This window comes from Bubalus bubalis, chromosome 14 (genome assembly GCF_019923935.1).
Source record: "Bubalus bubalis isolate 160015118507 breed Murrah chromosome 14, NDDB_SH_1, whole genome shotgun sequence".
NCBI classification, from domain to species: Eukaryota; Metazoa; Chordata; class Mammalia; order Artiodactyla; family Bovidae; genus Bubalus; species Bubalus bubalis.
Window position 1 is genome coordinate 31,212,271 of NC_059170.1, and position 142,203 is coordinate 31,354,473.

Genomic DNA, 142,203 nt, shown 5'->3' on the forward strand with positions numbered 1-142,203 from the left:
TCATTTAAGGCTAGTGTTTCCTTATTAATTTTCTGTCCAGATGATTTGTCCATTGTTGTGAGTGGGATATTAAAGTCCCCTACTATTATTGTGTTACTGTCTATTTCCTCTTTTATAGGTAATAGCTTTGCCTTATTATTGAGGTGCTCACATGTTGGTGCATATTATATATTTATAATTGTTATATCTTTTTGGATTGATCCTTTGATCATTATGTAGTCTCCTTCCTTGTCTTTTGTAACAGTCTTTATTTTGAAGTCTATTTAATCTGATATTAATATTGCTACTTCCACTTTTTTTTTATTTCTACTTGCATGGTATATCTTTTTCCAGCCCCTGACTTTCAGTCTGTCTGTGTCCCTAGATCTGAAGTGGGTCTCTTTTAGACAGTATATATATGAGTCTTGTTTTTTTTCAATCCATTCAGCCAGTCTGTGTCTTTTGGTTGGAGCATTTACTCCATTTACATTTAAGGTAACTATTGATATGTATGCTCCTATTACCATTAACTTTATTGATTTGGGTGTGGTTTTTTGTTTTTTTGTTTTGTTTTGTTTTGTTTTTCTGGGTAAGAAATGGTTTTATTCAGACTCAGAGAGAAGCACACTCCACAGACAGAGTGTGGGCCACTGCAAAAGGCAAGTGCCTTGGATTTGTTTTTGTAGGTCTTTTCTTTCTGTTTCCTGTCTAGAGAAGTTCCTTTAGCATTTGTTGTAAAGCTGGTTTGGTGGTGCTGAATTCACTTAATTTTTGCTTGTCTGTAAAGCTTTTGATTTCTCTGTCAAATCTCAATGAGATCCTTGCTGGGTAGAGTATTGTTGGTTGTAGGCATTTCCTTTCATCACTTTAAGTATATCCTGCCACTCCTTTAATGGCCTGCAGAGTTTCTGCTGAAAGATCAAGCTTTTAACCTTATGGGGATTCCCTTGTATGTTATTTGTTGCTTTTCCCTTGCTGCTTTTAATATTTTTTTATTTGTGCTTAATTTTTGTTAGTTTGATTAATATGTGTCTTGGCATGTTGCTCTTTTTGGATTTATCCTGTATGGGACTCTCTGGGCTTCCTGAACTTGGGTGGCTATTTCCTTTCCCATGTTAAGGAATTTTTCAACTATAATTCCTCAAATATTTTCTCATACCCTTTCTTTTTCTCTTCTTCTCTGGGACCCCTATAAGTCAAACGTTGGTGCATTTAATATTGTACCAGAGGTCTCTGAGACTGTCCTCATTTCTTTTTTCTTTATTCTGTTCTGCTTCAGTTATTTCCACCACTCTATCTTCCAGCTCAGTCAGTTATTCTGCTATTGGTTCCTTCTAGTGTATTTTAAATTTCAGTTATTATGTTGTTCATTGTTGATTGCTTGGTCTTTAGTTCTTCTAGGTCCTTGTAAATTATTTCTTGTATCTTCTCAATCCTTGTCTCCATTCTATTTATCTGTGCCTCCATTTTATCTCCAAGGTTCTGGATCATTTTTACTACCATTACTCTGAATTCTTTTTCAGGTAGATGGCCTATTTCCTTTTTCTTTGTTTGGTTTGGTAGTTTTTACCATGCCCCTTCATCAGCTGCATGTTTCTCTGTCTTCTCATTTTGTTTAATTTACTGGGTTTGGGGTCTCCTTTCCACAGGCTGCAAGGTTCTCAGAAGGTCTCTGGACCTGATGTTGGTGATGTGGGATCAGCTCCGACTGAGATCTGGCCTTACTCCAACTTGTACTTGCTTCCAAAGCCAACAGTTGCCCCCAAAGCTCACAGTCTTAAGCCAATTGCAGGGTTTTAATCTGCTGCATCCGCTCCTGCCAGAGTGAATTCCTTTCCTCTTCTTTGGTCACACAGCCCCTGGTGTTCCGCTTTGGTTTTGGCCCCACCTCTGCGTGTAGGCCACAGACAAGAGGGGCCTAATAAGGCCAAGGGCTCACTTGCTCAGTCAGGCTAGGGAGTAAAAGGGGTAGGGCAGACACAATGAGGGAGTGCCTGTGGCAGTAGAGACCTGCTGAAAGCTGCTAGAGTCAGAAGTGGGTCACGTGCTGTCCCAGGCGAACTGACCCTGGGTCCCTTGGAAGAAACAAGCTACACAGTCTTCCAGGAAGTTGTGGACAGTGACCTGCTCCCGCTCACAGCTTGGCAGCCACTGTGGCAGCCGTCACAGCCACCTCTGGTGTCGCAGACCATACCCTCATGCGATGCCCCACCTCCTTTGACACTTGTGCCATCGTTGATGGCAGTAGGTCCCCGGGCATGCCCACCTCTGGGGTCACAGACCACAGCCAACTCACCCCACCTTATGACACTCACAAAGGCACGGTCCTGCAATCTGTGAGCACTTGGAGTTAGATGGTCCCAGTGGTGATGATCTCTTGCCTCTCTGGCAGACCCAGGCTTTTCCCTGGGCTCTTTCTGCATGTTGTACTAGTACCCTTAGAGTAACTTCAAGGCAGGCAACCTCAGTCCTCATCTTGGGGTCCGATTCCTGAAGCCTGAGCCTCACCACCCAGCCCCCACTTGCTGCAGTGGGCATGAAAACTGCTTCTCAGCTGGGAGTGCTGGTCAGCAAAAATCTCTGTGCTGAATTCTCTCCCATTTGCCTTCAGAGGACCTGTTGCATTCCCCTCTGAGGTTCCGAAGCTCCTGTGAGGAGGGTTCAGAGGAACTTTGCCTCCTTCACGACTCTCTCCCTGAGTTGCAGGATTCCTCCCATTTTCCTTGTCTCTATTTTTTTTTTTTTCTTATTGCTGTTTCCCTACCACTTTATTCAAGATTAGCTATAGAGATTAGCGTGCCTTTTTGGAAGTCTGAAGCCTTCTGGCAGCATTCAGTAGGTGTTCTGTAGGAATTGTTCCATGTGCAGCTGCATTTTTCATGTATTTTGGGGGAGGAAGAGGATCTCCACATCTTACTCCTCCACCATCTTCAACACCTCCCTTCCAAAAATATAAACTTTTGCTTGAGTATTTTTAATTGGACTGTAGGTAAATGATCACATTCCTTTTTAAAAAATTGTATAGCTTATAAATAAGGCCAAAGTCTCCTACCACCCCAGCCACAGCCCCAGACCTTTGCCCTTTCCCCATAAGCAGTTGGTTGTCTCCTTTGAAACCTTTTTCCTATGCGCATATACCCTCCCCCTTACACACACAGAATAAAGTATTGTTTTTAGTGTGTGGGTGTATGTTTCAGAATAAATTGTTTCATACTCTATATATTTGCTTTTTTTTTCAGCACTTACTGTGTTGTAATTTACTTTTTTCCCCTCAACACCATGTCTTAGAGATCTAAGATACCACGTTTTAGAAAATGGGCAGGTTCATTGTTTTATTTTGTTGCATAGTATGCTATAGTGTGAATTTACTAAATTTATTGAGCCTTTCTCAAGTTGATGGAGCCTTAGGTGATTTCTAGTTTGGGCCATCACCAGTGATGATGTTGTGCTTATCCCTGTACGATTTTCTTTGTACACATGAAAAATGTGTATGAATATGATCTGCTGCAATAAGCAAGAAACTCATTAAACAAATAAGGGTTGTTGGGTTTTCCCCCCTCTTTTCTGAAGGTAAGGAGTAACCGGGATTGCTTTAGTTGTGTGGTGATGCACCCTGAGATCCAGGCTCTCTAACTTTTCACTCTGCGAACTTTAGTATGTTGTCTAATATCATCAACCTTGGTGCCTCATACTCACCATACGGTTGCAGCAGCTCTGGACATCACTTCTGGGATCAGAGCTAGAAAGGGGAAGAAAGAAAGATCATAGCCATTTATGTTCCTTCTTATCAGAAGTACAAATACTGACTAAGAAACAATATCAATGAATTTCCACTTAGGTATTACAGGCCAGAACTAGGTCCTTGACCTCTCCTACTGTAATGGAGACTCAGAAAGAGGGAAGAAGCTTGTCCTGATTGGCTTAAACCAATTCTTCAAGTCTTATTGCATATTAGATTCATATGAAAGTGAAAATGTTAGTCACTCAGTCATGTCTGATTCTTTGCAACCCCATGGACTATATTGCACACCAGGCTTCTCTGACCATGGAATTAGCTAAGCAAGAATACTGAAGTGGGATGCCATTTCCTTCTCCAGGAGTTCTTCCCAACCCAGGGATTGAACCTGGGCAGATTCTTTACCATTTGAGCCACCAGGGAAGTTCATTAGCCTCATAGGTGAGCTATTTAAAAATACCCATGTCTGGACCCCACTGCCAGAGGTTTTGATGTAATTTGGTCTTCGGTGAGTTCCAGATACTGGTGTTCTTTAAAAACTCCCTGTATGACTAAAAAGTCAATCCGAGTTGAGAACCAGTGGCTTACACCAATCATGGTCTTCTTCCTGGGGCTGAGATTTATCATTTAGGATTAGATTCAGGGGCCAGTGACCATGTGCAACATAACCACAACCCACACAAGATAGGGTTTTAACTTCTTGCTCAAGTAAAAGTTCAATGATAGTTGATTCAGGGCTAGATTGGTCTCCATCCTGTCAGAGGCTCAGACTTCATTATCTTGTAGATCCGCCATGCAAGGCCTCCATTCCCAACTTTATTCAAAACAGTTATTTCAGCTCCAGCCACCATTTATGTATTCCAGCCAGCAAGAAGAAGGACAGGGGAGGAGAGCAGAGGCCCCAGTCCTTTAATGACACTTCCTGCCAGTTGCACACACCACTTCTCTCCTCCCACATAATACAGAAAGCAATGTGTCAGTCTTAGTCAGTGCTTTCATTTCAGAAGGTCTCCTCTACCTTGGGACAATAAGCATATTTTCCAATGTTTTTTCAAGTGCTGTAATGGTCACTAATTTGTCTGAAATGTAGTTTTATATAAAATGTGAAATATAAATATCTAACTTTATTTTTTTCTGAAAGTTTAGCTAATTGCCCCAGCATCATTTATTATCTGTTCCTCCAGATAAGAACTTCTACTTTTATCAAATATTAAATTCCCACATATATATTAGGTCAAACAAAGTGAAAGTGCTGATATCTATCACTTCACTGGAGCTTTATTTTCTTAGTAATACCAGTCACTATTAGATGTCATATTTTGTTTCTTTGTTTTTTGTCTGTGTCTGCCGCTTGAATGTAAGTTCAATGAGGACTGGAATTTTGTGGTTTTTGTCAACCCTGCGCTCATATGTATCTGCTAAATGAGTGAATGAAATTTATCTCTATGTTTGTTAATATATATTGATAAACGTTTTCATGACTGAGCCATCCTTAGATGTTAGAAAAACTTGGTTATAATACAGTATTCTTTAAGTATACTGCTCTAGTTGATCTGTTAAGATCTATGTAAGTCCTTTGCATCTGTGATCTTAAAAGAGCTTGGCTTTCTCTTTTATTTGTTTCTGCTGCCACAATCCAATCTGGGTGTTAGGACTGAGAATCAGGGATTTTCAAAGAGACAAGCATGGCCTGGAAGCAGACATGGAGTAGGAACTACCAGGAGAAGCAACCGGCCACAAGCCCTGGGTGTCCCTGTGTGTGTGTCTTCCTGGGTAAGCCAAGGATGCAGGGTCCTAATGGCTCTTTGCCATTTCTCAGGCTTGTGTTTGCAGTGAGGGATAAACTAAGACTTCCCTCTAGGACAAAAAGCAGTCTTACTTATTTCCTGCTATAAAGCAAGTGGGTTCTCCAAGTTCAGTGTTCCTCAGATGCAACATAAACCCATTGTATGCACAGCATCTACTCGGGCCCTTCATGTTGCCCCTGTGGGACTTGGGGGGCAAGGACCCAATGTAAACATTATGCCTATGCTGCTTGCTGTGAGTAATAGATCCTTTGTCTCTGTCCTTAGAATCGTAACTTGGCCAGCATTTATGAAACAGTAAGAGGCTAATTATTGACTTATCAGCAGGGTAAATTCAAATGCCAGACCCTGAGTTTTGGCAATGAGGATAGGGTGCTGACAGAGGTATGGCTTGCGGAAAAGAAGGAACGAGGACACTGTGGACCATATCAGGGTATATGCCAAGACTCACTGGCACATGTTAGTGAATCCGCTCACTCAAATGGTGAGCAGGGTGAGGGTGGCTAGAGTGAGGGTCTCACATTGTCCTACCTGTTAATGAGGCTAAGCAGTGAGAGGCAGGATTGAAAAAAGCCACCCGAATGGCGCTTTGGTTCCTGCTCACTCTAACCCCATGCAGGAGGAGGAGGGATATTACGACAATGGGGCAGAAAGCTGCACAGCCTCACCCAAAGGTCAATGTGGATGAGGCTGCTGAATCAAAGGGTCCCAGTATCTGAAATAAATGGTATCAGTGAGGATGTTTGGAACAGAGCTTTAAATGAGCCCCAAAACATAACAAGTTTATTTGATTGAGCCCCACAGATGGCATTCAAATCCAAAGTGAACAAAAATCTTTGCTTCTGGCATAGATCTGCCCTTTGATGCTGTGTTCCCCATCCCTCACTCCCATCCACACACCATATTCAGCTGCTTTGATGAAAAAGCGAAGTATGCTGAGAACTTCATGGAACTGAGGACCTCAAATGCTTACAGCTCTGTAGGACTCAATGTCCGTGTCACCATCTTACCCTGTCCTGTGGATGAATGCAGGCAGAGGTGGCTGAAGTCACCAACGGATGCCATGTGAAGTGGGGGCAAAATGGTCCTGGGCTTGGGTTCTCTCTGGACTGATGCTGGAGATTTACGAGGAAGGAGGCAGTGGCACACCAACCCTGAAATCAGAGGCAAGAGAAAATGAAAGTCTTCCAGCTTCCCAGCCTCCTGCCATGAGCTAGCATCCCCCACCACCCAGCACTCCCTGCTCTCCCTTCAGGAATACCATGATCTCCTAAAGCTGTTGTGATAGCTCCTGGCCCATACATACTAAACTCCTTAGTCTGTTTTCCCATAAGGTGAAAATATCTGTTGCATTTCTTTTTTAAATTTTTAAAAATTAATTTGTCCTATTATTTTTATTTGTGGCTGTTGCTGTGCCCAGGTTTCTCTAGTTATTGTGAGTAGGGGCTACTCTCTAGTTTCAGTGTTCAAGCTTCTCACTGTGGATTGTGGTGGCTTCTCTTGTTGGGGAGCACAGGCTCCAGAGTGTAGGCTCAGTAGTTGTGGCACACAGGCTTAGTTGCTCCTAGGCATGTGGGATCTTCCCAGACAAGAAATCAAACCCTGCATTGGCAGGCAGATTCTCAGCCACTGAACCACCAAGGAAGTCCTTATTGCATTTCTATACCCTAACAATGAACACTCAGAAAGAGAGAAATGAAAAAATAAACCTATTTACAATTGCATCGAAAATAATAAAATACCTAGGCATATATCTAACTAAGGAGGTAAAAGACTTGTTCTCAGAAAACTATAAATCACTGATGAAAGAAATTGAAGATAAGACAAACAGATGGAAAGATATACCATGTTTATGTATTGGAAGAATTAATATTGTTAAAATGACCATACTACCCAACACAGTCTACAGATGCAGTGCAGGACCTGACAAAATACCAATGACATTTTTCACAGAATTAGAAAAAATAATTCTAAAGTCTGCATGGAAACACAAAAGATGCCAGATAGCCAAAATCTTGAGAAAGAAAAGCTAGTGTCATCAAAATAGCTTGATACCAGCACAAAAACAGACATTCTGATCAATGCAACAGAGTAGAGAGCCCAGAAATGAACCCACACTTATATGGGCAGTTAATCTACCACAAAAGAGATAAGAATATACAATGCAGGAAGGCTCTTCAATAAATGGTATGATAGAAATGGACAGCTACATCCAAAAGAGTCAAACAGGACTACTCTCTCACACCATGCACTAAGATAAATTCAAAATGGATTAAAGACTTAAATATAAGACCTGAAACCATAAAACTTCTAGAAGGAAACGTAGGCAGTACACTGTTTGACATAGGCCATACTAATATTTGGGGGGATATTTTTCCTCAGGTGAGGGAAACAGAAGCAAAAACAAACATTTAGGACTACATCAAACTAAGAAACTTTTGCACAGAGAAGGAAAATGTCAACAAAACAAAAAGGTCAGCTACTGGATAGGAGAGAATATTTGCTCAACATCACTTAATCATCAGGGAAATGCAATTCAAAACCACAATGAGATATCACCTCACACCCATCAGAATGGCTACTATAGAAAAGACAACAAATAACCTTGTTGGCTAGGTTGTGGAGAAAAAGGAGCCCTGGTACACTGTTGTTGGGAATGTAAATTGGTGTAACCACTATGGAAACAGTACAGAGATTCCTTTAAAAATTAAAAATAGAACTACCATATAAACTATGAGAGTTGGACCATAAAGAAGGCTGAGCACTGAAGAACTGATACCTTTGAATTGTGATATTGGAAAAGACTCTTGAGATTCCCTTGGACTGCCAGGAGGTCAAACCAGTCAACCCTAAAGGAAATCAACCCTGAATACTCATCGAAAAGACTGATGCTAAAGCTGAAGCTCCAATACTTTGGCCACCTGATGCAAAGAGTCAGCTCATTAGAAAAGACCCTGATGTTGTGAAAGATTGAAGGTAGGAGGAGAAGGGGACGGCAGAGGATGAGATGGTTGGATGGCATCACTGATTCAATGAACATGAGTTTGAGCAAACTCTGAGAGATGGTGAAGGACAGGGAAGCCTGGCATGCTGCAGTCCATGGGATCACAAAGAATCAGACATGACTGAGTGACTGAATGACTGAACAACAAAAACCACATAAACTAGTAATTCTATCCTGGACATTTATCTGAAAGGAACAAAAACACTAGTTCAAAAAGACATATGTCCCCTTATGTACATTATAGCATTACTTACAATAGCCAAGATATGGAAGCAATCTAAGATTCCACTAATAGATGAATGGATAAATAAGATGTGGTATATGTAAGAAATGGAATATTATTCAGCCATAAAAAAGAATGAAATCTTGCAATTTGCAACAACATAGAGGGTATTATGCTAAAGTGAAATGTCAGACAGAGAAAGACAAATACTCGATGAATTCCCTTAAATATGGAATCTAAAAATCAAAACAAATGAACAAACATAACAAAACAGAAACAGAGTTACTGATACATAGAACAAACAGATGGTTGCCAGGAGGGGAGAGTAGAGGAGACAGAAAAGAAATAAGTGAGGGACATTAAGAGGTAAAAATTTCCAGTTGCAAAATAAATGAGTCAGGGGTATGAAATGTACAGTATGGAAGATATAGTTAATAACTCTGGCCTCCCAGAAATAGGCCTGGCAGAAGTGCAACCTTAAACCAAGGAGGCAGAGCTGAGACTGGGTTTAAATTTTTGAAATTAAAGTAGGTCTACATGTTAGGTCTTTTCTTGTAAGTAAATAGAATTAGGCGCTAGGTTTCTGAAAAGTTCATTGTTGAGGGCCTAAGAGATTTGGAACCATTTGCAGACCAATATGGTGAGTTCAGAGTCGATAACATCCTTCTCTAAACAGGAGATCATGAGTAACTTTCTGCCTGGGGGAGGGTGTTATGAACTTCTCATTGTTACAGGTAAAGGATTTGAGGACCTGATAACAGTGAATCTAACAAAGTACACACCAATGGGAGAGTATGTGACCGTACAAAGGATTAATCTAGAAGTTCGTTCCAATGAGATGGCGACATTCTTGCAGCGGGAGCTCCATGTCTCTAAGTTTCTCAGCCATCCCAATACCCTGCCATATCAAGCCACTTTTATTGCAGATAATGAGGTGTGGGTTGTCACATCATTCACAGCATATGGCTCTGCCAAGGATCTCATCTATACACACTTCGGTATGAATGAACTGGAAATTGCTTACAGTCTGCAGGGGGCGCTCAGGGTCCACGACACCCATCACATGGGATGCGTGCACAGGAGTCAAAACCAGCCACTTACATTCTGATCTTAACAGCAACTCAGCACAATCAGTCACTGGCAGTAGCAGCACAGTACTTTCTCAAGTGCTGAATCAAGGTTCTGCCTTGGCTCAGCTCATAAGTCCTCTGGCAGAATCTTCAGGTTTATGTTGCCAAATTTGACATTGCAGTGTGAGAATCACGGCCTGTGAAGTGGCTGATAGCCACGTCCCCTTTAAAGATATGCCCACCACCTAGATGCTGCTGGAGAAGCTGAACAGCACAGTGCCCTGCCTGTTGGACACCAGCATCAACCTCCCTGAGGAGCTGACCATGAGCCCCTCATACTCAGCAGCCAATTATGGCCTGAGTGACAACCTGGCCACCAGCACTCCCAGGACCTCCAACGGCGACTTGCCATCCCACCCTGATCACCATAACTTCTCACCCCATTTCCTCCACTTTGTGGAGCAGTGCATTTAGTGCAACCCAGATATAAGACCAAGTGCCAGCTCCCTCATGAACAATTCTTCCTTTAAGCAGATCAAACGACATGCCTCAGAGGCTTTGCCTAAGTTTCTTCATCCTGTCACCCCCAAAACCAGTTTTGAAGGCCACTAGTCTCTGCCACTAGTCAGTGGAATCTTTGGCCTGGTACCAAACCTGGAAGAGCTGGAGGTGGACGACTGGGAGTGCTAAGCCTATGAAGAAGGTACACATTCTCCATCTGGGGCCGTGTGAGCTTCTGGGACCCTTCCAGAGGGTTGGCCACATTCCCACCCTCCTGGGGGGCAGATTGGGCAGAAAGGACATTGCTGCCACGAGAGCCTGCTGCTTGCTGACTAGGAAAGAAATTCCTAGAGAGAAACTTTATTGCTCCAGGGCTTTTGAGACACGAGGGAATCCCAACAACCAGGGATCAAGAGGGGCCAAAGAGCTGATATTCCTGGTCCTGCGAGCTCAAGTGACCTGACCTCTTCAGAAGGAAAAGACGCTGTTCTGGCCAAGGAGGACTGAAGTGCAAGCCCAGGTTTTGACTCATCCACCCAGGGAACTGTGTGACTTCTTCCCACTCTGGCTCTCCTATCAGCCTCGTTCCATTCTTCTCCCCTGCTCTCAGATCCTATAGGTCCGTGGAGGGGCAAGTAATAAGATACCCTCCCCTCAGAAAGGAAAGTGAAGTTGCTCAGTCGTGTCCAACTCTTTGTGACCCCATGGACTGTGACCTGCCAGGTTCCTCCATCCGTGGGATTTTCCAGGCAAGAACACTAGAGTGGGTTTCCATTTCCTTCTCCAGGTGATCTTCCCAACCCAGGGATCGAACCTGGGTCTCCCACATTGCAGGCAGACTCTTTATCACCTGAGCCGCCAGGGAAGCCTCCCTCCCTTTGGACAGCTCCTAGTGACTGAAGGGAAGGGTATTTTTTCTTTTTAAAGCAGTAGGTGAAGGCTAGGGCAGTCCATCCTCATCCTCCTTTTCGCTGGGGCCCTGACACCTAAAACCTTCCCTTGGTTCATCTGTAAAGCTCAGTCCTTTCCCAACAAGAGTCCATGTTACCGCCTTCTGCCAGCTGCCACGGTGCTTCTTCTAACGGCCATAATGTCTCGCCCAGAACAAATGAAAGCTTCCAAAGATTCCAAAAAGAAAACCTCTGTGATATCCTTACAAGGTGACATACTGTTACTAGACTTTTATTTGTGGTCATTTTAAATTTAAAAAAATATCAAGTCACTTTGTTGTATAACAGGAACTAACATACTGTTATAGGTCAATTATACTTCAAAAACAAACAAATTCATAGAAAAAGAGATCAAATTTGTGGTCACGAGGGGGTGGATAGAAGGCAAATTGCATGACAGTGATCAAAAGGTACAAACTTCCAGCAGTAAGGTAAATAAGTACTCAGGATGTATACACATTAAATATAATTAACACTATAATACGTTATATATGAAAGAGAATAAATTCTGAGAATTCTCATCACAAGGAAAAAATTTTCTACTTCTTTAATTTTGCATCTCTATGAGATGATGTGATAATCTTGTTGTGATAACCATTTCATGATGTATGCTTTACACCTTAAACTTATACAGCACCAAACATCAATTATTAATATATCTCAATGAAGGTACTAGAAAGAAAAATCACCCAATTTCAACTGATGGGCTATGAGCGAAGTTTAAAGTGGGGACAGGAAATTAAATTGACCCTACAATTTAATTGTAATTTAAATGACCCTGGGTCACGCATGCTGTGCTCAGCCACTTCAGTCGTGTCTGACTCTTTAGGACCCTATGGACTGCCTGCCGAGGTCTTCCATCCATGGAATTATCCAGGCAAGAATACTGGAGTGGGTTCCTAAGCCCTCCTCCAGGGGATCTTCCCAACAGAGGGATCCAACCTGCATCTCTTAAGTCTCCCGCATTGGCAGGAGGGTTCTTTACCACTAACGCTACCTGGGAAGCCCCACAGGTGGATCTTTGGAGGTCAGCTCAGTGTACTGTTGTTGGGGCTGCCACTGCTGGAAGTGTAATTAGTACTGAAGTTTGTACAGGTTTGTACTGTGAATGCCCATAAATGTCAGAGGGGATTCACTCATTCAGGGACTGCTATGTGTACAGAGTTGATTCCTGAATCCTCTAGACAACCCAGAAGAAAGCCCATAAGCTTCCAAGAAGAGAAAGGGAAATGGGAAAAAGTCCACTCGATGGCTGCGATTACTCAGAGGAGACCAGTTTCCTGCACAACAGCATCACCTTTCGGACATAGTCGGTACCTCCCTTTTGGCCTTTTTTTTTTTTTTCTTTTTGGCTGTGCCATGCAGCATGCGGAATCTTAGTTCCTCAACCAGGAATCGAATGAATCTGTGTCCCCTGCAATGAGACAGCGGAATCTTAACCACTTGACTGCCAGAGAAGTCTCTCTTTTTGAAACCTACTAATTTCTTACTTCCTGACCCACGCTCAGTCGTGTCCAACTCTTTGCAACCCGATGGACTGTAGCCCGCCAGGCACCTCTGTCCATGGGGATTCTCCAGGCAAAAATACTGCAATGGGTTGCTGTGCCCTCCTCCAGGGGATCTTCCCCTCCCAGGGGTGGAACCAAGGTCTCCCACATTGTAGGCAGACTCTTTACCATATAAGCCACCAGGGAAGCCCAACTGATCCATAGAGGTCTATGTGACTGGGGATGGGTAAACTTGGATCTGGGCTTCCCTGGTGGCTTAGATGGTAAAGAATCTGCCTGCAATATGAAAGGTACAGGTTTAATCCCTGGGCTGAGAAGAACCCGTGGAGAAGGAAATGGCAGCCCACTCCAGTATTCTTGCCTGGAGAATTCCATGGACAGAGGAGCCTGGCAAGCTACAGTCTATGGGGTCACAAAGAGCTGGACACAACTGAGTGACTAACACACACACACACAAATGTGGACTTGGTGGCTATTCATGGAAGGACAAAAAAGGCCTTGCTCAGACAGTTCAGTCACTCAGTCATGTCTGATTCTTGCTGACCCCATGGACTGCAGCACACCAGGCCTCCCTGCCCATCACCAACTCCCAGAGCTTGCTCAGACTCATGTCCATCGAGTCGGCAATGCCATCCAACCGTCTCATCCTCTGTCATCCTCTTCTCCTCCTGCCTTCAATCTTTCCCAGCATCAGGGTCTTTTCCAATGAGTCAGTCCTTCACATCAGGTGGCCAAAGTATTGAAGTTGCATTTCCTTTAGTATTGACTAGTTGGATCTCCTTGCAATCCAAGGACTCTCAAGAGTCTTCTCCAACACCACAGTTCAAAAGCATCAACTCTTCAGCGCTCAGCTTTCTTTATAGTCCAACTCTCACATCCATACTTGACTACTGGAAAGACCACAGCTTTGACTAGATGGACCTTTGTTTTGCAAAGCAATGTCTCTGCTTTTTAATATGCTGTCTAGATTGGTCATAGCTTTTCTTCCAAGGAGCAAGTGTCTTTTAATTTCATGGTTGTAGTCACCATCTGCAGTGATTTTAGAGCCCAAGAAAATAGTCTGTCACTGTTTCCATTATTTCCCCATTTATTTGCCATGAAGTGATGGGACCGGATGCCATGGTCTTAGTTTCTGAATGTTGAATTTTAAGCCAACTTTTTCACTCTTCTCTTTCACTTTCATCAAGAGGCTCTTTAGCTCCTCTTCACTTTCTTCCATAAAGGCAGTATTATCTGCGTATCTGAGGTTATTGATATTTCTCCTAGCAATCTTGATTCCAGCTTGTGCTTCAACCTGCCTGGCATTTTGCATGTATTCTGCATTTAAGTTAAATAAGCAGGGTGACAATATACAGCCTTGATGTACTCCTTTTCCAATTTGGGACCAGTCCGTTGTTTCCTGGCCGGTTCTAACTGTTGCTTCTTGACCTGCATACAGATTTCTCAGGAGGCAGGTAAGGTGGTCTGGTATTCCCATCTTTGGAAGAATTTTCCACAGTTTGTTTTTAGTCAAAGGCCTTGCTAGTCAAATGGAAATGCTATACAGCAAGTCCCCTACATACAAACCTTCATGTTGCAAACTTTCAAACATGCAAATATGCACTCCATGTACAATCAGGGGTCTGGTGTACACTGTCACATGCAGGTATCCTCTATGAGTGGCTGTGCCTTTGTGTACTTTACTGCACAGTACTGAATAGAGTACAGTAGGACAATATCTGTATTTCAAGGCCAGGGTGTCCAAAAGCAAATGTAAAATCAGCAGTGATGTAGCTGGTGCTGCTAAGAAGTGCCAAGCAATAACAAAGGAAACAAAAGTGAAAATAATTGAGAATGGAGCAAGGCAAAGAGATGGTAGACATTGCTAATTCTTATAACATGAATCATTCAACCACTGGCACAATCCTAAAGAACAGGAACAAGATCATGGAACATGTGAAGTCTGCTGTGCTAATGCTGTCAACAATAATACTGAAGAAGTGTGGAAGTGATGAAGGAAATGGAGAAACTTCTTGGTGTGTGGATGCAGGATAAGCATCTGTGTCGAGTCCTGCTCAGCTTAATGCTGATTCAAGAGAAAGCTAAAAGATTTTATGAAGATCTGGAGAAGAATCATGGTGAAGAATCATAGGGCACATCTATTCCTGCCAGCCATGACTGTTCTCACCAGTTCAAGGCTAGAGCCAACCATAAATAAGTAGCAAGGTAGCAAGTGCAGATATGGTAACTGCCTAGGAATTTCCTGAAACACTTTGAGAAATTACTGATGAAGGTACGTGTTTACCCGACCAGCTTTTAATGTGAATGAGACGGGACTGTCCTGGAAGAGGATGCCAGACTGAAGTTACATCAGTAAGGAAGGAGGAAAAGATGATGCCAGGCTCTAAAGCAGTAAAGGATAGGCTAACTCTGTTGTTTGGTGGCAATGCTGCTGGGGATATGAAGCTGAAGTTGCTCTTACTTCATCCTTCAGACAACTCAAGAGCACTTCCTATTGTGTGGAAGAGTAATGCCAAAGCCTAGGTTACACAGGTCATTTTTTCTGGACTGGTTTTTTCAGGACTTTATCCTATTTTCCGGGATATTATCCCTGGAGTACGGAAATATTACTTGGAGAAGGACATCCCATTCAACATTCTTTTGCTTCTCAACAATGCTCTGAGCCACCCCCATTCACGGCTGACTTTCATCCCAATGTTGAAGTAGTGCATCTGCCACTGAATACAGTGTGGCTCATCCAACCGAGCGACCAAGGAGTTATAGGGACTTTCAAGAAATATAATTTATGTCACACTTTTCATCAAGCAGTAAGGGTGAGTGATAAATGAGGAACAACTTTGTGACAATTTTGGAAGAACTATAGCATCTACAAGGCCATAAACAAAATCAACTTTGCTTAGCATGAGGTTACAACCATCACCATGACTGGGGTTTGGAAGAACCTTTGCACAAAGTTTGTTCACAATTTTTGTGGATTTGAGAAGGTGGATGAGGAGTCCAAAGAGGTCTTCAGCAACTTAGTGACCTTCAGCAAGAAGCTGGAGCTAGGTCTTCAAGAGGAGATGACTTCATTAAATTCCTTGTGTGCAACCTGAGGAGCTTGCTAATGAAGACCTGATGGAATCGGAGGCCTAAAGAAAAAATGAAGAGAGACGAGAGAAAGAAGAACTGAAGAACCAAAGAGATGCATGATGCAGGAAATGGCAAGGGGATTTTCTTTATTTGAAAAGACACTGTTAGTTTTTGAGGCACCTGACCCAAACGCAGAATGGTACATGAAGGTTCCAGCAGCCATTCAGAATGCAGTCCAGTGTTAAAGGGTCATCTATGAAGAGAAAAAAAAGAGCTACTACCCAGATATCCCTGGATCATTTTTTCAAGAGGGTAGATCGAACTGAATCCAGCAAAGAACCCAAACCTGTGCCATCGATATCAGGTGTGAGTGAGATTGCATCTTGCCCTCTTCAGCTCCACCACCTCCCACCTTCTCTCCCTCCTCCAGTCAGTAAGTCTTCTTGCCTGTTCACTCGATGCCAGCCACTGTGTGCCAACTGTTGTACTCTACTACTGTGCCTTTCAAGATTTTCCCTGGTGGCTCAGTCGGTAAAGATTCTCCTTGCAATGAGGGAGACTCAGGTTCAATCCCTGGATTGGGAAGATATCCTGGAGAAGGAAATGGCAACCCACTCCAGTATTCTTGCCTGGAGAATTCCATGGATAGAGGAACCTGGTGGGCTACTGTCCATGGGGTCACAAAGAGTCAGACACAACTGAGTGACTAACACTTTGTACCTTTCAAGGTACTGTACTATGATTCAAAATATTTTCTTTATTTTCTGTGTTTGTTCTTTTATGTATTATTTGTGTGAAAAGTATTATAAACCTCTTACATGTGGTACAGTAATGGTATTACATTACAGTAATACAGTATGGTATTATATCGTGCATTGTGTTAGTTGGTTACCAAGGCTAATGCTGTTGGATTTACAAACAAATTGGACTTGTGAATGTGCTATCAGAATGGAACTCATTTGTATGTAGGAGATTTGCTGTATTTAGGAACATACCTGACCTAGTTCTAACATTATCTGGGTTTTACATGAAAGGGTGGCAGTAATCCCTTTGGGGAAAACTTCATTCCTCACTTCATCACCCAGAGCATAAGTGCTAGCTCAACGGGGCCCTCAATTCGCAGAGGATCTGCTAAGTGCCTGCTTGGTTCATTGGTGTTTCAGCTGACACCAGCGATGTCCATGTTCAACCTCAGCACCAGCTATGCAGAGTCAAAACCAGGCATAGTCATTCTGTTCAATGGGCATCACTCAAGGCAGTGCTCATAGTTCTGGCCATACCTCCCCTGTTGAAACTTAGTACATTTTTACTGCCTTTTGTAGTTGCCAATGGCCTAACTGTCTTGTCTGCAAAACTGGCAAGTTGAAGACATTCGTCTTTGGAACTACAAACTGTGGCAACAAATTCAGCTGCCAACCAGATAATCTGGCTCTCATGGAGATGCCCATGGTTAAGGGCCCTTCTTTAATAAGATCAACTTAAATCATGCTGCTGATCCAACCTGTACCACCCATATAACCACCATGACTGCCTGGATCCATCATTGCACCAGATGTGGCAACACATCCACCAGCATGAATGGGGCACAAAGTAAAGAACTATATGTTTCTGATGCAGAAAGCACCACTTCAAACAGAATTGTGACACCTCCCAAAAGTTAAGCTGTTTGTCTTATAGTAAAGAGGCGACACTGCACAGGGCATTGTTCCCCCTACTCCTGAGTGACTGACTATCCCAGACCTTTGACCCTCCTCTGGACTATCACTGGTGCCTCACTACTCTGGGGCACATTTTCAAGTTACAGTGTTGCTGTTATAGTTTGATCAGGAGACTATGGCCTCACCATTGTAGCCCTTGTAACTAAGCCATGCTGTTTTTGACCTTCAGGTCATCTACTGCCTAGCAACAATGCACACTTTGTTGCAAAAGCCACCCAACAATGAGCCAATAGTCAAGGTATCCAATGGCTATGCCATATTCACTACGATTTGCCAGTGTCCTGTATTACTGAGCACTGGAATGGCCTCCTCAAAAATATACTCAATCAAAACCTATGCGATGCAGCAAAAGCACTTCTAAGAGGGATGTTTATAGCAATATAATCCTACCTCAAGAAACAAGAAAAACATTGAATAGACACCTAATTTTATACCTAAAGCAACTGGAAAAAGAAGAACCAAAAAACCCCAAAATTAATAGAAGGAAAGAAATCATAAAGATTCAAGCAGAAATAAATGAAAAAGAAATGAAAGAAACAATAATAAAGATTAATCAAACTAAAAGCTGGTTCTTTGAGAAGATAAACAAAATTGACAAACCTTTAGCCAGACTCATGAAGAAAGACAGAGAGAAGAATCAAATTAACAAAATTAGAAGTGAAAATGGAGAGGTTACAACAGACGTTGCAGAAATACAAAGGATTGTAAGAGACTATTATGAACAACTATATGGCAGTAAAATGGATAACCTGAAAGAAATGGACAGATTCTTAGAAAAGTTCAATCTTCCAAGACTGAACCAGGAAGAAATAGAAATTATGAACAACCCAATTACAAGCACTGAAATTGAAGCTGTGATCAAAAATCTCCCAAAAAACAAAAGCCCAGGACCAGATGGCTTCACAGGAGAACTCTATCAAACATTTAGAGAAGAGCTAATGCCTATCCTTCTAAAACTCTTTCAAAACATTGTAGAGAAAGGAACACTTCCAAACTCATTCCACGAGGCCACCATCACCCTGATACCAAAACCAGACAAAGACAACACACAAAAAAAGAAAACTACAGACCAATATCACTGATGAACATAGAAGCAAAAATCCTCAACAAAATTTCAGCAAACAGAATTCAGCAACACATCAAAAAGCTTATACACCATGATCAAGTTGGGTTTATTCCAGGGATGCAAGGATTATTCAATGTACACAAATCAATCAATGTGATATACCATATTAACAAATTGAAAGATAAAAAACCATATGATAATCTCAATAAATGCAGAAAAAGCCTTTGACAAAATTCAGCACCCATTTATGATTAAAACTCGTAAAAAAATGGGCATAGAAGGAGCCTACCTCAACATAGTAAAGGCCATATATGATAAGCCTACAGCAAACATTATTCTCAATGGTGAAAAACTGAAAGCATTTCCCTTAAGATCAGGAACAAGACAAGAGTGTCCACTTTTGCCACTATTATTCAACATAGTTCTGGAAGTTCTAGCTACAGCAATCAGAGAAGAAAAAGAAATAAAAGGAATCCAGATTGGAAAAGAAGAAGTAAAGCTCTCACTGTTTGCAGATGACATGATACTGTACATAGAAAACCCTAAAGATAGTATCAAAAAATTACTAGAGCTAGTCAGTGAATTTAGCAAAGTTGCAGGATACAAAATCAATACACAGAAATCACCTGCATTTCTATATGCTAACAGTGAAAAATAAGAAAGAGAAATTAAGGAATCAATCCCATTCATCATTGCAACAAAGAATTAAATATCTAGGAATAAACTTACCTAAGGGGACAAGTGAAGAAGGCTGAGTGCCGAAGAATTGATGCTTTTGAACTGTGGTGTTGGAGAAGACTCTTGAGAGTCCCTTGGACTGCAAGGAGATCCAACCAGTCCATTCTGAAGGAGATCAGCCCTGGGATTTCTTTGGAAGGAATGATGCTAAAGCTGAAACTCCAGTACTTTGGCCACCTCATGCGAAGAGTTGACTCATTGGAAAAGACTCTGATGCTGGGAGGGATTGGGGGCAGGAGGAGAAGGGGACGACAGAGGATGAGATGGCTGGATGGCATCACTGACTCGATGGATGTGAGTCTGAGTGAACTCCGGGAGTTGGTGATGGACAGGGAGGCCCAGCGTGCTGCAATTCATGGGGTCGCAAAGAGTCGGACATGACTGAGCAACTGAACTGAACTGAAGGAGACAAAAGAACTGTACACAGAAAAGTATAAGACACCAATTAGAGAAATCAAAGATGACATAAATAGATGGAGAGATATTCCATGTTCCTGGGTAGGAAGAATCAATATTGTAAAAATGACTATACTACCAAACGCAATCTACAGATTCAATGTGATCCCTATCAAATTGCCAATGGCATTTTCCACAGAACTAGAACAAAAATTTCACAATTCATATGGAAACACAAAATACCCCAAATAGCCAAAGCAGTCTTGAGAAAGAAGAATGGAGCTGCAGGAATCAACTTTCCTGGCTTCAGATTATACTACAAAGCTACAGTCATCAAGACAGTATGGCACTGGCACCAAAAAAAAAAAAAAAAAGAAAGAAAGAAATATAGACCAATGGAACAAGATAGAAAGCCCAGAAATAAACCCATGCACCTATGGGTACCTTATTTTTGACAAAGGAGGCAAGAATATACAATGGGGCAAAGACAGCCTCTTCAATAAATGGTGCTGGGAAAACTGGACAGCTACATGTAAAAGAATGAAATTAGAACACTTCCTAACACCATACACAAAGATAAACTCAAAATGGATTAAAGACCTAAATGTAAGACCAGAAACTATAAAACTCTTGGAGGAAAATAGGCAGAACACTAGATGACATAAAATCAAAGCAAGATCCTCTATGACCCACCTCCTAGAGTAATGGAAATAAAAACAAAAGTAAACAAGTGGGACCTGATTAAACTTAAGAGATTTTGCACAGCAAAGGAAACTATAAGCAAGGTGAAAAGACAACCCTCAGAATGGGAGAAAATAATAGCAAATGAAACAACTGACAAAGGATTAATTTCCAAAATATACAAGCAGCTCATACAACTCAATACCAGAAAAACAAACAAACTAATCAAAAAGTGGGAAAAAGACCTAAACAGACATTTCTCTAAAAAAGATATACAGATAGCTAACAAACACACAAAAAGATGCTCAACATCGCTCATTATTAAAGAAATGCAAATCAAAACTACAATGAGGTATCACCTCATACTGGTCAGAATGGCCCTCATCAAAAAGTCTACAAACAATAAATGCAGGAGAGGGTGTGGAGAAAATGGAATGCTCTTGCACTGTTGGTGGGAATGTAAATTGATACAGACACTATGGAAGATGGTATGGAGATTCCTTAAAAAACCAGGAATAAAACTACCATATGACACAGCAATCCCACTCCTAGGCATATACCGTGAGGAAATCAAAATTTAAAAAGACACATGTATCCCAGTGTTCATTGCAGCACTGTTTACAATAGCTAGAACATGGAAGCAACCTAGATGTCCATTAAGAGATGAATGGATAAGGAAGTTGCAGTACATATACACAACAGAATACTACTCAGCCATAAAAAGGAATACATTTGAGTCAGTTCTAATGAGGTGGATGAACCTAGAACCTATTACATAGAGTGAAGTAAGTCATAAAGAGAGAGATAAATATATTCTAATGCATATATACGGAATCTAGAAAAATGGTATTGAAGAATTTATTTACAGGGCAAAAATGGAGAAACAGACATAGAGACTAGACTTATGGACATGGGGAGAGGGGAGGAGAGGGTGAGATGTATGGAAAGAGAAACATGGAAACTTACCATATATAAAATAGATAGCCAATGGGAATTTGCTGTATGGCTCAGGAAACTCAAACAGGGGCTTTGCATCAGCCTAGAGGGATGGAATGGGGAGGGAAATGGGAGGGAGGTTCAAAAGGGAGGGGATATATGTATACCTATGGCTGATTCATGTTGAGGTTTGACACAATACAACAAAATTCTGTAAAGCAATTATCCTTCAATAAAAAATTAATTAATTAAAAATAAATAAACTCAAAACACTTCTGACTACTTCCTTCATCTCCTTTTGGTCCACACACCCTACTGCTACATGCTCAGTCTTTGTTGCCATGTTGAGGCTTTCACTAGTTGAAGCAAATGGGAGCCACTCTTCGTTGCGGCACTTGGACTTCTCATTGTGATGGTTTCTCTTATTGCAGAGCACAGGCTCTAGGTATGTGGGCTCAGTAATTGTGGTGCATGGGCTGAGTTGCTCCGAGGCATGTGGGATCTTCCCAGACCGGGGATCAAACCCATGCCCCCCTGCATTGGCAGGAGGACTCCTAACCACTGGACCTCCAGGGAAGTCTCTTGAGTTTCTGTTGATAGTGTGTGCGAGCATGCTAAGTCGCTTCAGTCATGTCTGACTCTTTGTGACCCTATGGACTGTAGCCTGCCAAGTTCCTCTGTCCACAGGATTCTCCAGGCAAGAATACTGGGGTGGGTTACCATTTGCTTCTCCAGGTCTATTGATAGTAGCCTTAATTAAATTCTGATTGAGACAGATTGAGCAGATTTCGTCTCAGTCTCTATTTGATCAGATTAATGAGAGTGGCACCACTGCCTGTGGGTAGCTAAGGGGCAGCCCTTCAGGGATACTGCTGGTGATATTACAGCTTTAGGTTAGAAACCTGCAGTTAGTTCCTGAACCTTCTCTGAAAGATGGAGGGTGAACAAAGGGTCAGCCCTGTGGAGATCTTGCTCCACAAGAGAATGGTTCCATTCCTCTTCCTCAATGGGGGCTGAAATTGAGATTGGTTGTCTTCGAGATGGTTTGTGTTTGGAAAGGATGTGGACAACTTGGAATACTGAGGGAACACACAGCCTTTGCTGCAGCCCGGAGCCTGAATGAAGGTGGGAGTACAACACTTCTGACCAAGTGACCACCAGTACTTGTATCATTATATAAGACTGAGTAACTCAGCCTCAATGTGGGCAATAGGATGATGAATCATCTTGAGGTCAAATAACACCTGTAGTGCAGGTTTCCCTAGAGCAGCTGAAGAGACCTCAGAAGACAAAAGACAGGAAGGCTAAGAGCTGGGGCATGCCCACCAGGAAGCCTTTTGTGATGGCCCTAGCCATTTTTGTTTCTTCCTAGAACTATGTAAACAGTCATATCTAGTGCATGCTTTAGTTTTTACATTCTTCCTATATTTTCATTCCCATCAGGCAAGCGTGATGCTCCAGGTGCTAAAAGCTTCTACTTTGAAGCAAGTGCTACAAACCCACTCATTCAGCTCTGCTAGTCTTTATAGATGTTGATCCTCTGCCTAAGACTGCTTCTCCCCTCTCAGGCTCAGGCCCTTCTGTGCTGGTCCAAGTACTGGCACCTGCATCTTTTCCAGCAGCTCAGGTCACTCTGGAGTGACATGGAGGGTTTACACATCTCCCACCACCACACTGTGGTACCCATAAGGATGGCCTGTGTTTTAGGCTTTGCTTATTATCTAGCACCAGGCACATGACAAGAGCCCTCCCTGTGGGATGAGCACAAATGTCCATGATGGAGAAGGATGAGGTCAGAGGCTCTGGGCTGGTGGTCTATGGTGAGCCTCTGCCTGGGCCAGAAAGACATTCTCTATCAAATTGGGCTTGTTCAATGCCTAGCCAGGACACACCAGGCCAGAATGTGGGGAAAGGGGCATAAATGTCTCAGCCATTGGGTCAAGGGCAGGATGATTTCTGGGCCAGAAACTAAGAGGAATGAAATCTGAAAGGGAAGATTCTCTGGCAGCCTTGGACCAGCATCTTCCATCACCACCACCCCTCCAGCTCTCTGTGAACACAGCTACAACAGGCCCCCAAAGCCCTTTCTCATGAAGCTACAACAGTTTGAGAGAATTTTGTCAAAGGAACTAAGATAAATAATACAAAATAAAAACAAAGAGTTCCAAGAAACAGACTTGCTGGATCTAAAGCAGAAATACCTAATCCTGACTCCAAAAACTGACCCAAAATTTGCCCAGTGGCTTTCTACTTGCTGGGTCCAATTGGTACCCTCATCACCTAGGGCCACAGATGAAGAGCTGGTTTGTGGGGAATGGGCATGAGTGTGGCCTGGGCACGTGGAGATGAAGCAGTCCCAACTCCAGCTCAAGGGCAGATCTACTTGGGAAAGGGTCGCTCCCTGGAAGCAGGAACGCCCCTCCTCCCCATGGGTCAAGGCCAGCTCTGTCCTCACCAATGGGTGTTCAGGGCCAACAGAAGCAGAGGGAGGCCCACACTAGGACACAGTTTCCTCAAAGATGGCCTCTGAGACTATGGAAAAGCCTGAGTTCTCTGGAAAGAAAGGAAGAAGGGAGCAGCACACAGCAGGCTGGGGCACACCCAGGGATAAGAGGAGAGATGGTATGCTTTGGTCATCAGGATGGCCTTCTCAAGTGTGTGAACAAGGCAGGCACAGAGCCCGGTGCTGCATGGGGGTCAGAGGGCCTGAGGCAGAGAGGAACAAACAGCAGCAGAGCTGGAAGGCAGCCAGACTATGAGGGTTTCAAGAGTGGCTTGCTGGGTGCTGACAAGGCAGCCTTGGTGGAGTGTGCCTGTGGACTTTCTTAGAAACAGGAGGGGCACAAGTTGGAGGAGGAGGAGGCGGGGACAAAAGGAGGGTTCTTTCAAGAATGAGGAGGTCTGAGCAGAGGAAAGAAGGAGGATCAACAATCAGACAGATCAGATGGAACAACATCAGGAGGTGCAGAAGAAGGGACTGAGCAAAGAGGTCTCTAAGCCCACATGCTTCTCTGGGACACAGTGGGGGGAAAAGGATGGGTGAGAAGACTGAGAAAGGAGGAAAAACATGGACAGCTGAGAAAGACAGCAGGATTCTGCCAAGATTCCCTGTAATCTCTCCAGTAAATAACAGGTAGGCTGTCTGCTGGAAATTTAGAGCCAGAGGCAGGTTTGAAGGTTGGGGAGAGGGTTGGAGCAAGTATGGAACAGCCTTGGGGGTTTCTCTAGAGCACTGCTTCTCAAGTGTAATGTGCATGCCAGTCACCTGGGATCATGGTAAAAAGTAGGTTCTGATTTAGTAGGTCTGGGCAAGGATTCTGCATTTCTAACAAGCTCTCACTAATGCTGAAGCTGCTGGTTGAAGGACCACATTGGGAGGAGCAAGGATTTAGAGTCAGATAAGGTGAACTCCGGGAGTTGGTGATGGACAGGGAGGCCTGTTGGTGCTGCTGCTGCTGCTAAGTCGCGTCAGTCGTGTCCGACTCTGTGCGACCCTACAGATGGCAGCCCAACAGGCTCCTCTGTCCCTGGGATTCTCCAGGCAAGAATACTGGAGTGGGTTGCCATTTCCTTCTCCAATGCATGAAAGTGAAAAGTCAAAGTGAAGTCGCTCAGTGGCGTGCTGCAATTCATGGGGTCGCAAAGAGTCAGACACAACTGAGACTGAACTGAACTGAACTGAACTGAAGCAGATGGAGAAAAAGACTGGCAAAAGAATTCATCTTCAGGGGAGACTACCTTTGATAATCTCACCTGGGGTAAAAACTGAGACCTTGAGAAGTCTGAGTGGGAGTGACAGCCCCGGCAGGTGAGGGAGCATGGAGAGACAGAGATGGTAGAGGACGGAGGTCAGGAAGGGAGGTGCAGGGGGAGGGGTGTGCCCCTAGAGTGGTAGGAAGCTCAGCAGTGGCTCTGGACCTCATTTGGATCCTTATGGGGTGGACCACTAACTGCACATCTGGAAGCCCCCCAAAAGAGGATGGGAGTCAGCTGGGACAGAAAAGAGATATTCCAGGGGTGTCTGAATGAAGCAGCAGGCTGGACAGGCCACCCCCATGCTCTTTTGCAGGAAAGTGCTGGACTGTTTCTGAGCTTGTTCAAACCTTGGCCAGGACACACCAGGCCAAAATGTGGGGAGAAGGGTAGAAATGGCTCAGCCCTGGGATAAAGGGTGAGATGATTTCTGGGCCGGGAACTAAGAGGCATGAAATCTAAGAGGGAAACTTCTCTGGCTAGGGAGCAAGAGGAAGTGAATCTTAACTCAGTATCCAACTCTCATCAAAACCTAAGAGGTGTTTGAAAGGCAGAGGTTGGAAACAAGAGTGCTTTCGTTTTAGGCAAGTCACGGACTGAACTAAGTGTGGCGGGTGCAGCGACTGCGTTCTGCCCGTCTGGGGCCCAGCCTAAGGGAAAGAGGTTTGAGACCCAGGCTGAGGTGAAACCGAGGTCAGGGGAAAGGCGGGAAGGACGGCCCGGGAGAGCAAAAAACATCAAGAGTAAAAGCTGGAAGGCGTCGAATTGAGCGGCAAGTGCAGGAACTGGGCATCAGCGCCGAGAGTGCGGCGGGCACTTGGGAGACGAAGATAGCGGAGACCAAGCCGGGGCTTAGTCCAGTGGCGACCTAGAGGCGGCGGCGGATTCTGAGCGCGGGGCCGCTCGCTCCTCCGGCTTCGGCCGGGTTCCCCCACCGCGCAGGCCCGTGTGCTCCTTGCCTGGGCCTCCCGGGTCCAAGCTGGTCCCTCCAGTCCCTTCCCGCTGCCTCGACCAGGCCGCAGACCCTAGCGCCGGCGACCGACTCGCCAGGGTCCGCCCCGCCGCGGCGGCCCGGGCCCGGCCGCTCCTCCCCCGATGATGTCACGTCCCTGGCCGCCCCTCGGCCGGCCGCGCCGCCCCGCCCCCGCCTCCCCCGGCCCCCAGTCCCCTGGGCCCGCCCGCTCCCGCCATCCCTCCTCCCGCCCGCGCTCCCTCCCTTCGGCTCCCGCTCCCCAGGGAGCGGCGGCGGCGGCGGCGGCGGCGGGATGGCCCGGGCCCGCGGCCAGGCCCCGGGGAGCTGCGGGCGGCGGCGGCCGCGGCGGGGCAGCGCGGGAACCGGCCCCCGGGGGGAGTCGGCGGGGCTGCTACTGCTGCTGCTCCAGGTGCTGCCGCCCGGGGTTGCGGCAGGGCCGGGGCGCCGGGGCACGCGGGGCGCCGGCGGTGTCTGCTGGCCCAGCGCTGCCCCTGCCTTTCCTCGGGACGCGCGGCTGCTCCTGTTCCTGCCGCCGCCGCCGCCGCCGAGCTCCGCGCCCGCAGCATCCTCCTCCCGGATGGTAATCAGCGCCCCGCGCCGGCGCCGCGGGCGGGCGGGCGAGCGGGGGGTGGGGGCGGCGAGGGGAAAGGGCGGGCAGCCCCGCGCCCCCGCCTCGCCTGAGACAGTTCCCGGGGCCTCGGGCCCCCCACCCCCTCCGACGACCGCGGCCCTGGGCAGCCGCCAGAGCGCGCCTCTGCGCGGACCGGCTGCCGGCTCCGCTCCTCGCCCTCCCCGCCCCGCGCGCAGTCCGCCTGCTGGCGCTCAGGCCGCGGGGAAATCCCTCCATCTCCCCGCCCCGCGCCCGGGGAGGGGAGGGGACAGCGCTTGCGGACCCGCTTTCTCCGAGGGAGCGCCCAGGAAGCTGGCGCGCACTGAGTGGCCGGGACGGCCGCTGCTTGCACTCCTGCAGTCGCCGGGTGCCGTTAGGCGCACGGAGCTAGGACGCCCGGCAGCCTCGGCGGGATCGGATCCCCGGCGGTGAGGGCGCCCACTGACTGCGCGCCCTTATGTTCCCTGCTCAGGACGCTCTGCCCCGCGGCGGGCTGAACCTGAAGGAGGAGCCGCTGCTGCCCGCGGGCCTGGGCTCGGTGCGCTCCTGGATGCAGGGCGCGGGCATCCTGGACGCTAGTACCGCGGCGCAGAGGTAAGCGTTCGGACGCGACTCGGCGCGCTCCGGTTGGACGGCTCCGTGCCGCCTTCGCTCAGCTTGCTGAACTGCTGGGGCGAGGGGTTGGACGGAGCCCTAACTCTGCACTGTCCCAGCAAGCTCTTGCGCCCACCCTGCCCTGAGCGCCTGTGCTTCTTCCAGAGCATGGGGGAGGGGGCAGCCGGGGCGGGGCTTCTGCCTCCACTCCTGGATGTCCCGACTCTGATTTCTGACTATCGCTCGCGTGCCCAGTGGTCCATGGCTCAAGAGGAGGAATTCTCCCGGCTCCCCGCAGTCCCCCAGCCACCAGTCGTCAAGGAATTGCTGACCCTTCCTTCTCAGGCAGCTTAAGTGCCCCTCCTTGTCCAGTTCCACGGATCTCTGCCAGGAAAGGCACAAAACCCAGCCACCTTACTGCTTTCTCTAATCCCTCAGAGTTGGAGGATGGGGGTGTGCGGGAGCCGGCGAAGCGGCTGCAGGGTGAAGAGTGGGGAAGACATGAGGTGGGCAATCGGCTTGGTAGAATGATTGGGACTGAGGATGGGGCAGGTTCGCCAGGTGTTTTTCTGGTGGGTCCTACCCAAGGCAAGGGGTCCCTAGGAACCCAGCGCCCACGCCCATCTCCTCTGACTCCTCTGCAGGAGTCTGCGCAGGAGCCTGGGTGGGGGATGGACTCCTGGATTTAGAAAGGAAGTATAAAGGTTTATGGACCCGCCCCCCCCCAACACCTGGGCTCCTGGCTTTTTGTATCCCCAGTTGTGAACAAGGGGAGGGGACGTTGGACATCCTACTTGGAGATCTCAGTGGCTGGGACTAAGGAGGTGGTGCCTCTGCAGACACCTGCGGCACATGGGAGCTGAACTTTCCAGAGGTCTGAGCAACTGCTTGTCCAGCCGCTGGAAAGGATTCTGCTGGGAGGTTTCAGGGCAGACCAGATCTGAACGCCAGCCACACATTCACATCCCCAGTCCTGTTCAGGGGATACCACCTTACCACCAACCCCAACCTAACCTCTTAACAGACACACACTTTGTTTCATGTTCAAACTGAATGGTGTTCCTGCACTCCTGTCCTTTCATGACTGTCCAGAGGGAGCACTGGGGCTTCTCTCCCGAGCTCACCTCTTCGGGAAGAGAAAGGATCTTGTCTTTGAATCAATTTCCATACTTTCGCTCATGATATAACTATATTCCAGGGAAAAAATGAAAATAGAAAACAAAAACCCCACCTCTTTAATACAACAAACTGTCAATATTTTAATGTATTTCCTTCCCATTGACATATTTTTTTTTCTTGTGTTATACATACAGTTCTATATCCTGCTTGTTTTTCTGTTGGTTCTGGTTTTTCATTTAATTTGTGGTGGTTTAATCACTAAGTCATGTCCGACTCTTGTGACCCCATGGACTGTTAGCCTGCCAGGTTCTTCTGTCCATGGGATTCTCCTGGCAAGAATACTGGAGTGGGTTGCTGTTTCCTTCTCCAGAGGATCTTCCTGACCCAGGAATTGAACCCAGGTCTCCTGCATTGCAGGCAGATTCTTTACCGACTAAGCTATGAGGAAAGCCCTCATTTAATTTGAGGTGGTCAATTTCTTTGTCTTTTTCTCCATCACTGGCTGTGTGGTGAGAGCTCCTTGTAGGAGTAGATGGAGGGTTCCATTAGGGCCTCAGGGTTTATGGTTCCTATTTGTCTCTGACCTTCCCCTCTGACCCTGCCAGCAGGTTTGATTAGGAGGAAGCCCTTGTATCCTGTGCAGGTTCAGGAAGTGTGGAGATGAGGCTCCTCCCACAAGATGGAGCATTAGCAGTGTTGTCTGCACATAGGGAAGAGGTCTTGAGTAAGGGGGACGTGTCCAGTCTGAGTCCTCAGGGCTACATCACCAGGACTAAGAATGCCCACCCCCCCACCCCCAATTTGGAGAGAGGCATTTCTTCAGGCCTGACTGCTTATCTCTAAGTCCTGAGACTTCTCTGTCTCAGAACACAGATTGGGAGTCCCCACACCTTTGGTTGCCTTTGGGCGCCAAGGAGAGCAGGTTGGGGGGATACGCCTTTCTTACTCTTCCTGCGGTGCCATCATCTCACCGGTTGGCTCTTGATCCTTCTTCAGTCCTCTGTTCGGGTCTTTTCATCCTAAAACCACAATGACAGGAATTCCTTCCCTGCCCTGACCTTCTTCCACCTCCACAGGCTCCGCTCCCTCTGTTTCTCAGAAGAACTTGCCCTGGAACATTCCCTGCAAGGCTGCCTGAGGTCTGACAGCTGTCTTTGCTGTGTTCTATGCCTTCACCCCATAGCCGCCTGTTTGTCAGGGCTTCTGGATGGTCCCTCCATATCCTATTCCGAATCCCAGCGCCCACAGCCAGCTCTTAACCATGACACATACGCAACACAAAGATGTGCCCTCCAAGACTTTCCTCCCTGGCCTGAAGTTAACCTACCCCAGTGTATCACTTCAGCCTGCTAGTCCACTGCCCCAGCCTCTCACCACACGCCCCCGCCCCCAAAGCATCTGCCACACAGGGGGCCAAAGAAAATTTCCAAAGAACTTTTCTCTGATTGTGTCCCTCCCCAATTAAAAACTTCAGTGACTGCCCCCCTGCCTCCCCAATTCCTCCCAGATACTGAGCGTTCAAGGCCCGTCACAGTCCGATTCAATCCCAAGCTTCCTCTCAGCCTCTTTGTGACACTCGGCATTCAACAATGTCTCCTGAAACAGTTCCTTTCCTCCCAGGACCCATTCACACACTGGATAACATTTTACAACTTCTGGGACCCTCCCCCTAGCACCTGCTCTCTCTGTGCTCTCTCACTCAGCCAAGGGGAGTAGTTCTGAGTACTGTCTAAGGATGCTTGTCACAGGCCAAAGTCAGCTGTGCCCTGCTGTCCTGGACTTCCTTGCCCAGCCAGCCTACACCTTCCTTTAGGGCCTGGATGGTGGTCCTCGGCACCAGGCTCGAGCAGTCAGGGGGGTAACGAGTATCTGCTGAAGGAAGCAGGAGTGTGTGTTAGAAGGTTACCAAGTCTGTTTTGGTTAGACTCCCCTGTTCACATTGATGGTCCACCTGATCGCAGGAACCAGGCACTGGAACAGCTACTGCTGCCCAGCTTTGCAGCACCAAGGTTTTTCAGAAGGAGGAGAAGGCCCAGAGCCTACTAAGATCAGTAAGGGAAGATCTGCCAACAGGAAGGAAAGTTCTGGGTGAAAGAGAGGTAGGAGAAAAGAGAGGCTGTGTACCATACCCTGGAGGTGATAGGGAAGGCTGGAGCATTGGGCTGGCAGGGTCTTCCCAATGGGGAACTCTGCCCAAGAATCCCTGGCCATTGCCATGACCGTCCCTCCCCTGGTCCAACAGGACTTTATCTCAGAGACGCATACCCCAGCCCTAGCCCACCTTCTCTGGACTCCACAAGCTCTTGCTGGGGTGCTCAGCACAGAAGCAATTCAGTTCTCCTCTCCTGATACGACTCCCAGCCTGGGTAGACTTCTGGAGGACCAAGGCTAGCCCTCCCCCATGAGCTGGTCCCAGAACACTAGCAGCGCCCTGAAAGGGAAGCCAACTGGGGCTGCCTTTCCTGTAAGTAGCTGCAGGCTAGCCTCCCTGCTAGGAAATGCTTTTGTTTGCTTTAATAATTAATAGCCATTCCTCAGCCTGGGACCTGGCAGGCAGGCCTGTGGGTGGGTGGCAAGGGGGTGGGCAGAGAGAAGCAGGGTGGACTGTCTTTAGGTAGAAGCAAAAGCAAGAGGAAGCATGGGAGAGCTAGCTAGTGAGTTTTGTTCCCAACCCTCCTCCCCCAATCCAGGGGCCTTGGGGCTGAGAGAATTTCCTGGGGCAGATAAGCAGAGGCCCTCTGGGATAGTGGGAGTAGGGGATATGAAGCAGCCCCAAAGCATCATCTCCACCTGGCCTTTCTAGACACAGGTCCTGGGCAGCTGCCTGTAGGCACCAGGTCCTTCTTCCGCCTGTACTGTCCTAGGCTCTGGGCAGGGCTAGGCCAATAGATCTTGGCTGAGGCCAGGAATGCCAGGCCCAGCCTGATGATTATCAGCAGTCCCAGGGACCCAAGGGACGCCTGCAGGGAGAGCTGGGGCCTGTGGAATGCTTGGAGGAAAAGAGGCTCCAGAGGAGAGGAAAGGGAAACTTATGTAGCCATGCTCAGATGGGGGAAGGAAGAGCTGGATTTAGCAGAGACCTTAGGGAAGCTGAGACAAAGGATGAGATGCAGAAGATATACAGTTTTACTCCTTCCACCTCTTGGGTGGAGGGGGATTAAAAAGGAGCCTCCCCTCCCTGCTAATGACCTCAGGACTTCTCTCCATCACCCAGCATCCCAGATTCCAAAATGGATCAGGCCCAAGCCAAGGCACTGCTCAGAACTTTGGGCTGCCAAGGCAGGCAAGAGTTAGGATTTGGTAAAGGATGGGTAGGTGGGGAGATGGAAGGTCTGAGGGTGCCTCTGGGGGAGGGCCAGAGCTTCATTCTCAGCCACTGTCTGTGGGGTTTGGGATGTTTGTTTTAAAATGCTCCTGCTAATAAAAAGCTGGCTTAAAACTCAACATTCAAAAAACGAAGATCATGGCATCTGGTCCCATCACTTCATGGTAAATAGATGGGGAGACAATGGAAACAGTGACAGACTTTATTTTCTTGGGCTCCAAAATACTGCAGATGGTGACTACAACCATGAAAGTAAAAGACCCTTGCTCCTTGGAAGAAAACCTATGACCAACCTAGACAGCATATTAAAAAGCAGAGACATTACTTTGCCAACAAATGTCCATCTAGTCAACGCTATGGTTTTTCCAATAGTCATGTACAGATGTGAGAGTTGGACTACAAAGAAGGCTGAGTGTGGAAGAATTGATGCTTTTGAACTGTGGTGTTGGAGAAGACTCTTGAGAGTCCCTTGGACTGCAAGAAGATCAAACCAGTCAATCCTAAACAAAATCAACCCTGAATATTCATTGCAAGGACTGGTGCTGAAGCTGAAACTCCAATAATTTGGCCACCTGATGTGAAGAACCAACTCATTGGAAAAGACCCTGATGCTGGGAAAGATTGAAGGCAGGAGGAGACGACAGAGGATGAAATGGTTGGATGGCCTCACTGACTCAATGGACATGAGTTTGAGCAAGTTCCAGGAGTTGGTGATGGACAGGGAGGCCTGGCGTGTTGCAGTTCATGGGTTCACAAAGAGTTGGACACGACTGAGCAACTGAACTGAATAATTAGCATGTAATCAAGGCTGTAAAGGCATATGAACTGCCTTCTGAGTTGAGAGCAGAGACTGACTGTGAAGGAAGTATCATCTGTCCTAGACAGCTTTGGCAAGGTCCAGCTGCTATGAGAAGGGCCCTGGGGCATCCTGTTTCACCTTGAAAAGAAACATCTCCAGGGACCCCTGGGTGCCCAAGCAATAGCAACCAGACAAATCTGCAGCCCCCAGGTTTGCATCCCCCTGTACTCCGAAGCACAGGTTACCTGAGTGACTCAGGCTGGAAAGATCAGGTTGCTCTCGGTGTCACCTTTAACCTGGATTCCCAGGGAACACACGCCCGTGCTTGGATGTCCTCCAGCCAAAAAATAGCTGTGTTCCCCAAACTTTTCTGTCACAGTCTCCTTTAATTTGGGGGCTATTTCAGAACAGAAAATAGGAAGGGGATGACCTGGCCCTGGTGGATATATGAAAATGAGCACTTTCTCCTCCCATATCCCAGCTCTCTAGTACAGAAGCAAAGAATTCACCACTTCAGCACACTCTGGGGTTGATAGGAAAGTGTTTTGAACATTTGGTTGAAAACAATCTTTTTAAGAAAGCAAATGAAAGTCACTCAGTTGTGTTTGACTCTTTGCGACCCCAGGGACTATACAGTCCATGGAATTCTCTAGGCCAGAATATAGGAGTGGGTAGCCTTTCCCTTCTCCAGGGGATCTTTCCAACCCAGGGATTGAACCCAGGTCTCCTGCACTGCAGGCGGCTTCTTTACCAGCTGAGCTACAAGGGGAGCCCTTAAGAAAGCAAGGAGATGCGTAAATCATTTTGGAATCCTACAAAAGTGGTTAATGTGGCTGTTTTCGTCACTCAGCCGCATTTATCCAGAAAAGGCGCACATATAACATGCTTTGTACACTAATCATGCTAAGTGAAGGAGACGTTTCTGAATTATAGGCTCCAGCAGCTCACAAACCAGGTGAGGCATCTGCCAGGCTGCACTCAGGTGGAGCTCTGCTGGCTTCCGTCACACCGCAGGGTGTGGACTGCAAGAAGATCAAACCAGTCAATCCTAAACAAAATCAACCCTGAATATTCATTGCAAGGACTGGTGCTGAAGCTGAAACTCCAATAATTTGGCCACCTGATGTGAAGAACCAACTCATTGGAAAAGACCCTGATGCTGGGAAAGATTGAAGGCAGGAGGAGACGACAGAGGATGAAATGGTTGGATGGCCTCACTGACTCAATGGACGTGAGTTTGAGCAAGTTCCAGGAGTTGCTCAGGGATGCTGATTGGTTATCTGCTGCATAGGCAGGGAGGTAGTGCAGCTGCCTGGGGGAACCAGGAGAAGGAAGTCACACCCTGGGTGGCTGGGAGTTGCTACCCCATCCATGTCCCCTAGGGACCCTTAGGAAAGGGTCTGCTTCCTCTGCCAGCATTTGCCTCCTAAGACTTTCTTAGACCACCAGAGTCTGCTCTGCACACCTGCACACCAGGCCAATCCCACTGAGAAATGACACCCCAGAGGCCCTCAGCCGGTGACTGATGGCATTGGTGGATAAAAACCTCAACTTCCATGCCCAGCCCTCTGACGGGGTAGCTGAAGCACAAGTTCTAGGCTTGTTTCCAGGGCTCCCTGGGGACTGAGCTGGAGCTGCCCACAGTGGTACCTCCCGGGTGATACACCCAATAGGGCAGCCTTTCCTCCTCTGGTCACTCCCCAACCCCACCAGGGTTTCCTCATAAAGTATTTGCATTGGAATCTTTGTCTCAGGTTCTGATTCTGGGGAAACCCAGATAAAACACTTGCCTCTCCAGACCTCCCAGGCTCTCCTGCCTCACTTCTTTCTTCTAGAGAACAGACTCCTATCAGTAGACACCCTTTCAGTTTTTCCCCACACTCCAGTGAGGGTCTTGGGCAATCCCACTTTGGAGACCACAGAATCAGGGACCTTGGCCTTCATTCACATCCCTGCCTCTTAAGCTAGTGTAGGAGCACACGTCTGCTTCCAGGGTGCCCCAGCAGGCCTCAGACCTCTCCATGGCCTGGGTATATCATCTGAGTTATTTGAGCGTATGTCTATATTTCTTTCTTTCCGTTCTTTAATCTTGGTTTGTTGCCTCGTTACAAGAGCATCAGCTCCTCCCAAGGGGAGAAGAACAACAGTCTCCCCCTCCCTCCGTCTTCCTTTGGGGCTTGCAGCTCTGCTCAGGGATGCTGATTGGTCATCTGCTGCATGGGCAGGGAGGCAGTGCAGCTGCCTGGGGGAACCAGGAGAAGGGAGGCACAGTCTAGACTGACCTGCATCCTGTGCTTAGCCGCTGTGCTAATCCTCATGTCATTCTCTGTGTTCATAGGAAATGTGAAGATATTTCTGTCTGTTTGTTTGTTTGTTTGTTTTTTAAGGGATGACACATAGGCTTCCTTTTTTTTTTTTTTTTAATTTTGTTTGTTTTTTGCCTGCTCTATATCTTTGTTGCTGCTCATGGGCTTTCTCTGTTTGCGACAAGCAGGGACTCCTCTCTAGTTGCAGTGCTCAGGCTTCTCATTGTGATGGCTTCTCTCGTTGCGGAGCACAGACTCTAGAGTGCACGGACTTTCATAGTTTCAGCACATGAGCTTAGTAGTTGTGACGCACAGGCTGAGTTGCTCCATGGCATGTGGGATCTTCCTGGACCAAGGATTGAACCCATGTTCCCTGCATTGACAGGCAGATGCTTTACCACTGGAACACCGGGAGAGTCCCACAAGGATTTCTTTAAACCAAAGCCCTTTCTATTTCACCTTGGTCTTCTCACTTGTCCTGCAGGGGTATGAACATAGTAAACTGGAGACATTTGCAGACCAGGAGCAGTCCTGGGCGTGCAAGCAGGGGTCTTGCCCATTCTGCCGACCTCTCTTGGTCTGCTGGGGTCACTCATATGGGGTTACTCATATTTTTCTGCTGTCATTCGTGATAGTGATCCCTGTCCCAGAACTGTAAGCTATCCACCTTGTCCCATTGCTTTGCCTGGATGTGTGTGACTCTGTGTGTGCCTTAGTGCCTCCACTAAGTGAGGTGGAGCATGGAGGGTGATGCTGCGCTACCTCAAGGGAAGTGGGATTGAGCCTGATCCCACAGTGGGGTAGGTCAGTGCAGCCCCTCAATGGATACTAGTTCACAGACCCCAGGCAGGGGTACCTGCTCCCTTCCCTCTTGAGTCCCCCCAACCTCTCTCCCTGGGAATCCCCTCCTGCTGAGAGGGCCAGGCCCTGTGAAGGAAGCTTGGCTTGGGGCTTAGGGCAGACTTCCCAGCTCTGGTCCTTAGGAGCCTGGCAGGAGCCAGCAGGCAGCCGGGACCCAGGACTGACTGGTATTTGCCAAGAGGGATGTATGGGAGAGGAGGCTCAGCATCAATGATTGACTCTTGGCCTGGGAACTGCAGGAGTAGCTGTGTAGATAGGGTATGTTGTGTAGACATGGGATTGTGTTCTTGCTCAGCCTCCACCCTTGCTATTGTAAGACCTCTTTCTTTCTCTACCCCTTCTTCTTACCATCTGAGAACCTTCCAGCACCTTTCCTGGGCCAGATGATGGAATAAAGGGTAGAGTGATCTGGGAAGGCTTCACAGTCCACCCACTTCTGGCCTTATGTCCCCCTAGGTGGTCCTGGAACCTCTCTTGAAGCTGGTCCTGGGTGGGAGAGGGGACAGAGGAAGGAGTCAGGGTTACTGCCACCTTTAGTATATTCATTAACAGTAATCAGGCACCTGCTGCGATCGAAGTTCTTCAGGCTTCTCTGCCTCCTGGCAAGTGGAAAACAGGACAGTCAAGGCCTGGACGTGAAAGGACAGTAAGCCTGAGGCAGAGGAGAAGGGAAGGACACTGGAGGAGGGAGGAGGATGACCCTGGAGGAAGGAACGTGTAGAAATAACTTTTGGTGGGGAAGAGAAGGTATTGGTGGCCCCCATCATCTTGACCAGCCTCTCACGTCAATACACTGGGCCTTCCCTGCCTGCAGCATCTTCTAAGTCCTGCCTGACTTCAGAGCCTCCTGTGGGCTTTAGTCATGTTTCCCAAACATGGGACAATCTGGACCACTGAGGCTCCCAAGCAGACTTTCAGGAGGAAGAACAATTTTCGTTCTATTGGTTATGTATTTACTATAATCTATATAAGTAAAAATACAACAAGCTTCTCAAGCCCATGACATTTCAGATATTATAGCTTTGCATGAAGCCAAGTAAGAATAAGTTGATTTACAATTATATGAAGAAAAATAGTAAGCACTGTTGAGTATGGCAGAGGCCATCACATGGCATGTCCAGGACGGACTCTGGTCTAAATGGCTCTCAAAGCAGTTCCACCATCCTCACCTCTGCGTCCCTGCAGTGGTCTCTCACTATCAGCACCCTGGGCACTCCCTGCCTGCATCATCTTCTAAGCTCTGCCTGACTTCAGAACCTCTTGGAGGCCTTTAGTTATGTTTCCCAAACCACATGCCTCCACCAAAATGCTCCGTAGTCAAGTAAGCACGGTATGTTGGTAATCTATTGCCACGTTAAAAAAAAAAAATTATTCCGAAACTCAGTGACATAAAACAACATTCATTATCTCACACAGTTTCTTAAAGTTAGAAACCAGGGAGCAGTGTAGCTGGGTAGTTCTGGCTCAGGGTTTCTTATGAGGCTTCAGTCATCTGAAGGCTTGCCTAGGGCTGATGGATCTCGCCCAGCTGATCAGTTAGTGCTGGCTGTTGGCAGGAGGGTTCGGTTCTTCTCCATGTAGACCTTCCGGAGGACTGCTTGAGTATCCTCACAACACGACAGCCAGCTTTGCCCAAGTCACTGATTGTTTAGGGCAGGAGCCATGTATCTTGTATGACCTAACCTTGGAAATCATATGCTCTCACTTGTGCCAGATTCTATTGGCCATAGAGACCAATCCTGACAGTGTGTAGCAGGGACTGTGCAAGGACCTGAACTCCAGGAGGCAGGGGTCATGGGAACCACCTTGGAGGCTGGTTGCCACACGTGGGGAGCACTGGCCTGAGCAAGTCAAAGAGAGTCCCTTCTGAAGGGTGCCCCAAGGACACCCCCACACATACTCATGAGTACTCCATGAAGCCGCATCTCCCAGCAGTTATGGCTATAGCACTCCTTTATAGAACAAAGATCTGGAGCCATGAGAGAGCTAAAGAAAACATTTTGGAAGACCTTGACCCAGAGAAGAAAGTCTAAACTCCATGGCCTGGTTTTTGTGTGCCTACATAGTCGGGCACTTTCAATACAAACCTTTTCTCTCCTCACGTCACACTTGGAAACCTGTGGTCCAGTGACACTCACACCCACAGCCATTTCTTGTGCTCTGAGTTCTGCCCTTTTGCCTCCGGCCCTTGTCGAGCTCCTATTCATTCCTCACAGACCAGAGGGAATGCAACCATCTCTGTGAAGTCTTCCCTTCATCTCACACAGAATTAATTTTTTCTTCCTTTAATTTTATTGTTTTTTATGTAGGAACATCTCTTGGGGGGACTCACCACTCTGTCTCATGTTAAGTAAGCTCTCTGAATCTGTCTTCTCTCGCCTTCCAGGTGTTTCAGTCTGGCCCCACATGGTGCCATGTGGCCAGTGCTTGATACATCACTGGGGCTCAGGAAATATTTGGTAAATAGGGCCTTGGTTCTCCTACTTGTGCTCCAACCCTGGCTTTGTTTCTGGGGCTTGTTTCTGTTGAGCCAGGAGAAAGCAAGACCAGACCACAAGATGCTTCTGCCCAAAGGAGCCAGTGGTAGCCTTCTTAAAGTGTGGAGGCAGGTCCCCCTACACCTGAGGAGGACTTTTCCACCTTCAGCCATAGCCTGGAGTCCAGGCTAGGCAGTCTAGTGCCCTGAGCCAGTTCAGTATCTCTGAGTATCTGACGGACTTCATCATCTCCCAGGCAATGCCATAGGCTCGTGCACACAGCTATGAACTGGGGTATAGTGAGATATTCATTCCCAAACCACCCAGCTGCCCCTTGAGGCCCTAAAGGGCAGTCACAGGAGCCTCAGGTCAGTAAGATGTGTTTCTCAGGTCAGTAACATGTGTTCATTTGGTTTTAGGGACCAGCTTCCAAAATGTAGGGCCCAGAGAAAAGTCTAGGAAGGAGTCTGCCAGGGATACCCCCCGATGTGCCACTTATCCCCACGGGAGCAGGTTCAGTGATCTCAGCACTGGGAGGCCTCTGTCTGAAACTGAGATGGCCCTGTCAAGGGTGGCATGGGCCCGTCCAGTGTAACTCTTGACATGTCAGAGCCGAGTCCTGGTCAGAGGTGATAGGTGTCTTTCTGAAGGGCACTCACTTCCGGTGGTTTCCAGCAGCTTTCCTCCCCACAGTGGTGTGGGCCTGGCACGAGCACACTTTGAGAAGCAGCCCCCTTCCAACCTCAGGAAATCCAACTTCTTCCACTTCGTGCTGGCCATGTATGACCGGCAGGGGCAGCCGGTGGAGGTGGAGCGCACAGCCTTCATCGACTTTGTGGAGAAGGACCGAGTGAGAGGCTTGTGGGCTCACCGGGAAGGAAGAGGGTGGGGAGGTGGGGGGGGGTGGTTTCAGGGAACCCCTTCCCACTGGAACAGATGACGGATAGGCCGTGGAGGAGTGGAGAAGGGGGTGGTGAACGGATGGGAGAGGAGAGGGAGGAAGGTTGGGTGAGGAGTGGAGGGGGAGGGGAGTGACTGGAGGATCCCTGGGAGCACCAAGCATCCTCCCTATCTTGTCCCTGCAGGAGCCTGGGGCTGAAAAGACAAACAACGGAATCCATTACCGCCTCCGGCTGGTATATAACAATGGTGAGTAAAGCCCACCACCCATGGGGTACCGCAGCACCATGTGACACATAGTACCCCACCGTCAGAGTGGAGGGAGCCTGGCTCCAGCTGGGAAGGGTGTGGAGTATGTTTAGTCATCAGAAGCCACAGGAGCTCCCTAAATAACAAACCTCTCCGCCTTCCCACCCTCAGGTCTTCGGACAGAACAGGATCTCTACGTGCGTCTCATTGACTCCATGTCCAAGCAGGTGAGCCAGCCACCATCTTCCCTGAGATCTGAACAAGCATCCTTGTCCCTGCTTCCGCATCCCCTGTGCGCTTCATCCTCACCAATCTAGCTCCCCACAGTCCACGGGAGGAGGATGTGTGGCTTTTGTCCTCTAGACAAGAAAAAGACATTTTTGCAAAGACTTTGCTCTTGGGTCCTGTTATCTAGAAATTCAGCCTAGATGGAGATTCAGGTGGGTTTATTGAGGAAGAGAAGAGAAGATCTCAGGAGGGGACCAGGGAGAAGCAAGACAGAGCAGGGGATGCTCAGCAAGGATGTGGTGTCAGCTGGAGTCTAGCTTCAGCCTGATCCTCAGGCTAGAGTAGGAATGTCACCGAGTTGTTGCCCCTTGAGGCAAGGAGGCCAAGATTCTGTCCCCTGTATTGGTCAGTTACTGGCTGGGGACCACTCCCAAGGTAAGTGTGTAACCTTCCAGGCATTTTCAGGGGAAGCAGCTCCTATCTGCTGAGAGCAGTTCTCAAGAGAAAGACCTTAGCAGCTAACACAGGGATGGGTGCCTTGGTCCAGCACTGGGTGGGGCCCCAGAGCTTCCAGCACTGGCCCTCAGCACTTGCTGATTTGAAAAGACGCAAGGAGGAGGCTTGGGGCCAGCCAGAGGAGTGCTGGGCAACTGAAATCTGAGTCAGCCCTCATGCACTGTGCAGCCTTAGGCTTTTCAGAACTCTGTGTCCTTGTAAGGAACAGGGCTGAGTCTCAAATGTGAAAATCAGTGGCCTGAACTGGAGGTGGAGGCTTGGGCATTCCCACACAGACAGGCTTCCAGCAGCCTCCACCCAGTCCCAGGGTAGAGGAAAAAGTGGTGCGTTTCTAGGATGCCTGTGGTCACTATGGTCTGGGAGGCAGACTTGGAAGTGGCAAAGTGGGATTGTATGGCCAACAAGCGTGGAAGAGGTTGGAGACTGTCCACAGAGAAAGAGACCCACAAATGAGGGATGGCTGAGAGGCCCAGACTTTTTAAGTTGGAAGCCAAATGTGTGTTTGGGAAGCTTACTCCTTGCTTCAAGGCCAAGGAGAGGCTGGGGACTGGTTGAGGGGTCGGGGAATGATCCAGCGGTCCCAGAGGAAGCCGCTGACCTGGCCTGCGGAGATGACAGATGGGGAGCGCGGCCAAGGAGCTGGCGGGAGAGCCTGGGGCGACGATGCTTGTGAGAACCGTGGAGGCTGGGGCATGTGCCTGGTCTTGGTCAGGGTGATCGGTGGACCTCCTGCCCCAGGGCAGAACTGGCTCCAGAAAGTGCTGCCTGTGGACAGACAGAATCCGTAGACCTCACCCCATTCTTGCCCGTTCTGATGGCCGTCCTGGTTTGGGAAGCTAGGTTCCCAGCTCCTGCTTTCACTCCTGGGCCCCCAGAGAGAATTGGAGGGCATACTCTTCTCTGGGAGGAGGGCCCACCTGCCCCTCACCTGGCCTCGAGAGGAGCCTCCTTCCCCCCAAGCTCATGCACTTCTTCTTCCCCAGGCCATCATCTACGAAGGGCAGGACAAGAACCCCGAAATGTGCCGTGTGCTGCTCACTCATGAGATCATGTGCAGGTGAGAAGGGCTGGGGCGCTGGCACTGGCCTCTGGCCCAACCCCCTCCCCACTGATCCCCAGGGAAGCCTGGTAGGGGGAGGTGATGAAGAGTGAGGTCCCTGGGCACAGTGCTGGCTGAGGAGAGGGTCCTTGAGGCCCCATTAGCCTGGCCTGTTTATTTGGCTTCTCCGACTGTTTGTGCAAGAAAGGCCTCCTGCTGCTACTGGGACGCTTAACTAATAAAGCTCTGGAGAGGGCTCTCTGGGAGGTGGGGGCAGGGCCTGGGCCTCCTGGATTAGCTCCAGAGCTGAAGGAGGAAACTTTTCTGCCTCTTATGTGACCTTTAGGGAACCCCCTGGGCAGGCAGGATGGGGAAGGAGGAGCACAGCTCTTGGTTCCCCTTCCCCATCACCCCAGGGCTTTGCACTTCTAGGCAAGGGCTCCCCAGGAGATGTCAGTCAGACAAGGTCATCCTAGGCAACTCCTCACACATGCAAAAGAAACTAGAGTTCAAAAATCTGGTTGGAACAGTGGCTACTCTTGGGAAGGGCAGTGACCAGGATGGGGCTTCTGGGATGCTGGTCATATGGTATTTCTTGGTCTGGTTACATGGGTGAGCTCACTTTGTGAAAATTCATGTGTTACATGCTTACAATTGGAGCTCTTTGTATAAAAAGGGTACAGAGAGAGTAGATGGTCAGCATTCTACCCTTTCCTGGATCTTCAGGAGCAGCACGCCTTTGGGACAAGGGTTTCCTGGCCAACCTTATCCCCAGGGCTGGGTTCTGGGAGTGAGCCCTTCTGGGCCAGGGATTCCACACTCAGAGACAGGACATCAGCATCCTCACCCTAGAGCCACACACACACACACGCGTGCACGCGCACACACACAAACACACCCCACACTGTAATCTCCCTCTCCTTCTTTCCTCCTTCCCTCCCTCCTCACCTTTCCTTCAGCCGATGCTGTGACCGGAAGAGCTGTGGCAACCGGAATGAGACGCCCTCAGACCCCGTCATCATTGACAGGTACAGGCCAGGGGAGGAGGGCCTGGCAGCTTGCAAGGTCAGAGCAGGCTGGAACCAGCCACAGAGCACAGTGGCTCCCACCACCCTTTGGTGGCTCTGAGCAAGAGAAACGGTCCCCTGAGTGAAGCCCCTGGTGGCAGACTCTCTGAGGCTGGACTTAGGAGTTGTGCTTCCTGAGGGAAGAAGCCAGAGAAGACAGGGATGGGAGGTGGTAGAGGATGCCACGGCTGGAGGAGCTAACAGGGAGTGGCAGGGAAAGTGGGCTCTGGTCCTGGTGCCTCCTCTAACTTCTCTGTTCATTTCCTTTGTTAGAAAAATAGGGAAATACTTGGTGAGTTTCAGTCATAGGATTGTAGAGGTGATGCATGTGAAAATGCATTTTTCTTTCTGAATAGAAAATATATATATATATATAAGGTACAAAATTCAAAAGATAACACAAAAGAGTAATTAAGGAAAAGTAAGTCTGCCCTACCCCTATGTATAGCATATTGTACACAATCTTTTGTATTTAATACTTACCTTTTTTATTTGTAACAATATATTAATATCTTAGAACTCATTCCATATTGGAACTAAACCCTGCCTTGTTCTCCTTTTAATAGATAAATCATTCACAGTGTACTAAAATTCAAGTTTAAAAGGGTTGACAGCAAAGTCTTCCACCTCTGCCTCTGACTCATCCATTGCCCTCCAAATAAGCAAGCATTGTCCCCAGTTTCATGAGTATCCTTCCTGAGCTAGCCTGTGCAAGAAATTGCAGACACAGACAGTCTCCTCATTCTTTTTTTTGCTACTGCAAAATATTCCATTGTATGGATGGACCGTAATTTCTTTAGTGTCTATTGCTGGACATTTTGGCTGTTTTCATTCTTCTTCAGGGATAAAATACGCTGTAGTGAATTACTTTGTCCACGTGTCACTTAGCACGTGTGTGCATTTATATGAAGGATATTACTAGAAGCAGAATTTCTGGGTCAAAGGAGATGTACATTTGTACTTTTGATAGTTATTGCCAATTTGTCCTCAGTAGCAATTATACCAATTGATATTCATACCAGCTATTTTGAGAATGCCTGTTGCTGTAGTCTAGAGATGCAGAACCAGCAAAGGAGCCTGAGAAGCAGCTGCAGTAAAGTAGGAGGCAAATCAGGGGGGTAGAGTCCCGGAAGTCCAGCTAGAAAAATTTTCCCCAAAGAAGGCTATAGTCAACTGCAGCAAATACTGCTCATGGAGATGATAAAAAGAATAAGAATTAACCATTAGATTTAGCAATGTGGGGGACATTGGTCACCTCAACAGGAGCTATTTCTGTGGCAAAAGGGGCAGAATTCTGATAGGGGTATGTCTAAGAGAGAATGAGAGGAGACACTAGGGACAGTGACCAGAGGAACTCTGGACTTTCACCCTAAAGGGATCAAAGAAATAGGGTGGTGGCAGGAGCACAGTGTAAGGCTAAGAAACAATGTAGCTTGTTCAGATGCTACTGACAAAAATCCAGTAGGAAATGGAAAATTATGATGTAAGAGTTAGAAGGGAGAATCGCTGAAGCAATGTCCTCTGGACAGCAAAGGGCACGGTGTCTCCTGCATAGGTGGAGGACTGGTTTTACCTGGAAGCACAGACAGTTATCCATGGAGACAGCAGGGAAGACAGAGAATCTGGGCATGGAAGTGGGTAAATGGATATATCCAACACAGGAGCTTGCGGACGTCCTTTTCTAATTGCTTTGTTTTCTCAGTGAAATAAGAAACAAGGTCAACAGTTGAGGGTGAGGATGGAGAGGGAGACACTAGGGCATGAAATAGTTGTCCAGGAGAGTGAGGGGACTATGGACATGTTCTGTGATTGCCAAGTGGCACTAAGGGCCCACCTGAGATATGTTCATAAATTTACTTATCTATTTATTTATTTAAAAAACTTATTCACTTTGGGCCTCACCACACAGCTTGTGGGATCTTAGTTCCCCAAGCAGTGCACCAAGTCCTAACCACTGGATCACCAGGGAATTCCCTATGGTCATGAATTTTTTATTTTTATTTTTTTAATTTTATTTTATTTTTAAACTTTACAATATTGTATTAGCTCCGCCAAACATCGAAATGAATGAATTTTTTAGTTCATTTATATTTATTTTTGGTTGCACTGGGTCTTCGTTGCTGCATGCAGGCTTTCTCTAGTTGTGGAGAGCAGGGTCTCCTCTCTCGTGGTGCACAGGCTTCTCATTGCAGTGGCTTCTCTTGTAGACCACGGGCTTTGGTAGTTGCTGCATGCGGGCACAGTAGCTGTGACTTGCTGGCTCTAGAGCATGCGGGCTTCAGTAGTTGCGGCGCCCAGGTTTAGTTGCTCCCTTGCATGTGGAATCGCCCCAGACCAAGGATTGAACCCGTGTCCCCTGCGTTGGCAGCTGGATTCCTATCCACTGCACCACTAGGGAAGTCCTGTGGTCATAAATTAAGTGAGCAATTTTCCCCAGCTCTGCTGAGCCACAGGAGTGCATGTGCAGAACAGGTGAGTCGTTGCATATAGCCAGAGTTAGACGTTTGCTATGTGAATACAATGAAAGGAGAGGGCAAGAGAGTAAAAAGTGTAAGCAAAGGGTATTTACAAAAACAGAACAAGGAATTTACGCTCACAAGGGAGAGGAGTATGGCAGAGTGAAGAGAAAGGATGATGAATGGAGCATAGGTTCTGATGGGACCAAAGAATTATTGGAGTTGAGGTACTAGAAGGGGGTGGAGCTGGTGGTAAGGAGTGGTTGCCTGTAGGTAGGATTATTTGGAAGTTGTGTTTATTGGTAATGTGTGGCCAAGGGAGTGTAGAGGCAAGGTCAGTGGAGGAGAGATACAAAAGGAATAGAGAGAAGAATGTATTGGAAGAGTTATGTATTTACCTTGACACTGAAATCACCAGGAATTATGATTGATTTTAACAATTCTTTACAGATCCTATAGATCCTAGATACTTATCATTTGCCGTAAGTAGTTGCCTAACTATGTTTTCCAAAGTAGTGGTACCATGTTATGTTTCCCACCAGCAGCGTATGAGAGTTGTAATTCCTCTACGTTCTCATCAGCACAAGAATGATCTCTCTTTTTAATGTTACCCATTCTAATAGATGTATAGTCATATCTCATTATGGTTTTAATTTGCATATCCCTAATGACTAATGAAGGAGAAGGCAATGGCACCCCACTCCAGTACTCTTGCCTGGAAAATCCCATGGATGGAGGAGCCTGGTGGGCTGCACTCCATGGGGTCGCTAGTAGTCAGACACAACTAAGCGACTTCACTTTCACTTTCACTTTTCACTTTCAAGCATTGGAGAAGGAAATGGCAACTCACTCCAGTATTCTTGCCTGGAGAATCCCAGGGACGGGGGAGCCTGTTGGGCTGCTGTCTATGGGGTCGCACAGAGTTGGACACGACTGAAGCGACTTAGCGGCAGCAATGACTAATGATGTTGAACATCTTTCCATGTGCTTATTTGCCATTCGTATTTTTTTTGATCAAGTATTTGGGTTATTTTTTAATTACTGAGTGGGAGTTCTTTATATACTGTGGAAAAAATTAGATAAATATTTTACAAAAAAATTTTTCCCAGACTTCCCCGGTGGTCCAGTGGTTAAGAATCCTCCTGCCAATGCAGGGAACATGAGTTCGATCCCTGGTCTGGGAAGATTCCACATGCTGCAGGGCATCTAAGCCCATGCACCACAGCTACTGAGCCTGTGTGCCGCAAGTAATGAAGCCGGAGCGTCCTAGAGCCCGTGTTCTGCAACAGGAAGCCACCGCGGCAAGAAGCCCACACACTGCAACTAGAGAGTAGCCCCTGCTGGCCACGACTAGAGAAAGCCCATACACAGCAATGAAAACTCAGTGCAGCCAAAGAGAAGTTCATTAAAAAAAAATTTCCCAATCCATAACTAGTCTTTTCACTCTTATCAGTTTTTTTTTTAATTAATTAATTAATTAATTTTTGGCTGTGCTGGGCCTTCGTTACTGCCCAGGTTTTTCTCTAGTTGCAGCAAACAGGGGTTCCTCTCTAGCTGGGGTGTGCGGGCTTCTCATTGCGGGGGCTTCTCTTGCTGCAGGGCACGGGCTCTAGGGGGTGTGGCCTTCAGTAGTTGCGGCACGTGGACTCAGTAGTTGAGGCTCTGGGCTCTAGAGCACAGGCTCAGTAGTTGTGGCGCGCTAGCTTAGCTGCTCCATGGCATGTGGGATCTTCCTGGATCGGGGATTGAGCCCCTGTCTCCTGCACTGGCAGATGGATTCTCTACCAGTGAGCCACCAGGGAAGCCCTCTTAACAGTGTTTTTGAAGAGCACAAGTTTTTAATTTTGATAAGGTCCAATTTATACATTTTTCCCTCTGTGTATTGTGTTTTTGTTGTCATAGGTAAAAATCTTCAGCTAGGTCACAGAAAAGTTTCCCCTTCTTCTATAAGTTTTGTAGCTTTGGGTTTTTTGTTTAGGTGTAGGATCCACTTAGAGTTAATTTTTGTAGATATGAGAGGTATAGAATCAAGACATTTTGTTGTTTTACTATATATATTCACTCATTCCAGTACTATTTCTTTTAAACTTTGTAAAAAAAATCAATTATTTGTATGTGGAGTTATTTCTGGACTCTATTCTGTTCCATCGATTCCTTACTGTAGCTTTTATGCTAATACTACACTGTTTTGACTACTGTTACTTTATAATAATTCTTGAAATAAGGTAATATAAGTCCTCCAACTTTGTTTCTTCATCGCAACTTTTTCCTTTGCATTTCCATATGAATTTGGGCATCAACTTGTTAATTTCTACAAAAAATCCTATTGAGCTATTGATTGGTACTACTTTGATCTAAAAAACCAATTTGGAGAAAATGACATCTTAATAATATTGAGTCTTCCAACCCCTGAACATTTTCCTCAATCTCTCTCATCAATATTTTATAGTCTTTAGAGTACAGATCTTTCACATTCCTTGTTCAGGTTTATCCCTTATTATTTGTTTATTTTGATGCTGTTGTAAATGCTGTTTTAAATTTCAATTTCCAGTGGTTTATTTATGGTACACATAAATATGAATTTTTATGTAGCTGATTCTGTAGTCTGCAGCCTTGCTAAACCCACTTATTAGTTCTAGTAGCTTTTTAAAGAGTCCAACAGATTATCTTTATAGACAACATGTCATCTGCAAATAAAGGCACTTTTATTAATTATTTCCAATCTGGATGTCTTTTATTTCTCTTTCTTGCCTGATTGTACTGGTTAGAACTTCCAGTACAGTGTTGGTAGTAGCAGTGGAAAAGATGGATATTTATCTTGCTCCTGATCTTAGGTGAAAAGTACTCAGTCTTTTGCCCTTATGTATGTTTTGTCTGTTTGTGTGTGTGTATAGCTGTAGGATTTTCATAGATGCCTTTGTCAGATTGAGGAAGTTCTCTACTATCTTTCATTATTGAGAGGTTTTTTTTTTAATCAGAAACAATATTAGACTTTTGTCAGGGGCTTTCTCCGCATCTATTAAGATGATCTTGTGTGTTTTTTTAGTTTGATGTGATGAATTACATCAATTTGTTTTCTGATGTTAAACCAACCCTGCATTTCCAAGATGAGCCTCACTTAGTCATGGTGTATTGAAGTGAAGTGAAGTCGCTCGGTCGTGTCCGACTCTTTGCGACCCCATGGACTGTAGCCTACCAGGCTCCTCCATCCCTGGGATTCTCCAGGCAGGAATACTGGAGTGGGTTGCCATTATATTGTTGGATTTAATAAAATTTTGTTTAGAGTCTTTGCATGTTCCTGATGAATAGTTGTCTCTGATTTTCTTTTTTGTTTTTTTTCTCTTTTTAAAAACTTTTAAAATTTTATATTGGGGTATAGCCAGTTAGCAAACAATGTTGTGATAGTTTCCGGTGAACAGCAAAGAGACTCAGCCATTCATATACAAGTATCCATCCTTCCCCAAACGCCCCTCCCATCCAGGCTGCCATGTAACATTGTCCCATGCGCTATACAGTAGTTCCTTGTTGGTTATCCGTTTTGAATATACCACTATGCACATGTCCATCCCAAACTCCCTAAGTATCCCTTCCCCTGATCCTTGACCCCTCCTCCCAGCAACCATAAGTTTGTTCTTTAAGTCTGTGAGTCTGTTTCTGCTTTGTAAACAAACTCGTTTGTATCATTTCTTTTTAGAGTCCACATATAAATGATAACATATGATATTTCTCCTTCTCTGTCTTACTTCACTCATATGACACTGTCCATGTTGCTGCAAATGGCATTATTTCTTTTCTTTTTAATAGCCGAGTAATATTCCATTGTATATACATACCACATCTTTATCCATTCCTCTGTCGATAGACATTCAGGCTGCATCCATGTCTTGGCTATTGTAAACAGTGCTTCAATGAACACTGGGGTGCATGTATACTTTTAGGTCTTGTTTTTCTCTGGATATATACCCAGGAGTGGGATTGCAGGGTCATGTGGTAGCTCTATTTTTAGTTTTTTAATGAACTGTCATACTGTTCTCCATAGTGGCTGTACCAATTTACATTCCCACCAACAGTATAGGAGGTTCCCTTTTCTCCACACCCTCCCCAGAATTTATGTTTGTGGATTTTTTGATGATAACCATTCTGGCTAGTATGAGGTGACATCTCATTGTATTAATAGTTTTGACTTGCATTTCCCTAATAATTAGTGATATTAAGCATCTTTTCATGTTCCTTTTGACCATCTGTATGTCTTCTTTGGAGAAATGTATATTTATGTCTTCTGCCTATTTTTCACGGAGAAGGCAATGGCACCCCACTCCAGTACTCTTGCCTGGAAAATCCCATGGATGGAGGAGCCTGGTGGGCTACAGTCCATGGAGTCGCTAAGAGTCAGACATGACTGAATGACTTCCCTTTCACTTTTCACTTTCATGCATTGGAGAAGGAAATGGCCACCCACTCCAGTGTTCTTGCCTGGAGTGATGGGGGAGTCTGGTGGGCTGCCGTCCATGGGGTCGCACAGAGTCGGACACAACTGAAGCGACATAGCAGCAGCAGCAGCAGCCCATTTTTCGAGTGGGTTGTTTGTTTTGATCTTGTTAAGTATCTTGAGCTATTTTAAATTTTAGAGACTAATCCCTTATCTGTCACATCATTTACAAATATTTTTCCCCAAATTGTGGGTTATCTTTTCAATTTGTTTATTGTTTCCTTTGCTGTGCAAAAGCTTTTGAGTTTAAGTAGGTCCCATTTGCTTATTTTTGTTCTTATTTTCATTATGCTGGGAGACAGTTTGAAAAACATATTGCAGCAATTTATGTCAGAGACTGTTCTGCCTTTGTTTTCCTCTACATGTTTTATAGTATCCAGTCTCGCAATTTAGGTCTTTAATCCATTTTGAGCTTATTTTTGTGTATGGAGTTAAAGAATGATCTAATTTTATTTTTTAGCATATAGCTGCCCAATTTTCCCAGCATCATTTGTTGAAGAGACTGTCTCCAACATTGTGTAGTCTTGCCTTCTTTATCATAGATTAATTGACATAGGTGTGTATGGGTTTATTTTTGGGTTTTCTATCCTGTTTCATTAATCTATTTTTCTATTTTTGTTCCAGTACCATACTGATTTGATGACTGTAACTTTTTATTAGTCTGAAGTCAGGGAGCCTGATTCCTCCAAGTCTGTTTTTCTTTCTCAAAATTGCTTTGGCAATTCAGGATCTTTTGTGTCTCCATACAAATTTTGAGATTTTTTTGCTCTAGTTCTATGAAAAAAGCCACTGGCAATTTTCTAATTTTCTTATAACTTTTTGTCTGGTTTAGATATATCAGATATCAGATATACTGAAATATCAAAACCAGACAGGTATGCTGATATATGGGGCTTCTCTGGTGGCTCAGATGATGAAGAATCTGCCCTCAATGTGAGAGACTTGGGTTCGATCCTTGGGTTGGGAAGATCCTTGGAGAAGAAAATGGCTACCCACTCCAGTATTCTTTCCTGGAGAATTCCATGGACAGAGGAGCCTTGCAGGCTACAGTCTATGGAGTTACAAAGAGTCGGACGTGACTGAGTGACTAACACTTTCACTTTTTATGCTGATATACTGGCCTATAGATTTAGTTGGGAGGTATTTCTGACTCTTCAACTTTTTGGAAGAGTTTGTATATAATTGGTATTACTTCTTCCTTAAGTGTTTGGTAGAATTCACCAGTGAAGTCATCTGAGCCTGGACTTTTCTTTGTGGCAAGTATTTTGACTATAATTTTAATGTCTCTAATAGAATAGGCTATCTATTTTTTCTAGAATGAACTTTAGTAATTTGTATCTTTCAAGGAATTTGTCCATTTTTTAAAGTTGTTGAATTTGTTGACATAAAATTATTTGTCGTATTCCCTATCCCATATCTTTAGAATCTGCAGTCATGTCACCATTCCCATGTCTGATATTGGCAAATTATGTCTTCTCTCTTTTTTCCTAATCTTTCAGGCTACAGGTTTATCCATTTTACTGACCTTCTAAAAGAACCCTTTTGGTTTCATTGATTTTCTACATTGTTTATCTATTTCCTATTTACATATTTATTAGTTCTTCTGCTTATTTTGGGCTTAATTTCCTCTCCTTTTTCTGGTCTCCTGGAGTGGAAGCTGAGGTCATTTATTTGAATGACTTTTCTGTCTAAAACATACTTTTTTTCTGTCTAAAATAAGCTTTTAGTGCTACACATTTCTCCCTAAGTACTGTTTTAGTATCATGCCACAAATTATGTTTTCATTTCCATTTAATTAAAAATATTTTCTAATTTCTCATTTGAATTTTTTTAACCCATGTATTATTTAGTTTCAAAAGTTTGGGGATTCTCTTAGGATAATTCCATTACTGGTTTCTAATTTAATTCAATTGTCAGAGAATATACACTTTGTATAAGTTTAATCCTTTTGAATCTTTTGAAACTAATTTTATGGCCCAGAATGTAGCCTACTTTGGTAAATGTTTTGTGTGCACTTGGGAAGAATGTGTATTTTATTGTTTTAGATAGAGTGACCTATAACTATCAAACAGGTTAAGTTAGTTGATGTGTTGTTTGAGTCTATATCCTGACTGATTTTCTGCCTTTTTTTCCTGTTATTGAGAAAAGGGTACTGGAATGACCAACAGATATTCTGGATTTGTCTGTTTTTCCTTGAGGTTCTATCAGTCTTGCTTCATATAATTTGAAAACTGTTATTAGGTACATAGATGTATAGGATTCTTTTATGCCCTTTTGTTTAACTGACCCTTTTATTATGAATCCATAAAATCTACTTTGATAGTAATATCATCATTCAAGTTTTCTTTTGACTGCTATTAGCATGATAAATCTTTTCCATCCTTTTAATCTATTTGTGTCTTTATATTTAATATACACTTCTTATAGCCAGCATATAGTTCTGTTTTTTGTCTAATCTGATAATCTTTGCCTTTTAATTGGTACATTTAGATCATTTACATTTAGTGTGATTATTGATATGATTAGGTTTGAGTCTTATCACCTTGATATTTTCTTTCTATGTTTTTTGTCTCTTTTTTGTTCTTTTTCCTTTTTTCTACTCTTTTAGATTATTCAGGTTTTTAAAATTATTCAGAGCAGTAAAAAATATCCAAAATGAAAAACAAGAAAAACATCCCCCCAATGGATTACCGCATGGTAATTTTCATCTCTATAAGTTTGATCTATATCTTTTTATGTCTTCCATATCTCTGCTTAAATTTTTCAACATACCAAATACAATTAAAATATCTCATTTAATGTCTTTCCCTGTTAATTCTAAAATCTGTATATATTCTATGTCAGTATCAATTGATTGATTATTCTCATTTTGAGCCGTATTGTTTTTGCATCTAGACTTGGCTTATAATCTGTGATTGGATGCCAGACACTGTGAATTTTTCCTTGCCGGTGGTGGATAATTTTGTATTCCTGTAAATCTTCTTTATTCTCGGATACAGTTAAGTTACTTGGAAACAGTTTGATCTTTCTGAGTCTTGTTTTAATGATTTATTAGATGGGTCCACAGCAGTACTCAATCTGGGACTAATTTTCCCCTCTACTAAAGTAATACCTTCCTGAGAACTCTATCCAATGTCCCATGAATTGTGAAGTTTTTCAGTCTAGTTATTAGAAATAGGGGCTGTTCTCATCACCATGTGAACACCAGGACTGTTCCCTTTATTCCTTTTGGCATTGGTTAGTTTCCTCACATGCCCAAGGGGACCCTCTACAAGTTTCTAGTTTCTCCTTCTATGCACTTCTCTCTTTTGTGAGACTCCATCCTATGGGGTCTAGCTCCCTTGGTTTCCCTGGATACTTCGTTCTGCTTCCTCAACACTAAGAGTGTGCTGTGCTCTGCCTCAGTGTCCCATCCCAATGCTGAAGCCTGGAAACTCTCAAAGCAGTATGCTAGGAATTTGTCAGGCTCACCTTGTTTATTTCCCGTCTTTCAGGAGTCATTGTTCTTTATTGTCTGATGTCTCTAAAAATGGTGCTTTGTGTATTTTGTCTGTAGTTTTGTTTTCAGGCCGCAGGTAATAAATGTGGTGATTTATTACCATGCGATAATACCATGATTAGCCATTACTATGGCTCGATCTTAAAAAGAAGCAAAAGTAGAAATGTGTTTCTTGATTTCCAAACGTTTGATATTTTCCTAGTTATTTTTGTTACTAATTTCAAACCTCATTGTGTGTCTAACTGGGTCTACCATTTTATATGTGCCTGTTTTCTCAAGGTTGTTAATTGTGATGTTCAGGTCTGTCTTTATTTATTAAATAGGTCTGCTTGACCTATTAAAAATGGAGCGATGAGATTATGATCTTCTACACGAACTTTCAGCTTATCGTTGTGGGTTTCATTAATTTTATCCTACAAAGATAAGCTAAAAGTTCATGTGGAAGATTAATATATAATTAGTAATATATATGTGTGTATGTATATATATTGACTATTTTATTAAGTGTGAACAAGTTTTAAAATTTTACAGCTTCCTTCTGAATTGAACCTTTTATCAGCATTGATCCTTCATTCCTAACAATAGTTTTGTTTAAAGTCTGTTTTATCTGATGCTATTTATATGTTTGTGGCCACACTTCGTGGCTTATGGGACCTTTGTTCCCTAACCAGGGGTTGAACCTGGGCCCCGCAGCAGTGCAAACAGTGAGTCCTAACCACTAGACTGCCAAAGAATTCCCTATCTGATATTATTTAAAGGATCTCTCAACTTTTGGTTATATTTGTCTCATATACCCTTTTTTCATCTATCCTTTTTTTTCCCAACTGTTATATGTCCCTATGTTTCAGATATTTCTCTTTTAATGATATATTGATGGACTTATTTTTTAAATCTAGTCTGTTTAACTAAGTTTATCTATGTACTTATTGAAATTGTTGATTTACTTCTACTCTTTTCTACCCTCTTGCTTTGCACTTTGCATTTGTTCTACTTTTTTGTTTCTGTTTTCCTTTCTTGCTATTTAAAAAAAAAATGAATATTTTGTTTGATGTAGTGAGTATACTTCTTATTCAGTTTTTCCATTCACTGGTTTAGAAGTTTATTTACTTCATTTCTATGCTTTTATTTATTACCCTTGAAGTTTACTAAATACTCTTAACAAAGTTGTAATTCCTTTCCTGACTAATATTAGAATCTTTGACAGTGGTATGCTGGAGCTGGCTCCTACTGGTCCACAGGAGCAAATTGTTAGCATCTCTTCTTAACACCTTATTTAGTAGCATCACATTGGTAGCTTGAAATCAGCCATAGGGGAAACATATATATATAAAACCATGGAAATAAACAAACATAAATAAGGGGTTCTCCCCCCTGTAGAAGTGGTTGTTAAACATTTACCAGCACACCACTGATCTTGTTGTCGTTCAGTTGCTAAGTCATAGCCAACTCTTTTCGACCCCACGGACTGCAGCTTGCCAGGCTCCACTGTTCTCTGCTATCTCCCGGAGTTTCCTCAGATTCTTGTCCATTGAGTTGGTGATGCTAACCATCTCATCCTCTGCTGCCCTCTTCTCCTTTTGCCTTCAGTCTTTCCCAATATCAAGGCCTTTTCCAGTGAGTCAGCGCTTCACATCAGATGGCCAAAGTATGGGAGCTTCAGTTTCAGCATCAGTCCTTCCAATGAATATTCAGGGTTGATTTCCTTTAGGATTTACTGGTTTGATCTCCTTGCAGTGCAAGGGATTTATAAGCCATGTAGTAGAGATTTTTAGCTCTTTTTAAATTCTGCCATTGTTATTATAGGCTTCCCTGGTGGCTCAGAGGTTAAAGCGTCTGCCTGCAATGCGGGAGACCTGGGTTCAATCCCTGGGTCAGGAAGATCCCTTGGAGAAGGAAATGGCAACCCACTCCAGTATTCTTGCCTGGAGAATCCCATGGACGGAAGAGCCTGGTGGGCTACAGTCCATGGACTCACAAAGAGTCGGACACGACTGAGCGACTTCACTTCACTTCATTGTTATTATTCTTTTTCTTATATATGAACAGTTTGTCTTTAGACTTACCACATTTTTTTGCTCTTTTCCTTCTTGCCTCTCACAACTTCCTCTGTGGTCATTTTCCGTCTTTCTGAAGTATATCTTTTAGAAATTTGTACTTTAGTGAAGGTCTATGGTGGTAAAGAGCATATTCACTTATGTTTTGCTCTTAATATCTTTATATCACTGTCCTTCTCTAAAAATAGTTTTCCCGGGAATTTAATTCTATTAATTTAGTTATTTTTTTAACTTAGCATTTTAAAAATATTCCCATCATTGCTGTTGAAAAGTACAGCACAAACTAACACAACATTGTAAAACAACTATGCTATGCTATGCTAAGTCGTTTCAGTCGTGTCCGACTCTGTGTGACCCCATAGATGGCAGCCCACCAGGCTCCGCCGTCCCTGGGATTCTCCAGGCAAGAATACTGGAGTGGGTTGCCATTTCTTTCTCCAATGCGTGAAAGAGAAAAGTGAAAGTGAAGTCGCTCAGTCGTGTCCGACTCTTAGCGACCCCATGGACTGCAGCCTACCAGGCTCCTCCGTCCATGGGATTTTCCAGGCAAGAATACTGGAGTGGGTGCCATTGCCTTCTCCGACAGTTGTCATATTTTATAGGTAAATTCCCTCTCCTCTCTGGCTGTATATAAGAATGTCTGTCTTTGGAGTTCTTCGGTATCACTCTGATATGTGTAGTTGTTGATTTTTCTTAATCCTGCTTTGAATTTGATTAATTACATATATCTATGGATTTAAATCTTTCATCACTTCTGAAAATTTCTTAGCTTTTGTCTAATGTTACATCTCATTCATTTTCTCTCTTTTCTTCTCTGGCACTCTAAATGAGACTCTCAATTTAGACTTTCATTCTCTCCTCCATATACCCTAAATAATTCTCTATTTCTGGCTTGTTTTTCTTGCTGTATTATATTCTAGGCAACTATTTTTATTCATCTTCCAACTCACTGGTTCTCTTTTTGGCTATATCTAAACTATTGTTTAATTCACTCAATAATTTTTTAATTTTAGTTATAGTAAGCTTATAATTTTGGTGATTTTATTTTTCAGTTAGAAAACTTCTACTTAGTTCTTTTTCAGACTACTTGGGTAGTCTCTTATTGCTTATTCATTTTTAAAATTAATTTTATATCCCTTTAAAGTTTTTGTGCTTATCTTACATTCTGTTTTTGATAGTTCCAACACTGAAGTCCTTAGGGTTCTAAATCTATTTTTCATTACTTCTGGTACCGTCCATGAAGCTTGTTTCTTGGTTTGGTGTTTCTGTCTTTATTGTTATGGCAGTGATAATTTCAGCTCATATTTTGTTTAACCAAATTGGGTCCAAAACAGGGTATGCTTTCTTCTGGAAGGATTTGTATTTGATTCTAACAGGAACAGGGGGTGCTATCAACCTGGGACCTTTCTAAGTTCCTCAGAGGATCCAGGTCCTTCCTCTGAGTTGTCTCTATTCTCCATTCCAGTGTTTATATTGGCATTCGCCACCACAGCTCAGCAGGTGAAGAATCCATCTGCAATGCAGGAGACAAAGGAGACACAGGTTTGATCCTTGGGTCAGGAAGAGCCCCTGGAGGAGGAGATGGCAACCCACTCCAGTATTCTTGCCTGAAAAATCCCATGGACAGAGGAGCCCAGCAGGCTATATAGTCTAAAGGGTTGCAAAGAGTTGGACACAGCTAAATGACTAAGCACACAAACACACACAGCCCTAATATTTGTGTTACCTTATAGTTCATGGTTTCCACTCAGATTTCAACTCACTTGTTTTTTTATTTTTAATATCCTTGGAGATTTTTCTTACCTTTTAGATAAAAGCACAGGATCTATTAATAGTTGTAATGGGAAGGCACTTCAAGACATGTAGTCTGCCATAATGCTGGAAGAAGAAATCATACATTTGGAATTTATCCTGGTATAAGGTAGGAAATATGGGTCTATCCATACTTTTTTCTGATAGCTACTAGTTGTCCCAATAGCAATTACTGAATAATCCATTTTCCCCCATGGATAGACTGTAAATATCACCCATGCTATAGTCTAAATGTAATTGCATGTATTTCTGAACTTTCCATACTATTTTATTATAGCTACTATTTATTTATGTGGAAATATGATGATATTTTACTTTTCAAAGATTTATAACATGTTTTAGTAACTGGTAGATCTAGTACTCCATTCTCATTATTCTAATGTTTTCCCAACTATTCTTAATCATATTTTTTCATATTAACTTTACAGTTAGATTGTCTAGATTACCAAAAAGTGATTTCCTGATGTCATTTTTTAAATTATGGTAAGATAACACACAATATAAAATTTGCCATCTTTTTCATTTTTGAATGTACAATTCAGTAGTGTTAAGTATTTTCATATTGTTATGCAACAGATCTCCAGAATTTTTCTTCTTGCCAAACAAAGCACTCTATACCCATTAAACATCTCCCCATTTTTCCCTTCTCTAGTCCTCATAGCCACCATTCTACTTTCTGTTTCTATGAATTTGGCTACTTTAGATACCAGATATAAGTGGAATCATGCAGTATTAGTTAGGCTTTTTGTAACTAGCATAATGTCCTCAAGTTTCATCCACATGGTAGCAAGTAACAGGATGCTACACATTACGTGTATTTACTTCCCTATTAAAGCTGAATAATATTCCATTTTATGTATATACCACATTCATCTATCGATAGACATTCAGGTGCTTTCATCTCTTGGCTACTATGAATAATCCTATGAATATGAGTATGAAAATACCTCTTTGAGACCTTGCTTTCAGTTCTTTTGGATATATATACCCAGAAGTAAGATTGCCGAATCATATGATTGCTTTTTAAATTCTTTAAGGAACACCATACAGTTTTCCATGGCAGTTGCATCATTTTTTAATCCCACCATCAGGGCACAGCGTTCTAATTTCTCATCCTTAACAACACTTGTTATTTTCTGTATTTAAAAAAATTTTTATGGTAGCCACCCTAATAGGTGTGAGATGATATATCATTATGGTTTTGATTTGTATTTCTCTAGGGATAGGTGACACTGAGCATCCTTTTAGATGCTTGTTGGCCATTTACACATCATCTTTGGAGAAATGCCTACGGATTCCTTTGCCCATTTTTAATTGGGTTATTTGTTCTGTTGTTGTTGAGTTGTGGGAATTCTTTATATATTCTGAATATTAATCCCTTATCAGATGTATGATTTGCAGATGTTATCTCCCATTTTGAAGATTGTCTTCCCAGTCTTGATTGTGTAACATTTTTATAGAGATCGTGTTTAATTCAGATCAATCTAGGTGGAAATGAAATCTTTATGATTGATCATAATAAATGAAATCTTTATGAAAGATGAAGATCCTTCTTGATCTTCTATCTAGTCACTCTATCCATTATTGAAAGTAGGGCATTGAAATCTGCAACTATTGTTGTTGAATTATCTATTTCTTCCGTCAGTTCTGTCATTTTTTGCTTCATGTATTTTGGAGCTCTATTATCAGGTGTGCATATTTATAATTGTTATTTCTTTCTAATAGATTGACACATTTATAATTATAAAATGTCATTCTTTTCTTATGTAATAATTTTGTCCTAAAGTCTATTCTGTGTGTTATTAATAAAGCTGCTTCAGCAATTTTTGGTTAGAGTTTTCTTAATATATCTTTTCCAGCCCTTTTATCATCAACTTATTTCTCTATCTTTGGATCTAAACTATGTCTCACATAGACAGCATATGGAGGATTTTTTTAAATCCATTTTTCCAATTTCTGCCTTTTAATTGGAGGGTTTAATCCATTTATATTAAGGTAATTACTGATAAAGTAGGATTATGTCTGCCATTTTGCTATGTTTTCTCTCTGTCATATATTTAGTTTCTCTCTTCCTCCCTTAATACTTTTTTCCTTAGTGATTGCCCTGGGAATTACATGTGGTATCTTAATTTAAGATTATCTATATTAGATGATTAATTTCAAAGTATGCAAGTATATAAAACAATATATAATGGATTCCATATATAGCTCCAATATACCTCCATTCCCCCTCTTCTTCTTTATCACATCTTTATCAATTATATCTTTATACATTATAAACCCTCAACACAGTTTTATAATACTGATTTCTGATGTTTTCTTTAAAAGATTTTATTTTTAGAGTATTTCAGATTTATAGAAAATGTGAGCAAAAAGTACAGTGTTCAATATATCTCCTGCCTTCACACATGTGCAATTGTATTTTAAATTAGGTAGAAAAACAAGATATTTACAAACAAAATACCTTTATAATGTCTTTTATATTTACCTGTATAGGTTCATATTACTGTCTTGTACCCTTTATTTCACACTAAAGGACTCCCTAGTATTTCTTATAGGAAAGATCTATTGGTGATGAATTTTTTTAGTCTTTATCTAGAAATGCCTTTAAAAAAATTTTTTTTTCTTTACTTTTTGGCAGCATCTGGCATAAGTGATCTTTGTTGCAGCAAATAGGCTTCTGTCTAGTTGTGGTACATAGGCTCAGTAGTTACAGCACATGGGCTCCAAAGTGCATGGACTCTGTAGTTTCTGGCACGTGGACTTTCTAGTTGAGGTACATGGGTTTAATTGCCCCACAGCATGTGGGATCTTAGTTTCCCTACAGGCATCAAACCCATATCCTCTGCTTTACAACCTGGATTCTTAATCACTGGACCACCAGAGAAGTCACTAGGAATGTCTTAATTCATCTTTATTATTCATGTAAACTTGCTTAATTTATCCTTCATGTTTAAAGGATAGTCTTGCTAGATAGAGAATTGTTGGTTGACATCATTTTCTTTCAGCAATTTAACTACATCATCCCACTGTCTTCTGACCTCCCTGGTTTCTGCTAATGAGTCAGTTGTTAATCTTATTCTGGATCCCTTGTACATGATGAGTTGCTTCTCTTCCTTATTGCTTCCCAGATTCCTTCTTTGTCTTTGTCTTTCAGTAGTTTGACTATGATGTATCTACATGTGAATTTTTTTGAGTTCATACTGCTTAGAGTTCTTTAAGCTTCTTATATATCAGATAAGTTTTTTCATCAAACTTAGGAAGTTTATGGATATTATTTCTTCATTCTTTTGACCCCCTTTTCTTCTCTACTGTTGGGAGGTATCTCACAATATCATGCACTCTGTTCAGTCTTAATTCTTTTTCCTTTCTGTTCCAGAATTGGATAATTTCAACTGACTTATCTTAAGTTTACTGACGTTTTTCTCCTGTCAACTCATTTTCTCCTGCTGTTGAGTTCTTCTGGGAAATTTTTATTTTAGAATAAAGAATGTTAATTTTCTTTTAAATTTTGTTTTTATAATAATTTGTATCTTTTATTGATGTTCCTTATTTGGTGAGATATTATTCTCACACTTTTCTTCAGTTCTTTAGACGTGGTTTCCTTTGGTTCTTTAAACCTTTATAATAGCTGATATAAGATCTTTGTCTAGTAAGCCTAACATATGGACTTCCTCACGGACAGTTCCTGTTGACTACTTTATGTCTCACATATGGACCACACTTTCCTGTCACTCTGCATGTTTCATGATGATTTGCTGAGAACTTGATATTTTAATAATATAGTGTGGTAATTCTGGATATCATATTCCCCTTCCCAGTGTTTGTTGCTGTTTGTTTGTTTAGTGACTTTCCTGGATTAATTATAGAAAGTCTATATTTTCTGTCATGTGTGACCACTAAAGTTTCTATTCAGTTAGATTTGTGGTCAGCTCATGATTGGACGGGCATTTCCTTAAATCCTTGAACCAATAAGTCTTCAACTCTTGCCAAAATGTTCTATGTGTGTATTGGGGCACACATAGTTACATTCAATGCTCCAGCAGTTTTCAACTTTGCTTTAACCTTTACTTTCTGCTTGTGCAGGGTTTCGCGGTCAGCCAAAGAGGAGAGACTCAGGCCTCTGGAGATCTTTCCTGGGTGTGTGCTCTTCCCTACACATACTCATGGCCATTTCGATATTGAGGAATATATAAGAACTTTTCAGAGGCCCCCATAAACATCTCATTCCCACTTTTTCCTGTAAGGCTTTTTGGCCAGACTTATTGTCTTGCCTCAACCACTATCATTGTCTCAAGCAACAGCAGTGTTCAATAGTTGCTACTGGTTGTTTTCAACAAATACCCTAAGAATAGGGTTTTTCCCACTAAGCAAGTTCTGAGTCAGGCCAGATAACAAGTCCTGAAAATAGGGCTGTCAGGGAACTGCCAGGCAGATCAAATAGTGACAGTTGTATGAAAATACAACTTGTTGAGAAGTTCCAAACCCAATCTGTCCCTTTTAGTGGCTACTAGGCTGCTAGTTTTTACAACTACTATGGTTGCAAGACTGCTACAGATCTGGGAATAGGGCAAATTAAAACACTGCAGGGAATTCCCTGGCAGTCCAGTGGTTAGGACTCTGTGCTGTCACTGCTGAGGCCCTTGGTTCAATCCCTGGTCAGGGAACTAAGATCCCACAAGCTGTGCAGCATGGCCAAAAACAACAACAACTGCAAAGTTCTTTGTTCTTACTAAGATTCAGCCATTTTTCTTAAATAAATACCCCCTGGACTGTTGCAAACCTTTTGTTAATTTTCAGAATTCTGAAAAAGTTGATTTTGACAGTTTTTGCCTATGTTCCTGTTGTTTTATGGAGGAACAGATTTTCAAAGATCTTTGCTCTTCAATTCTCGGAGTTCTATTTGGGGGCTTGATACAGCATTCATCCTGTCATAGTAATTATGAATCCGTGAGCACCTGCTGTGGGGTAGGCACTATGATAGAAGCTTGGGAAAAGATAGAGAGGTTCAAACAATGATTCCTGCCTTCTGAAAGCTTACAGAGCTGTTGAGTACACAAAATGGAATTACATGAGCCTTTACATAATGATAAGAGGAACTAGAGAACAATATAAGGCTTTAAAACACACTCTGCAAAAGAATTTCTTGCAATGATGGAAATGTTCTGCATTGACCAATATGGTACTCCCTAGCCACATGTACTTACTGGGCATTTGGTCTACTGTGGCTGAGGAACTGAATTTTAAATTTTATTTAATTTTAATTAATTCAAACTTAAATAACCACATATGGCTACCTAATTGAATGCCACAGCTCTAAAACTAAATAATTACCTAATTGACCAGGATCACTGTGGTATAGGAGTGAATGGGGAAGAATTTCTCCCATGAGAGGCCCACAGCTCTTCCTCTGGCTCCTGTGGGTGGAAAGGCATTGTGGGCTAAGGATACTCTCTGTTATGTAATTGTGTCTGGTGAACAGTAGATGTTGTACAGTGACACTGTTGAAACAAATCGTGTCTGAGCCACCTGGTAGAGGCAAGCTCTAGTCCAGCCCACTGTGGACAAACTTAGACCCCAATGCCTAGATCAGGCACAACCTGACAAATACAATCTGATGAGAAGGGGTTGTGGGGGCTGTGAAAGAATCAGCCCCTCCTCCTGACCCAATGGTCAATGTCACTGTTTTTCTCTGCAGCCACAAAACAAACTCACAGTAGCATCTGTCTCCTTCCATGATTTCCAGTAAGATGTCTTTATTCCCACACCAATGTTGCAAACACAGCTCTTTGTCTAGGACCCATTCTGGTAGTTCCCCTTGAGGAAATAGAAGTCCTATAACCTCCCTGCTAGGTCAGTGCCGAAGTGGGACAAAGGTTTTCCCTCTTGCTTGCAGAATGACCTTCACTTCCTTCCTCACTCTATTCAGAGCTGGGTGCATTTAAGGGAAGAAGAATCAAAAGGGTTTAATAAGAAATTCCCCCATGTGCCCTGGGAGTCACGTGGACAAGATGCTAATCACAAGGACAAGGGTCCCCAAGCTACCCTTAATCCAGAGTGAGGACTTGTGGGAAGACATCTAGGCAACTGAAGCCAACCTCGGGGTCAGAGTGGCTCCCATGCTGAGGCACGAGTAGAGCTGTGGTCAATGCCTCTAAAGGATATTGAAGGAGAGAGACAGTACAGGCAGGAGGAGGCCTGCGGAGCGTAATAGGTGGAGTGGGAGGTGGCTAGTGAGTGAACTGTCTACAATTTCAATGATAAATTCTCTCCATAAAGGCCTAGTCAGTGTTGGGGGACTCGTGCCAACCGGGACTGTCTCATCATATGACTTGGAGCAAGGTCTCACTTCCCTCAGCTTCAGTTTCCTCATTGTCAAACGAGCTGACCTGTCGGGAAGGATGTTGTAAGTTAGGTAAGATGTATTTACGAGATACCAGCACAGAACCTGCCACAGTATTATTTCCCTCCCCCATCCCAGTCTCACCCCAACTGATTCTCTTTGAGGGTAAGTAAACTGAGCCTAGACAGTAGCAGGGAAGTCCATTCAGAGTCAAAGAAGTACTTCCTGACTCTGGCCACACAGCTGAGCAAGAGAAGAATGTGAGCCTCTGCCAGGGGCCCTGGGAGGTCTGAGCTGCTAATGAGTCCTTCTCTAATAGGATGGGGGTAACATTCAACCTTCTGTCTGTTCTCTCTACCCTGTTTTGCTTGGCACATTGTGGAAGTTGCCAAGCCATGCCAGTCTCCTTCCTCTTCCTCACATGATTCACAGATAGGAAGTGCAGGGTCTCTGGCTTTGGAGCCTGACTCACCCACCCAAGGCCAGAGGGACACAACTTCTTCCCTTTAGTCTTGGGACCCCCGCCTTCCTCTTTACATCCCTAAATCACTCATAAGCACACTATCCTTCTCTGTAGCTTCCATCTGCCCATCCATCCCCCCTCCCCCAGCCCTCCTACTTTTCTCAGTCGCTCCTCCTGTTCTGTTCTTCCCCTGCAATCCAATATTCCACATTCACAGAAGATTCCCCAGGCTGGGGAGACATGCACGGGGACTGTGTGTATGTCTGTGTCCACACAAAAATAAACGGGCTTCATGCTCAGGTGACCCACTGCTCCAGTCTGTCCCAGACTCTCCACATGGGGTGCCCAGAGGCCTCCCCTTAGCAGCCCCTTCATCCCTCCTCCTCTCCCCTCAGGCCCCATGAAGGGAAAATGGAGTTACCACCACTCTTCATGGGCAGCTGGGGGCCCCTTAGCAGTCTCTCTACCTCCTCTCCCCCTCTCCTCAGGCCCCATGCCCAGCCCTGAGGTTTGGAGAGCCTAGTAAGTGCCCTATCAACATGTTAATCAAATTACTTAGGAGCTAAAATTGACGCTGTTCATTAATTATACAAGATTATGCTAATTGTGCATGCAAATGCATGCAAGGGAACAGAAGGTGTTCAGGCGCATGGTGGGCCATTAGCATAGAGGATGGGGTGCGGGTGAATTGGCATGCTAATGTATGCGCCCCAGCTATTTATAGTCCCCCAGCCCATCTGCACTGCAGCCACCTCTGCCCCAAGTGGGAATCATGGTGGAAAGGCAAGGTCCAGGCCTGGCAGGTGGCTGTGGCCCTGGGGACACTCAGCCTTGGCTGCTGCCCCAGGCCAAGACCAGGAAGTAGCCTGGGCCACCGCCACTGTGGCCACCCGCACTTGGGCTTAGACTGTCACACCAGCCTCCTCATTCACCATCCTTTCTCTGGCCTAGGCCCTTTGGTGCCTGACTCTCCCTGGAAGCAAAATAACTCTTCCAAATAAGGCACCCCCTGCTAAGCCAGGATATTTTATTTCATTTTAATTAATTTAAACTTAGTCACATGTGGCTCATAGCCACCCTATCAGACAGTATAGACCTAGAAAGAGGAAGTGTTGCAAAAGATATTAATACATGGGTTGAAGCAGGTGTTCAAAATAAGTATCCTAGGAAGGTTTTGGGAGAGAAAGCAGGTTGAGAGCAAAGGGCAGAATCACACTAGATATTTATTTCCAAGTGCAACCTGGGGTGGAGAAGTGGGGGGAGGGGTCCTCCACTAATTTTCACCCCCAAAGCCAAATTCAATTTTATTGAATTTCCTGGTGGTCTAGTGGTCAGGACTCCATGCTTCCACTGCCAAGGCCCCAGGTTTGATCCCTGGTCAGAGAAATAAGATACCACAAGTTCTGCAGCATAGCAGAAAAATTTTTTTTGAAATTTTAGTTTCTCAGTTACACTAGCATCATTTTAAATGCTCAAAAGCCACATGTGCACAGGGAACTCTACTGAATGCTCTGTGGTGACCTAAATGAGAAGGGAATCTGAAAAAGAGTAGATATATGTATAAGTACCACTGATTCACTTTGCTGTACAACAGAAACTAACACAACATTGTGAAGCAACTATACTCCAATAAAAATTAATAAACTATTTTTAAAATAAAATGGAAAAGAAAGCCACAGGTGGCTGCTGGATATCACTTTTGGAAAAGTTCTATCAGACAGCATTTATGATCAGATTTCTGTTTCCTTGCTCCTGACAGTCCTGTAGCTACAAGTGCCCCTGGGCTCAGCCCATCTCTTTTAGTTCCTGACAGCTTTCTCTTTGGAAGTGTGAACATAATCTCAGCTCTAAGTATTTATCTCACCAGGATGTAGGGAGGGAAAAGCTGGTGAGAGCTCTCTGCCTTGATTTCTTTAGGATGAGATTCCTAGAAGCAGAGCTGGAGATAGAGTTTCTGGGAAAGTGATTTTTTTGGAGGAGAGCTCTGGGGTGAAATGAGTGAGGGAAGCAGGACCGAGCATGAGGCAGCTTGGCCAGGAGATAGTCTCAGATAGGATCAGCCTGATCCTTTGGGGACCTCTCTCTCTTTTTTTTAGTATTTATTTATGTGGTTGTGCCAGGTCTTGGTTCCAGCACACAGGATCTTCCGTCTTTAGTTGCAATATGCAAACTTCTTAGTTGCAACTTGTGGGATCTAGTTTCCTGACCAGGGATCAAACCCAGGCTCCCTGCATTGGGAGCATGGAGTCTTAGCCACTGGACCACCAGGGAAATCCCCTTTGGGGAATTCTGAATATGAACAGTACTAAGAGTTGGGCCTCCTTGTGATGTCGGTCCTTCTTTGGCCACAGCCTGCTGGTGAGGAGCATATGCTTCTGGCTGAGGATAATCTTCCAGTAGTGGGGGAAGCTCTAAGCCATTTATTTAGTTATTTATTTTTAATTTATTTATTTGGCCGTATCACACAGCTTGCAGAATCTTAGTTCCCCAGCCAGAGACTGAACCCAGGCTCCCTCAGTGAAAGCACTGAGCCCTAACCACTGCACCCCCAGGGAATTCCCTGGCTGTGAGCCTTTTAATAACACTCTCAGGAGCTGTGAGTGGGGGAATCCAGGCAGGCACCAGCCCACCTGATACCTGGACACAGCCTTCCAAAGAGCAGTTCCATCCCACTCTGCTCTCCACCCCTTGAGAAGCCAGAGGACTCACATCAGTCACCTCCACATTTCCCTTATGTACTGAGTGTCTCTTGAGCACAGCATTGTGTGAGGGGAGCTTTCCTTAGGCAGCGGTGTCGCACTTGAGAAGTTATGTGTAAGTCAAATGTTTGCGCTTGAGTCGCATTCAATTCAGCATTTGCTTCTTTGGTATGGAATATTCCATTGACAAGGAAGGTTCATTTTAATTTCATCTTGAGTTGTGTTTACAGAGAGAAATAAAAAGCATTTATAGAGATGATTAGGAAGCCTAGACTGAGTTCAGGATGTGGCAAGGTAGGCGTGCAGGTGAATTACTCTTACCTTTCACTTAAATCATAGGCATCAGAGTCATAATGCAGAACTTCCACCTTTTAAATGCTTTGTTAGTTGGATGACCACGGTTCACAACTCATCTGGTCATTTATTAAGCTTTTTATTATAAAGAATGTTGAACATATAGGCAGAATAAAATAATGAACCACATCTATCCTTTACTGAACTTCAACAATGATCAACTGTATGCTCATCTTTAAGTCCTGATCTTTAATCCTGAAAATCTTCTCAGACTGAAAGCAGCTGTCGCCATAGCCAAAGGCCCCACACTAGGAGCAAGGGAATCTTGCACCCCTTTGCACCCCTGATGAATCTGTCACCTTGAGGAAATCCCCATGAAATGGCTAACCTGGTCCCTGCACAGCTTGCCTCTCAGGACTGCTTTTGAAGGAAGGTTTGCTGCATTGTCCCGCAGTGGCAGCCCTGTGGCTAGGGCAGGCCTGGATTGAGGGAACCCCAATTAAAAGTTCTTTTCCATGACTCTAGTCATAGCTCAGTTGGTAAAGAATCCACCTGCAACGCAGGAGACCTGGGTTTGATCCCTGGGTTGGCAAGATCCCCTGGAGAAGGGAAAGGCTACCCACTCCAGTATTCTGGCCTGGAGAATTCCATGGACTATATAGTGCGTGGCGTCACAAAGAGTCAGACAGGACTGAGCGACTTTCACTTTCACTTTTTCAGTCAGTATCAGTGGTTCATCAAAGTCCCAAGTTTGTATCCTGACTTTGCATCTACTGTGACTTTGGCGTTTATCCTTGCTGATCCTTGGTTTTCTCATCCATAGAGTGAGGATGATTGCAGACCTACAGCAAGATGATAAGAGGATTAAATAACATAATGCAAGTTGTAGGTTCAGCAGAATTCCAGCCACTAGTTAAGTGCTCAGTTAATAAGAATTGGATCACTGTTTAAAATTTTTTTTTGCATAGTTTTGCATTATATTTGTAACTGATGTTTGTATTTATGGTGGTTTCTTCTAGTAATTCTAGTGGCAGCTTCTAGTACTTGACTTTTCTGTGAGGCACAGATCCTTGCCCCAACCCAGGCAGCATCCTAAAATGCTCACCCACAAGTCAGCCAGCTCTGTGGGTTTGGCCTCATCTTGCTTCCCCAAGCCTGTGGCCCATCCCAGCCAGAGAAGGGGAGCCTCCCCAAGCTCTCTTCCAGCTCCATGGGGTGGGGGAGGGGAGATGCTCAGAAACACCAGCACCAGGACTCATCCAAGCTGGGGGGGTGAGGAATGCTTCCCTGGTGACAAGCAGGGTCTCACAGACCCTCAACAGAGGGCACGTGCCTTCCTGCCTTAGGTCCCTATAGGGTGACCTCCTACAGCTCCCCTTCCCACCAAGTTACCTGGCCCTCTCCAGTTCCCAGCGTCTACATCTGACCTCTGTACAGACATGGCTCAAAGGATCTGCTGCTCCTCTTTCCTGTTGCCAATGCCATTCTCGTTCTCATCCTTCTCAGACTGCTCTGGGTTCTCCTCCTCTCCTCAGAGTGGAACAAAGTGTCACCTATGGTGCCAGCCTATGGAGAGGTTTCCTGGACTGTCCTCATGTTAATCCCCCCACCCCAGCCTTCCAGCCTCCGGGGACGTGGATGGTGCGTCACTGTCCCGGGGTGGGGAAAGAGGGGCCCAGAGACACCTTTCCAAGGCTGAAGGTAGCCAGGTACTGTTGAGAGGATAGAGACACATCTGGGCACTACTTCTGGTTCTCTAGACTAGAACAGCCCCCCCGACTCCAGGCCCTGTGCTACAGAATTCCTGAGACTAACCATGGAGGACAGGACCCTTTGGGTGCTAGTCACCCTTGTTAAAGCATAATATTCAATATGTTAGAAATATGATTCTCATATAAATTATTACTCAGGATGCGTTGAAGTTTTCTGTAACTTATTGATGGAAGAACCAGCAGGATGACAAGGCTGGTTCAAAGGCTAAGAGGATGGATATAGACCATTGAGGAAAGAGTTGAGGAGAGAGAGAGGGAGAAAAAACAGATTATGTGAAAAATACTTGAATAAGATTGCCAAGTTAGACACAAAACTAGTTAATGTCCATAGAACAATAAAATTGTAATCTTTAGGGCTCATTTCTCTACCAAGCAGAAGTTATTTATTTCTCCCAACAAAAATGATTTTGCACCTCATCAGTTTTCTGCAAATTAGCACCTAAATTAACAGAGTCTGGCCCCAATTAATAGCAAATATGAGTCAAAGTTTTTTTCCCCTAGAGAATCAGCTAATTCTTAGGTGGCTCTGTTAACATAATAGTCTGGAAAAACACTGTGTAATATAAATATGATATAAGCCATTATACATTTGTCATTTAAAATTTTCTAGTAGCCACATTTTAAAAAACAAAAACTGGTAAAATTAATTGTGATCATAGATTTTATTTAACTCAAGATATCCAAAATATTATCTCAACATGTAATCAATACCAAAACATTACTAATGAGATGTTGTTACATTCCTTTTTTTCTGATTGTTTGGAATCCAGCGTGTATTCTATACTTAGAGCCCACCGCAATTGAGACTAACCGTATCTCAAGTGCTCAGTGCCCCCTGAGGGCTGGTGGTGGCCGTACTGGATAGTGCCGCTCTAAAGCAGTCATTCTCAAACCCTAGGGTGCACCAGAATTACCTGAGGATTTATGAAAACACAAATGGCTAAGTCCCACCTCAAGAGTGTCTGGTTCAGTGAGTCTCAGGTGGAGCCTGAGATTCTGCATTTCTAGCGTGTTCTCGGGTGATGCTGATGCTGCTGGTCTGGGCACCACACTTTGAAAACCACTGTTCCAGGATGACTTGGAAAGAACTCACTGTCATCTTTTTGCCTTATTTCCAAGTCGTAGATGATTTTGCTTAACATCCCTGGTAGAGCCGCAGGCTATCTGCAATGTTAGCATCAGCTTGGCCTCTGACTGGATGGGTGGTGTCTGGACACAGCCTCAGCAACTACCAGATGGCGGTGGGTGAGACGTCGGCCTCTCCACCACTGATGGCATCGACTGTGTGCAGCTCTGAGCTAGAGGTTCAGGAAGAAAGAAAAGGGGGACTGGCCTCAGTACCCCCAACAGAGAGCCTAGGCCTTGTGTGGTTGCTTTTTATTCAGTACTACCCTACAGATGATGCCAACCAGGGGTTCAGAAACTGAGATGTCCCAGGAAAGGCCTGCAAAGATGGAGGTACCAGCAGAGTCTTGGGGTTCTCAGGGAGGGGTGGTCTCTGTAGCCTAAAAGGGCCAGAAGAGGTTGGCCAGACAGAGACTGGGAATTGGCGTGGATCCAAAGGACAGATGCAACTTGTACAGGGAAGGGAGAGGGTATGAGACCTTCCAGGCAAGGGTTATGGAAGAGGTCGATGAGGGAGCCTCCCAGGGGGAGCCAGGATCCTTCAGGAAGCAGCAGCCTGAGGCTTTGGGAGGCTGAAATGAAGGCGGGATCAGAAGGGACCTCAGCAAGCATCAGTTGCTTCTCTCCTGGCTCATGGATGAGGAAGGATCCCAGAAATGTGAGAAGATTTACCCCAGGCCACACAGTGAGGCAGCACCTGGGAAGTCTTCATCTCCAGCTGCATCCCAGAGTTCTGCGGGTTTGGGAGTGGGGTGGGGTGTCCAGGGCACGTGTGCGGATATAAGGGAAGTGTGTCCCGTGCTTGTTGAGTCTTCAGTGATGTCCAAGGGCTAGCATTAATCCACTTTAGGACAGACTGAGTCCTATCCAGTGTCTTGTCCTCCTCCTTCTAGCTCTGTGTAAAGACCTAAGCACATGGATATGGAGTTTAAATGAAATGGTCTGCACCACGTGTGACTAGGGTGTCTACACTCTATGTCATGTAAATGTGGGGCATGTATAACATAACTACTGTGGGTATAGGGCTATACACCACAGGGCCCTCACAGGGGTCTAGGGAGTTATTACTATGGCATATAGGGGATCTACACTGTAGTGACTACAATTGGGGGGCCATATAAGCTGTCTATGCTACAGGGTATCCTGTGGGGTATGCACTGTTCAGGGTCACAGGAGGTGACTGCACCTCAGAATGCTCTACGGGGGTGTTCAGAAGGTCTACACTACATGAAAGTGTTCTTTGGGTGGTGTCCACTATGGATGCAGATGTGTGCTGGTGGAACGGCTCTAATGGAAAGAGAACTAAAGAGGTTCCCAGAAGGTGACCCATTGTGTGGGGGAACATGACAGGGGCTAAGGGCTCAGAGGTGGGAGGGGAGACACATCTCCAGGAAAGCGACTGCTGCCACCTTCCACTGAGGGGTGGCCCCTGGGGACACCTCTATCCAGGGGTGGTGCCCACCCCTCCCAGGACTTGGGGACTTCCACTTTGGGGACTAGGCTTTTAGAGCCTGCTACAAATCTGATTTCATGCTCATAGAGTTTGGAGGCAACTCTGATGAGCTAAATGGGTGTACACATCTGGAGTTCAAAACCAGGGGGCTGATCAACTGAGGCAGCTGACTGGAGTAGCTCAGCTCATAGAGCAGCCCAGGAGGCTATGCTTTGTACTGGGACCCCCAGAGACTGTAGCCCAGAATACTACAGTTTGTAAAGAGCAACTCCCCGGATGCTCACAGAGTCCTGCAGGGGTGAAGGCAGATGACTGATAGTATCCTGAGTTTACTAACAGTACAAAACCAGAGTATTATCCATGGTTACCTCATGGAGAGTGGGCGGGGGAAGAGAAGGTCTCACCATCCCCATCAACTGCCTGAAAGAAGGATCAAGTTCTCATGTGTTTATCTAAAAAAACAGTCAGTCACATCCCTGTATATACTGTGCTTTTTTCTAATTACTGTATGTGCAAAAGAAGGTATCCACAGTGTATCTGTACAGTGTGTCTGGCAGGTACACCACGTGTATATGCTGACTATATGCTCTGTGTAGTGTTTGCTGTGTGTATAAGGAATATAGGGCTTCCCTGGTGGCTAAGATGGTAAAGAATCTGCCTGCGATGCAGGAGACCTGGGTTTGATCCCTGAGTGAGGAAGATCCCCTGGAGAAGGGCATGGCAACCCACTCCAGTATTCTTGCCTGGAGAATCCCCATGGACAGAGGAGCCTGGGAGGCTATCCACGGGGTTGCAAAGAGTCAGACACGACTGAGAGACTAAGCATACACATAAGGGATATAGAATGGGTGTGAGGGAGATCTGTTTGCTGGGGATGTAGTGGGACAGAGGGTCTGTTGTGAGGGGAATTTGTTGGGGGGATGTGCTGGTGAAGAAGGAAGGGGGAATCTGCTACACGTGATGACAGTACAATGTCTGCAGCGACTATTCTGGGAAATCACATACAACAAAAATGGTGTACTCATGTATATACTCATGTTCCTTCAGTGCAAATACAGTGTAGGATGGACATACGCTGTGCATGATGATATAGACTGTATGTGATTAGCATACCACATGCGCATCATGGGTCCAGGCTGATGTAGAGTGCATATTATATATGCTTCTGTGAAGTGCGATAGGTCTACTTTATGTGTGATGGCTGTATCTCGTGAGTAGTAGTATATAAGGCATATCCAGTGTGCATGCGTGCCACGTCACTTCAGTCATGTCCGACTCTTTGCGACCATATGGACTGTAGCCCACAAGTCTCCTCTGTCCGTGGGATTCTCCAGACAAGGATAATGGAGTGGGGTACCATTTCCTTCTCCAATATACAGAGTACATATAGTATATTTACTGTTCATGATGAGTAACATCTCCAGACTGATAGGTACACTCTAGGGGAAGGACATGCTATGTGATACAAACGCACTATGTATGTGATGAGCATGTGCTGTGCTCAGTCATTCAGTCGTGTCCCACCCTTTGTGACCCCATGGACTGTAGCCCAACAGGCTCCTCTGTCCACAGAATTCTCCAGGCAAGAATACTGGAGTGGGTTGCCATTTCCTTCTCCAGTGATGAGCATATACTATGACAAATATACATGATGTGGGATAAGTTTACAGGTAAGTGGGAGTACCTGCTACATATAGAGTATATAATAATTCATGAGTACTAAGTATATTTGGTATATATATATAATGGATGTGTTCTCTAGGATGAACATACTGTGTATAGATGTGATGAGTATATACTTTGTGAGATAATTAAGCACTATGTAATCTATAGACTGTGGAGGTGGGAGATTTTCTGGACAGTGAAGTTGTTGTTGGGATAGGTCTTCTGGATGTGTGACATGTACCCTGTGCATATGGAGCTTAGGATGGGAATGTGGGGGGTGTGCCTTGTGTGAGCAGGCAGAGGGGAAGTTGCCCTGCTGGGAGGCGGCGTGGCAGAAAGCAGTTGGATCTCCATCTGTTTCTAGAACCCCCAGACCCTTGAGCCCACCCACCACACTGTTTCAGGTTCTTCCTCAAGTTCTTCCTCAAATGCAACCAGAATTGCCTAAAGAACGCGGGGAATCCCCGAGACATGCGCCGCTTCCAGGTGGGTCTGAGGAGAGGGTTCTCCCCTGCAAACCTGCCCTTTCCTGCTGGGATGGGGGGGTGGCGGGCATGATGTGACCCTGCCACCCTAAGGCCCCAGGGGCTGATCTCTGCGAAGACCCATGTTTTGGAGCCTGGCGCCTGCTGGGGGTGGGGCAGCTCTGTCTCCACTTCCTCTGGCTGCCAAGGGAGGCTTCATTAGAGTCCCACTTAAGGAGATGCTAATTGTGACATTTTTACATGATTAACGACCCAGCTAATTTGCATAGCGTGAAGCAGAGAGCAGCTGCCCTTAGCACATCCCCAACCTGCACACCCCTCCCAGTGAAGGGTAGAGGGAAGAAGGAGGTAGCCCCAATTTCCTCCCAAGGGTAGGGGCTTCTGCACGGGTTCTCAAGCTGATGCCCCTCTCCCCCATCAAAATGCTCACTCGCACTTGCCTAAGACCCATTCCTGACTTGGCGCCCCAGGGATACAGCCTGTGGTGCGTGTGAGTGCAGAAGCAGTAGCCACTCTGCCCAAGGAGTCAGAGGCTTTTTTTTCAGGGCTTTTGATTTTTCTAGCTCCTGGGGGTCCGTTCCCCTGGGCAGCCAGAGATTGTGTATGTGAGAGGGTCACCTGATCCAGTCGGTCCCCCTTCCACCAGCTCAGCCCCAGAGGGGCTGAAGCTCTTCCTCATGCCAGTGACTCTGAACTACAGTTACAGTATCCAGCCACCAGCCTCAAGTTGCCAGTGCCCCCCAGCAGTCCCTTACCGGGAGCCCCAGCCAGGCTGGCCTTGGCTCTCCCCACAGGTGGTGGTGTCCACAACAGTGAGCGTGGATGGACATGTGCTGGCTGTGTCAGACAACATGTTTGTGCACAACAACTCCAAGCATGGCCGCAGGGCACGCCGCCTGGACCCCTCCGAAGGTCAGGACCCCCCAGCCCACACCCTACTGCCCCAGGCCCAGCTAGCCCCAGTCCCCACCTTGGCGTGGGCCCCTGACCTGGCTCCTCTCCTGCCTCCCAGCTGCCACCCCCTGCATCAAGGCCATCAGTCCTGGGGAGGGCTGGACCACAGGCGGCGCCACCGTCATTGTCATCGGCGACAACTTCTTCGACGGGTTACAGGTCGTGTTTGGGAACGTGCTCGTGTGGAGTGAGGTGGGCCACTCCCGCCAGTCTCCCTCCCAGCCTGGGGCTGGACCCTGCCCTCACCGGGTCAGAACCCGCAGGCCTCCCTTCTCCCCTCGCAGCTCATCACGCCCCATGCCATACGGGTTCAGACGCCCCCACGGCACATCCCTGGGGTGGTGGAGGTGACCCTGTCCTACAAATCCAAGCAGTTTTGCAAGGGAGCCCCAGGACGCTTTGTCTACACAGGTAAGGAGTCACGTGGGTGAGGGGAGGCCCAGGGTTGCGGGAAGGAGCCCCACGTCACACACACTAGCCCTGGTAAGGGAGTCGGCAAATCGCTGTGGTGTGACCAGGCGGCCAGACCCCCTAAGCCCCTGCTGGTGCTCACCCCACACCCCAGGACACCTCCTCTCTAGACTTTCTTTCCCTCACTTCTGTTTCCCTCCCTGGCCTCCACCAGAGCAACTCCCCGCACCCGCTTTACCTTCTGCACTCCCCAGTGTCTAGAACATCTCCATGGGAGATTTATTTCAAAGATGCCCCCCTAAAAGGCAGAATGGATACATGTAAATGTATGGCTGAGTCCCTTTGCTATCCACCTGAAACTACCACAACATTGTTAATTGGCTATTCAGTTCAGTTCAGTCACTCAGTCATGTCCGACTCTTTGCAACCCCATGAACCGCAGCACTCCAGGCCTCCCTGTCCATCACCAACTCCTGGAGTCCACCCAAACCCATGTCCTTTCAGTTGGTGATGCCGTCCAACTGTCTCATCCTCTGTCATCCCCTTCCATACTGCAAAGCAAAATAAAAAGTTAAAAAAAAAAAGATGCCCCCAGATAACTTGCTGCTTCCCAAATCTTCCTGGTTCTCCTGGTTCCCCCAAGCCACCCCAGGCTTCATTCTGCATGCACACAAACACACACACATACCTTGCATGAAGCCAGGGCAAAAAGTTAACAGAAGACAGGCGTGTAGGCCACTCCTGAAGATGTGGCTTCATCCCCCCTCCTGGCTCTATTTGACCCCTGGCCAGTATGCTCTCCACTGCCACCTTCCAGCACTTCTCCCCAATCCCCCATCCCACCCAAGAGATATTCACTGAGCCCTTCAAGAGGCACCCTACTTACTGCTTACTGGGGAGCTCCAATATAAGAGTGAGAGGGGACAAGCAGGGAACACCACATGGGCTGGTAGAGTTACACAGTGGAGGAGCTGGTAGATGGTCAGAGAAAACCTCCAGGTGGGAGTGTAGGCTAAACTGCTAAGCTGGGACCAGAGAGGTGAATAAGGAGGTAGAGGTGAGGAGGAAAAGGTGTCCCAGGAGAAGGGATGGCAAGTACGAAGACACTTGAAGGAGTGCCTTAAGATGGGCTTCCCTGGTGGCTCAGCAGTAAAGAATCTATCTGCCAATACAGGAGACATGGGTTCTATCCCTGGGTCGGGAAGATCCCCTGGAGAAGGAAATGGCAACCCACTCAGGTATTCTTGCCTGGGAAATCCCACCGACAGAGAAGCCTGGTGGGCTACAGCCCATGGGCTCGCCAAAGAGTCCGACACAACTTTAGCAACTAAACAACATCAAAAAAGGAAATTCACTAAATGTAGAGTTTGAAGTGGAGAAGGAGGTAGGGCTTTAAGGCTGGTGAGATAGGTCTCCACCAGACCAGAGAAGGGGGATGGGAGGGGAAGAGGGAAGAGGTCTTGGAAGCCTGGTCAGGAGGCTGCAGCATCCACCCCAGAGCTCTGGGTGTGGGCCAGCCCATTCCTGGGGCACAGGCGTACCCCTAACCGTCAGGCGCCGCTGAGAGTCCACCAGAGCGGTGATAAATGGAGATTGTTGCGTGTTTTTTTTTTTATCTTTTTATGATAAATAGTTTACTTCTTATAAGCTCAGACAAAAGCTGCAGACAAAACTCTCCAGTCTTGTCCCTAGGAGTACTTAAGTTAATATTTATACAGTTGTCTTTTTTCAAATCACAAATGACATCCTATAGTGCATGTGTATTAATGCCAAGCAGCTGGCACAGGGCCTGGCTCAGTAAACATTTGTTGAATCAATGAGCACGAAAGGAACTGAGGAAATTTCCCGAACCTTGCTGACCCACGTGCCTGGAGTTTTCCCAGAGGCCTGGGCTGGGCTCGGAGGAGGGGTTCTGCATCCAGGCTTGGGGACTGCTTACTGGTAGGCGCTATGCGGGGAGGGGCGTCCTGCAAACACCGCCCCTTTCCCCAGCCCTGAATGAGCCCACCATTGACTACGGATTCCAGAGGCTGCAGAAAGTTATTCCCAGACACCCCGGAGACCCCGAGAGGCTGCCCAAGGTACTCAAAAGGGCGAGGCAGGGAGGACGGTGGCCGGTGGCCGGAGGGGGGATAGGGAGGGAAGAGGTAGCTCCGGGCCCCCTGCACCACCGCCACCCCCGCCCGGGGCCGCCCCTCCGTCCGCTGTCTCCTCCCCTGCCCCCAGGAAGTGTTGCTGAAGCGGGCGGCCGACTTGGCAGAGGCCCTGTACGGAGTGCCCAGCGGCAACCAGGTATGGCACCTCCGCCCGCCTCCTCGCGCTGGGCCCGGTGCTGCCCGCCTCCCGGCGCCCGCTGCTGCCCCGGCCGTGCCCGCTCTTGTCTTCGCAGGAGCTCCTCCTGAAGCGCGCGGCGGATGTGGCTGAGGCTCTGTACAGCGCCCCCCGCGCGCCAGCGCCGCTAGGACCCCTGGCGCCCAGCCACCCGCACCCTGCCGTCGTGGGCATCAACGCCTTCAGCAGTCCGCTGGCCATCGCCGTCGGGGACGCCACGCCGGGGCCGGAGCCAGGTGCGTCCGCCGCCGCCCGGAGGCCCCTTCCCTGCGGGCGCGCGCCACTGACGGCCGCTCTCCCGCAGGGTATGCGCGCAGCTGTGGCAGCGCGTCCCCGCGCGGGTTCGCGCCCAGCCCCGGCTCACAGCAGAGCGGCTACGGCGGCAGCCTCGGAGCTGGCCTCGGCGGCTACGGGGCCCCGGGCGTGACCGGCCTCGGTGTGCCCGGGTCCCCCAGCTTCCTCAATGGCTCCACGGCCACCTCACCCTTCGCCAGTGAGTGTCCCCTGCCCGGGGGGTGGGGGGACGGACCAGGCCCCGGGGAGCAGAATGAGGCTCAGCTCGGCCCCCTCCTAGCCTATGGGGTTGGGAGGAGGAATTCCCGGCACCTGTCCGTTGAGCGTCGACCCTGGCCTTGCCCTCCTGTGTGCGACCTCTCTCTGCCTTTGGAGACCCACTCCGCCACCTTGGGGCCAGGGCACTTCTCGCACCTTTATCTCTTTGCTGACCGCAGTTGTGCACATCTGTTCTAGCTTTTCCCTCCTGCTGAAATGAGCTTTAACACCAGGGTATCCTCCTTAAATCTAGTGGACCGCCGGCCTTCCCTTTGTATGCCAGGGCTTCAGGAGGAGGGCTGGTGCCCCCTGCCGGAAGCCTGAGGAAACTCAGGACGCAAGAAAAATAGGTGTCCACCTGGCCCCACGGCCCCCAGGAGACGCGGGGGCTTGAGGAGGGAAGAGGTAGCTCCCACAATCTGGTTGTGCAGAGCAAGAGAATTCTGTATAGTCAGACACCTGGATTCAGCATTTGTTGAAATGAGGAGCTGACATTCAGCAAGTTACTTCAGTTTTCTCTGTAAAACAGGATCAGTATCATCTGTTGCTTAAGGTTTGTTCTCAGACCTGAATGTGCAAGTGTACATAAAGGGCTTGGACACAATTGAGAAAGAGTGCAGTGACTTTGCATCCCAGCACTAGCTGTGGGCACTAACCATCTTCTGTATGGTTTCTTAGGGTGTGCAGCTCAGAGCTGGGTAGATGAGCAGAGGGCATTTATGCTTTTACCATGCATGGCCCTCAACTCCCTCCTTCCAACACTAAGTTCCAAAAGAGCCTGTCTACAGGTTCCTATACCTTAGCTATTCAGCAGACATGTATGAAGCACTTAACTTTGTAAAGCACCTGACTTGGGGGATAGCTCCACCCTTGCTCACCTTCAAGGAGCTTGCCCAGCAATTGTAAGAGAGCATGCACCTTGATTCCTGGGAGATACTGCTGTGCCAGAAGAATGGGAAAGCCGGCCAAGAAGGAGCTGGTTGTGTGGCTTTTCCTGCCTTTCCTTAGCTTATCCCCTGTCTTTTGTTTGCTATTTCTGAAGACGAACGTATCTGGCACCTGCCTAGACTTCCTTGCCATGGCCTACATCCTCGGTACTTCTCTTTTTGGCTGTGAGTTGGATTCTGGGGCTCTGCCTTTGGCCTGGGCTCAGTATCTGGGACCAGAAGCCCCCTGTGCTGATGTCTACATAAACCATGACCCTCTGGTGTCCCCACCAAGACTCCTGTCTCCTCTTTGCTCTAGCTAGGCTACAGTGCTCCCACTTTGCTTCAGTTCTGCACAGAACTCTTACCACCTGTCTCAGGGTTCCCCCCAGATCAAAGCTGGTGGAATTTGGAACACCAGCCCCTCTTATCCATCACACACGGAGTACAATCAGTCAACAGTGGAGGAACAAAGTGCCCCAGAGGGCCAAAGGCAACTGCCTGGAGTCTTCCCATTCAGCCAAGAGGTCAAGGGAATCCTAGCTGCTTATGCCCTACTCCAGCATCACACCCCACTCCAGTCCCATCTAGTAGTGTCCTGTCCAGTCCCCATCCACTCCCCTTGTGCATGCTTTGTGGTGGCACTCCAGTGGGTGTGTGAGTTTGCCAGGGCGTGCCTATAATGACATCCGGAACTGTCCCTGCCAGAAGTTGTCTGCTTAGACCTCTTCTCTGCCTTCTGCTTCAGCCACCAGCAGCTCTGGACTGACCCACAACTCCCAGTACTACCCAAGCTGCAAAATGCAGCTGTGAGCTCTGGGCCTTGAAAGATATAGTACATTTCTGCCATTCATGGCAAGCCCTCCATAGAGTTCCCTGGGCCTCATTAGCTAGCAGTCAGCATTGTCTTAAAGATGATCCATGGGGCTGAGCACATTTGGAATAGGGACAGCTGTTGAAGGCATCGCTGTTCCAAAGTAGGAGGTGGGGGATGGGGATGAGAGTGTTTTCTAAATGCCAAAAGCAGTTTTCTCAGGCTACTGGTTTCTTTCAGGAAACCCGCACCCTCACCCCATTGCCTGCTGCTTGAACAACACTCAAATCACAGTCCTATTGGTGTTTGGAAAAGAGAGGTGGGGAATTTGGTTCAGATGAGGATGTAGAAAGAGGAATCCAGAAATGACCTGGGCAGGAGCCCCAAGAGAAGAAGTGAGGCAGAAGAAGGAGGGGCAGACAAAGGCTCTGTGTGGGAGGCTCCCTGGTTATTCCCAGGAGAACAAGCCACAGCTGTGGAGGTCAGGGGGTTAGAGAACAGGAAGATCTGAGAATGTGGATTTTTGTACATTTCCTTAAAATTAACGAGCTGGAAGGAGGAGATGGAGGAGGCCTCTAGGACCAGGGCTGAAGATGATGAGGACTGGCATTAAGCTGGAAGAGAACAAAGTGTTGGGGTCAAAGAGAATGTAATTGGTAAGGGGAACATATTTGTTAGGGGGAGTTAGGGTTCTTGTGTGAGCTGTGATCCTGGACAGAGGGGCTTTATAACAGGAGCCTATGTGAACCCCCCAAACTTCACCCTGACCACCTGCCCCAGCTCTGCTGTGAACCCTGACCTTTGACTAACTTTGATGCCCCAGGGCCCATCAGTATTTCTGAGTGTCTCAGAATCCCAGTGATTTTCAGCAGGAATCCTAACTTGTTCCATCTCATCTTCATTCCTATCTTTATGGACACCTCTCTGTATTTGGTTTCATTGGATGTTCTGATTTTGCTTGCTTTCTTTCTTTTTTAACCTCTTCTGGTCTTATCATCTCCAACCCTAAGAGAAAGGGGCTCTAGATTCCCCCGGCCCCAAACAGCAAGTGCTAGCCCATAACCCTAGAGGTTCTCAGGCTGCCTCCAGAGGTCCCCCCAAAACCTTCATGGCCTCCCACTGAGGGCTGAGCCTGGCACCCAGTTCAGCAGCCCACACAGGGCATACTGCTCGTGCCAGGACAGCAACCAGGCTGCTCACTCTGGTGCTGTCTCTCTGTCGTGTCTCCCACTGCCTTCCCTGCTGCGCCTGTCCCTCCCCGCCCCGCCCCGGAGTCATGCCCTCTAGCCCCCCGCTGGCCTCTGCCTCCTCCATGTCCCTCCCGGCGGCTGCCCCTACCACCAGCGTCTTCTCCTTCTCGCCTGTCCACATGATCTCCGCTGTCAAACAGAGGAGCGCTTTTGCCCCCGTGCTGCGCCCACCCAGCTCCCCACCCCAGGCCTGCCCCAGAACCCACGGAGAGGGGCTTCCAGGTGAGTGCTCTGTGCTGCCTCGCTGGGACCTACCTGGTGGAGCAGCTGGGCTTGCGGGGCCCACTCCATCCATATCTCACAAGAGCTTCAAGCCAGTTGCCCAGTTCTCCCTGGGGGGTCCAGAGAAGGAAGCTCTGCAGGGGTCCAAGGAGGCCTATCTGGACCCTCTTCCCTGGGCCTCATAGCTTGGGATGGTTTCACTCTGGACCATCAAGAAGACTCAGATACTAGTCAGAAAAGGTCTGGAAACCACTCCAGGGCCTCTCCCCCATCCAGTTGAGCCCAGATTAAGACCCAATCCACAGCTGGAGGAACCCTAGCGTGGACTGCATGCCTTTGACCTGTACCTCCCTGTGTCCACCGGAGGGTAGCATACACCATCATGAGAGACCTGGTCACTCACTGAATGGAGGGAGGCTGACCTTAGATAAACTTTAGCCTGGCTTTGCCTTCCCCGTTTTATAGATAGGGAATTGAGACCAGGTCACCCCTCCCACAGTCCATTAGTGAAATAATTTATGTACCATTTATCAATCTCTTCCAAGTCAACATCCAACTTAACAAAGCCTGGGCTCTAACCAGTAATGTATATAGCAAGTCAAAAAGAGTTGCATCCCCTCGGATAAGATGACTCTTGGGGTGGGCTTGTTAGATGATGCTCTAGGATGATTTGAGGTAGAACATGGTCATGTTTGTCCTTATTTCCAATTTTTGGATAATTTTTAAGTGTGTTTGAAGCTTAAAATGCAGGGAATAGAAAGGACAGAGAACCACCAGTTTCTCTTGCAGCAAACCATAGCGAGGGGTTTAGGCAGAGGCAAGAGTGATGGAAGGGGTGAATTTCGTGGGATGTGGGAGGAAGACTTGCTGCCATCACTGCATTAGGTATCAGCACTTCTGGAGGCTGCCCTGTGTCCTTTCCCATCCTGATACATGGCTGTCCGCTTCCTCACCGTGAGAGAGGCCCTCTGAAGGAGACATGCTGGGAAGAAGACGACCCTGAGTCGTCTGTCTTGACTGAAGAAACTAGGGGAGCAAGGGCTTGAGGCTACACCTCTCAAGAGGTCTGGGGGACACACCTCACCTAACTGTCTGCAGTGCTGGGCCCAGGCTAGGAGTGGGGGCGGCTGACTACCTTCAAGGCTCTTGATAGCTCTGCACTGAAAAAGTGCCTGCTGCTTCCAATCGAGAGGGGTGCAGGCTACACATGGCTTATGGCTCCCCTCCTTGGTTACTGTAGACCAGCCTTTTGAAGATTCTGACAAGTTTCACTCTCCAGCTCGGGGACTTCAAGGCCTGGCATACTCCTAATTACGGTAGGTTTCTGGCTGGGTCTTGCCTTCCCCCCACCACCACCACCCCCCGGCCCTTGGGTGGGCTCTCTCCAAAAGACTTTAGCAGGGATGGGGAGTTGAGGTCCAGGTCTCCCTCTCCAGGGCCCATCTAGACAGTTGTCAGAACCACAAAACCCAGTGGCCCAGGCTAAACAAGAAGAGAGAAGTGGCTTTCCGTCGCCTTGTGGCCAGCCTTCCTCCAGGATCTTCATCTTTTCCTTTCCCCACCAGGTCTACAGGTGTTGCCCCCACTGAGCTCGGACTAGTGGTCCCTCCAGGATTCACACCCATGCTCTGGATGACGGCACAGACAGATGCAGGGCCAGGGCTGCAGGCAGACCTCAACCCACAACCTTGAACAGGGAGAGGCCTTCCTCCCTGTGCTCAAGGGCACTTCAGTCCTACAGGCTTCTCTCACCTCCCTTTTCTTGGGGCTTGTTGGAAGCCCCAGCACTGTGCTGATGCTCTTGTTAGGAGAGCATCCTAGGGAGGTGCTGGGATGCCTGACCTTACTTGCTGGGTCAGTTCCTCTGAAAGAGATGGACCTTGTACAGACCAAGGACATCTGGTGATACGAGCAGGATGGGGACTGTGGGAAAGAGCTCAGGGAGAGGTGGCCTGGGAAGGTCCTGTTTGTATCTGACCATCTCAACCATCCCAGCATCCCAGTTCTCTCTGGGGCAAGGGGTGGTGCCCAGCAGACTGGCTAGGCTCCCATGGAGCTTCTGACAGCTACTTGATCCCATGGCTGCCCCACTCCTTGGGACCTGCTCACTCATTCTTGCCGCATCATGAATCCCAGAGGGGGCTTTGGGCATGAAGGACACAGAAGAGGAGGTGCCAGGCCCCTTGGATTGGTTGATCTTGCCCTCAGTGAATGTCTCATGGACTCTGGCCCTCCACACAGATGACTTTAGCTGGCCCAATAGAACCATGGGTCCAGCTGCCCCTGGCCTCATGTTCTGCTGAGGTTGGAAAAAAACAATAAACACAAATGCAGCTAGCCACCTGGCCTCTCTGTCTGCTTCCTTGGCATGGGTCTGCTTCACTCTGCAGCTCTAAAATGCCCCTGAGCAGCCTTCTTATACCTTGGACTTTTTCAATAGCATCAGAGTTCAACTGACAAGTATTCCCTGCCCAATATATGCTCTCGGGTACTGTGTAGGGGGGGCCCTGGAGGGGTGGGAAGCCAGCAGCCTGAAGACCCAGGACGTGGTCTCAGCACTGACTGGGAACACATTCTGGGGACTGAGGAATCAGTCCCCCAGCTGTCTGACCGGGACCAAAGCGGGTTGGAGGGGAGGTTGTCAGAAGGACATTGCTGGGAACCAGAACAGAGCAAACTAAATACTACCCCAATGTACAGAGGCTCAGAAGTGAAGTCTTTCCTGACTGGAGGCCTCTGGATGGGGAAACTTTGCTCCTAGGGCTGCCTAACACCCCTAACCTCTTCCCTCCTCCCCAGGTCTAGGCACTTGCCAGTTCTCCTGTCCCAGAGTTTGGGAAGAGAGGTGGTTAGAAAGGCAAGATTCCCAGGCTCCTTCACCCAACTCATAGGATGAATCCCAGTTGCCCCCCTCCTCCCGCGACCAGTGTTCCCTAGACCCCAAAGGTCTGCCTCTATGACACTGGGAGCCACTTTTTTAAGGCACTGTCCACAGAGCCCAGGGTCCAGCTCCAGGCTTCAGGCTTCCTTCTCTCTCCTGACAGCACTCCTTGACTCTGGCCTCTGGAAACTCTGTCTTTCCCCAGCAAATAAGCCTGCACCCTGCAGGCCTCTGGACAAATACACTTGCCAAGGCAGATGGGCTGGCCCTGTCCCTCAGAGGCCTCCACTTCTCTTGTGTTCCTGCCAATCCTTGGGGTTCATCTCACCTGGGCCCATGATGGGTTAGCCTTGGGTCATCCTGCCTTCTTAGTGCTTGCCTGGCCTCCACTCGGTTCCTGCCTTCAGCCTGTGTTGCAGAGCCCCAAAGCCTGGCAGCCACACCCTGTTCCATGCAGGCTTTGAGCAGCTTCTACAATCCAGGGCCCTCCCAAGCTGATTACCTGCTGCATGCTGATCTTACAGGTTATTACTGAGTAGAGGTAGCTCTGGTTCCTGGAATGGGTCAGGTGCTGTGGCTGGTGTAAATAAGATGTGGTATTTGTCCTCATAGATCTCACAACTGTGCCCAAGCCACAGTTTGAGTCTATGCTGCCCACACCGGGGAATTCCTTGAGGGTCAAGTGGTTAAGACCCTGCACTTCCTCCACTGCTGGGGGTCCAGTTTCAGGAAATTGAGATCCCACAAGCTGCTCGGTGCAGCCAGTCAGTCGTTAAAGACACTTCCCACTCCCTCATTCATAGCAGGCAGAGCCAATTACTTATGATATTTGCTCTATACTGAACTGTGTGCTCTCAAAATTCGTACACGAAACCCAAACCCCTCCACCTTTGTGGCTGTATTTGGAGATAGGACCTTTAAGCAGGTGATTAAGGTTACATGAGGTCATAAGAGTGGGACCCTAATCTGATAAAACTGGTGACCTTTTGTGAAGAGGAAGGGACTCCAGAGCTCTCTCCACTGTGTGAGGACACAGCCAGGAGGCAGCCACCCACAAGTCAGGAGGAGTCCTCACCAGGAATCGAATCAGCTTGCACCTTGATCTGGGACTTCTAACTTCCAGATCCATGAGAAAATACATTTCTTTGTTTAAGCTACCTAGTCTATGGTATTTTGTCCTGGCAGCTTAGGCTGACTGACACAATTTTCTTTTTCACGTATCTTGGTTTTGGTACCCCTAGAGGCAGAACCTGGGACAGGTTCCCTGCTGCAGGACTCTGGAAGACAGTGTAGAGCACATCTGAGTTTTCTCACCCACAGGGCCGAGGATCTTGGATATTGATCCTCCAGCCCTCATCTGTCACTGCCTAGAGGCTGCTCCTAGGAGATTAACTCTGACACTTCCGGCCTGCCTGTCCCTCCTGCAGGGAAAAAGCCACCAGTAGGCTTTGTTGTAGGATGTTGTAAACAAATTCTGAAACAGTGAGTCTGAGGGGACATGGACATGTATAACCAACAGTTCTACTATTCCACAGAACCACCAGGGTCATAAAATCCTTTTTAACACAGTCTCTAGTCAGGGCTGTCCCTTGAGATGACAACTATTAACCATATTTGGCAAATAATCATACCAAGCCTTTTTGTAGCTGATAAATTAGTGAGTGAGTGAATCTGGACCATGAGTCATGGATCAGTACGAGACAAGCCTGCAAGCAAGTCTTGGCCTGCATCTGGGTCTGCAGCACTTCTAGCAAAGCAACAAAGGCATTTTTTTTCTGGGTCTCACAGTCAGAACATGTCTCTGGACTTCCAGCATTCTCTAGTTGAAAGGTACTCCATTCTCCATAGCTCCAGCCATCCTGTTGTTCAGGTGCTCAGACGTATCCGACTCTACAATCTCTTGGACTGCAGCATGCCAGGCTTCCCTGTCCTTCACTATCTCCCAGAGTTTGCTCAAACTCATGTCCATCAAGACAGTGACGCCATCCAACCATCTCATCCTCTGTCTTCCCCCTTCTCCTCCCGCCTTTGATCTTTCCCAGCATCAAGTTCTTTTCAAATGAGTCAGTTCATCGCATCAAGTGGCCAAAGTATTATTGGAGATTCAGCTTTAGCATCAGTCCGTCCAATGAACATTCAGGACTGATTTCCTTGAGGATTGATTGGTTTGATCTCCTTGCAGTCGAAGGGACTCTCAAGAGTCTTCTCCAACACCACAGTTCAAAAGCATCAATTTTTCAGTGCTCAGCCTTCTTAATAGTCCAACTCACACATCTGTACATGGCTCCTGGGACAACCATAGCTTTGACTATAAGGACCATTGTTGACAAAGTGATGTCTCTGCTTTTTAAAATGCTCTCTAGATTTGTCATAGCTTTTCTTCCAAGGAGCAGGTGTCTTTTAAATTCGTGGATGCAGCCACCGCCCACCATGATTTTGGAGCCCAAGAAAATAAAGTTTGTCCAGCCATCCTGAGTCAGGGTGATGTTAAACTAGTGACAGAAGTTCAGTCTTGATCTTACATAAATCTCTATGGAGACCCCACTGCCCAACAAATGCTAGCATATAGCCAGGTCCTATTCTAGCGACAGTCCTGAGGCTTTGTAGACAAGACAAGACTGGTTCTCAAGGATTGACGCCTGGAAGTGCTGGACGCAACAGGCCAGTGGCGAAAGTTCTAACCCTGTGCCTATGTTCATATTGGTTAGGGTGGCATCATGCACCTGGAATGGGGGTTGTCTTCACGCGGATTCCCCCAGGAGCAGAGTGTGAGACAAAGATTTGGTCTTGGAGGGTTTATTTGGGGTGTAATCTCAGGGAGCAATAGTGAGAGACAGAGGAAGGGAGGCAGGGGAGGCAAGGAAGCCCAATACTGTGTGTGTGTAAGCAAGTCACTTCTGCGAGTTATCTGAGGCTTAGTCCCACCAGAGAACTCTGGGAAACCGTGTAAAACACATGCCTCAGATTTCCCACCTGAGGGTCAAGGAGCAAGCATCAGTCAGTGGTCGGAAGCTTCTGGGGGCAGTGAGAGGAGAGCAGCACCTTCCTGGAACTTCTAGGGTGACAGCAGGCCCCAGAAGCTAAAGGAAGCTCTCAGGCAGAGAGATGCAGTGCTGGCAGACGGAGTCAGACAGGTGCACACTGAAGAGGCAAAGATGAGGGGCTCTGCACAAGGAATGACCGTGTGCACCGGAGGTGGCCCTAGGCAGTCCAGCAGTGGACGAGGAAGTTGGTTTTTCATCGTTGAAGTCAGTTTATGAATTTTTCATCATCTGCAGGTCCTCCCTGTCCTGAGACCGGATGACACAAACTCTGCTCAGGCTGTTTCTGGTAGAGGTACCAAGATGCCAGATGACAAAGGGATCCTTCTCAGCATCAGCCCACCACCAGGCTTTTTTTTCCCACAGGGCTGATGGGGTGGGAATAAGATGGGGGTCGCATTGTTGGTCACTTGACCTTTAGAGAAAGGGCATCTCCCAGGAAATCCTCCCTGTCCTTCCCATTTGTTTCCCAGCAGAACCAGGCTGCTGTGTTCTGTATCCTCCAGCAGCCTCTGGGGCTGTACTTGGCTCAGACGGGACCCACTGTGAACAGGCCTCACCGACTCCAGGGAAGTCCGACTGCAGCTTTGACCAGCCCTGACGCTGACTGTTTTGCTAAACATCCTCCTCTTGCCATCCCTGCCCATATTGGAGGGGCCCTTAGTTTCTTCCAAAAAGAAAAATCTCCCAGGGAACTCTTTGGCAGTCCAGTGGTTAGGATTCAGAGCTTTCACTGCTGTGGTCTGAGTTCAATTCCTGGTCAGGGATCTATCATCTCACAAGCCACATGGTGCAACCAAAAAAAAGAGAAAAATCTCCCAGAAAAATGGAAACTGACGTACAATGCAGAAAGGCTGGTCTTTTCAATAAATGACTTTGGGTCAATCAGATATTATATGAAAAGATGGAACTTGACCTCTATTAACACAGCATTCGCAAAAATCAATTAAGATGAACTGTGGACATAAATGTGAAAGCTAAAACAGTAAAACCTCATGCCCTTGAATATAAATTTAGTTGTTTGCCAGAGTAACCTCTAAGGTCTTTTTCCCCCACCACATGGTCTGCTTAGAATGAGACAAGCATTATACATAGTTGAGGTGTTTCAAATGGGCCCCCAAATCTCTTGTCTCTTCCCTAAGATGACTTCTCCAGATGGAAAGAAGTTCACAGATCATACACAGTGTCTTTGTGCCCCGGCTCTAGAAGAGCCAGGCTCTTCAGTGATTCTCAGAGACTCCTTACTCCTACTCCTGGTCTGACTAACTTCCCCTCCCTGTCCACAGCTTTGCACAGACACCCACGAGCTTCCTTCCTCTGCTGCCATTCCAGCAGGCAGTGACAACAGACTTCAGGTGACAGAAGGGAATGAGCCACCTTGAAGCCAGCTACTTTGAAGTCTGGTGTTCATAAGAAGACCCCCAAAGTGAGAGTCCTGATTGATGTGGGCATTCACCTCTCCGATGGACTCAGGTCCTCCTACCACTTCTTCCACCCTTTCCTGCTCACTCTCACTAAGGGATTTTTTGATAACTGGAATTTCTTAGTTAAATGTAGTCTAAGTTATCAATCTTTTCTTTATGGTTAGTGTTTCTTGTATCCTTTTTAAGAAATCTTCACCTATCCCCAAATCAAGAAGATACTTTAATTTTTATATATGATGTGAGGGGTCAAGTTTAACTCACACATAGTAATACTTTGTCCACAGATTATCTTGGATTTTCTTAAGTTGATATTGTCATCTGTGTTATCATCAGTGTTATTTCTTCATTTCCAATCCTTATTTCTGTTCTTTCCTTTTCTTTCCTAAATACACCATTGGTGCCTTCAATACAAAGTTAAATAGAAGTAGTGTTAGTGGGCAGTTTCATTTCATTCCTCGTCATGAAAAGCAAACTTTTAACATTAAGTGTCATGTTTGGTTTTATAGGCATCCTTCTATTCCTAATTTTCTAAGAAAAAAAAGTTTAATTATGAATGGATGCCAAATTTTATGGAATGCATATGTGCATATAATTGAGAGATTCGTATGAATTTCTCCATTATTTTGTTAATGTGCTGAATTGCATTCATTATATGTCTAATGTTGAACCATTACAAATCAAACGCTCACTAAGTCATTCTACCTCAATGCAAACCTGTCTCCCCTCAGCTGAACCCTTAGCTCTGGGTCCCTTCTTTTGGAGTTCCAGAAAGACACTCATGGACCCTCTGTCCAGGGGGCCCTGCTTCTACTCACTTCTCAAAGGAGAAGGTGTCCAAGCCCACCCCTGCCCCTGCCTTGCCTCAGTCCTGAGGAGATGGGGAGTGAGGAGGGGCAGTTGCTGGGATTAGAGCTGAAGGGATTGTCAAGGGAAAGGGGGTGTTCGGAGTACATACATAGCCCCCACTGGAGACAGAGTAGAAGAGACTTGGTGACTTTAAAGATATGGAAGAGACTTCCCAGCAAGGCAGTAACAGAAACAGGACTTTCAAGACAAACAAGATATTTATGCACATTTCTTGTGGCAATTTTATTCCTTGAGAGAGAAAGAGCCAAGTGTTTAAAAAAGGAGAAGGAAAACACTGTCAAGCAGAGACCTGTTGTTCCTTGGAGCCCAGCATCCTGGCATCTTGGTTCTCCAAAGCCTTTCCTTCCTCATTCCCTGCCAGCCTGGGAATGAACACTGCCCCGAGGACCCTTGGCTGTGCTGCGGGCCCCTTGGGGTGAACTGCCAGGGCTCCCAGGGGAGGTGTGGGTGCCTCCCCATGGCCAGGGTGTAAGAGTGTGTCCACCTGGCACCATGGCCAAAGGCCATGCTATAATGCGCAGCCATCCCATGAGTCCAGTTCCTGAAGGCCTGCCTTGGGGTGGAGGGTTGGGCAGGAAAGCCCTCTGGCCTGGCTCCCTGCCCCTGCGGCCTCTTTTGGGGTTCCACCCAGCTGGGAGCTTAGCCCTCCTCCACACATCCCCCCTCACCCAGGGCCTGAGTCCACCTTCAGGTGGGTGGAGGAGGGTCTGGCCACTGGGACTGGTATTGACTCAAGCCCAGCCAGCTTTGGCTTCTGTGGTGAAAGCGAGTTTGTCTGGGCTGCTCCCCAGGCCCTTCTTGGAGCCAGGCCCGGAGGGCCACCTCGCCAAGACAAACTGCCTGCCGCGTGGAATGTGGTTGAGTGGCTGCTTGTAGGCCCCAGCCTGGCACGCCTGGTAGTGGTGCTCGCATGGTTCTGTAGCATGGAGCCCTAGAGGATCCCCAGGGGCAGGGCAGGCCGGGCTGGGAGCAGGTAACGAGAGGCTACCAGGTAGCGCTCTGCCCCTTTTTGAGTGACGTGGGGCCATTCCCTCTCTCAGTCTCACCTGAAAACCAAAAACTCATAATCAAGCCTCTAGGTTGACAGAACTCCTCCAAGCCCACTTCTGCAAGAGGAGCAGCTTAGTTGCAGAAGGTGGGGGAGGAGGGCTGCAAGGAGGCACATGTTCCTGCGTGTAGACGTGTACAGTGGGGCTGCCAGAGCAGGAGAAAGAGCAGCAGCAAGGCCTCCTCTTCCCTTAACACAGCCCAGGAGGAAAGGTGACATTGATGATGCAGCCCTTGCCATAAGCCCATCCCCTTAGGTGGATTCCCTGGAAGCAGAGCCTGAAATGGGGGTTGGAATGCATGTGGATGTGCTCTCTGGAAGAAAGGGGCTGAGGGAGGCAGAGCAGGGTGAGCAAAAGAGCTCAGTGAGAACATGGGGGTCAGCGGGGCCTAACATGATGCCACATGACAGTCGGCAAGGAGATGGATGTAGTACCCCTGGGCCAGCTGGTCATTGGCCACAGGTTGCCAGATGGGGTGGAGCCTGGAACCCCTGGGTCCAGAAGATCCCACTGGCCCAGAAGCAATACTTGAGGGAAGGGTAGTGGCCAACACTCCCACAGGCGGGGGATGAGTACACTGGCAGGTAAGGAGGACCCAGTGGGAAACTGAGGGCCTCCCCTCTACCCACTTACCTAGAGCCTCCAGGAACAAGGCCTTTAGTCCTCTTTATGGCACCACAGCTACTTGGGTGGCAAGGACTCCCCTTCTGTTTCAGGCAGGGCTTCTAAGAAGTGTCTTGACCCATCAACAAAGAGCAGGGATCCACCCAGGGAGATCAGATAAGGCTCTGCACAGCTCTGTACCACAGGGGCACGAAGCCAGTAGAAGCTGACTCAGTTGTGGTCACTCACTCGGATGGTGGTGGGTGGGGTCTACACTGTCTCTGCTGACCTGGGCTCACCATTCTTTGCCACAGATGTCTCCAAAAACTGACCCACCCTCTTATGCTTGTCCCTCTCCCTCTCCCAAGTCAGGCCTCGTTCCCTTCTCTTCTACCTCCTAAGTTAGGGGACCCTCAGCTGGTCCCCTAGGAAGGGGCATGGTAGTCTTGCTGTCCTGAGTCTCTTTCCAAGGTGTCAACTTGGCATCAACTCCTGTTTCCCTCAAGCCTTTCCATTTCACACTTGAGAGCCAATTCCTAAAACAAAACAAAGACTACTGAGCCTGCTCTGTTTCCCATTGCTCTCGGCCATGTGGACCTTACTGACTGACTAGGGGGAAGAGCATGGACATGAGAAAAGGGAGAAGGAGGCAAGTCCAAGGAGGCAGTGTGGTGTCCAGAGGAAACACAGAAGTGGGCTCCAGCAGTGCGAACCTGAGAACGGGACACTCACCAGCAAAGTTGACAGGACCAAGCGTCAGGGGAAATAAGAGACATGTGGAAAGCCCTTTATGCACACACACAAAACCAGATAAACAAGTGAAATAAACAAAAAGAGCCACAGAGTCTACCACTTGTGAGAAGATGGAGTAGAAGCATTTTCCCTATTCCTTCTGCTGAGTATAATTTAAAACAAATACAGAAGGACTCTGAAAGGTTGAAAAAGGGAGGCAGATTATCTGAAGACCTCAATATCTGAGGAAAGACCCATCAGTGAGTTCTGTGGGTTTTCTTTTTGCTTTACATACCCAGATTTAGAAGTGAAGAAGCTGACAACTCAGAAAATGCCAATGGGTATAAAGAACAGCAAAAGGCCCCAACAAAAACCTGCTCCCTCTCTAGTCAACAGACCAAGACAGGAGCAAGCTGGTAAGACAGAAACTTTCAGACAAAAGAAGTTTACATCCTAGCCAAATTCCCCAGAAGAATCTGTGGCCCCTCTTGCACTCACAGCAGCAAAGGCCCAGTGAGGAGCCTGAACTTCCACCTGTGCCCCAGCTGCAGTGAGGTACCCCAGTACCCCGCCACTGTGATGCAGGAGAAAACCAAATAGAGAGCCAAGACTTTCTTCCCGACCTGCTAGCAATGAGGCCTCCCCCGGGCCCCTACTCATGTATTTCGCCACATCAGCTGAAACCATGTGGAAAGCCTGCCTTTCCACCCCACTCAGCAGTACAAATGGGGCTTCTCATTCTCCCTGCTGGGCTGATGCTGCAGGAACCCTAATAGGAGTCAGGACTTTGACCATGGACCAGAGGTAACAAGGCAACCCCCAACCTGTGGTGTCAGTGGAGATCCCAGTTGGAGGGAGGCTTCACACCTCTGCCCATCAGTGAAAAGGAGCACCATCCCTGGGTGTTAGCAGAGGTCAGTGAGAAACTTAGACTTTCTACCTCCAAACTGGTGTCAGAAAAAGTCAGTTAAAATATAAAATTTAAATAAGTTCTAGAGTCTCACAATATAATGCAAAACTGTCCACATTTCATCCCAAGAACCAGGCAGTTTGTAAAATGCAGGAAGAAAAAAACTATCCCTAGATGCAACATCAAAATGACAGAGATGTTAGAACTATCTGACAAAGATGAAGCAGTCGTGATAAGAATGCTTCAACAAAAGATCGCAAATATGTTTAAAACAAATAAAAGATAGCCTCAGCAAACAAATAGAAAATATCAGTGGAGAAATTAAACCCGTAAAGAAATGAACCAAGTGGGAATATTATAACCAAAAAATACAATAACTGACATAAAAACCTCAGTGGATGGGCTCAACAACAGAATTGAGGATATGAAGGAAATAATCAACAGATAGAATACAAAATAATGGAAATGACCAAATCTGAACCAAATGGAAACAGACTGAAAAAAATAAATAAAAAGCAACTCAAAAACCTGTGGGGCTATAACAAAAGAGCTAACATTAGTGTCATCAGAGTCCTAGAAGGAAAGGAGGAAAAGGGTAAAACTCTAAGAGTACTTGAAGAAATAATTGAAAAATGTTCACTTCTCACTCAGGTCTTAAGGACCCCAACCTCTGAGGAAGACACTGTTGGAAAAGACTTGTCTTGGTTGAATTAGTAAGCGAATTCCGTATATCTGTGTTTCTTATAAAGCTGTAATTAAAAGAACATCTGTAACTTCAGAGTGCCAAGAAGCTTGAGGAGTTGGATTACTGCATTGTTCCTGCAATTCCTCCAACACGCAGTTTAGTAAGTGATACCTTAACATTAAATTTTAAGCCTTTGACTTTTATTTCCTCCACACTTTCCAAGGTTTAACAGACTTGGGGACATTTAGCTTGTGTCTTTTTTTTTTTTTTTTTTTGGCTGTGCTGGATCTCTGTTGCGGCACTCAGGCTTCTCTAGTTGCAGCCCTCAGGCTTATTTGTTGCCCCACGGCATATGGGGGCTTCCCTGGTGGTTCAGACGGTAAAGCGTCTGTCTGCAATGCTGGAGACCTGAGTTCGATCCCTGGGTCGGGAAGATCCCCTGGAGAAGGAAATGGCAACCCATTCCAGTACTGTTGCCTGGAAAATCGCATGGACAGAGGAGCCTGGTAGGCTACAGTCCATGGGGTCGCAAAGAGTCGAACATGACTGAGCGACTTTACTGCTACTTTACTACAGCATATGGGACCTTAGTTCCCCAACCAGGGGTCAAACCCGAGTTCCCTGCACTGGAAGGTGGATTCTGAACCACTGAACCATCAGGGAAGTCCCTAGCCTGTATCTTTTCTCTCACAGACTGGAACCACTTTTGTCTTTCTCTCCATGTATATCGAACAGGTTTCATCTCAAGCACATTCTAGTACATATCATGTCTTTATTCAAATTAGAAAAAGACGTCCCTTTGTCAAGTAAAAGAATGTACTATATTATATATTTCCTAACAATAATAATTAAGACAAACATACAGAAGCACTTGATGCCTCCCATAGCCGACAGCCTTTTGTGTCACCTGATACCTGGGCTGCAGCAGTTTTCCTAAATGAAGAATGTCTTGTCTCCAGAACCCAGAAAGGTCACCAGTCACTGTGCTTCCTTCTTTGTGGTGGAGGATGCAAGATGCAGTAATTAGTCTTTTACCTTGGAGGAGATACCGAGGCATGCCCTTGCTTAATGGATCCCATAGAGCCTTACTGAAGTGGCAGTTTCCTAAATCTTCATAGGGTTTATTACCCACCATCTGGAATGCATGTGTCTTACCAAGGCCTCTAGTGTGCTAGCCATATCATGTTCATCTTGCCCAACCAGTATGATGTCAGCAATGTAAAGAACCATTGTAGCATTCTGCATGATGTGAAAACGGTCCAGTTGTCTTCAGACTACATTATGATAAAGACCAGGAAAGTTAACATAACCCCAAGTGCAAAACTTTAAGTATTTTTGACCATTCTTTGTGAACTAGAACTGTTTCTGATCCTCTTTTCAAACTGAAATGGAATTCTAATATGGAATTCCCTGTATTAACAAATTTAAAAAAGAAATGATCATCTTAGTAGATGCAGGAAAAAAACATTTGACAAAATCTAACATTCAGTCCCTGGTGGCTCAGACAGTCAAGAATCTACCTGCAATGCAGGAGACCCGGGTTTAATCCCTGGGTCGGGAAGATCCCCTGGAGAAAGGAATAGCAACCCACACCAGTATTCTTCACTGGAGAATCCCACAGACAGAGGAGCCCCATGGGCTACAGTCCATGGGGTTGCAAAGAGTCAACGGAGCAGCTAACACATGCATGCAACATTCATTCTTGATGAAAATTCTCAGCAAACTAGGATTAAAATGGAACTTTCTCAATGTGATAAAGGGCATCTATAAAAACCTAACAGCTAATAACAAACAGGAGATCAGTCCTGGGTGTTCTTTGGAAGAAATTATGCTAAAGCTGAAACTCCAGTACTTTGGCTACCTCATGCAAAGAGCTGACTCATTGGAAAAGACTCTGATGCTGGGAGGGATTGGGGGCAGGAGGAGAAGGGGACGACAGAGGATGAGATGGCTGGATGGCATCACCGACTCGATGGACGTGAGTTTGAGTGAATTCCGGGAGTTGGTGATGGACAGGGAGGCCTGGCGTGCTGCAATTCATGGGGTCGCAAAGAGTCAGACATGACTGAGTGACTGAACAGAACTGACTGAATATCAAACAGAGTGTTTCTCTGTTGTGTTTCTCTGTTTGATCAGAGAAAATCAGGAACAGGGCAAAGAAATCCACTCTTACCAGTCTTGTGCTTCTTTGATCCACAGGTTTTTGTTTTTCACCAAACTTGGGGAGTTTTCAGCCACTTTTACATAGTACTGGAAGTTCTAGCAAGTGCAGTAAAGCAAGAAAAAGAAATTTAAAAAGAAAGAAAATGCTTAATATTGTAAAGGAATAAATAAAATTATCCCTATTAACAGATGATATAACCATCTATGCAGAAAATTCTAAGGAATCTCTTTTTTTTTAACTCCTAGATCTAATAAGCAAGTTTAGCAAGGTCACAGATTTGAGATCAATATACAATATTCAATCATACTTCGGTATACTAGCAATGAAGAACTGGAATGTGACATTTTTGAGAATAGTATTAGTTTGCTAGAGCTGCCACAGATGGGTAAGTAAAAGAACAGAAATTTATTTTTTCACAGTTCTGGGTATGAAGTTCAAGATCAAGGTGTTTGAAGTTTGCTTTCTCCTGTCCTATCTCTCCCTGTTTTATTGGTGGATGTCTATTCACTGTATCCTCACATGGCCTTTTCTCACATGGCCACATCCCTAGTATGGCTCCCTCTTTTTATAAGGACATGAGTCATATTGAATTAGGGCCCACCCATCTGACCTCATTTAACCTTAATTACCTTTTGAAAGTCTTTATCTTCAAATACAGTAACAATCTGAAATGTGTGTGGGAGAGGACTTCAACATATAAATTTGAGGGGAACAGATTTGAGTTCATACAGTACCATTTACAATAGCTCCAAAGAATGAAATGATTTGATATTGATCTAAAAAAACATACAGAATCTAAATGCTAGAAACTACAAAATGCTAATGAAAGGAAGCAAAGAAAAATTAATAAAAGGAAGAGCATACCATGTTTATAGATTGGGAGACATAATACATTTAAGATATATATTCTCCCCCAGATTGGCCAATAAATTTAATGTAATTCATACCAAATTTCCAGGCTTCCCTGCCTGAAACAATAAAGCTTCCTTTGCTCAGATGATAAAGAATTTGCCTGCAATGGGGAGACCTGGGTTCTATCCCTGGGTCGGAAAGATCCCCTGGAAGAGGGCATGGCAACCCACTCCAGTATTCTTGCCTGGAGAATCCCCACGGACAGAGGAGCCTGGCAGGCTACAGTCCACGAAGTCACAAAGAGTTGAACACGACTGAGCAACTAAGCACAGCACAGCACAAACCAAATTTCCAGCAGGACTCTTTGTATGTATGGACAAGCTAAATCTAAAATGTATAGAGAGAGAATTCTCTGGTGGCTCAACAGTAAAGAATCCACCTGCCAATACAAAAGACAGGAAGATCCCACATGCCATGGAGCAACAAAGCCCATGCGCCACAACTATTGAGCCTGTGCTCCAGAGCCTGGGAAGCACAACTACTGAGCCCACACACAGCAACTACTGAAGCCTGCACCCTCTAGAGCCCATGCTCTGCAGCAAGAGAAACCACTGCAGGAAGAAACCCACATACTGCAACCAGAGGAAAGCCCACACAGCAATGAAGACGCAGCAGAGCCAAAATAACTTAACTAAATTAAATTATTTGAAAAGTGTATTGTCGACTAAAAAAGATGCACAATGTACTGCTAGGGAAACAGTACCTCAGATAGCTCTGAGAGACTGCTCTGAGGAGATTGAGGGGACAGTCAACATATATGATTTTGGTGAAGAAGGATTTCAGTGCTATCAAGTGTTTATTTTACAAAAGATTTTCTGCTAGTCACAAGGAACTGATGTCATCATGAAGGGATTTAGTGCTTTTAGAGATATGAGGAGATGCAAGGATTGGGATCATGAAATCAGTTCCTGAAAATATCTATCTAAAGACCTGTTCCGCAAGTTTTCCTGGAGCACAAAGTGTTCTCCACCCTGAACTCCCTTCAGGGTATGTTGAAGATCAACAGCTGCAGCAGCACAGGATTCAGTCCCCCCAGAGGCAGACAGCAAATGCCCTCTGCTGTTGCTGCTGCTAAGTCACTTCAGTCGTGTCCGACTCTGTGCGACCCCATAGACGGCAGCCCACCAGGCTCCCCTGTCCCTGGGATTCTCCAGGCAAGAACACTGGAGTGGGTTGCCATTTCCTTCTCCAATGCATGAAAGTGAAGTCACTCAGTCGTGTCCGACTCTTCAAGACCCCATGGACTGCAGCCTACCAGGCTCCTCCATCCATGGCAAGAGTACTGGAGTGGGGTGCCATTGCCTTCTCCAGCAAATTCCCTCAGCAAGCACCGATTTGTAGTTGGCAGGGTCTCCTCCTGGTAACAAGGAGATTGGGATTAACTAGCCACGTCCCTGGAGAAGGCAATGGCACCCCACTCCAGTACTCTTGCCTGGAAAATCCCATGGACAGAGGAGCCTGGTAGGCTGCAGTCCATGGGGTCACTAAGAGTCGGATACGACTGAGCGACTTCACTTTCACTTTTCACTTTCACGCATTGGAGAAGGAAATGGCAACCCACTCCAGTGTTCTTGCCTGGAGAATCCCAGGGACAGGGGAGCCTGGTGGGCTGACGTCTATGGGGTCACACAGAGTCGGACACAACTGAAGCGACTTAGCAGCAGTAGCAGCCTCCCGGTAATAAATTGGACCACACTTTGGGAGATATTTCATGACCATTTTGTCCCACGTTGCTAGGAAGGCTCATATGTAGTTCTGGAAAAGAGTCAATCTCCCTTCAGTTTTACTGTGCATGAACTAGTTAAGAGTACCTGATTAAAAAGTCCTTCCATTCCAGGTTGGAGAAAATCCCTTAAATTATCTTTTTCCAGTCTTGGTTGCAGGTCATGAGGCATCTGATCTTCATCCAAAGATAGATTACTGAGATAAGCTTCAGTAACAAACTTCAGTTCAGTTTAGTCGCTCAGTCGTGTCCGACTCTTTGTGACCCCATGAATCACAGCACGCCAGGCCTCCCTGTCCATCACCAACTCCCAGAGTTCACTCAGACTCATGTCCATCGAGTCAGTGATGCCATCCAGCCATCTCATCCTCTGTCGTCCCCTTCTCCTCTTGCCCCCAATCCCTCCCAGCATCAGAGTCTTTTCCAATGAGTCAACTCTTCGCATGAGGTGGCCAAAGTACTGGAGTTTCAGCTTTAGCATCATTCCTTCCAAAGAAATCCCAGGGCTGATCTCCTTTAGAATGGACTGGTTGGATCTCCTTGCAGTCCAAAGGACTCTCAAGAGTCTTCTCCAACACCACAGTTCAAAAGCATCAATTCTTCAGCGCTCAGCTTTCTTCACAGTCCAACTCTCACATCCATACCTGACCACAGGAAAAACCATAGCCTTGACTAGACGAACCTTTGTTGGCAAAATAATGTCTCTGCTTTTGAATATGCTATCTAGGTTGGTCATAACTTTCCTTCCAAGGAGTAAGCGTCTTTTAATTTCATAGCTGCAGTCACCATCTGCAGTGATTTTGGAGCCCCCAAAAATAAAGTCTGACACTGTTTCCACTGTTTCCCCATCTATTTCCCATGAAGTGGTCTCAGGTCTCCAAAATTCCTTGAAATTTCTGTACCTGTTAGTGAGATAGCCTTCCTAACTTATCTGATAAAACTACTGGAACCTAAGAGTTTCCAATATCTGGAGGTATCAGATAGAGAGAAAAGGTAAATGTTTCAATTTTGCTTACAAAAGTATATAATTTTGCCAAATTACTGTAAGTCATAATTAGTTTGAGGGAAAACACAGATTCAAACCAATAGTTTTTCAGACAGAAACCATAAAAGTTATAAGCATATTCACCAGTTCATTCAGTCCTTTTGTTCATCTTTTGAAAGCATCAGATTTCCCATTAGAATTTTTTAATTTTTTACCCAGCTCAGCATTATGGTTTAAAAACCAGAAACTTGTATTTATCCAAAAGTCCTTTCTATAAATCTTAAAGAGGAAGCATGTTTACAAAAGCATCATAATAAAACCATAACTGTCTATAATGACAAAAGACTTAAGGCATGCTTAAAATCTGAAACTTGGGTACTACTGTGACAACATTTGAAGATAGTAACTAGAATCATGACTGATAGTATTTTACCAGGACATATCTGAATTTTAGGCACTCCATGTAATTTCTAGGATATCTATATTAGTAACATTTACCATACTATCTAGGTCTTCCCAGTGGCACTAGTGGTATAGAACCTGCCTTTCAATGCAGGAGATGTAAGAGATGCAGGTTCGATCCCTGTGTCAGAAAGATCCCCTGGAGAAGGAAATGGCAACTCACTCCAGTATTCTTGCCTGGAGAATCCTATGGGCAGAAGAGCCTGGTGAATCCTATGGGCAGAAGAGCCTGGTGGGCTACGGTCCATAAGGTTGCAAAGAGCTGGACATGACTGAAGCGACTTAGCACACATACTATATAGCCTGAGAAGATTTATTACTCATTTGACAATACTTTCCATGCAATTCAACATACCAAATGAACTTAATTAGTTTAATATCTCTCTTTGGGATGTTTCAGGGGCCCTCTGAAGCATCCCAAAATTAGCTAGAAATTTGTCAAAAAGTTTTAAAACACTTGGTTAAATAAGATCAGTCATTATGAGACAGTACTTCTTTCTTAATCAAATTAACCAGAGATCTCAAATCACTTAAAAGCAAAGAGATTCATATAATCTGTTATCAAAAATGGCATTCAGAAAACTCTTCTCTGAGCAGAAAGAAAAAGCCAAATCCAAGTCTTAGCTTATTCCCAACAAGATTTGTTTACCCAACTAAACTCCGTCCAGTCTCAGGAAATCCTGATCATGCATAACTCTTTTCACTATTTGTTTATTCCTCACACTTTCTTTTACGGAAAACATGTATTTTAGTTTTCTTAAAGTTTTCCATATTGAGTTACTTTTCTTGTTGACATATTTGTAACAGATAGAATAGTCTTATTTGACCATACTGACACATACATCAACAAACATTAAAATCAAGTATTAATTTGATACTGAATTCCCAGTTCACATGAACTTGAAATTCACTCAGCTTAGTTTCTCCTGTATTTATAATTGTTTGCTTTGTAAGTGCTTACTTTTCTTTAGGCCAATTAAATTACAGCTCATTTACAAATTAACCTCAGCAATATCATCCAAAGACAAAGACACACTGAGACATACATAAACCAGACAGAGATCTCATAGTGTTCCTCTTGAGATTTAAAATGTTTCTTTACTTTTTTTAAAACTCGACTTGAAGTTCAACTAATTTGCCCAAGGCTGAAGTCTCAGGCAAAAGAGGACTGTGTTTTCCAAGGATATGATAACTTCAAACTTAACTTAACAAACTTAACTTCAAACTTTCTCCTAGGCATATTTTTGTTTAACAAGTTAGTTTTCTCTAATTGTACATGCAAGAAGAACCAGTTTTGTAATTTCAAAAAGATTTCATTTTAACTAGTTTTCTCCAGAGTCTTAATATCATGGCCATACTGTGTTTTTTCCCCTGTGGTCATGGTATCATAGACAAAATTTAAACAATATTTGCTCAAATTGTCCCTGATAACAAGGTCAGACTGGTCCCCAGCATGGATTGTTCCTCCTGAGAGGTGGGTCCATTTTTCCCATCTTGTGGCAACAAAGATATGATATTTTTAGGCCATTTTTCTTTGTTATTGGATCATAGCTATAGGTTGACCAGTCATTTAAAGTTTTTCCCAAAATGTTCCCAAATTGGGTGTGGAACCTTTAGGAAGCACTTCACGTTTTAGCTTGAGCAGTTTGTACCAGATATCTGCACACTCAAGTCAGTCTGCATGCTCAAACCAAAGTAACCAAACCAAACCAGAACCTAACCAGCCAGAAGTCACACTCCAAATTAAAAAAATGGCAAAAACCAAATGGCAAAAAAATTCCCCAAGATGGTAACAAAGCGATCCCCAGAAGTCAAAAGTCAAATGGCATAAATACCCCAAAGCTGACTTCCCACTGCACCTGGCAGAGTCAATGCTAGTGGCCTCTTTTAGTTCTGATATAGTTTCAGGCAATTTCTTGCTAGTTTCTTGGAAAGAAGTTACTCTATTGTTTCCTCTTTTAGAACTTTCTAGATACCAAAGTAAGCATTCCATTCAGTCTGTCTGCTTTTACAGCCAGCTTTTTCTAACTATATGTGCAAAAATATCAATTTTGGAATATCAAAAGAACCTCAATTTGGACACTTTAGGTTGAGATCTCCTTTAGTGTAATTTCCCCAATAAAGTAGGTACTTGCAAGTATAAGTTTTGTACATGCATAACCCTGACAGGAGTGTTAGGGCTGCTTTCTGATACCCCCTGTTTCTGTGTTTGAGAAGCTCTATTTCCCAGTTTAAGTTGAATTTTTCATGGATGAAATTCACTCTTCACTTTTATCCTGACAAATTTTATTAAGGCACTTGAACTGAGGAAAAGCATCAGATCAGCTTCGTACCTAACTACTCAGCAAAGACCACTCAGTCTCCTACAAATGAGCAACCTTGGTTTTTTTTCAACTGATTCCCCTCCCCGTTACCTTTCCACTGGGTGGGTATTCCCTGGTATCTTTCCAACCAGCCCCCCCACTAGTATCTTTCAACTGGGAAGGTATTCCTTGATATCTTTCAATTAAGCCCCAGTCAGTGTCTATACAATGAGTGGGTATGCCCTGGTATATTTCAACTGAGCCTGCCCCCTAGTGTCCTCCACCTGGAAGGGGGCAAATAACCTGCTCCACCATCAAATAAAATTCAGGATCATCAACCAATATCTGAGAACCAGGAGAGACATAACTAAATTCATCTGGACTCCCTGAGGAGGTGGATAAGTGCAAAGGGACACTGCTGATATCAAAGTTCTGGTTCCTCATAGAGCCCAAGCAAATGAGGCAAGTCCACTCTGAGTCACTTCATTAGTCACCATAAAAAAAAAAAAAAAAAAAAAAGATGCACAATGTGAGAGCTTTGAGTTAAGTTTTATTTGTATCAAAATGAGGACTGCAGCCTGGGAGACAGCACCTCCAATAGCTCTGAGAAATTCCAAAGAGGTAATGGGGAAAAGTCTATATATATGATTTTGATGAAGAGGGAGTTCAGTGTAATCAAGCACTTACTTTACCAAAGGTTTTCTGCTAGTTACAAGGGGCTGATGTCATCATGAAGGGATGAAGGGATTTAGTGCTTTTTGAGATATGAGGAGATGCAAGGATTGGGATCATGAGCCAGTTCCTGAAAATATCTATCAGACCTGTCCCACCAGTTCTCCTGGGGCACAAAGTGTTCTCCACCCTGAACTCCCTTCAGGGTGTGTTGAAGATCAACAGCTGCAGCAGCACAGGATTAAGTCCCCACAGAGGGAGACAGCAGATGCCCTCCACAAGTGCCAATATGTAGCTGACAGTACACCGCAAGGTAAAGAAACTAGAATAGCCAAAACAATCTTGAAAAATAAAAACAAAGATATAGTGTTGGGGGCCGGCGTGAGGCACTCCGCCCATGGCAAAGGTCATGAGGAAGGAGGCTCGACATACGCAAAGGCGGGATCGAGCCTCAGGAGTCCCCCTGGAAATCCTCGAGCATCTACCCCCATAACCAGAGCCTGCCTACTTTACTACTTTGTGCTCTCATCTATACCTCTGACTTTACAGGGGGCTGTCCCCCACCACCTCTTTCGGAGAAGGAGTTAACCTAGAGCTCCAGTTAATAAAAACTCCTGGGCGTGACAAGAGTGTTTTAACCTACAAACTCCTCTGAAGGTTCTCTAGCCTGCCTGACAGGCTTGTCTGGCCACATGTGATTGCTCACAGCCTCCCAACCGTGAGAGGCACGAGATGCTTTAAACCTTCTAAAAACAGGTTCCTTAGAAAAGTTAGAAAGCTATTAGTATAAGTATAATGGGCTGATTAGAAATTGTATTGGTGAAGGGTTTTTTCATTTGTTGAACCAATGTTTGTTGCTAAGTCTCCATATCCCCTGCCCTTACACACATTAATGAATATATAGAAGAAATAAGTATTAACCTTTGATATAAATCACGTTAGACCTTAGGCTAAGTAAATTCTTTCCCTAATTAAAACCCACTATACCCTCACCCTATAGGAATGTAACTTTATTTGGGTGGCATCTGTTTTAAGAATAATCACCCCTGGAGAAATAAGTGTCCTGGTTGACTGACCACTGTCACAAGGAGAGGGTCATAAATTGTCAGCAGGCCCCCCTGGCCAGAAGATGATGTAACACCCCTAAGACCTCTGTATACATTTGTATGAAGCACCTGACTTTGATAAAAATCGAACTGCTGACCCCGCGTGACTTTTGCATAACATCTCAGTGTATAAAAGTAGACCATGGAAAATAAAGAATTGGGATCAGTTCCTCGAAAGACTGGTCTCCCCATGTCTCTCTCTCACTCTGGCTGAGTCTCCATCTGGAGCGCAGAACCCACCATGCTTACTATTTATGCCTGGGCTTCTAAGATCCGACTGGGGAGGCCTCAGTGTCTCCTCTCCTTCGGGAGAACGGAAGGACGCCTGCGGCCTACGTAAGTGGTGCAAACTTCTTGTCTTGAAGTTTTATTGGTCTCCCGCGTAAACCAAGCTACTCAGCCTCTTTTCTCCACTGAATTTTCCTACTGAGCTATCCTTATTCTATTACTCTTTATATCTTTGATGAATAAATAATTAAATAGGTCACCGACGCCATCCCCACTTCGAATACCCTGGATCAGCCGGGGCTGGACCCCGGCAATATAGGATTCACATTAACCAATTTTTGTAGGGTTTTTTAAATTTAGTTTTTTATTTGTGGTAATATTTAGCGCTGTAACCATTTTTAAATGTACTGTTAAAGATGCTGTTAAAGTGTTGCACTCAATATGCCAGCAAATTTGGAAAACTCAGCAGTGACCACAGGACTGGAAAAGGTCAGTTTTCATTCCAATCCCAAAGAAAGGCAATGCCAAAGAATGCTCAAACTATCACACAATTGCACTCATCTCACACACTAGCAAAGTAATGCTCAAAATTCTCCAAGCCAGGCTTCAACAGTACGTGAACCATGAACTTCCAGATGTTCAATCTGGATTTAGAAAAGGCAGAAGAACCAAAGATCAAATTGCCATCCGATGGATCATTGAAAAAGCAAGAGAGTTCCAGAAAAACATCTACTTCTGCTTTATTGATTACACCAAAGCCTTTGACTGTGTGGATCACAGTGAACTGTGGAAAACTCTTAAAGAGATGGGAATACCAGACCACCTGACCCGCCTCCTGAGAAATCTGTATGCAGGTCAAGAAGCAACAGTTAGAACTGGACATGGAACAACAGACTGGTTCCAAATCAGGAAAGGAATACGTCAAAGTTGTATATTGTCACCCTCCTTATTTCACTTATATGCAGACTACATCATGAGAAATGCTGGGCTGGATGAAGCACAAGCTGGAATCAAGGTTGCCGGGAGAAATATCAGTAACTTCAGATATGCAGATGACACCACTGTTATGGCAGAAAGTGAAGAACTTAAAAGCCTCTTGATGAAAGTGAAAGAGGAGAGTGAAAAAGCTGGCTTAAAACTCAACATTCAGAAAACTAAGATCATGGCATCCAGTCCCATCACTTCATGGCAAATAGATGGTGAAACAGTGGAAACAGTGTCAGACTTTTTTTATTTGGGCTCCAAAATCACTGCAGATGGTGACTGCAGCCATGAAATTAAAAGGCGCTTACTCCTTGGAAGAAAAGCTATGACCAGCCTAGACAGCGTATTAAAAAGCAGAGGCATTACTTTGCCAACAAAGGTCTGTCTAGTCAAGGCTATGGTTTTTCCAGTAGTCATGTATGGATGTGAGATTTAGACTATAAAGTTGACCACCAAAGAATTGATGCTTTTGAACTGTGGTGTTAGAGAAGACTCCTGAGAGTCCCTTGGACTGCAAAGAAATCCAACCACTCCATCTTAAAGGAAATCAGTCCTGAATATTCATTGGAAGGACTGATGCTGAATCTGAAACTCCAATACTTTGGCCACCTGATGCGAAAAACTGACTCATTGGAAAAGTCCCTGATGCTGGGAAAGATTAAAGGTGGGAGAAGGGGAAAACAGAGGATGAGACGGTTGGATGGCATCACTCACTTGATGGACATAAGTTTGAGTAAGCTCCAGGAGTTGGCGATGGACAGGGAAGGCTGGCGTGCTGCAGTCCATGGGGTCACAAAGAGTCGGACATGACTGAGTGACTGAACTGAATATTTATCACTGTAATCACTTTTAAATGCACAGTTGGTGGCATCAGGTACATTCACAGAGGTGTAATGCTAGAAATATTTATCTATTGGGTTATCCAAAAGATTCATTCTTTCTTTTTTCCTGTAAGATGACTCTAGTCGTGCTCAGATGCCATCTAAAAAGGCATCTGAAATGCAAAACAAAAATTGTGCAGTGTACGGAGAAGGTGCTATGATAGATCAAAAGTGTTTGAAAGTGGTTTGCGGGGCTTCCCTGGTGGCTCAGTAGTAAAGAATCTGCCTAATAATACAGGAGATGTAGGTTTGATCCCTGACCCAGGAGGATCCCATATGCTGCAGAGAAGCTCAACCCGTGCCCTACAACTATTGAACCTGTGCTCTAGGAGCTGTAACTACTGCAGCCCATATACCCTAGAGCTCATGCTTCACAATAAGAGAAGCTACCACACCACAACTAGAGAGTAGCCCCCACTAGCTGCAACTAGATAAAAGCTCATACAACAAGGAAGACCCAGAACAGCCAAAAATAAATAGATAAGTAGGTAAAATTATTTTTTAAGTGGTTTGCAAAGTTTCATGCTGGAGATTTGTCTCTGGACGTTGCTCGATGATAGGGTAGACCAGTCGAAGTTGCTAAGGATCAAATTGAAGCAGTAATTGAGAACAATCAATGTTATACCACATGGGAGATAGCTGGCATACTCAAAATATGCAAATCAAGCACTGAACATCATTTGCACCAGCTTTGTTATGTTAATCACTTTGATGTTTGGGTTCCACATAAGTTAAGTGAAAAAAACCTTCTTGACCTTATTTTCATCTCTGATTCACTACCTAAATGTAATGAAAATGTTCCATTTTTCAAACAAATAGTGACAGGTGATGAGAAGTGAATACTGTGCAATAATGTGGAATGGAAGAGATAGTGAAGCAAAAGAAATGAACCACCACCAACAGAAGACCAAAGAGTGGTCTTCATCCAAAGAAGGTGATGTTGTGTATATGGTGGGATTGGAAAGGAATCCTCTATTATGAGCTCCTTCCAGAAAACCAAACGATAAATTCCAACTGCTCCCAATCAGACCAACCGAAAGCAGCACTTGACGAAAAGCCTCCGGAATTAGTCAACAAAAAAATGCATCTCCCATCCAAGTAATGCAAGTCCGAACGTTTCTTTGATTGCCAGGCAAAAACTGTTACAGCTTGCCTAGGAAGGTCTGATTCATCCCCTGTATTCACCAGACATTGCACCTTTGGATTTCCATTTATTTCAGTCTTTACAAAATTCTCTTAGTGGAAAAAATTTCGATTCCCTGAAAGACTGTAAAAGGCACCTGGGATAGTTCTTTGCTCAAAAAGATAAAAAATTTTGGGGAAGATGAAATTATGAAGTTGCCTGGAAAATGGCAGAAGGTAGTGGAACAACACAGTAATATATTATTCAATAAAGTTCTTGGTGAAAAGGAAAAATGTGTCTTTCATTTTTACTTTAAAACTGAAGGAACTTTTTGGCCAACCCAATATTTCCAGAACTTTTTCATCATCCCGAACAGAAACATGTACGCATTAAGTTATAGGTCCCCATTCCCCTTACCCCCAATCGTTGGTAATCTCTATTCTTTTTTTCTTTAAAATTTTTACTAATTTTTATACACTTTTTAAAGGTATTCCATTTACAGATATACAAAATATTGACCAATTCCCCCATGTTGTACAATACATCCTTGAGAATATTTCACACCCAACAGTTCATACCCTTCACTTCCTTATAAAGCCCTCCCCCCTCCCAGTGGTAGCCAGTTTGCTCTCTGTATCTCTGAGCCTGCTTTTTTTATGTCATATTCACTAGTTCATTATATATTTTTTTAGATTCCACATGTAAGTGATATCACATAGTATTTATCTTTCTCTGACCTGTTTCACTTCGCATAAAGCCCTCCAAGACCAACTGTGTTTCTGCAAATGGCAAAATTTTGTTCTTTTTTACAGCTGAGTAGTATTCTACAATATGTGTACATACCACATCTTCTTTATCCATTCATCTGTTGACAGACACAATTTGGTTTCATGTTTTGGCAATTGTAACTAATGCTGCTATGAACACTTTGGTGCAAGTATCTTTACCTACGGCTGGTTCATGTTGAGGTTTGACAGAAAACAACAAAATTCTGTAAAGCAATTATCCTTCAATAAAAAAAGAAAAGATAATTTTGGGGTTTTTTGGATATATACCCAGGAGTGGAAATGCTGGCTCATAGAGAAGTTCTATTTTCAGTTTTTTGAGAAACCTGCATAACATTTCCCACAGTGGCTGCGCCAATTTACTTTTCTACCAGCAGTGGGATGGTTTGCTTTTCTCCACTTCCTCACCAACATTTGTTATTTGTGTTGTGTGTGTGTGTGTGTGTGTTCTTCTTGATGACAGCCATTCTGGCAAATGTGAGGTGATAGCTCATTGTGGTTTTGATTTGTACTTCTCTGATGATTAGCAACGGTGAGCATTTTTTCATATGCGAGTTGGCCATCTTCATTTCTTCTTTGGAAAAATGTTTATTCAGTTCTTCTGCCCATTTCTAAAAATTATGTATTTTTAATTAAGGAGAATTGTTTTACTTTCCATTTTTTCAATATTTATTTTTACTTAACTGCAGTGCCAGGTCTTACTTGCAGCACTCAGGATCGATTTACTGCAGCATTTGAACTCTCAGCTGCAGCATGTGGGATCTAGTTCCCTGACCAGGGATGGAACCCAGAACCCCTGCATTGGGACCTCGGAATCTTAGCAACTGCAACAGCAGGAAAGTTTTGTCTTCCTTTTTTTTCTTATCAGGTTGTTAATGAGGTAACCTCTATTCTACTTTCTGTCTCTATAAATTTACCTGTTCTGGTAACTTCTATAAGAATTATATAGAAACATATAATACTTGTCCTCTTATGCGTGGCATATTTCACTTAACATGCTTTTTGTTAATGAGTTTTGTCTTTATTGACACATATCAGAATTTCATCCTTTTTATGGCTGAGTAATATTCTATTGTGTATATACTAGATTTTGCTTATTCATTCATTTTTTGATGGACACAGATTGTGTCTGCCTTTTTGGCTATTGTGAATAATGCTGCTATGAACATTCATGTATACATATTTGTTTGAGTTCCTGCTTTAAATTTTTTTTGGATATATACCTAAAAGTGGAATTACTAAGTCATTTGACAGTTCTATATTTAACTTTTAGAAGAACCACTAAACTCTTTTCCACAACAGCTGTAACATTTTACATTCCCACTAGCAATATACAAGGGTTCCAATTTCTCAACATCATTGCCAAAACTTATTTTCTACTTTATTGATGATAATAGCCATCCTAATGGGTGTGAAGGGCTATCTTGTTGTGGTTTTGATTTGCATTTCCCTGATGACTAATGATGTTGAGCATCTTTTCATGTACTTATTGGCCATTTGTGTATCTTCTTTGAAGAAATGTATTCAAGTCCTTGGAGAAGGAAATGGCAACCCACTCCAGTATTCTCGCCTGGAGAATCCCATGAATAGAGGAGCCTGGCGGGCTACAGTCCATGGGATGGCAACAGTTGGACATGACTTAGTGACTAAACCATCACCACCACCATTCAAGTCCTTTGCCCATTTTTGAATTAGTTTTGTTGTTGAGTTGTAGGGGTTCTTTATGTATTCTGTATATTTGTTTCTGTAAATATTTTCTCCCATTCTTTGTGTTATCTTTTCAGTCTTTTGCAGTGTTCTTTGATGTACAAAAGTTTTAAATTATGACAAAATCTAATTTATCTATTTTTATTTTGTTGCCTGTGCTTTCCTTATTATATCCAATAAATCACTGACAAACCCAATGTCATGAAGATTTCCCTGTTTTCTTCTAGTTTTATAGTTTTAGCTGTTAAGTTTAGATTTTTTATCCTTTTTTAAATGACATTTATTATTTATTTATTGGCTGCATTGGGTCTTTGTTGCTGAGCACAGGCTTTCTCTAGTTTCAGTGAGCAGGGGCTACTCTTTGTTGAGGTGCACAAGCTTCTCACTGCGGAGGCTTCTTTTGTTGCAGAGCACAGGCTAGTCAGCAGTTGTGGTGCACGGGCCTAGTTGTCCCAAGGCATGTAGGATCCTCCTGGACCAGGGATCAAACCCATGTCCCCTGCATTGGCAGGTGGATTCCTAACCAGTGGATCACCAGGAAAGTCTGAGATTTTTTTTAAATCAATTTTTAGGTAATTTGTGTATATAATATAAGATAAGGATCCAACTTCATTTTTTTGCATGTGCAAACTACCTGATTATAAAATGTATCATAAAGCTACAATAGTCAAGACAGTGTGATATTGTGATATTGGTGAAAGAATAGATACATACCAATGCAAAAGACTAAAAATTCCAGAAATAGACCCACACAAATAAGGTCAACAGATTTTTAATAAAGGTATAAAGGCATTTCAATGGAGAAAGAACAGTCTTTTCACCAAAAGGTGCTGTAAAAAACTGGACTTCCATATGCAAAAAAAAAAAAGATTTATATCTCATATACATAAAAATTAACTCAAAGGGATCATAAACCTAAATGTGATATGCAAAACTGTAAAACTCTTAGAAGGAAATATAGGGAAAAATCTTCATGATTTTTGATTGGTCAAAGAATTCTCATATAGGACACAAAAAGAACCATCTACAAACGAAAAAACTGATAAACTAAACTTTATCAAAATGTAAAACTTCTCTGCAAAGAACACTAGCGAGAGAATTAAAAGATAAAGCAAGAGATTGGAGATAGAATTTGCAAGTCATTTGTCAGATAAAGGGTTTATATCCAACTCTCAAAACTCAAAAATAAGAAAATAAATCGCCTAGATTTTTAAATGGAAAAAGAACTCTTTTTTTGGTCTCTTATACATGACGCTTTTCTCCTGCTGCTTTGAATATTCTCTCTTTAGGCTTCCCTGGTGGCTCAGTGGTAAAGAATCCACCTGCAAATGCAGGAGACACAGGTTTGATCCCAGAAAGATTCCACATACTGCTGAGTAACATGCGCAAGGATTTCCCTATAGTATATAATGTATCCCCAGGAATGCCTTCAGTTTTACTAGATTATGCATCTTCGTATTGTCGTGTATGTCAAGTGTAATGCAAAGACAAATGGTACAGCCACAAACAAGGTTTAGGGTTAGGATTGGAGGGAACTTCTCAGCAAAGAGCTAAGATCATGCATACAGTGCCTCAAAGTTCCATTATACAAAAGATGGCTTGCTAGGCCAGGAAGGGCTGATCTTGCTGTTAGAAGAGCAGGAGAGGGGCCCCTTGGCTCCTGCCACTTGGCACATATATGAGGAAAGTAGACGGCACCTTAGAATCCCTTGACCACTACGTAACAGAGGGAGTTTTCTGGCCAGGGAAATGTCTTGCTAGAGGTGGGGGAAAGCCAGAGATTGAGTTCACATGCCATTGCAGTTATGCTGAACTAGCTGTTTCTAGGGTACCCAAGAGAGAAGGGAAAAGATTCACTGGAAACGTTCAGCCTGGGTGTGTTCAGTTATGTGATTATATAATATCCCCTTCTGTTTCTGTTAACTTTCTTTGCCCTGAAAGAAATTTCAGGGCAAAGTTTCTTGGTCTGCTTTGTCTTTAACTTTCTTTGTCTACTATTAAGATAGCCACTCCTGCTTTCCTTTGATTAATATTTGCATGATATATCTTTTTTTATCCTTTTACTTTCAAAGTGCATATATCTTTACACCTGAAGTGTTTGTTGTAATATACGGTTGAGTCATTCACTGTGCCAATAAGTTGTCCACTTATGTGTACTTTTCATTATATAAACTTATAAAACTAATTTTTTAAAAACATTTTGCTGCACAGGAAGCATTAGAGGTGGGGAGAAAAGGAGCAGGGAGATGGGAGGTGTGGCACTAAATCCCTCGTGGTGATCTGAGATTGAAAATGAGAGAGGGACAGAGACAAGGACAATACAACAGCCCAGCACTAGGTAAAGGTTACACAATAGGCTACATGGATATCTTTGTGGCATATTTTGCTTGTTAGTATTTCCCCCATTCCTGCCCTTGCAAGCTCTCCTTTGAATTGCTGGGGGCTTAGGAACCTGGAAACTACATTTTGTGGGCTCCTTTGCAAACTAGGTTACAGCTAGATTGGACTGCACAGTGGACTTCATATGTTGGAGATAGAAAGCAGAATGAAGGAGGAAATCTTTCTGTCTCCAGCCACAGCAGGCAACCACAGGTGATCACAGCTGGCTATTGGTGGCCACAGGTGGTGGTGGGTCCAGTACCAAATACAGGCTTATAAATCCAGATCAAGGATATTATCAGCTTCTTGATTTCTAAGTAGAACTCCCTTGTCCCTTTTTTTCATCCAGCTCTTTCAACATCTCTATATCCAAGGTCCAGCATTAAATTCCCTTCTTCTTGAAATACCTTGAATGGACATGAGTTTGAACAAGCTCCGGGAGTTGGTGATGGACAATAAGTCTGACATGCTACAGTCCACGGGGTCACAGAGTTGGACATGCCTGAGTGACTGAACTGAACTGAACTGAACTACCTGCAGTTGGTTGTTTTTCTGGCAAGACACTGACTGATGCACAACTTCTCCTTGTCTGAAAGAAACAAATCGCATCCCATCATTTACCAGCACTCTCCAGAAGGGCTGGTGAAGCAAACCCAAATGCTCTTGGCTATGCTCTCTGCTTTTCTCCCTGGAGCTCTCCCTGTCCGGGCCCCCACACCACCTCCCATCTACACTTTGAGAACTGTCACCTCTACTGCATCCTGATTGACCCTCAGTGCTGTATTCCACTCCCATGTGTGCAACTCCCCCGTCTCCGCTCCCACAGCAGCCAGCCTCCACCTGGCACGCCTGTCCCCTCTCTCTACTGGGAGCCCCGGGAGGTTGAGAAGCCGTGTTTACCCTTGACGCCTTGCATGGCTGGCACTGAGGAGGTGCTTACAGAATGTTTCACGGCACCAAGTGTCACCTGCCGCAGAAGCTGATGGGTTGATGGGATGAGCTGCTCTGCCAAGTCCTAGTTCGGGAAGAACCCAGGTGGGATCCTCTTTCATTACTATTTTTCCAGAAGTTAACTGATGAGAGTAGCCAAGGGTTTGCAGAATAAGATCAGAGAAGAGGATCTGGGACATAGAGACCACAGGAAGACCGGCTGAGGTGCCAACTAGCTTTAATGAGCCCAAGCACCTTTCCCCTACACCCTGTCCTCCCCTCCCCACTCAGTGACCCCTCCTCCAGTTCTGGGCAGGTCCAGCCTGCCCAAGCCTCTGGGGCTCTTCAACTGGAAGTGTTAATTCTTCTGTCCCCTCAGCCGTTCCAGCCTCCTCCGAAGGTCCGGGGGCACCTTGGCCCCAGCTGCCAGCAGCTCTCGAAGTCTCTGTTTGGGAGTCTTGGTGAGGCGGAAATTGCAGGGCACAGGGCCCTCTTCAAAGGTGACCCGGCAGCTCCGTGTCACTGTGTGGTAGCCCTCCGCGCTGGCGGTCACCATGTAGTCCCCTGGGGTCAGCAGGCGCCAATAATCCCCACCCCATGCTGAGAGAAGTAAAGGGCAAGATCAGCGTCCAGTGGCCCGCAGCTTCTGACCTGGTTAACGCCTCCACACTGCCCCTATCCCCTCCCCCACACACCCACCTGTTGTTACATCATGGTTAATTCCATCTACAGAAATGACGGCATCAGCAATCCCAAGCTCTGTGTCTTTGTCCCTCACAACTCCAGCAATGCCCATGCGCACCTGTGCAGGAAAAGGTTATCAAAATCCCTTTGCTTCCACGACCAGTTTATTTTCTGGCTCTGTACCCTACAAATTGGATAGAGGTGCTGCATCTATTCTGTTCCTAGGTGACAATACTCTGGTGGAAGTATCTCCTGACTGATAAATGGCATCTGGACCAAGACAACTATAAACGCCTGGCAGGAGGGCGTATCTTTGGGCTTTCCCCGAGTTCACTGATTCTCGTTATGGGCTTGTCTTTTAGATTCTTTGGAAACTATACTTACGGAGTCATTCCAAGGGACATGAGTTCCTGCGGAAAGTGAAGAGCCTATGCCAGGGTACTTCCTGCACTTGCATAATCAGTCTTTTCTGAGAATAGCTCTGGGTCTGCTCCATGGACACTGCCTGGAGTGCAGTCAGGTCCACTCCCACTCTCCAACAATGTCTGACACCACCCTGCTGGCAAACTCTGCTTCCTATCCTGTATCCCTCCAAGGCAGTCTGATGCCAAGTGAGTGTGACCCATGGCACTGGTGAGTCAGAATAGCTCAGCCTGACCTTAGGAGACCTCCCTGTTGGGAGATGCGTCCAACACGGAGAACAGACCAGTCAGCAGTGACTCGGGCAGGTGCAGAGTGGGGGAAATTCAGATCCAACCTGTTCCAGGTAGGTGAGAAGGGCATCTTTGTTGTTCTCCCACTCCTGGGGCAGTTCGTTCTCATGAGGGAATTTGTCACAGGACAGCTCCACAGTGACCTCAAAGCAGTTGGTGTGTAGGTAGCTGAAGTCATTCATGCCTAGGGGTACCACAGACACTGGAGCCTAAGCAGGCGGGACGGGAGCCCTGCCCTCCCAGCGCCCTCCTCTGGGAGACACTTCCTGGTGACAGCTAACACTGGCACTGTATGTGAGAGCAGACTGTCTCATTGGGGCAAGGTTATGGGGATGGAGCTAGAGCTTCCCTGATGGCTCAGCTGGTAAAGAATCTGCCTGCAATGCAGGAGACCCAGGTTTGATTCCCAGGTCAGGAAGATCCCCTGGAGAAGAGAATGGCAACCCACTCCAGTATTCTTGCCTGGAGAATTTCAAGGACAGAGGAGCCTGGCAGGCTACAGTCCATGGGTTGCAGAGTCAGACATGACTAAGTGACTAACACTTTCTTTTCACTTTTATGGGAATGGGGTAACCCCACCCTCGGGCACATACTCCCAGGAACTGTGTGCCAGTCAGCCCCGTTGATGATGCTGCCGTACAGGGAGAAGTCCTGGCTGTGGCAGGGTCGTCGATCTGGGTCCTGCATGGCCCGATTAGTGCCCGCATAGACAGTGCTGAGCCAGCGAAACACAGCCTCATCTGGGGTGGGCGTGAGTTCACGGGCAGCCCACGGAGTCCGAGTCATGTCGAAGGGGTAGGATACCACGAGCTCACCCCCGTGGAGGTTGGCACTTAGCACAAAAGGGATCCGCTGCATCCACTTGATCACTGCCCATGTTTCAGGAGCCACCTGGACAAGGGCAGGTCAGGGGAGTGGGAGACAGAGACAAAGGCCCCCAGGGTGGTCCAGAATACTCACAGTGGCATTGGGCAGAGTGTAGTAAGTGGGCAGTGGCAGGTGATGGTTGGGGACAGTGTCAGGTACCAGCCCTTCATCTTCTGCTTCCCACAGTGGTGTGTTGAGGTCAGCAAAATTATGGTTAAGATCAATGCCCTGATGGTTCCAGCGTCCCTCTGCCCAGCCCACCAGCTCTGAGCCCTGACAGGGAAGAAGTCTGTTCAAGCGAAGCAGGCTCCAGGCACCATGGCAGAAGGAGCAGGCTGGCCCTCAGGCCAAGTGGCCTACCCGGCGGAAGGCAGTCTCGTAGCCGTCAGGATTCATGGAGGGCAGCAGGTGAATGCGCGTCTCGGTGAGCAGCCGGGTCACCCTCGGGTCCCCTCTCAGGAACTCATGACACAGGAACTGCATTAGAAGCAGGAGCAACTCCCGCCCCAAGGCCTCATTCCCATGCATGCCGGCCACATAGCGCACCTCAGGCTCTCCTGGGAACAAATAGGGGCTTGCAGCTGGCTCATGCACCTGCCCCTCCCTGCTGCTGTGCCCACCTCTCCCACCCCACGTGCCAGTACCCAGCTCATGCTCCCCGGGCTGGTCGGACATTTCCATCACATACAGCTTCAAGCCCTGGTGGCTCTTCCCGATGCTGTAGATGCGGGTGATGTTGGGGCATTGTTCGTTCACTTGCTTCATCAGCTGGGGGGTGAGTATAGCATGGTGAGGGGCATGGGAGGAGCAGACCCAGGGCTCAGACCACACAGGCCATGGAAGGACTTCAAAAGTTTGCAAGGGCCCATACGATGGGGACACCATGGTGCAGTACAGGAGGGGGCAGCAGCCACAGAAGGAACGGTCAGAATAAGAGAAGCACCAAAGCAAGGGAAATCGTGAAGTTTAGGGGTCAAAAGGAGAGTGAGATGGAGGGGGACATGAGGGCAATCATAGCAAGTTATGCCCTGATGGGAAGGAGGCCTGAGATGAGCAGATCCTCCCTCCTGGGTATAGGGGTTACCTTCCTCATGGCTTTATAATCATGATGCCGGAAGTCTAGTGAGTCCGAGGATCCCAGCATGGGAACCTCAGGGAATAGACCATTGGGATCTGGTAGAGGATGAGTTCACAGTAAATGGTGAGTTCCCAGGGGAGGGTGTGCCCTGCCCATCTAACCCTTGTCTTTCTCCCCACCTGAGACCGGGCAGGCCAGGATCTCTGCCCGGAGGCAAGATGCACCTCCCTGGAGCCAGGTTTGGGGCAGCAGGCGAATGAAACGGGCCACCTGGGGCTCGGGCAGGAGATTTAGCACTGGTGTCTCTGGATCCGAATTGGCAGGAAATACCTGAGGACATCAAGTCCTTTGTAAGGGCCGCTTGAACCCCAGCAGCCTAGCTCAGGGCCCAGGAAGATACTCAGGCCTGTGAGCTCAATGAAAAACCCACCCTAGTGGGCTCAGCTAGACACTTGCTCGCTGTGTCAAACACAGATCGCTGCCCACATCCTTTGCCAACAGGCAGCCCTAGGCAGCCATACTTTCCAGTTTAGTCACAGCTCATTAGACCAATATGGCCATGTGACTCAGGAGCAGGCAATCCTGAAGCTGGCCAGGATCCCACACTGTAGCCTGAGGAGATGAGAAGTGATGCAAGGAACCCCATCGCCAGAAGGGGTGTTCCAGCAGGAAGCTGTGGCATGAGGAAGTATTTGGGAAGGATGCGGGCATGGTCCAAAGCAACCTGGCTCCTGAGGCTGTCTGCCGGGTGCCACCCATCCTTTCTCCTGGGATGCCCAAGTGGGCACCTGTGTCCTGTCCTCAGAGGAGTCCAAGCCCAGCCCAGCACCCTACAGTGGGCCAGAAGCCCAACTCCCAGCATAGAGGGCCCCAGCCACCATGGGACTTCTCACCGCATCCATCCCGCTGCTGCGATTCTTACTCCCCCACCAGGTCCGACTGTCATTGCTGAACTGGACTTTGTATGAAGTGACCCAGTCATATCTGGCAGGAAAGGTGGGCAGAGATCATGGGTGGCCCCCAAGCCTCCCACCCCAGTCCTCCTGAGTCTGCCCATAACTTCCCTGGCCTGGAGCTGTCCTGCCTCACCTCCAGATGGAGTTCCTGCCCTGTGTGATAATGCCCGAGAAGCGGGTGGGGTGCCTAGCATCCACCTGAAGCCATGGCTCGGCATCCTGCTGCTCGGCACACCAGGCCCCATCAAAAAGATCACCATCTTCCAGGCCTGACTGTGGGCACAGGACGCAGCAATCAGAACCGGATAGGCCTTAAGGGAAGGTGGGAAGGGCAGGGAAGAAGGTCCTAGGGGTTGCCTTGCTGACCTGGATGTTGAGCCGTCCTCTGTGTGGTCCAAGACCAAAGGATTGGCTACTAGATGCATCGAGCTGGTTATCTGAAACTCGCAGGGACTCTAGGCCCAAAGGGGGACAGTCTGGGACAGGGACAAAGCAATAAGTTTGGAAAAGATAAACAGTGGTCAGGGCAAGTGGAAAGCTGAACCCACACTTGCCCGTGTGGCCAAGAGCTACATTAGTTCATGTCCCAGAGACTGCAAGTCTGGGCAAGGCCCTTGGAGTGGTGGTACCTGGTTCTTGCTTCTTAGGGAGGTCAAGGGTCCCTGAAGGGCTGGTGGTCACTGAAGGCCTGGCAGTCACTGGGGGTCTGGGGCGAGTTAGCTTCTTTCGCTTCTTCATGACGATCTTTTTCTTCTTGATGACTCGAATCCGGACATGCTGTTCTGAAGTCCCTGGAGACCAAAAAGGCAGAGCAGCAGGGAAGAAAAGGATGGCAGGAAACCTCAAATGGAGAGGTCTACCACCCTAAGAAAACCTACAAGTCCACAGGAGGCCCCACCACACGTATCCAAGGACCTTAGCATGGACTTTAAGGCCCTCAGTCTGACCCCAACCTACTGTTCCAGCCACTTCCTTGATTCCTTCTCCCCTCTGATGTGACACTGCCGCTAGGAACTACTTGCTTGCTCCAAAGAGCTGAAGTTGGTTCTTTAACTCCTTCTTTGCCTGGCTGTCCCCTTCCCTATCATATATCCACCACCTTTGACTTTATTTTCGAATTCCCATTCTTTCTTCACATCTCAGTCCAGATGCATTTCAGGAGCCTTCCTTAGCTCCAGGCTCAGTCTCATGCCCCCAAAGCCTCTGTGCCACTTCCACCACTGCGCTGAGAGGTCCTGTCCTCAAACCCATGTCTGTCCAGGTGTTCAGGCTTTCCAGAGTTGGACCCCTGCCCTGCCTGCCCTTCAGTATAAAGCATTCATTGCACAGGCCAGATGCCACTGGTTCCCCACTGAGATCCACAGCTGCCCCGCCCCCCAACACACACACTGTACATAACTGTCAGGGATTGGTACCTTTGCACACACAGTTTCCCTCTTGGCTGCCTTCCTCTTCAGCTCTTCCTAATTCAGAGCTACCTTTCAGAACCAGTTCTACCTGCCTCTCCCAAGAAGCCCTCCGAGGTTGCCAATCCCCGTGCCTTCCTCCTCTCTATTGCCACATCTGAGAAGCTGGGAAGTCCGGCAGCCTTCCCAGTCCCCACCCCAGGCAGAGCCGCGTCCCTCCAGGGCACCTGGCAGAGAGCGCTTCCTCCCTTCCTCTGTTCTTTTCCTTTCAGCCCCTGGCTCAAGCCCACACAGTCTTGCTCTGCACCCTCCTCGGTGTCTTTGCACCTCTCTCTAACCTCCTCCTGGCTCTAGCCTCAGTTTCCCCATCCGAGAAACAGGAAGGTTTGGGGCTGGAAGAGGCAGCATCCCACTGGCTCCTGTCCCAGGACTGCTGACTTGGTCTGGCCGGGAACTAGGGCTGCTGAGTCAGCAGCCATTGTACCGCGCAGGGAGTGTGTGCGCGTGGGGCAGGGTCGCCACCCAGGCGCTAGGCAGAGTGCGGCGTGTGTGGCGTGTGTGAGGTGTGTGCGCGCGTGCTGGTGAGGGGTCGCCACACGGGGGTCGGAAGAGTGGGACAAACCATTAGCGGGAGAAGCGGGCAGTGGGTAGGACGGAAGCTCACCGTTCTCCTTCCCCGCGGACGGCTGTGCCGGGCTGCTATGGGGGGTCGGGACCGGGACCTTGGTGGTCGCGGGCGACGCCAGGCCCAGCACGGAGGTGCTGGGCGCCCCTAGACCCACATCGACGGCAGGCGCGAAGGTGGCCAAGGCGAGCAGGAGACCCCACATGGCGGGGTCCAAGGCGCGGACGCACTGGGCTCGCGGTGGCCGGTGGGTTCGCCTCTTCCTGCTGGGGCTCTGGAGCCCCCCGCCCCTTCCTGCCGCCGCTGCACGCCCGCCCACAGCCCGCTCGCTGGCCTCGGACCCCGGGAGCCGAGGGGTTGGGAAGGGAGGGGAGGGGAAGGAGGGAAGGGAGGAGGAAGGGGAGGGCCCAGGCCGGCCGCCCCGGGTCTCTGCACCCACCGACTCTGCCCTCATCTCCGCTCCCCGCTCCCCCCCGCATACCCCCTCGAGCTCAGCCGCCTCGCTCGGGCTCTGCCCTTTACCGTCGGCAAAGGCCCCAGGCACCCTGGATTCCACTCAGTCCTGTGAGCCCGTCCCACAGTGGGCACCTACTGTGTACCGTGCCCGGCGCCGGGCACATTACCCGTGGCCTACAATCAAACCTTGTCTCACAAACTGGTAAACTGAGGCTTAGAACGGCTAATTGACAGTTTAGGTAGAAAGCCGAGAACTTTGGGGCGGAAACTACAACCCGGGAGGGAAATCTGTCCAGAGCCAGAACCCCCTGCCAGGAAGGTTGGGACGGAAAGAGGCTGAGGGGAAACTGAGGCGGAGGCAGGGTTACGGGGTGGGGGAGGGCTGGAATCTTTCTAAAGGACACCGAGGGGCCCCGCCAGAGGCTATGCTTCCCATCCCCCACCCCGGCGCCCGGCCTCTCTGCTCTTTTCGTTTCCCTAGCCTCCCCTCCTCCGGCTGCCACGTTCCGGGGTTACATAACCCGAGTAGAGGAGACCGAGTCGATACCCGGCGGGCTGAGGCCCGGGGAAGGGGGGGAGGGAGAGACTTGATGCGCATCCTGCCCTGCCCCACCCCAAGCTTTTCTGGGAGCCCGCAGCCCTGGGTCTGTGTCTTCGGGACCACCTCGAATTCCGGGATTCCAGAGCGTAGGACCCTCCCCATGCCTCTCCGAGGCCCCCTTTGGCTCCCCATTCCAGGGTCGCCTCCCCAGCGGGAAGGAATTCGTTCTCTGTGCGCCTCTGGCCGGTGTTTTGCCATTGCAAGGATCCTGCCAGGGATACACTGCCATCCCCAAGTAAGATGCAGTGCCCAGAGGTGACCGGGAAAACTCTAGAGTGTGGTAGGATATGGGGGGGTGGGGGGATGTTGGGGGGAGGGGCCTGAGCAAATGCTTTCTGCAAGATCACTACCCATATGAACAATTTGAATTACCCCATCGGCGTGTCAGCACCCATCTCGCCAGATCTCTCCAAAGAAATATGCGCTCCCGGAACTGAGACCCACCCTCAGTAACAACCCCCAGTCTCATAGATACAAGTCCCCGAGCTCCTGGAGGTTTGTGGTCCACCCTATGCGCTCTGGGTGGAGAACTTCCGAAAGGGAGTAACTGGGACAGGGCCCCCATGGGTCCTGCTCCCGCCTTAGAGCACCCGGCCTGGATGCCACTGCTGAGTACCAGGCACCAGAGGAGGATTTAGTAAAACTCAAGGAAGGCGTGCCAAACCTGAGGGTCCCAAAATGCCCCAGCCAAGTCAGCGGCAGAAAGACGGTACTGCGGCCCCAGGCCTCACGGAGCTGGGAGGCCAGGAGAGACTCCGGTGGAGCTAGAAGCAGGTCTGTGCAGGTCTTGAGGCCTTCTCCACCTCTGGCCAAAGCCCAGTCTGGCCCCTTCCCGGCTCTGCTCCACCCTCATCCAAGTTTCACAGAGGGGTGCAAGGGGGTCGAGGCCGAACCTGGGAGGACAGGTCAGCCTCCTAAGGCTCCCACAGCCTCCAAGCCCTTCCCCACACAGCAGCCAAATCCTAGTGAGCTCACCTTCCAGCGGTTCCTGAAAGGGTTCTTCCCCAACCACACCATTCTCAGCTCATTTCCCTGTGTTTTCCCCCAGCTCATATCTCTGCAGTCACACAGGCATCCCAGCTGTTCGTGGAAGGCACAAGACCCATCCAGCTTCAGGGCCTTTGCACTGGATCACCACGTTTGCATCCTTCACCCAACATTCAGATGGTTTTTCTTTTTATTTTTGGTTGCTCTGAGTCTTTATTGCTACACAAGGGCTTTCTCTAGTTGCAGCAGAAGGGGGCTACTTTTCATTGCAATGCTGGGACTTCTCATTTTGGTGGCTTCTCTTACTGCGGAGCACAGACTCTAGGCACTTGGGGCTCAGTAGTTTCTGCTCTACGGATCCCAGTAGTTGTGGTGCACAAGTTTAGCTGCTCCTAGCATGTGGAATCTTCCAGACCAGGGATCAAATCCCAGTCTCCTGCATTGGCAGGCAAATTCTTCACCACTGAGCCACCAGGGAAGCCCCCAGATGGCTTTTCAATGTCACTCTCTTCCCTGACCATTCTGACAAAAGTAACCTCCATCCTTCACATGTAAACAGCAGTCTGGAGTCCCATCTGGGAAAAGGTCTGGGCAGTGGGTCCACTCCATGAGTGAGACTTAAAATTGCAGTTTCTGTGGTTCCCACTTATAATCCTGGGCTGCAAACTGTGTTGGCGCACAAAAATGCAGTTCTGGTTTTACTTTAACATTTTTACCAAGCCATTTATCTTGTGAGTCCTGGGATTTTGTTAAACCCTAGGTGCACTTGGCCAGGCCTCCAGCTCTCAGAAATTCCAAGACCCGTTCCTTTTCTTATCTAATGTACTGCCTGACTAGCTGTTGGTTGCGGGCTAGTCACGGGCTAGCACGGAATCCTGGCAGTATCCAGGCAGATTAGAAGCAGGTCAGAGGCCTGCTCTCCTGCTTCTGAATCCTGAACAAGACTTCCTCCATTTTAATTTCCCTAACAGTTGTCCTTAGGATTGTTTAGGCTGAAGAGCATAGAAATATAACACAAGCAGTCTTGCTAATTCTATAGGTCAAATAACAATTCCAAAGGGTCAAAAGAAACAAGATAAAGATACAAGCAAGAGGTTAAACTGCAGAAAACCATTTCTGAGCAGTAGAGAATGTAGTAAAGAAAAAGTCCCACCATGAGTGAGAAATATATTTTTGTACATTAACTCCTATATCCGTTAACTTATTGGCAGTAATATTTAGCTTGGTGCAAAACTAATTGCAGTTTCAGACCATGAATTTCAAATTCATTATAACTAGGCTCAAACACATTTTTAATAATCAAAATAGGAACCATTACAATCAACACATGTTTGCCAATGAGAAATGTTTGTTTATCCCTGTAGCATAAAAATCCATGCTTCAGGATTTGATGAACTCTTGAAAAGCATTTTCTGCATCCTGCTGGCTGTGGAAGGGTTTTTCCTGCAAAAGGTTGTTGAAATGCTTGAAGAAGTAGTAGTCAGTTGGTGAGATGTAGGTGAACATGGTGAATAAGGCAAAACTTTGTAGCCCAATTCATTCAACTTTTGGAACATTGGTTGTGCAACATGCGATCAGGCTCTGTTGTGGATAACAATTGGACCATTTCTGTTGACCAATGCTAGCTTCAGGCATTGCAGTTTTTGGTGCAACTCATCAATTTGCTGAGCATACTTCTCCGATGTAATGGTTTTGCCAGGATTCAGAAAACTGTAGTGGATCAGATGGGCAGCAGACCACCGAACAGTGACCATGACCTTTTTTTGGTGACACTTTGGCTTTGGGAAGTGCTTTGAAGCTTCTTCTCAGTCCAGCCACTGAGTTGGTCATTGCCAGTTGTTGTATAAAATCCACTTTTCATCACATGTCACAATTTGATTGAGAAATTGTTCATTATTGTTGCATAGAATAAAAAAAGACAACACTTCAAAATGACATTTTTAAAAAATTTTTGATCAGCTCATTAGGCACCCACTTATGGAGCTTTTTCACCTTTTCAACTTGTTTCAAATGCCAAATGACCTAGAATGGTTGTCATTGAGTTCTTTGGCAACTTCTGTAGTTGTAAGAGGATCAGCTTTGATGATTGCTGTAACTTGGTTGTTGTCAGTTTCCAATGGCTGGCCACTACACTCCTCATCTTCAAGGATCTTGTCTCCTTTGCAAAACTTCTTAAACCACCTCTGCACTGTATGTTTGTTAGTTCCTGGGCCAAATGCACTGTTGATGTTGCAAGTTGTCTCTGCTGCTTTACAACCCATTTTGAACTAAAATAAGAAAATCACTTGAATTTGCTTTTTGTCTAACATCATTTCCATAGTCTAAAATAAATATAAAATAACGGGCAGAGGAGCCTGGTAGGCTGCAGTCCATGGGGTCGCTAATTCACTTTCACTTTTCACTTTCATGCATTGGAGAAGGAAATGGCAACCCACTCTAGTGTTCTTGCTTGGAGACTCCCAGGGATGGGGGAGCCTGGTGGGCTGCTGTCTATGGGGTCGCACAGAGTCAGACACAACTGAAGCGACTTAGCAGCAGCAGCAGCAGCAGTAAGTCATTAGCAAAAAAATATAAAGTGGGGAATGCACATTAAAATGATGTAAAACATAACCACATTTATTTAAGAATGTATTCCAATATCAAACAGCAAATTTCAACAATGTAAAATTGCAATTACTTTTGCACCAAGTGACACCTTCTATCAAGGTACAATTACATTTTTCTATGAAATTTTGTAATACTTTGGTTCCTTGCAAAATTTTAAGCAGGGGTTCTAAGGAGAAGCTAGTATTAGAAACAGACAAAGTAGGAAATAGCATTAGAGTCAATAACACCTGAGTTTTCATGGAGGGGGGAATAATAGGTAGTCCCCTTCCAATATAAATCATCAACATGTGTTAGGAATCCAGAGAAAGGGGTTCCTAACTGATATATAGAGGTAGTGTTTTTACATAATCAGTCACAATACATGCTAATTGAGGGGCTGTTTCAAAAAACATATTGTAGGTTTTAGGGAAAACAGTCCATTCACAATAGCTGATGAAGTTCTCCAATAAGCAGGGTTCCCCAAATTCGAGAAGTTGGTCCACATAGCGGTCCCTTGTCAGCCTTGTCACAACCTATCGGTAAGTGGTTGTGACTATTAAAGTAACACAAGAAATTGGCACATAATGCTTGTGTTCAAGGCTTGAGCTATTTCTTTACGAGTGCTGTGTAATCTAGCAGACAGATAAATCTTGTCTATAGAGAGGCAAAGTTAAGAAAGAACAGGCCTTATTTACTGGGCAGGCAAAGTTATCCTGAGTTCAGGTCTGGCTTAGGTTTCTCCAACTGAAGATTCCCCAGTCGATTTCTTCATATTTTTCTTTTAATTGTAACATATCCTTGAAGGTTGAGGAGTGAATGACAATCCACATTACAGTCAGGCTTCTAAGAATAATCTATTCATGAGAATAACAGTGGGTTAATGGCACATATTTCCATCTTTCCTGTCCGGGGATCATCACTAATATAGTATGACCCTTCCTCTGTGCAATCACATCAGCAGGTGTGGGAGGACCTCTAGGCTGCTTCACCAAGACTTTAGCTCCAATTGCATTTATTTCATTTGTGGGTCTAAACTCTCCATCACTTCTAACTGTTAATAAAGTGGGAGGTTCTCCTTTTTGTACTTTGCCAATTACACATGAAAGGGCTTCCCTGGTGGTTCATCAGTAAAGAATCCACCTGAAATACAGGAGATTTGGTTCGATCGCTGAGTCTGGAGGATCCCCTGGAGGAGGAACTGGCAACCCACTGCATTATTCTCGCCTGGGAAATCCCATGGACAGAGGAGCCTGGCGGGCTACAGTCCATGAGGTCCCCAAAGAGTCAGACACAACTTAGTGATGAAATAACAACAATTACACATGGAAGAATCAGCAACTGGGCAATTTGATCATGTAGATTAATAAATAGATCATCCTTTCCCCTTTTTGTAGAATTACTTGGATTTCTTCTTGGTAGTCTGAGTCTATCATTCCCCCAGGGACGCAGATCCCTTTTAACGCTAACCTGGAGCGTTCTATGATTAATCCAAAGTGTCCAGGAGGCCTTTTAATTCCAATACCAGTTGAAATAATGCATATTAATCTTTTAGTAAGTCTGTGTTCAGGTATAGAGTATAAACCCAGTCTGGCGCCTCAGGAGTAGCTCAGAAAGGAACTAATACTCCTGGGCCAATTTCCCAATACTCAGTTTTTTTTGGATAGAAGTCTATTTTATACATCTGTAATGTGGAATAGTGATTCTCATCAAAGGAGTTTCTGATTCTCCTGGATGTTTATTATTTAAAATATTGAGGGAAATATTCAAGCTAGTCCTCCAATTTTTATAATAGCCCTCTCCAAGTTTAATTAATTGCTGTTTAACCAAACCATTCATTCTTTCAATCAAACCAGCTGTTTGAGGATAATAAGTAATATGAAATATCCATTATATGTTATGTTCCTGTGAAAGCTCTTGTATTAATTTACCTTTAAAATATGACCCATTGTCACTCTAAATTTGAAGTAGAATATCATAATATAAATTATCTCCAATGTTTTAATAGTATTAGTCTGATTGGCTTTGCTGAAGGGAATGACGACTAAACATCCAGAATAGGTGTCCACAGCAGTACACGCATATTGGCATCCTTTATCTCTAATTAATGGGCCAATATAATCAATTTTCCATATTTGCCCAGGCTTCTTGTCAAGTGCCAATTGTCCTTCGACAAATTGTGTCGTGTCTATGCTTGATATGTTGATAAACTGGACATTGTGAAATAACAGATTTAATGAGATCCATAGTTAAGGAAGTACCTGTATCCTGAGCCCACCTGTATGTTGCTTTTTCTCCCAGATGGCCACATTTTCTGGTGTGCCCACAAAGTCAAACCTTTTAAGTCACTGGAGTCTGGATCAACTTCTACTGCTTGGATTCGGGTTTGTTCCTCTGTAATAGTTATACCATCGTTCCGTAGAATTTGGACACTGTGAGCATCTACATGGAAGACTGAAACATTAGTAGTTTGAACAATTTGCCAAATGTCAAACCATAATTCCTTTCCCCATAGCTCTTTGGAGTGAATTTGCCAGTTTTCCTTACCCTTGTGCATGTGTGCTAAGTCGCTTCAGTTGTGTCTAACTCTTTGTGACCCCATGTACTGTAGCCCACCAGGCTCCTCTGTCCATGGGATTCTTCAGACAAGAATACTGGAGTGGGTTGCTGAGCCCTCCTCCAGGGGATCTTCCCAACCCAGGGATTGAACCCACGTCTCTTACTTCTCCTGCATTGGCAGTGGGGTTCTTTACCACCTAGGAAGCCCCATTTTTTACCTATTGGGAAAGCCAAGTGGCCAATCCATTGATTGACCAAGAATCTGTGTACATATAGCACTCATTCCCTTGCTTTAATACCTGATAAACCGCATATAACTCAGCAAATTGGCTACCTTTACCTTCCTCGGTAGTTGTCAGTGATTTAGTAGTGACGGGATTATCTGCCACCACTTTCCAATAGTGAATGGATCCTATGTATTTGGCTGATCCATCAGTGAAACAGGCATGCTGTTTTTCTAGTGCAGTTAAAGAGTCAAAAGTTTGTGTTATCGTTTAGTTGCTAAGTCATGTCTGACTCTTTTGCGACACCATAGACTGTAGCCAGCCAGGCTCCTCTGTCCGTGGGATTTCCCAGACAAGAATACTGAAGTGGGTTGCCATTTCCTTCTCCAGGGGATCTTCCCCACCCAGATACTGAACCTGCACCTCCTGCATTGCAGGCAGATTCTTTTCTGCTGAGCCACCAGTGAAGAGTCCAAGGGCTTTCTCCATTTTACAGGCAACTCAGTTATCTCAGGCCTAACTATAGCTTTTAATAGGAATTTTGGAAATCTTTAGTAGGAACTTCAGAAATCTTTTCATTTAAGGCAGCAAGTTCATGTGGCCCAGGTTTGGCTTGGTCCTGAATATACCATTTCCATTTCATTATGCTGGATTCCTGAGCTTGCCCAATCCTGTGGGTCTTGGGTGAACTTTGTACCTATAACATGACTGGCACTTGAGGTCTTAATATTACAATATGATTCATAGTCAATTATTTCATATCAATAAAAGCCCAATAACAGGCCAATAACTGTTTTTCAAAAGTAGTGTTATTTCTCCCAGCCTCTAGAAATTTCCTACTTCAGAAGCCCAAAGGCACTCTTTTGTCTTGCTGTTTTTGCTATAAGCTTCAATTAGCATATAGTTCATTGATATATACATGTAATTTTATGTCCCTTTATCGTAGCTCATGGAGTATCTGATAATAAAACTAGAATGTAATATTCAGTGTAACATAAAATTTGTGTGTGTGTGAGAGAGAAAGAGGGTATTAACCCTGTAGCCAGGGGAAGCTTTATCCCATCAAATAAAAAATGAGTTTTGTCAGGGAATCGGAAAAAAACAAGAGGCTATCTTGGATTTCCATAGCCACAACTGTTTGATTTATAGCTATTGTTTACCCGTTTTAAATTCCTTCATTTAGGAGTAGACTGTTGCCATGTTCTAAGGACTTCAGGATAGCAAAAGTCTGACAGTGAGGGGTAAATCTGTTTTTGTAGAAGAAGAACGAGCCTTATCTATGTGCATCACAATCTTCATAAATTATTGTGAAATAATACTTACTTTGCCAAGTAACAAAATATTTTAAAAACAAATATAAATCACTTAAGGGCAAAGAAATTCACATAATCTGTTATCAAAAGCCACAGTCCAAGAAAACATTTTTCTCTTAACATAGAGAGAAAACCAAATTCCAGTCTGATACAAACTTACTATTAACAACAATTTTTGTTTATCTGGTTAATTTTAGTTTAGTCTTAGAAAGTCCTTTCTGTAAATCTTGAAGAGGTAGTATTTTTGCAAAGACATCAGAATGAAACCATAGTTCTCTCTAATCACAAAAAGGCTTAAAAAGACAGGTTTAAAATCTGATTACAATCCAATCGGCCAAGTAACTTGGTTACTGCTGTGACACGTGTAACACTTTAAGACAGTAACTAAAATTATGACTGATAATATTTCACCAGGACATATCAGATCTTTTTGAATTCTGTATAATTTCTAGAATACCTGTATTAGTAAGATTTACCATACAAAATAACCCAAGAAGATTCTTGACAGCACTTATTTGACAGCACTCCTCATGTACCTATAATATAATGAACCTAACTAGTTTAATATCTTTCTTTGGAATGCCTCAGGGGCCTTCCGAAGCACCCTCAAAGTTAGCTAGAAGTCAAAAGAACTTCATTAGAATTTGATCTTAGGAAGTTCTGTCAAAAATACCAAAGAGTTTAGAACACTCAGTCAGATAAGATCATAGATCACTATGAAACAATAGTTATTCACTCCGCCGAAGTAACAATAAAAGATTTCAAAAGCAAATACAGAACAAATCACTTAAGAGGTAAAGAAACTTAAAATCTGTCATCAAAAGACAGTTCAACATCCCAAGAAAACTTGTACCATACGTAAGATTCTTTTCTTGGTTTCCACTTTCCACAAATCCTTATCACTTTCTATAGTAAACACTTTAGTCTCCCATTTAAAAACAGACACCTGAAAGTCAGACCTATTTATTTTTCCTTTCACAAAATGCAATTCCATTCCTCATAACTTATCCCACTTTCCTTAAGCAACCATGAACTGTCCTTCATATTAGCATTCTGTAGATTGGTGAACATAAATACCAGTGATAATTTCTAAAATTTTTTGTTTTTCTTAGAGAACATCTGAGGATGGTACCAAACATATTCATTAATACTTCTAAACCCTTCACTTCTCTGTAAAAAAGAAAGCTATGCTATGCTATGCTAAGTCACTTCAGTCATGTCTGACTTTGTGTGACCCCATAGACGGCAGCCCACCAGGCTTCCCTGTCCCTGGGATTCTCCAGGCAAGAACACTGGAGTGGGTTGCCATTTCCTTCTCCAATGCATGAAAGTGAAAAGAGAAAGTGAAGTCGCTCAGTCGTGTCCGACTTTTAGCAACCCCATGGACTGCAGCCTACCAGGCTCCTCCGTCCATGGGATTTTCCAGGCAAGAGTACTGGAGTGGGGTGCCATTGCCTTCTCCAAAAAAGAAAGCTAGTGTTTAGTAATTACTGTTTCAGCATGTTATTTCATTTGGAAATGGCCTAATTATTTAAACTTCTATCATTTAACTTAATTTAGCACAGCCCTAGAATTCAAGTTATCAAAACCTGGAGAAACTATTTTAGGTAGACATTCCTAAAGCATAATTATTCTTAATAGAGTTCATCTAAAAGCTCTTATCTCATTTACATTTTCTTTCCTTAAAAGTTTATTCACATCAAGTTACTTTGTAAAATGGACTCAATATCTGGCCCAACTGTGGAATATGATGTTGCCAGAAGCCAAATAGCCCTATAAATTTTGAGCCTCCATTTTTGTCTGCTGCTGCTGCTGCTGCTAAGTTGCTTCAGTCGTGTCCGACTCTGTGCGACCCCTGAGACGGCAGCCAACCATGCTCCCCTGTCCATGGGATTCTCCAGGCAAGAGTACTGGAGTGGGGTGCCATTGCCTTCTCCCCTTTTTATCTAGAGAGTTTTAAATTCCATTATCTTTTGTTTAGCCTTATGTAAAATCTCTCTATATTATTTAGCTCATTGTATTTCCCAAAACTTTATAGTCTGGGCTGGTCCCTGAAATTTGGAGGAGTTAATCTCCAATCCCAAGTGTTGGAGTCCCAGTCTGCCCCTGCATTACCTATTATCAAATGAACTCTCTTTTTGTTAACTTTGCTGCACCTCTTTCAATATTGAGCTTGTGCAAACTTTTCAGTGACTTTTTCAGCTACCAACTGGAAAGTGGAGACTTGGTCAGCTAAAATGTAGCTTTGACTTTGTAACATGGATAATCATCCTTGCAAATCACATAATTCTTTAATTGTGACTTCTCTTCAACCAGTTTTAATTTGGTTTCCTGTACCTTATGGTAAGCAGAGAGGAGGATTCAGCCTCTCTGATCCAGTGAGGTCCATTCTTGTCCTTTCTCAATTGGCACAAGCCAAATTGGCACAAACATTCAATAACTTCAAAAGATTCGGCCTGCTTTAATTTGGAGTCCCATTCTCACACAATCCAGTGTATATGCCCCCTTATTACTGCTAATAAGCAGTAAGGCAAATCTTCCCATCATGGAATGAAAACTTCATTAATCTTAACCTCTTTCTTCTTAAAGAGTGGTATTTTGTTTCACAAATACTGCTCACAGCACCAATTTATATTTTGCCCAAAGTTTGACTTCCGTTTTAGTTTTGAAAGGTTGCTGCTGCTACTGCTGCTAAGTCGTTTCGGTCGTGTCCGACTCTGTGCGACCCCAGAGACGGCAGCCCACCAGGCTCCCCCGTCCCTGGGATTCTCCGGGCAAGAACACTGGAGTGGGTTGCCATTTCCTTCTCCAATGCATGAAAGTGAAAAGTGAAAGTGAAGTCGCTCAGTCATGTCTGACTCCTAGCGACCCCATGGACTGCAGCCTACCAGGCTCCTCCATCCATGGGATTCGCCAGGCAAGAGTACTGGAGTGGGTTGCCATTGCCTTCTCCGATTTAATAGAGGAGTATTTAACTTAATTTCAAAGTACAATGATTAAAAGAAAAGAGAAATAGAAACCATAGAGAAGAGAAACATCACATACATCAGCAAATTGGGCTGATGACCAACATATAGATTTAAGCAGCGAACTGAGAAGTCCCAAGTAAAAGCAACCTGGAGTCCCAGTTAGGAAAAAGCCTGGGGTAAGACTTCAAATTGTTGTTTGGGCGGTTCCCACTTATAATCCCAGGCTGCAAACTAATATCAGTTCATGCAAAAATGCAGCTCTGGTTTTACTTTAACGTTTTTACAATGCTGCTTGTTTTATCTTGTGAGTCATAGTGAAACTGAAAGTCCCTCAGTTGTATCTGACTCTTCGAGAGCCCAGGGACTATAGCCTGCCAGGCTCCTCTGTCCATGGAATTCTCTAGGCCAGAATACTGGAGTGGGTAGCCATTCCCTTCTCCAGGGGATCTTCCCAACCCAGGAATTGAACCCAGGTCTTCCACATTGCAGGCAGAGTCTTTCCCGTCTGAGTTGCCAGGAAAGCCCATAAAATTTTTGTTAAACCTCAGGCATGGTTGGCCAGACCTCCAGGAGCTCAAGAAGTACCATTCCCTCTCTTATCTAAAGTACTGCCTGACTTGCTGTGCTTGTGGGTAGGCACAGAATCTGAGCAGTGTCCAGGCAGGTCAGAAGCAGGTCAGAGGCCTGCTCTCCTGCTTCTGAAGCCTGAACAAGACTTCCTCCATTTTAATTTCCCTACAGGACTCTCCTGGACGCTCCCCAGTGTGATCAGGTGGCTGGAAGCAGAGATGATAGATGACTTTGGTGCCGCACAAGCTTAATATCACATGCCACTTCTGCTGTTCATTTTGTTTGGGTATCCTTAGACAGTAATTTTATCTCTGAGTTTCTGTTTTCTCATCTGTAAAATGGGAACAATAATGTCTTCCTTTTGGGGTTGCTGTGATGAAGTGAGATTATATGTGGTTCCTGGGGGCCCCTAATTAACTGGATGAACTAAAGGTAGGGAAACAGCTTAGTACAGTCCTCTTGCTCCCACATATGTAGATAGAATAAAACAGTATCAAGAGAAGAGAAGAGGCTATGTCTCTGGTTACACAAACTGAGAAGTAGCCTAATCTGCTGCCTCTCTGTGCTTCCTAATCTCCTGTTCCTGGCTCTCACTCCCCACTACATGCTCTCCCTGTGACATAGGCAAGCGCGGATGGGGACTCTCCTGGGACCAAGATGCATCTTCCTACATGCCTCTCTCCCCTCACCACTTCCTCCCCCAGCTATCTCTCTTCTGTACATCAATGTCTTCTAGAGCCTTGCTCCTCAAAGTGTGTCCAAGGATCTGCATTTTTAAAAATTCCAGAGGATTCAACCCCAGGAGATACATGTGAGCTGAGAAGCACTAGATGGCGGTCTAGAGCAACTCCATCTAAAATGCATGAGACAGCTTTCTGAGTTTGATGGTGTTTGATACTGTTACTGGAAATTTTATCTCAAGCCACAAGAGTATATCCACATTACTTTAGGAAATCGGTATTTCATTCACCCTGGGAGAGTATATTCTTGATCTCCACCATAGGACACTAATATTGATTTGCTATTAAAAAAAAGAAATCATTTTAATCAAAATACTACAGAATATGATTTTAAAGGTACATCACATTTAGATTTGTATGAGACGATTCTTCTCTATGCTTCCCTATTACCAGGTTAACTACTTTTAGTGTTTTTTATTTCTCCTTGTATTTACTTTTATCTTTCTATTGCTATTTCTTGAATTTTTTCCACCTAAACTTTAAACTTTTCATTTTGTATTGGGGTATATTTTTTGGACTTTTATGTTTAGATTTTATCTGTAGATTTCCTGCTATGGAATTAAAGATTTAGCTTTCCTACCAGCCCTCCCCTCAACATACACCAAAAGACACATATACATTTCCCCCTGCCATCCTCCCAAAAGAGCTGAATCACTAGAGTCAATAATGATCATGATTATTGTTCAATTTTTTGTATTCCCTGGATTTAGCAATTATTTTACCATTTGCTTGGTTTTTAATACACTAGTTAATTCAATCCCAAAGCTTCCAAATGAACTAAATATTTTGCATATGTCTAAAAACAGCAAATAATCAGTTTTATTTTCTTCTAGAGACATCCCTCCTGGAGTATCTGTCTTTTGATTCTAGGCTGGGGTTGCTTGCTTTCTTCATCTGGAAACGTTGCTGACATCCCAGGTCTTTCTCATCATCCCTTTCCTGTGTTTAGCCTCACTTCTTTCCTGGTTTAGTTCATTATTTTTCTGAAGCACATCCTCCAGTAGCTTTCTAAGAAACAGTGTATGCAAGGTCAAGTTTTTGAGACCTTGTTTGGCTTAAAATGTCTTTGAAGTGAAGTGAAGTGAAGTCACTCAGTGGTGTCCGACTCTTTGCGACCCCATGGACTGTAGCCTACCAGGCTTCTCAGTCCATGGGATTTTCCAGGCAAGAGTACTGGAGTGGGTTATCATTTCCTTCTCCAGGGGATCTTCCCAACCCAGGGATCGAACCCAGGTCGCCTGCATTGTAGACAGATGCTTTTACCCTCTGAGCCACCAGGGAAGCCCAAAAATGTCTTTACCCTCATACTTAATAATCATGTAGACAGATATATGCTACCGCTGCTGCTGCTGCTAAGTCGCTTCAGTCGTGCCCGACTCTGTGTGACCCCATAGATGGCAGCCCCCCAGGCTCCCCCATCCCTGGGATTCTCCAGGCAAGAACACTGGAGTGGGTTGCCACTTCCTTCTCCAAATGAAGGAAAAGTGAAAGTGAAGTTGCTCAGTTGTGTCCAACTCTTAGCAACCCCATGGACTGCAGCCTACCAGGCTCCTCCGTCCATGGGATTTTCCAGGCAAGAGTTCTGGAGTGGGGTGCCATTGCCTTCTCCAAATCTACTAAGTTGTAAATAATTTTCTTCAAAATTTTGTGGGCATTGCTTTATTGTTTGGGGCTGACTCAGGAAAACACAAGCAATGAAAGGTCCCGGGGTGGTGGCATTGGCTCTATCGTTGTTGAGCCCACCATCACCAAATATGTCAAGGTCACTAGGCTTGAATCTTTGAACAGAGTCCCCTGGAGACAGATATGCAGCGAGACGCTTGCTCTGTCTCCTCCTCTCCTAGGGGCTGTATGGCCACTGTCCCCCACCCCTACCTCCATCAGTTTGCCTTCAAAATATGATATGAGAACAAGGATTAAGTTCTCTTGATTATGACCCATTTTCACTCTTGCCTCTCAAGTCACTAAACTGAAATGTGTTGGAACCTCTGTAACCATTTACAGATTACCAGTTAGAGACAGGTTTCTTTTCCAGATCAGTCCCTTCATACATGTTCATTCTTCTTAATTTCATTCTTGGAGGGTAACCTTAACCTCCAATTTTGGGGTTACTATGTTGTAGCCCTCTCACAGTCACATTCTCTGTGCCATTTCTGGAATGCCAGTATCCAGAACACCTCCCACAAACCACATTGCTTCTAACACCTAAACAGCCCCTCCTGCCCCACCCCCATTTAGCAGGTCATGTGGTTACCCCATTCCAGAAAGCCTCGGGTTGCTTCCTGGCAGAGTCTATCTGTGCATTCCAGGATTGAAATTCTGAATAATCCCCCACATGAATGCCCACAGGCATCAGCTTGCTCTCAAGGGAGAGAACTGGGGACAGACAGGTTGAGTGACTTGCCCCTGGACACCTAGTCCTGGGAACCTGTGAGATAAAGAAAGTGGCTCTTCCTCTCTTGGTCAGCTGCCCAGGTGGTGATGGGGTTAGAATGCCTCCTGGCAACTCAGATCTCCACAGGCCCCTTGGGTGGAGAATTAGCAGAGACAAGAGGATGAGTCTTAGCTCTTAAATGTCAGACCTCCTTCTGGCTACACCACCAGCTAATTATGAGGCCAGGGCCAGCATTAGCAACCCCGACCCCACCCCACCCCACCCCGCTTACCCAGGACCCCACCTGGCAATAGGTCACAATGCTCCAGCTGCCCAACCAACCAGAATGACTGACCAAAGTGGGAGGAGGTGAGGAGGGTTTGGTGAGTGGGCGTGTGAGGAGGGGGAGATTCCTAAACAGTCCAACTCCCCACTGCCTGAGCCTACCCTTGAGGTCTGCCACCACCCCCTCCCATGCTCCCACTCCTCCTCTCGCCCAGCACTAGTCCTTCCTGTAACCTCCACCTTCCTCCATGACCCACCTCTGCTTACCCAGGCCCGAAGCTGCTGTTTCTCCTACCCCAGGCCCTCCCAGGGTCATGGGTGCAGGGGAGGGATCAGCTAGTCCAGTGGGTCCATGTGTGTCCCCCTGGGGCCCTAGCTGGGCCCAGGTCCTGGATAGTGTCCTAGGACTGGGGGCACTGGGGCTGACAATTCGGGCCATCTTTTCCACAACTGGCCCAGCCTTGCTGCTGCTGCTGCTACTGGTCAGCTTCCTGGCCTTCGACATGCTCCACCGGTAAGTGGACTGCAGCCTACAGGTTGGGCAGGTGAGCAAACCATCAGCCTCCCCAAACCCAGCTGCCGCCCTTTCTCTCCACAGGCCTGCAGGTCCCACCTGGTCACAGCACACACATCTCAGAAGAGGCCAGAGTCAGGGGGCCGGCGAGGGTCTGGGGCAGCAGGAGGCTCCACCCGCGGTGGCAGTCGCAGGACGACTCAGCCTCCAGGAGGCTCTGTTGCTGCTGTGCCTGGGCGCGGGGTTGCTCCTGGGAGCCCGCGGTGTGCCTTTGGCCCTGCTTGCCCTTGCTTTTTGCCTTCATCCTTGGACCTGAGTGTCCTCCGGAAATACACTGGCCATGCTCTTTCCTCAGGCTTCCTTTCCTCCACCCTAGGTTGGGAAGGTGGGAGGATACTCCTTTATCCCCCAGCCTGCATCTTGGGGGACCTCTGGCCTCACAATGTGGACAGTGGATACCTAAGTCTGAGTCTGAGGGCATCAGTAAAATGTGAGATAAGGGACAGGGAGCCCAGTGCAGGGTATGGAGCCATCTCAGAACCTGTAGGTTGGGGGAGGCTATTCTGGCCTCCTCTGTGATTCTAGAGAACTTCTCTTGAAAGAATTATAAGAGAGTGAAGCAGGGCTGGATACAGGCCAGCAGGGAAGGGAGGGCTCTAAAGAGGGCTTTCCACAAGAAAACGTGACAGACTACATCTGTGGGCTCACCAGGCTCCCCTAAAGCCTGAAGGGTCCACGAGAGAGGCTCAGGTAAACCTCACACCCAGCAATGGTCCCTCTCTTGGCTGGCCCCCACCCTGACCCGGGTCATAATAGGGCTCCTCTGGGGAGGGTGGGGGCACTGAGAGTGGGGGCTCAACTCTGGCTGCCAGGCTGTCCTGGGTGCGGCAGGAAGCAACATGACTTAGGTGGCTCTGCCCAGAGGTAAGACCCAAACCCCAGTTCAAAGCCCCACCACACCCATGCTGGTCCCTCCTGATCCCTCTGCACCCACACCTGCCCTGAGGTCCCAGGCATCTCCAGGGCTGCTCCTGCAGCTGGCCTGGCCCTCTCCCTAGGTGCACCAACCACAATGCAGCAGCTACGAATGGAGACAGATGCCATCGGGGCCGGCGAGGGGCCGCAGCGTGCGGTGCCCTGGTCAGCCTGGGTCTCTCGGGAGGGCTGGGTGCGCTGGTGCATGTGTCACGTGCCCCCGAGCTGGACCCAGTGGTGGACTACATCTGGCTGGCGGCAACCACTGCAGCGTGTGCTGTGGGGTCTGGAGGGGGTCCTCTACCTGCTGCTGGCCCTGATGCTGTGTCACGCGCTCTTCACCACCGGCTCCCACCTCCTGAGTTCCCTGTGGCCTGTGGCGGCTGCGGTGTGGCGCCATCTGCTGCCAGCTGTCCTGCTGCTGCTGCTCAGTGCCCTCCCCGCGCTGCTCTTCGCCGCCTCCTTCCTGCTGCTGTTTTCCACACTACTGAGCCTCGTGGGCCTCCTCACCTCCATGTCTCAACCAGGCAACGCTCAGGACTTAGACCAATAGAAGGGCAACCCCATCCCGCTGCTTGTGTCTGTTGAGCCCTGGCCTAGTGCCTGAGGCCCAGGGGAAAGGGAGGGCAGTGGGACCAGGGCCTTTCTGTGTCAGCAGGCCCCCAACCTACAGTCTCTAGCTGGGACTGGGTGGGACATGGGTGATATTGCTGGAACTGGCAGGATATAGACTGGCCTGACCTCTGGGCACCTCCCTCAAGCTGATGCTGCAGGTACTTGGTGTGGAAGGCCAGAAATTTTGAGAAGAGATGTTAGGGCAGAAGGCTCAGCCAGGAGCAGAGCGTGGCCAAGCCATCAAGAGTTTCCACGTGCATGTGCTGATGCTACTGGGGACCCCTTGAGCAGCTGGCAGCATCTTTTTCTTGCAGCTGCTCAACTGTCTCAGTGTTAGACTCATAGCAACTTCTACCTGTATTTACCATTTCCCCCACCAACCGCCTCTTTTCACTTGCCCAGGCTCTAGAAAGGGCTCAATGACAGAAACGTAGCTGAGAGAGGGCTAGCCAGAATCCTCATGAGACCTCAGCTTTCACCTTTCAGATGTTTCTGCCCAAGCATTCCCCACTCCCTAGACTTCCTACCTCCTGCCTCGTCCACATCCCCAAGTCTGGGAAATGAGCCAACCAACGCAGTGAGTTTCCCAGGGAGAGCTTACTCTTTAAGACTCCTGAGGTTTGCTATGGAAAAACAAACAAGAAATCCCATTTCACCCACCTATGCAGTGTGTGACCTTGGCCAATTAATTCTTTTGAGCCTTGGTATGAAGTGGGTCCTGTCATGGAGCTGCTGTGAGTCAAACGCAATAATATCTGTGTGTGAAGTACTTTGTAAAGACCAGAAAATTGTAAGCTATTGTATGGAACTCTAAAGAGCAGAAAGCTTCTCTAGGCCTTCAGAGAAATGTTCTGTCCTGGATACAGTTTGGACCCTACAATGGTAAACGGAGGATGGATGAGTGTGAACAAGAGGTAAAAGGTCGTATGCCATGAAATCTCAAAATATGCAGGTGTTGAACTCTTCTGACTGTGAAATGCTCGGTGGGGCTTGGTGCCGGGAGATGGCTTGCACAGCCATGTGAGTGCGGAAATCATAGCCCAGGGGTTTCTAAAACCAACCCAACAAGCGGTTTACAACACCAGGAGAGCTTTGGAAGGTGGCATCCCTCGATGCCCAGGATGCTGGCTTTTCACATCTCAGCTAACCCTCCAGACAAAACAGTGAGTGATTAGTCACTACAAGTAAGACACATGATAGGTAAGACCCACCCACCTGACCCTCACCCCACTCCAGGCCTCCACTTAGTCCCTGACCCTCTCCAATTCCTAGCCAGACTTGATCCCACTACATACATCACCCTAAAACCCTCACTCCTGTATCCCTCAACTAAAAGCCTCCTCTCTGGCCACCTAAATACTCAAGCCCTATGAACCAGCCCCTAGAACCCATGTTCATTTTTGCTAAAACCCATTCGCTGTGGAGTTTCATAACCCTGTGTGCCACTGATCAGATGCCTTCAGCATCAGCTCCTGAAACCCGAGACACAGTCCTTCCTTCCTTTTTCCTTCCTGTTCTCCCTGAAATATGGCCTGGTAGCAAGGGCAAGGCAGGCCATGGAAGTGGCAAAGCATCATAGCTAGCATGGGCTCTGGTGTATTAGCTCAAGCTGGGTTTGAATCCCAGCACTGCACTTTCCAGTCCCACAGCTTTGGCAAAAATTGCTAACCCGTCTTGAACTTAATTTTTCTGTTGGTTAAAATAAAGGCAAGCATACCTGTCCTAGGGCACCCGTGGGGCATCTGGTACGTGGGCAAAATTCCTGGACTGACTCCTCACACCACAAATTGTAGCTATGCTATTACTGTTCCATTTTAGAGATGAGAAGTCAGGCACAGGATGGCTACTTGCCTATGGTAAGGTCAGGTTGTTTGAGTCCTAGTCCAGCCTGACAGGCTACTAAAGAGAAAGCAATGGAGGAAATACAACCTCACTGAAGACCCCAGGGCTTCTCAGTGCCCATTGTTTAGGCTCCTGTCAGAGATGAAGCCTGGATGCCAATCTTGGGCCCCTCGCTAACTTGGCTGTGCATTGTTGGCCAGGGATATCACTCTGGAGCCTTGGGACCATTCTAATTGAGAGAGGAGATTTTGGCCCAAACCAGACACACTGAGGAGCAGGATTTTGGCAGGAGCAAGGAGAAAGCCTTCTTCCCTTCACCATGTAAACATATATCTTCTACCCTCCTGTATTGCTGGTGTGAGGTAGGGTGGCACAGGCAGACCAGAGACCAAATGGGCAATACCTATCAAATTAGATTAACACATAGCCTGTGACTCAAAATGCTATATGACACACAGCAACCCAAGAAAAATTCTCCCAAAGGCCCAAGATGGTCTTGCTCCTCAAAGTGTGGTCCCAAAGCCAACAGTATTAGCATCACCTGGAAACTGGCTACACACGTAGAATTCCAGGCCTCACCCCAGGAGTCATGAATCAGAGCCTGCATTTTTAACAAAACTCCCAGGGGATACACTGGGAGAAGTTTGAGAAGCACTACAGGTGGGGGAATATGTTGAAGGGATATGTCTGAGAATGGAGCACTGTGGAGATGAGGCAGCAGTTAGAAGGGGTGGAAGTTATACAGATTGATCTTGAAATCCCAGCGTTGAGTGAAAAATAGCTGAACGAGAAATAATAGAATTCTTTTCACACAAATTTAAAACGCATGCCAGCAAAACCAGACGCTTTTAAAAAATAAGAATAAAAAATAGAATGGAATGGCCAACTCTAAAAAGCGAGGAACCTTGCAGAGAGGAAAGAAAAACATAATTCTTGAAATTACTTTAAATGTAGACAAAGTCATCCGTTTAGACTTAAATCACTTAATAATGCAAGCCTGGGGAGAATTAACATGCTGGAAAGAAGTTCTAAGCCTTTCCATTTGGGCCAAGAAAGGAAAGCTGTTCCACAGGCCTGAGTCACCAGGGCTTCTTTGCGGCCGGACCCCGCAGCGAGCTCAGGTGGGGTTGGGGTAGGGGTGGGGATCCAGTAACTTCTGTAGCCTGGCCAGAAAAGTAAATCCGATCAGGTGGAGCATAAAGAACCGGAGCGGAGGAGGTGTCAGCCGCGAGGGGTCTTGCGTTTGAGAAAGTGAGACTGGTTCCACAGCGGCACACACGCACCCTGGGGTGCGACTAGGAGCAGGAGCGCCCGGTAAGATTTTCTCCTGCCCCAAAGACCCGGAAGCAATGAGTAAGAGCGGCCAGGATGCGGGAGGGTCCCAGAGGACGGTGTCAAGGGAGCTCACAAAGCTGGGGGCGCCACTTCAGCTAGAGGTGTGAGTGACCACCCTGGTGGGAAAAAGAGGGATCCCTGGAAGGGGTCAGGGCGGCGCCAGGAAACCGCTCTGGACCAGCTACGGGGAGCCGGGAGGGGGCGCTCTTCCCCGGACGCGGCTCCGCGCGCGCTAGAGGGTGAGCAGAGCGACCGTGCTCGCAGAGTCGGTGGCCACGAGCCTGGGCCGGGGCCGAGGGGCGGGAGGGGGCGACTGGGCCCCGAGGGGAGGAGAAAGGGCGGGGGGGGGGGGGGGGGCTGCGTTGCTCTGGGAGGTTGCCCCAGGTGCAGGGGCCGGGTAAGGGGCGCATAGGCTCAGGGGCACCGGAGAGGAGTCTGGGCGACAGCTGGAGAGCTCCAAGCTGGCGCGTTGACCGTGGAGGCAGTGCAGTGAGCAAGGGCCTGATGTTGGGAAGAAAATCCCAAACCTAGCCAGAGATCAGAGGGCTGTGGGCACCCACGCAGGGAAGTGCTAGCTATCCCCGTAAATCAACACCTTCCCTCCACCTTCACACCACCCCCACCCCCCACCCCCCGCTCCCCCACCCCCGGAATCATAGTCTGCAGACTAGATGCCAGGCGTGGCCCCCTGGCGGAGACCTCCAGCTCTGATTTCGAAGAGTCGGACTTCGCTGCGTGTGGGACGGAAGCGAAGAGGAGGAGACGTGTCTCACGGCCCGGTCCTAAAACGGGCGGTGGGTGAACGGGTAGATCCTAGGGCCGGGAAGGAGCTTCTCCCGCCCACTGTCTTCACAGTGGCGGCTTCATTGACTACAAAATCTCTTTAACCCAAATCCCTAGCCTAGGTTCCCTAGCCAAAAACCCAGAGACAACAAGGGCAGAGCTCCTGAGAATCCTGGAGAAGGAAGGGTCCAATCTCATGAGCTTCACTGTCCCCGACTGCTGTCCTAATCCTAGTCTATTCTTCCATTCTTCCTAGGGTAAAGAGCTGTATTTTGTGAGGTTCCGTCAGGATCTAGATGTACATCAGCTCACTTTGGACAAGTCATTTTCTGCGGTGCAAACACCTCTATTACCTTTCAGATATTTTCATCTTAAAAATAAAAGAACTTAAGAGGTGTAGCTTTTACCATATTTTCTGGCCTGTGTCCTCAAATGTCTAACCAAAATACAGTTTTTAAAACTGATATGTGATACTGCATACTTAAAAATATTTGTAACATATATGAAAGTTGTAAAGCCCTTTAAGCCCAAAGATACCACTTCCGTCTAAAAGCCAGAAATAAGAGGATAGGACCTCTTTCTTCATGTTCAACTTCTGATTTGTACCAGCCGGAATTCACAGACAATGACATATGGAAATGCTGCTCACTGGTACTGTTGACTGGATTCTGATTTTGAAAGAACTGCTTCTAAGTTTCCACCATTGAGAATTACTGTCAAGTTTTGATAGTTCACCTTTATCCAGTCAAATTCCTTTCTATTCCTAGTTTGCTAGCTGTTTTGATCATGAGTGGAGGTTGAATGATAAAATTTTTTTGCATCTATTCCAAGGACTATTTTGCTCAAAATTCTCCAAGCCAGGCTTCAACAGTACGTGAACCATGAACTTCCAGATGTTCAAGCTGGATTTAGAAAAGGCAGAAGAACCAGAGATCAAATTGCCAACATCCGTTGGATCATTGAAAAAACAAGAGAGTTCCAGAAAAACACCTACTTCTGCATTATTGACTACGCCACAGCCTTTGACTGTGTGGATCACAACAAACTGTGGAAAATTCTGAAAGAGATGGGAATACCAGACCACCTTAATCTGCCTCCTGAGAAATCTGTATGCAGGTCAAGAAGCAACAGTTAGAACCAGACGTGGAACAACAGACTGGTTCCAAATAGGGAAAGGAGTATGTCAAGGCTTGTATATTGTCACCCTGCTTATTTAACTTATATGCAGAGCACATCATGCAAAATGCCAGGCACCAGTTGGACTCAAGATTGCTGGGAGAAATATCAATAACCTCAGATATGCAGATGACACCACCCTTATGGCAGAAAGTGAAGAAGAACTAAAGAGCCTCTTGATGAAAGTGAAAGAGGAGAATGAAAAGGCTGGCTTAAAACTCAACATTCAGAAAACGAAGATCATGGCATCCAGTCCCATCACTTCATGGCAAATAGATGGGAAAACAGTGACAGACTTTATTTTGGGAGGCTCCAAATCACTGCAGATGGTCACTGCAGCCATGAAATTAAAAGACGCTTTCTCCTTGAAAGAAAAGCTATGACCAACCTAGACAGCATACTGAAAAACAGGGACATTACCTTGCCAACAAAGGTCTAGTCAAAGCTATGGTTTTTCCAGTAGTCAGGTATGGATGTGAGAGTTGGACTATAAAGAAAGCTGAGCGGCAAAGAATTGATGCTTTTGAACTGTGGTGTTGGATAAGACTCTTGAGAGTCCCTTGGATTACAAGGAGATCCAACCAGTCCATCCTAAAGGAAATCAGTCCTGAATATTCATTGGAAGGACTGATGCTGAAGCTGAAACTCCAATATTTTGGCCACCTGATGTGAAGAACTGACTCAATGGAAAAGACCCTGATGATGGGAAAGATTGAAGGTGGAAGGAGAAGGGACGACAAAGGATGAGATGGTTGGATGGCATCACCAACTCGATGGACATGAATTTGAGCAAGCTCCAGGAGTTGGTGATGGACAGGGAAGCCTGGCGTGCTGCAATCCATTGGGTTGCAAAGAGTCAGACATGACTGAGTGACTGAACTAAACTGACAAGCACTGTTTATTCTGCTTTATTCTGTTTATGTGGTGAATTAAATTTTTAGGTGTCTTTTAATGTTAAACCACTACCGGAAAGAAGCACATCCTGTTTTTCTTGTTTGTTTGGCTGGACTGCATTACTTTCAGGATCTCCTGACCAGGGATTGAACCCAGGCCACAGCAGTGAAAACCCAGAATCCTAACCACTAGTCCACCAGCCACCAGTGAACTACCCTAGCTGCCTCTTAACTTACATATAATTCATCCATTTTACATACAAATAAATGCACAAG

General features: G+C 46.1%; 4 protein-coding genes, 1 long non-coding RNA gene and 1 pseudogene across 19 annotated transcripts; 5 read left to right on the forward strand and 1 right to left on the reverse strand.

The window, feature by feature from the left end:
* Window positions 1-9,025: 9,025 nt before the first annotated feature.
* LOC102392460 lies at window positions 9,026-10,308 on the forward strand (annotated as a pseudogene).
* Window positions 10,309-26,401: 16,093 nt separating this feature from the next.
* EBF4 (EBF family member 4) lies at window positions 26,402-88,035 on the forward strand. 13 transcript variants are annotated; one of them, XM_045162692.1, is made up of 18 exons: window positions 26,402-26,689; window positions 27,192-27,313; window positions 38,876-39,050; window positions 39,286-39,349; window positions 39,521-39,576; window positions 41,077-41,150; window positions 42,092-42,160; window positions 72,728-72,809; window positions 73,603-73,720; window positions 73,821-73,954; window positions 74,047-74,173; window positions 76,166-76,254; window positions 76,400-76,465; window positions 76,563-76,740; window positions 76,809-76,997; window positions 80,071-80,268; window positions 81,509-81,584; window positions 87,477-88,035. In XM_045162692.1, the coding sequence occupies exons 1-17, from the start codon at window positions 26,402-26,404 to the stop codon at window positions 81,577-81,579; spliced, it is 2,100 nt and encodes a 699-aa protein (XP_045018627.1). In that variant the 3' UTR covers window positions 81,580-81,584; window positions 87,477-88,035. The 13 variants fall into 13 exon arrangements, 11 of the variants coding, with proteins under 11 accessions (XP_045018627.1, XP_045018626.1, XP_045018628.1 ...); XM_045162691.1 differs by lacking the exon at window positions 87,477-88,035 and adding an exon at window positions 81,834-82,609; XM_045162693.1 differs by lacking the exon at window positions 87,477-88,035 and adding an exon at window positions 81,834-82,609 and having other exon boundaries at window positions 38,894-39,050.
* Window positions 88,036-112,025: 23,990 nt separating this feature from the next.
* Window positions 112,026-118,499, reverse strand: CPXM1 (carboxypeptidase X, M14 family member 1). 2 transcript variants are annotated; one of them, XM_006042712.4, is made up of 14 exons: window positions 118,173-118,498; window positions 116,732-116,893; window positions 116,469-116,578; window positions 116,236-116,375; window positions 116,040-116,130; window positions 115,326-115,476; window positions 115,153-115,241; window positions 114,713-114,836; window positions 114,429-114,625; window positions 114,162-114,341; window positions 113,795-114,092; window positions 113,246-113,385; window positions 112,504-112,606; window positions 112,026-112,404 (listed from the first exon to the last, which is right to left on the reverse strand). In XM_006042712.4, the coding sequence occupies exons 1-14, from the start codon at window positions 118,336-118,338 to the stop codon at window positions 112,163-112,165; spliced, it is 2,193 nt and encodes a 730-aa protein (XP_006042774.1). In that variant the 5' UTR covers window positions 118,339-118,498; the 3' UTR covers window positions 112,026-112,162. The 2 variants fall into 2 exon arrangements, with proteins under 2 accessions (XP_006042774.1, XP_044783793.1); XM_044927858.2 differs by lacking the exons at window positions 115,153-115,241; window positions 115,326-115,476 and having other exon boundaries at window positions 118,173-118,499.
* A 15,341-nt stretch (window positions 118,500-133,840) lies between these two features.
* On the forward strand, window positions 133,841-134,658 carry C14H20orf141 (chromosome 14 C20orf141 homolog). Its single transcript, XM_006042751.4, has 2 exons — window positions 133,841-134,308; window positions 134,393-134,658. The coding sequence occupies exons 1-2, from the start codon at window positions 134,043-134,045 to the stop codon at window positions 134,622-134,624; spliced, it is 498 nt and encodes a 165-aa protein (XP_006042813.3). The 5' UTR covers window positions 133,841-134,042; the 3' UTR covers window positions 134,625-134,658.
* Window positions 134,659-134,784: 126 nt separating this feature from the next.
* On the forward strand, window positions 134,785-138,139 carry TMEM239 (transmembrane protein 239). Of its 2 annotated transcripts, none has more exons than XM_044927859.2 (2): window positions 134,785-135,217; window positions 135,302-138,139. In XM_044927859.2, exons 1-2 carry the CDS (start codon window positions 135,078-135,080, stop codon window positions 135,834-135,836), a joined length of 675 nt encoding a protein of 224 aa, XP_044783794.2. In that variant the 5' UTR covers window positions 134,785-135,077; the 3' UTR covers window positions 135,837-138,139. The 2 variants fall into 2 exon arrangements, with proteins under 2 accessions (XP_044783794.2, XP_006042776.1); XM_006042714.4 differs by having other exon boundaries at window positions 135,158-135,232; window positions 135,367-138,139.
* A 928-nt stretch (window positions 138,140-139,067) lies between these two features.
* LOC123329198 lies at window positions 139,068-140,257 on the forward strand. The gene is made up of 2 exons (XR_006544516.2): window positions 139,068-139,314; window positions 140,115-140,257. It is a non-coding gene; the product is annotated as an uncharacterized LOC123329198 (long non-coding RNA).
* Window positions 140,258-142,203: the final 1,946 nt, after the last annotated feature.

Coding starts and splice junctions, on each gene's coding strand:
- C14H20orf141 (XM_006042751.4), top strand. CDS start 134,043: ATGACCCACCTCTGCTTACCCAGGCCCGAAGCTGCTGTTTCTCCTACC. Junction 134,309..134,392: donor GCCTTCGACATGCTCCACCG/GTAAGTGGACTG, acceptor TTCTCTCCACAG/GCCTGCAGGTCCCACCTGGT.
- TMEM239 (XM_044927859.2), top strand. CDS start 135,078: ATGGTCCCTCTCTTGGCTGGCCCCCACCCTGACCCGGGTCATAATAGG. Junction 135,218..135,301: donor AGGAAGCAACATGACTTAGG/TGGCTCTGCCCA, acceptor CCTCTGCACCCA/CACCTGCCCTGAGGTCCCAG.
- EBF4 (XM_025263942.3), top strand. CDS start 26,402: ATGGCCCGGGCCCGCGGCCAGGCCCCGGGGAGCTGCGGGCGGCGGCGG. Junction 39,051..39,285: donor ACTTTGTGGAGAAGGACCGA/GTGAGAGGCTTG, acceptor TTGTCCCTGCAG/GAGCCTGGGGCTGAAAAGAC. Junction 73,721..73,820: donor CCGCCTGGACCCCTCCGAAG/GTCAGGACCCCC, acceptor CCTGCCTCCCAG/CTGCCACCCCCTGCATCAAG.
- CPXM1 (XM_006042712.4), bottom strand. CDS start 118,338: ATGTGGGGTCTCCTGCTCGCCTTGGCCACCTTCGCGCCTGCCGTCGAT. Junction 116,131..116,235: donor GGCAGGAACTCCATCTGGAG/GTGAGGCAGGAC, acceptor CTTTCCTGCCAG/ATATGACTGGGTCACTTCAT. Junction 115,242..115,325: donor CCTGGCCTGCCCGGTCTCAG/GTGGGGAGAAAG, acceptor ATCCTCTACCAG/ATCCCAATGGTCTATTCCCT.